Here is a 144,179-nt window from a genome sequence, read left to right as displayed (position 1 = left end):
CCACTACCTTCCGCTTTGGCACCTAATTATTAAGACACCAGTGACTTACTTCGTAACGGTAGTACACAGTATGCGTCAAACCGCTGTACGCCGTTCTCACTGTGGTCCGCTAAACGAGACAATCAATCCGACTGAAAAAGGCTTAAGCGCTTTCAATTCCCTTAGCCAGATACTCTTTGGCCGCTTATGCAGAAAGCTTCCGCTCTAGCATAACAACGCGTTAACTTTCACGCGCCGTTATGCAACTCACTGTTTGGAATCAGCGTAGCGTAGTCCCGGTCCTTCAATCACCACTTGGAGTTCCTTCAAACACCTAGCACTTCGCAGGTAACGGGAACTCCAAAAGCAAAACAAACAGTCTGAAAGCGCATTCCACGCGCTGCTGGAAAAACCACAAGACGCTTAATTTCCCAAGCGCGTCCTTGTTCCCTTCGAGCGGTGACTAACCAGGAAACATGAACCAAAATCCCTTAATAAATCCAGATAGAGGAAACCAACTCAGCGCTCCTCTCAGGTCTCTACTAAACACTGTTTGTTGTACAAAATCACGAACAGAGTGTAGTGGGTCCCCCCTACCTTTATAGTGCCACGCCCCCTCACTGGAATTCTGGGAGATGTAGTTCGCTAGTTAGGTAGGCGCATTCGGTGAAACCTGACAACAAGGTGGCATTCTGTTCCCATGATTCCCTCTCCCTGTAGCCCCCTGTCATAGCTTCTTTTCCTCACCCCCTTCCCTCCTGTGGTGGTCCCTGGCAGGGCCGGACTGGCCGTAGCGGGCACTCGGTGTTTCTCCGGTGGGCAGGAGGGGTGGGGGCCCGTTTTGTACCTGTGGGAGCTGATTTTTGCTGCAGTGGTGCACCATTGGCCCCTGTAACAAAAGCGCGGGAGCGGTGCTTCTCACTAACATAACTTTGCAAAGCGCACGTTCACCTGTAGGTATCTTGGCGCTGAATAACAGATGTTTATTGTTACCCAACTCAATGGTACTCATTTATCGACCTCAGATTTATGAAAGGCTGAGTGGACTCGCCAGGATCTGAACCTGTGACCATGAGGTCGAACACCGGCCCCTGCAATGGACGCATTCGTCCACTGGACCACCAGACACGAGCACCCCCACGGCCGGTCCGAGCTTGAGCAGCAATCTGCCAGGGCTGGTTGCTGTTCCCTGTCCGGCCGAAGTAGACCAGGGGAGACGCAGGCGCTTCATGTGCAAGAAAGCGGCCTAACATGAGAAGTCTTTGCTCTTTAGTAGAAATAAAAGTTAGAGTCTGAGCAGAAAACAACATTTTCATTTCTACAATTGAGGCTCTGCAGGATGTAATCTTCTTCACTTTAAGGACGGCTGCAGTGATTCAGTGTTTACGAACCCACGCTGTTTGTAGCAGAAGATGAGTGTGTACATCCCTCTCTGAGACGTGGGCGGGCTGTTCTCCCGAACACACCTGTGGGCACTTCTCGCGTACCTTAGTGGATGGGGTGATTGGACGACTGCCCAAGTCAATAATCTGTCCAGAACACAGTCTGATTAAACAGACTCCCCTTGTATTACCAGTTCCCTATATACTTTCAGCGGCGGCTTCTCCGCTAAGGCGGAGGAGCGTCGCCCCACTGCCAGGGCAGCAAAGAAAGGAAAAAATAAAATTATAACAACAGAATGTTATTCATATTTTAATTTGTCCGCCTGCTGCAGCTTGTGTGAGGGGGCGGAGCCTCTGGGGAGGAGTGGTAGACACTCCTGTGCGGAATGACTGTTTGGTCGGCCTCTCTGGTCGCCCAAACCACTCATGCACACTTCACTGTTCTCCATGCAGGCGGCAGTACAGCCTACTTGGAGAACATGCCCACCCCTCCAGCCGCTGGACGAACGCCATGTCACAGCGCTCAGACTAATCACAACGCTCCATTGAAGCGTTGTGATTGGCTTAGGGGTGGGAGCCTGGCTGCCTGCTGTCTGCTTCCTGTTCCGACCTGGAGTCGGACACAGGCGGACAGGAGAGGAGACGCGGGACCTGGCGGCGGCAAGGTAAGTTTTATTTTTGTATTGTTATAATACTTTTTTAAGCAGCCGTGAGCCCCCCGCACCCATCCTACAACCCGCGAGCTGTGCCGGCCACTTCTGCATGTACAGCCTTTTTGGGGTGGTTGTGCAGTTAGCAGGTACTGAGCAACATCCTGTATAGATACTGCTGTCAGTGAACATGCTCCTGTACGGAGCTATCCATAGGACGAAAGCACCCTCCGGACCTCGAGACCTCCCTGGTCACCGCTGATACCCTTGACCAGGAATTCTGATGGACCCCGGTTAGACAACCAGTTACTCTCTCTGGGCACTTGACTCCCCAGGTTCAGTAAAAGTGAGTGGTCAAACATTAGTCGGTAAGGGTTAGAAATGCGGATGGGCCACGTTACCAGGAAATACACACAAATCAAATGTTCTGGTATTGTTAGGTCTAAGCAGACCAGGACATGTATTTTTAAGTAAATATAAAGGAACGGTAATTGTATGATACACAGATAACCAAATAGGGTGACCAACTGGCATGGGTGCAAATTCAGGACGGTGAGTGTAAAAATTCAGGACAAAGGGTCAAAATGCAGGACAAAACTTCGGGACAAAAGGTACGTTTTACAGACACATCAAAGGAGGTCGCACAATAGTATATAAGTAATCCCATTTATATCTAAACATAATCATCCATTTGCAAACCTATCCATCGTGGATCCTTCCAGCCATCATTTCACTCATCCATCCCTCCATCCACACTTTCACTCATCCATCCATCCACCTTTTCACCCTATCCATCCGTACACTAATCCATCCACACTCACATCCACCATTTACCCTTTCACCCATCCAGCTATCCTTTCACTTACTCATCCATCCAGTCACTCATCCATCCACCCATTCACCTTTTCTGTCATCCACCCATCCTCCCTTTTCTCTCCATTGAACCTTTCACTAAGCCATCCTTCCTTCCATCCATCCATCCACCCACCCATCCTTCTACTCGTCGACTCATGAATCCACCCATTGACCCTATCACTCATCCATCCTTTTACTCATCCATCCACCCATTCACTCACTGATCATCCAACCTTTCACTCATCCATCCATCCTTTCGCTCATTATCCATCTATTCACCCTTTCATTCATCCATTCACCCTTTCACTAACCCATCCAGCCATCCCTTCACTTACTCGCTCGCCCACCTTTTCATATTAATTATGAGCTGAGCCTTTGTCTGCAGAGTTGCAGACAGAAGAGGCCCATCAAGAATGTCCCCCTCTTTGAAGTTCCTAAAGCAAGGGGTGGGGTGGGGGAGTGCTCACTATGCCCCTGCACATAGGCAATCTGAAAAAGTGGAAGTCATGAGTCATGTGTGATGCACAGTGCTAGGACATGAGGCAAATGAGACATGGTGCTGTTTCCAGGGCTTTAAGCGGGATGAAAAAAAGGGGGGTCTCTCAAAAGGGGGTGTTCAATGTAATTAAGGGTGGGGCTTAAAACACCTAAGCTAAAAATCGGTGCTTAGCACAGTGTGCCACCGGACTGGTATTTTGCCTCTTCTGTAATTGTATCCAGATAAATAACAAGTAACGTTACACCTACAACAAGCCAGAACTATTGGCTTTGTCAATGGTTGTTAGATGCATAAAATAAAAATCCAGCAACCATGGCTTTGTTGGATATAATATTGAAACAGCACTTTTCTAAAATGATGAGACTGAAAGAACTTTAGCCCGTGGCCCCTTCTTTTTAACTTGTTTCACCAGCTACTTTGAATGAACTGGATTCTGTAGCCGCATTTGTGTGTTTGCACATTCCTTCTATCTAACAAAATGCGCTGCCTTAGACCAAGGCAGGAGGAGGCCCATCCCATGCAGTAACTCTCCAATCAGCCAGCATACAGAATGACAATGGGCGGGGTGGGGCTGCTCTTGTGCTTCGAGGAGGAGTGCAAGGCGGCCCCATCAGGGAGCTGAGGCTGTTCCCTGCAATGCCCAAAATTACGGACAAAAGGCGTCCGTAAAAAGGATCCTCACGGACAACGGACGTGAGGTCCAAATTACGGGCTGTCCGTGAAATTTACCGACGGTTGGTCACCCTATAACCAAAAGCTGCTAACATCTTCTGGGGCGAATGTAAGAACATAAAGATTTTCATTACTCTAACAAACATGGAGCTACATTTTCTATAGCATTGTATCTACGGCCATTGTTACCCTATGGGCTGAGTCAATATGGAGCCGAAAGACCTACCTCAGGACTCATTGAGTTTACTATAAGGTTGTCAAAGGCAGTTGACATATCTTTAGACCTTTTATTCATTTTTTTGTGGGGCAACGCTCCCCTCGCTCAGCGGATCGGCCACCCCTGTCTTTGGCCGCTTCCTGCAGTCAACTCAGTAAGTTGGGGACCCTCCTGCGGAACATTATCCAAAATAGTCAAAAAATGTCCAGCATCAAAAAAACGCTAACCCAAAAGGGAACATGGACCCACAAAAAGCCCTCAAAGAGATGCAGGTCTTTGTTTGGAAAAAGGACAAGTCACCAGTCCAGCCTAATGGTCACCGCGGGTTGGTAACCTTACTGGGAGGGTATGTTCTCTTCAATGGTTCTGAGTCGAGCTGGGGAAACTTAGCAGGACTTTGTGAAAGTCTTCATGAGTTCTTGCCCGTGGGTATCACAGTTAACACACAATAGCAGTTGCCCAAAGGGACACCAAACATTAGCGGCCCATATCTCTAGATAGGCCATTCCCTGGCAAGAATTTCCTGTGATGGAATACCACTCCTACTGGACCTCAAGGCCTCATTGGCTCCATGTAGAAATTGGATAATAGCGTCCCAACATAGGGTTAATCCAGGCTCTCTCTGGGACCATAACAGATAGAATAGTTCAGCAATGGCGATATAACCCCATGAAGGGGTGCGACAATGCAGACAATGTGGGCTTCCTAGTTAAGATATAGGAAACCCTCTCTGCAGCTCTAACCCTGAGAAGATATCCAGTCTTCGGTTCTTCTTCCATGTCAGCAGGCCTACAGGGAACCCTCGGCTCTAGGGCAGCATTAAGTCACGGGAAGACGCTGTGCCAGGAACCATGCCTTAAGCCGAGCCTAGGGAGCAGAGCTTCCAGCAGAGGTTGGATCCCTCGCCTAGTGTCCGTCCAACACAGAGAAGAAGGTTCCCCGCGATATTCAGACAATGTACAATGTAACCTGCTTCAAAGACACATGTGACATGTGGGCCAACCACACGCATGCTCCAAATAAAGATCAATTTTCAACTGGTAAACGAGGTGATGTATGTTGGCTTCATACATAGTCCAGAAGAAGGCCACCATTTCTAGACCTTCCCAGTATAAGAATTGGCTTGGTAGTTTGGTCTGCCCTGTTCCCATGATGCACCGGGCCAGGGTCAGACTAATTTGCATATAGCCAAGTTCTGAGCTGGGATGGTGCAGTGAGCTAAAAAACGGTGATGGATCAAGCCCTGATCTTTGGACTGGGTAAGAGTGGTCTGCTTAATTCAGACACTCTGTTCATCACCACCCCCTTTTCTGAATCACCATTGCTAGACAGCAGCCATCACCAGAAGCAGAAGGGCAAAGGCTGAGTTTTACTGTGGGGGCCAGGGGGGATCCAACTTTGGAACAAACCAGCAGGTAAGACTTATTTCAGAAAAGGGGTCGTGCACAGCGGGCGGGAAGGGCATCATGTTCACTCTAGCAAAGGACAGCTTGAATGGAGACCACCCTCTAGAGCAGCCAAGAACAAAAGTCCTAAATGGGTATTTTCCATTCATCCCTACTGGTGTACACAAACACCCCATATATACTTATAACCTGCAAATACCACACATGTGAGGAAAGGCATGAGACACCGGTTCGGAGGAGCGGATAGACTTTTACAGGGGCGACCTGGTACTCAGCGAGGCCTATCACCAAAACCGGAACCAAACAAGTGGTGGGCTACAAGGCATGACCCCCTGTCAACCTCTGCCGACAGCATCACAACTGAAATACTCCACAAATGGACTTAAACATTGTTGAATTTACTGGTAAAAAACCATAGGGGAGCCAGAAAAACAGCAAACCGCGTCAGGCTTGCCAGTTTTTCCAAACTATACAAAGGACTATGGCCTGAACAAGGCACCTGAATCATTCTCTCTGGATCAACTGGGCTACAAAAAGGCAACAAAAAAGGGAAGTCCATTGACATGCCTTATCCCTAATTCACCAGTTTTAGGGGCAATTAGATTCAAACAAATGTTTGCTATTCAATCTGACTCACGCACCGCATTAAAAAAATACATTTTGCCAACATTTAATTTATTTAACAGCAATTGCATAGTGTCTTTCCTGGATCATAATAGTCTTCTCCTTCCAATTTCCAAACCAGTGATTAGAGCTTTGACCTTTGCCAGGGCCAATCATGAGTGGGCTTTGTCCAGGGCAGGAATTTTCCTTCCATTGCTGTACTTATAGGATTCATTCAATATGGGTTTAAACAGGAGTACAAATACAAGGAAAGAAAGAAATAACCCGAACTTGGTGCGCTATTTAGTTTGGGCTTGAGAAACTATGGGTCATATTCACAAGAAACTGCCGGATCGCGGTATTACGCCAAAATAGGTAATGCCATACTCCGACAGTTTCAAAATGCAGGGATGCGCTGTATCTACAAGAATGCGGCACCCCCTGTGTTTCCCCTGCCTAGCACCAGGGCAAGCACCCGAGCGCCATTTTGCTAGTGTGCTTGTTCTACAGGCGCAGCTGTTTACGTGCTGGAAGGGACACCTTTCTGCGCATAATCAATATTTACAAGCGTTTTGCTTTATCTATGTGTGCTGCAGAATGAAGCACAAGTGGGAAAAGCAAAATACGAGGAGAAATAAAAAAAACTATTCTCATATCGCCTGCTTAAGCCTAGGTATTCCCTGGCAGTATTTTTTTTTTTTTGTCAAAAGTGTTTTATTGGCATTTTTAGAATAGGACATGCGACAATCCCGCACAACTTCCCTGGCAGTATTTTTGACGCTGCTCCATGCCTTGTAAATATGGGGCAGTGTAAAAAAGCAATGGGTTTTGCGGCAGAACGCCCACTGCAACACTCATTGCACGCCCCTTTCACGCTCAGTGCTGCATGCATAGTGGCTTTATTTACAAGGCGGTGTTAACTGTGCCTTGGGTCAAGATAGCTCTATATAAAACTCAAAAATAAATAAAAAAGGCGAAGGAGTCGACGCCACCAGAACGGTGGAAATAGTGACGTTCTGGTGACATTAACCCATTGTAAATATGCCCCTAATGGTTCTAACGGGAATGGATGAAACTCGGCATAAATATCTCGAATACCCTCGAAAATCTCTTTACACTTCAGTCATTTGAGCAAGTGCTGGAATATGCATTTTCAAAAAGGTTTTGCTGCAAACCCAAGCAGAAGCTGGGGTGTCGAAGATGCAGAGCATACCAGAAATACCTCTCTAGGCCTAATTAGTCGTGAACTAAAGGAAATACTAGGAAACATATTTTTTTCTCGGAATTTGACCTAATTACTAGCACAAACCATTTGAAATATGTTGCATGTTTTTCAGAATTCTACCTTGTTAATTCCACCCAAGTGCACCAAACTGCATCTATAAAAGCTCTCACACCAGCCATCTCTGCCAAGGGATCCCTTATTATATGCGACTCTTTTAGAAAGGCCTTCCTTTTTGGAGAACAACACATTTGATGCCTCAGCTTTTAGACTCCTATCCACAATGTCACAAGTCAAACTACAAGTCCCAGAAATCAATGTTCCTTTGCATTATAAGCTAGAACTGAATGAATATGACCACTATTTTTGCAAGTAAGAAGTGGCTGAATATGGCCGCTTTCCTGGTAGATAGAACAACTGTTAAATGTTTGCACTAAAACGGGTGACGGGGTCAGCATATGTCTAAGCCTCGGTTTTTTATTTAAACACCTCATGAGTCTGGGGAGTTTTATTTTATGTGCATTTCGATTGTCATATTTGTTGGAAAATCTAAAGCTCACGCCCCGCAGTGGTTAATTTGTTAAATAATAAGTGCTGGGGCTCTCCTCAGTTGGTAGCTTGCACCAGCTCATTTCTCCTGTTAGTGCTGCCTAAAACAGAACCAACTACTAATCATGAAAGTGAGGAGAGGTCGTGGGGTAATGGCCAGAGCTGCCGACCTCGGAGCTGAGGAACCAGGTTGGAGTCTCGGCTTTGGCTCAACATCCTGTGATTTTGGGAAAATATTAATTCATAAACAAATGAATCCTTAACTGGTGCTCATGAATAGCACCAGTATTGATGATTAAGTGCTGGTGCTGAGCACTGTAAACCACCGGCTCAAATTAAGCATGCACCCCACCCCACCCATCCCCCCCATAACTCCCCCACACCGATCCTAATGACCAAGCTAAGCCCCTGGTCATATGATGTAAAACAGTCATGTTTTGATTACATTGAAGAGTAGAGGCCTGGTGGATTTGCAAAGCTACCCACGCCATCGGTTAATTTTAAACAGACCACGAGCGCTAGACCTAAAAATAATAATGTGAGGCTATATAATAAGAGTCCAATATGCCACATTGGGCATATGGCATAAGCACGGTTCATAATGCTTAATAAATAGCATTTAACTAAGGATGCTTAATAACTGCATGGAGTTAAAGAGTGTTTTTCCAGTCCCTGGATATCATTTAAAAACACAATGCATTCTGGGAATTGTTGTCCTAGTTCACTTTTTTTTACCCAAAGGTATCAGAGCGCTTTACATGAGCGGCAGTTGAGTCACAGACGGATATAATTATTTTGTTAGATGGGGGAGGTGGGATTTAGTGATTTTCCCAGAAACACAGGCTGTTGGTCCGTGGCGAGGCTCAAACCCAGTTCCCCAGTTTTGAGCTTTACCGCTCTAGCCTTTAGGCCACATCCTCTCCGTTTAATTGCATACCTTTCACAAGCCACTTGTCATGTGGGTAACCTTCAGTCTGTCCGGGTATTTCAGTCAACAGCACTTAGCCTGCTGGGACTTGTAAATTTGTGTCTATAATGGCAAAAGTGAGTCACAAGCCCCAGCATGGTGGTGCCATTGTGCCAGTCAAGAAGTGGAAAAGTCACTGTTATGACAGCTGTGCATCGACATAGGGAGCAGCAAGCCTGGCCAGAATGTATACTAGTGAAATTTTTTTGGTGTGTCCTGCACATGTGAGCCTTTGACTGACAAACCAAAGAGCAGCAGTTGAATCATTGTCAAAGGGCCATATGTTGTGTGAGACGCATCCTGCAAGTTCGAGTTTTTTCACCGACAGAAAATAGCAATCTGGAATGTTTTTTTAATTTTTACTTTTCGCATTGTAAGGGACAACTCTCAATGGTACCCTTCCTCGTACGAGTATCTCACGGATCACATTTTAAAGTTAAACTTACAAGAACCAGAGTGAAAAAAACAAAACCTGGGCTGGATGAGCTATCCGTGCGTGGAGTCTGGAACTTTAAGAGCTTTGTGCAAATGTAATGCTGGAAATCTCAGCATGCAAAGTGCTGTTGTGTATAGGCAGGGTTTTAGGTGGGCCGGGTCCCTCCGGATCTCAGACCTGGTAGTAGTTTAAAACAGACGTTGAAACGGGTCCTATTCAGGCCCTGTATTCATGTCCATAACTTTTCATGCAAAATCACTGATAGATTTCTGAACAACGGGTGTGAAAAACATAATGGTGGTCCAAGTCCTTCCTGCTTATAGTTCATGTGTTTTACTTAATCTTGCCTTCCCTATGAGTGTTTGCTTATTCAAGGATGTAGTGTTGCATTTTTTTTCCAGGCAACATAAATACTCTTGTCTAGTGCATAATTTGACTTGAGTCACCTCCAGGTGTTTATAATGTGACACAATTGACTTGTGGCTTGAGGCAGTGCAAGTTTCTCTCAGTGTCTGTCAGGGTCAAAAGGGTGTTCAGAATATGTGCTCATGCAATCCTTGGCCTCTCTGCAAAGTGCATGGAGCAATGGCACATCTCAATTGCCCTCAAGAGTCTCAAGTGTCTTCCCATTGAAGAACGAGGCAGCTTCAAGACAGCTCGCGTCACCCACAAAGCCCTTCAGACAAACCCCCCAAATACCTAGAATCCAAATTTTCAAGAGCAGGAGGAGGCCGGGCACTGAGAAGCTCCAACTCTCTTCTTCTCAAACCAACTAAGCTGAAGAAGAAATCCTACCAGGGGGTTGTCTTTCTCAGGGAATGCTTCTAACATTTGAAACTCACTCCCTAAAGAACTCTGCTGCACATTTCCCAAAGACCCTTCCCACATCGCCTATATCCTCCGAGCAGGTCGTCTTACTCACCCAGTCGTGAATCATTCTCCAACGCCATTACTTTAATGCTGTATTGTTAAATACTTTTTTTGTGACTATTTTTAAATACCTTAATGCTGTATTGTTCTGCACTTTTACTACGCCTGTTCTTCGCCCATACGTATCCCCACATTACCTGAATGAAATGTATTCACATAACATGTAAAGCGCTCTGATACCTTTGGATCTGGCTAGCGCTGTATACAACTCAAAAATAAATAAATAAATGGCCATGTATGCCAGTGGCAGTTGTGATCCTATGCCAATGTGTGGGTAGTGTGGCACTCTATGCGTATTTTAGTGTAGAGTTTAAGCGGCACCCGTAATTATAATGGGACCCCCACTTTTTTCATCCCACTGAAAGTCCTGTTTATAAGGCCAGGACTCGCGAAACGTGTCGCGCGTGCAACGAGCCACCGAGTTGGCTATGAAGTAGAGAAGGTGCTTCAGTGTGTAATGAGCTCTGATTGGCTTGGCTGGTTGCTCTTGTGGCATGAACGTTGCCAGGACCCTGAACTCTTGTGCGGGAAAACAGGAAACAGATGGGTAGACAGGGGTCGCTGCAATTTCTGTGATTCACAGTAGAGCTCAGAGCTCGCGGGCGGGAAAGAGGGCTTGTACCTGGTGTCTTCATGGAAAACAATGACATCTCCCTGTGACACTCTACTTCAGACCTGGATGATCAGAGTGACTCAAAAATAATATTTGTAAAGTAGAGGTGGATGCTGTTGGCTTCCAACCAAATGACTAGGTGGAAGTAGCCATTTTGACAGCTGTATGTTGGTGGCGTTCTGGACAACAAATGCAGTCAGAATTATATTCAGCGTGACACTTTCAGCTGCTCCAAGGTCCAATGAAAAACAAGCATTGGAAATGCCTAATAGGTCTGGTTTATGAATGCACTGGCAAGCCAGGACTAAAAGTCCACGTACGTTATTAACTTCCCTCCTCCCATCTGTGCTGCTGCCAGAAAAAGCACCATTAATAATCCAGCTGTCTAAGACACTTCAATAGCATTACAAAGTCGTGGGCGTGCCCTTGAAAGTTCAAGCTCAGGCGGCTAGATAAATAAATAAAATGATCACAGCAATGTGTAGGGCAGGCACTTTTTTTTGTAGAAGTACACAACTTCTGCCCAAACAAAATATATACTCCTGGACACCAACATGATGGCAGAGCCCAAGTCCCGCTCCATGTGATTCTTACATAAAGTTATCATTATTAAAAAAAAATTATAATATTGGCTAAAAGCAAAAATATTTTTTTGTCTCAAAAAGTATAAAGTACCATAGTTCTCCCTGGTGCTTAAGTGTACTTTGTATGTGGCCGTGTTCCTGGTGAAATGGCAAAATGCCATCACTCACAGAGACGTTAGCTAATGGTTGAAGCGGGCTGACCCACTGACCAATGCTGTATACTCTAGTGATCAGACGAAAGATATGAATGTTACAATGACAGACTAATGGGGGAAGAGGGTTTGCTAACTACTACTACATGCACATCATTTTATTAAATTCAAAAGGTCTTGTTTAATTCCAGACCGGACAAACTGGCCTTAAGATGCAATGCATTCATGACTTGGAGGATCGTGAGAACTGCGGAAATAAGGGCCCCATTGACCCCCCCCCCCGCCCCCACCACCACCACCAACTATTGGAGTGGTGTTTGACAAAAAATCCAGAGCTGGCAAAAAGTGCCAATATGGGATATAGCTATGTGGTAGCTACTGAAGTTCATACATGTTGACTCCCCCGCATTTAGGAGCTATCACCTCTTTTTTTACCTCTATTCCCCCACTTGACAAACAAAATGCCTACAAAGCCTTTAGTGGGATCACCAGCTTTTCAATCCTATGCCACCCTCCAAAAGCGTGTCTATTCTCCATTCACCTTGAGGGGTTCAGCCTCTTAAACAACTTAACTTCACCCGCATTTATAAGAGGTTGACACGTAAGGACGTTATGCTCCCTAGCTTTGCCGCAAATGCTGGTTGGTTTATCCAGTTTGTCTTTGGGTCAGAACTCTTCCAGGTTATTGGAATCTGCAGAAAACCAGGAAGACATTTTTGACAGGGAGTTTCTGGGCACAGAGGAGGGCTCTTATCTGGTATTTTCATGAATGGAAGTCAATGACAATTGTTTGTGACAGGGTACAACAGACCCTGAAATTCATTGTAAGGCAAGAAATGTTAGTAAAATGCAGGTTGAGGTTCAGCGGTTAAGGTCTACTGAAAAATGAAACTGGATTTTTATGTATGAAGAGAATATGCAGATGTGTATAAGCTTTACCAGTTGAAGGTTACAAGATGAGAAATGTGATCGTAGAAGGGTCAAGATACTTCGGAAGATTAATACACCCTTTACTAATTGTATGTGCCATGTTGCAGCACAAACTAGAGTGGGGGTGTTAGAACACGGTACAAGGGCCTCAACCTAGGAATTAAATCTGGCAAAATGTTGGGCCTCCAAACTGTAAGATTAGATGTTCTGTTGGTTTATGCTTCGGGAAACCTTTTTTGAAGGCCAGCCAGAGGGGTGTTGATATGTGGTGACCCACTTCATTGAAGAAGAGATGTTTCCATGGACGTCCGGCAACCCATATTGACCCTTGGCCTTAGTTTGCGACCCCGTTTTCCAGGCCAGTAAATACAATGCAAATTATTGGCCTTGTCTAACATTTGACAATTATATTAAATATGGACAATAATAAAAATTATGCACCTGTATTGGCCGGCATTGCTGTCATCCTTCCCTTTGCCTTCAAATTTGTAGTTGCGTCATGGCCTCGTGCTTACTGTTGCGCGTGCACGTCGAGCACAGGAAGTGGCGGATCATCGTTTTCTTCCTTTGCGTAATTGCGATAGTAAGCGTCCCTCGCGTGACCAGCCGCGTTCACACCAGGCTCAGAATCAACCATTTGCAGAACCGGTGCCACGTTCTATTTAGATAGTATGGTCGGTGTCAACAATGATGTTTTGGGTAAAATATTTGTTTGTAGAAATTTCATAAATCAATAACAATATACTTAGTAAGGTAAAGCAACAGCAATGGAACTTACAGAGTATTACAATTACTAAGGAAGTTAGAACCAAGAAAAGAAACTTATGAGTATACCGAAGCCATATCATTTTATATAAAAAAGAAACAGATAGGGATCAAATAGAAAAAAAAGGGGGAGACAGTAGGAAGAAAGAGGAAAAGAAGGGATAGAACGAAACAAAGACAGAAGTAGAAATATGAGAACTAAGATACAAGTGAGTGAGAGGATAGATATGTAATCCAGGGGTTAATTAACAAACAGACAATAACCTTGGAACGACCGGTTGCCGCCCCCACCCCGGCGTCCTCTTCTTCCTTTCTGCAGTACGGCTGGCAGCATGAAGCACCCAGCACACAGGCTGCTCGGAGCCAATCACAACGCTGCAATGCAGCGTTGTAATTGGTCTGAGCACCATGGATCGGCGCTCAGACTGGAACAGTGAGCCTGTGCATGTTCCTCACCAGGCTGTGTAATGCAGCCTGGCGGGGAACGTGCAAAGTGCGCATGAACTGTTTGGTCTGCCCAAGAGGGCCGGCCAAACAGTTAATGCGTTATTTGGGTGTGCAAACCAGGACTCTCCCTGCTCTGGCCAGCCCCGCCCCTCACTGCACGCAGGCCACTCACTGAATGCGAAAGGAAAGATAACATGATCATAACGATACGTTATTGTCATTTTATTTTTCCTTTTTGCGCAGTGGGGCAACGCTCCTCCGCTTTAGCTGAGTCAGCTCTAGTAAAGACTCGAAAGGAGGCTTTGGAAGCATTCCAATTATTTGGAATGGAAGTCTCAATTAATTGGTTCATTTTAAAAAGACTCATTAATAAAAGCAGTGGCTACTTTAATAAAATTGTTGTCCAATTGGAGGAATTTGTTAAATTTCCGACAACGTTTTAAAGTTATTGAGAGATAAATCAAAAGAAGATACAACAGGGATGAAGGCAGGATCTGAAATGAAAATGGAGCCAGTTTCTTAGGTGTGAATAGAATGAAGTAAGTACTTAGTAACTAAAATGTAATCAATTCTGGACTTGGAACGATGTACATTAGAGAAAAGAGTAAATTCACAAGTATCAGGGTTACAAGTTTCCAGACATCAAATAATGGATGCTTTATGGGATTTATCAGGATAAAATTTGCACTTAGATTTCCTATCAGTAAAAGGGTCTAACCATTGATTAAACTCTCCTGCTATAATAATGTTGGGATTATAATTGGAAGCCAATTATATTTTTAAATCATACTAAAATTCAGGATCAGGCTTGACAGGACCATAGATATTAAACAAAGAAATCTGTTTATCATGGATTATGGCATTAACCAGTACCCATCGTCCATCAGTGTCACACTGCGTTGATGCAATCTGTGCATTTAGTGATTTATGATAAAGGATGGCAAACACTACCTTTACGGTTAATGGTTGGAGAAAAAACAACCTGGCCTACCCAGTGCCGTTTTATTTTAAGAGAGTCAACATTATCACAATGAGTTTCCTGTAAAAAAGTAACATGTGAATTAGATTTTGACAGATGCAAGAGCACCTTTTGTTTTTTGAGTGGATGTCCCAAACCACAAATGTTCCACAAGACAACTTTAACATGTTGGATTTTAGGAATAGGGAAACAGGAACGTAGATGACAAGCTGTAAAAATGTGAAAGGAGTCAAAAAGACACCATATAATAACATTGACTTAACATATAAGCAATGCAAACATGGTAACAATAAAAACAAATAAACCCTCACATAATACCAAGAAAAACAATAAGATATTAGAAAGAAAAAATAGGATATGGACAAAAGGATGAACAGAGACACCAAAGATAGAGATCCAGATCTGAAGCAAAGAGCATGGAAATTGAGCATGAGTTGTGTTAGCACCTAAGCCAGAACAACAGAAAGATAAAAAATAAAATATATAAACACAGCCATATACTTAGGAAAATAAAGAAGAAACTGAAAAAAACATGTGCAGAACAAAATTCTTAAGACTGCTTGAATATTAGTATCCACAGTGTGAGATGAAATATTCTGAATAAACAATTTTAGTTTAATAGGATTGTCAAAGGATTGTGAAGTACCTTCATAGATAATTTTACATAGACAAGGGTTTAGAATGCCATAGCGAATATTCCACAGTCTCATTTGAAGTCGAAGGGCAAGGAATTCTTTTCTTCTGGTGTTTGTAGCATTAGAAAGGTCTTGAGCGACGCAAATATTACGGCAAGGGGACATTTTTCTTTAGCAGTTTTTAAGACATGCATCAGGTCTATGAACTCCAAAAATAGCATTATGATACGTGTAGGTCTAGAAAAATGGGGTTGAGGATGACCAAGACGATGTGCCAATTGAATATTAAGAGACATAGTGTTCTGAAGACTAAGAAATGTGGGCAAGAATTTCTTCAGGAAGGTAAGAAGATGCAGACACTCAAGATTCTCCGATAATTAATAAAAGTGAAAATTATTCAGTCTATTTCTGTTTTCAAGGTCTTCAGTGTGCAACTTAAGGTTTTGGATTTCTTGTTCTAGAAATCTTAGTGATCGCATTTCGAAGCTAAAAAGCTGTTTCATTTCAAACATCTTACCCTCCGTAATGATCCACTGATCCTCAATTTGTTGAAGTTTTTCATTCGTAGCACACATGAAAAGTTTGAGACTCTGTACCTAATCAAGAATAGTATCCAAAACAGGATTGTGAGAAGACATAATAGGTGATGGCAAATCATTCTTCTCACTTTTTGGTTTTATGCTAGAAGAAATGGATTTAGCAGTAGCAAGTAGATCCTTGGCCCTTTCGACGCAGTTCAATGAACGATGCAGAATCTTCTGGAAGGGCCTAATCCTGCCCATATAATATGATGATGACTTATGCAGGAAGAATGGGTAATAAAACACAGTGCAGCAACCTCAAAAAGTAAATAATGACATTAGCATATAATTCTGTTCCCTATTACAGTCAGAGGACCAGAGAAAGCACATGGTATTTTTAATCCATCAATGAAATAAATAGCTGAGTCAGAGACCTTATGTAGCAACTCTATGAAGGAGGCAAAAGAGAAATGTTACTGAAGAAAGTCACTCCATTGTGCTACAAATGAGAACGAATTCTATTGTAAATAGTGGCAATTAGGCAGCATGCTTGAAGAAGTGCAGAGAGTTTAAACTATGAGGAACGAGCGGCGTGCTGACAAAATGGCAGTCGCTCGTTAATTATGCACATTCACAGCCGCAATGCCAAGTAATTAGAAAGTCTCCATTAGTAGTGGAAGTAGAAGTATATGCAGCGTGAGGTCCAGAAGGCATGCAGTGATGGTATTAAGGCAATTGGTCCGAACGCAGCGTGAGAAGGCAGCAGAAAACAGATAGACCGAGCGGCGCTCTGATGAAATGGCGGCCTCTTGTGTCTGACAGGAACTCACCACCGCGGCTTCCGGGCACAGAAAAAGCTCCTCAGCTACCTCCTGCCGGCTCAAAACATTGTGGGGGCGTGAGGGAGCATGAAGAAGTATCGCAGGTAAATGGCCGCACACTGGATGGCTATTATTGAAGCAAGTTGCTCTATGTCGCAGTGGAGCTCAGTATTTCGCCGCCATCTTGTTCAGCGCGGAAGCCACGCCCCTCTGTTAAATTGATGAACCACACATCAATTAAGTAGAAAGTGGATTTAATATAATAGCAGAGCAGGTACACAGCCAGACAGGTTAGCAGTCAGGAGTAACTGAACACATTGGAATACAACTAGTAGGAACACTCTGAGTGGAATGTAGAATGAACAGAGTTAAAGCAACATACCTGTATTACACAACATAACACCCTCCCTTATACAAATTCTTAACAGGTCATGATTACCAGCCCAGGCCAGTCCCGCAGTTCCACAGCAGGAGTGAATGGAAGGAAACTGATTCAAAAAATAATATTTGGGTTGAAAGTTCTTTTAGACATTAGTTTGAAAAGCAGGCTGCTTTCAAAACTTATATCCAAGCAGCCAATTTCGCCATCGCGCAATCCAACACGCAATGCATGTCTGCCGCGGATTGTAATCAGAGATGGTGCTGCACACTGGAGTGTCAGAGGCCTGGCTGTGAAATAAGAAATGTGTTGTGCTGCATGATGGTTATAAAGTTCCTGGTTCCTTCTAGCTGGGATTTTCATCCTTATCGGGTCCTATTTTGATATTCTGAACGTAATAGCAACAGCACTGATTGACTGCTTTTTCATTAATGACTAATAATAACCTTTAGGTCATTAATGTCAGGCTTGCAGTCCCTCTGCACACTTCGCTTCTTTCAGTTCTTGCATTCCCTAAAAGAATTAGCTTCTTCCAGATGCTATGTTTCTGTAGTGTTTTTTCATGAAACATATGACTTTTGTGTGGTGCACACTTTGACTTGTGTTGCCACTATGTGTAATTGTGTAAGCTGTGGATGGAGTAAAATCTGATAGACGTATTTCTCACAGTGCCTGTCAGTGAGTCATAAAGACTTTGTGATCATATGTCCATCCATTCTTTGGCCACTCTGCAGAGCGATGATCACGTAGGGCCAAATATAGCATCAGCCACTTATTGTATGGTATGGGTGCACCTGGAGAAATGCTTTCTGTAGGAGTATTGGAAGGTATTTAAGTTGTGGTGACTGCTCATCGACCTTCATTATATATTGTTCATTATATAACACTTATTTGAATGTGGATGCTTTCGATCTAGCAAAAGACACACAATTGATGGACGGAATGCAGAACAAATCAAAACATTCACCCCCAGTCAAGAGATCTGGGTTAAATCCATCATTATTTTGCTCACTACGCCGCCCCAGTTTAGACCTGGCCATATGCAAATCAGCCTTGACCCTGTGCCCCATGGGAACAGTCCAGCCCGAACTGCCGAGCCAGGTCCTCCCTGGACCGGAAGCAAGCATCCTAGGACCGGTTTTGGGGTGCTTTTGATCTAGCCTGCATATGTTCCATTGTTGTTCACTCTTTTAAAAGATTCCTAATCAATGCTGCATTCGCTGAACTCTGGACCTGAAGGTCCTGTCTGATAACGACAACATATGTAGGAGCATTTTTAATAGGATTTGAATAGAAATATGATTTTTTATAGGGTATTTAATTAATATATGATATAGATGTTCCATTCCCTGTGTGCGATGTAATTAACCAAAGGTCAGAAGCATCCATTCCTGCGATAGCACCAGGCAAAAGCTTGTGCAATGCCACTGCTTGTGACATCATGAAAGTCCAAAAGACACTTGATGTCCCTTCCTGTGATGTTACCAGGTCAAAGGTTGTGTGATGTCACTTTCTGTGACATCATGGGGGAGTGGGTCGACAAAGGGCGTCTGATGTCACTTCCGCTAGCCCTAGCATTTTGGTAAATCGACGTCCTTGGATGTTTCCAGGAAAGATTCGAGGCATCCAGACCTGTTTGATCTTTCACTCAGAAAATAACCCGAACAGCACAAATTAGTCTTGATAGCCGTAGGCGAACGGTCTGAAGATGCAGGCATTCTGGCAAGGTGCCAAGTAAACACTGGCCAGTGTTCAGAGTTGATCTTTCTAAATGGAGACTGAGTCACAAACATTAGAGACACACGATCCAGTGTCCCAAGGGGAGACATCCATTTGTTTGGATGGTGAGAACTTGGAGGAGAGAAATAGCACAGTACCTCATGGACAGGCCATCCCTAGGGAGGGGATGTGATCAAACTCACACAGGAATGTGTCCAGGATGAAATGACTGTTGGGTGATTGCTTGGTAATTGCCTCTTTGAGTTGGGATTTGGGGACAGCTGCTCTGACTCATAAGCAAAGTGTCATGAGAGCACCCTGGAGAGTGTAAGACTACAAGCAACTCCCTACTACTGGACAATCCCAGTATGAGGTGCGGACCAGCAATAGGTAGGTTGTCCAATGGACTAACCAAAGTGCATACGGTTGCGAGGAAGGAAATAGTCTTCTTGTCCTCATATAACCACCAACCATAAACAATACTGGGACAGCCCGGTGGTGCTACGCATGGTGGATCCTCATCTGAGTGCAAACTGCGCCCCATCGTAAACTCCTTAGACAGGGACAAAATCAGTGGACCCATCATCTCTGTGCTCTATATGCCTCTCTAGGGGACATAATCAGTTGACCCATCATCTCTGTGCTCTATATGCCTCTCTAGGGGACATAATCAGTTGACCCATCATCTCTGTGCTCTATATGCCTCTCTAGGGGACATAATCAGTTGACCCAACATCTCTGTGCTCTATATGCCTCTCAATGGGACATAATCAGTTGACCCATCATCTCTGTGCTCTATATGCCTCCCAATGGGACATAATCAGTTGACCCATCATCTCTGTGCTCTATATGCCTCTCTAGGGGACATAATCAGTTGACCCATCATCTATATGCCTCTCTAGGTGTCTTCCGCATTTTTTTCCATCTACAGATGCGTTGACTCGCTCAACGCGAACCCTGATTAAAATTGTGGTAATACTCTTGGAAACTCGATAACGAGTGCCACGGCACTGGTGTGTTAGTTATTGCCCCTGATAAATAATGACACCATTGTGATTTTGTATTTATTTGATTTAATAAATAACGCCAATTCTGAGTTTCCCTGTTAAAATGGGGAATAACATGCAGATATTGTTGTTTTCCACACCAAAATGTACATGTCCTATTATTTACCGAGCTTAAATATCCAGAAAATAACTGAGCTTAAATACCCCAAAGTTACTCCCTTTGCACCAAAATCTTCCCCATTTGGCATCTGCTGAACATATGGCTATGAACACCCACAGCAGTTGTTTTAACTCTGGGTGTTATCTACCTTCATTGGATGAGCTTAGGTAGAGACTTCAGGAGAATTAGCTGTCCATGGTATTGAAACACCACCCAGTAACACTGTCCCATTGACATTGTCTAGCCTAGCATAACATTGGGTCAGATCACTAAGCAGTCACACTTACTGTAGACACCCCAGAAAGAAAGTTGTTAGGTGGGTATGTCTGACACTGTGTATTTTTTTTAAGTGTCAGAATATTTCCTTAGTATACTGTGATTTCTAGAACACGTCACTAAAGCAAGGGATGCACAAATACAATGGCCTAAGTGTATGGTGGCAACACCCACTGACACTGGTAGCTAGCGACAGTGTTAGGGGGTAGTGTGAAAAGCAAGAGAAGCACCATTTTAGGGTAGTTAGGTTAGTAAGAATATACCTTATACTCTTTTGCCGCCACAACTACGAATATACATCCTCAAATGCAAATTAATTGTCTGATAATTCATACATAGAAAGCATATAAATGATCTCAGTGTCAAAGGAGGAAGGGGGACAGGTGAAGGGGGGAACCGTGGTTGGGATGGTGTAGAGGATAGAAAGCAAATTGAAAGAGTAATCACAAGTGGTCTTATGCACATCATAGTTCAGTACCACATTGACATATATGCATTGTCAAAAAATAAATCCATCATTAAATAATCCTATCCTATACAAATAACACAGTCACTAAATGTTCTGTTGTTTAGGGGGTAGGATGATAAAGGTGTGTCGACGTTTCGACCCCATACAATTGTAGGCTGATTCCTGCCCTACTCCGGGGTCTTCTTCAGGACAAGTGAGGGAGGTGGGAGGGTGAAGAAGGGCACCTGAGAACAATGAATTACATTTAGTGTTTTAGGAAAATGGAGCAGTGCTACTACTAATCAAGCGCTAAAACAGTCACAAGATATTTACCTAAAAACCACAACAAACAGCGTGTGGTATCGTCTGAAAGTGTAGGGTGGGCCGGGCGGCTCCAAGGGGAAGGAGAGCGTACGAACCTATAACAGAGATTAGGGTGTATTAAGAAAAGTGGGCTAGTAATCAGAGTGTCCCACATTAAAATTGAGTCGTATCACAACATCGTGCTCAAAATCAGTGAGCATCTAAACATACCCAGCCGGGTTAAAAGTAATTAGGTCAGTCATACACACGAGGGGTGACCAACACAGGGCTCATCAGGACAAAACCTTTACAATTCAGTACATCATTGGGATTTAAGAGGTAATGAAATCACCGCATCTCTTAAACAAAAGTAGCAATACATCTGCCCTTTGTGCAGCAATTTGATTGATACAAGCAACCCCATAGTGGAAAAGAGCATATTATTTACCGAAAGTTTGTTCACTCTACCTTGAGCGTTGTTTAAAGAAGAGGGGTGGATCTCCATCAAAGGCTTCCGCAATATTAGTCTGGTCGCCTATTGCAGGTTGGGGAAAGGAAGGGAAAGGGATCGCAATGTTATTTGCAAAACCGGGATGGAAACATCACGTGTTGCACTATTATAAAGAAGAGCGATGTCTAAGTCACTCGTCATATGCGGGTTCTTTTCAGCTTACCGCATTTCGTCAGCGCCTGTGCAATCGATGCATTCACGGCGGTCCGAGCATTCGTCTGGGGACCGTAGGATGGGAGCTCTTACTGTCTCGGGTTTTAAAGGGAATTCAAACGGAGCGCGAGGTACGCGCGCGTGTGTGCAGCAGCTGGATGGCTGCAGTTCGTTTGGGCCAATCACATGTGTACTGTAGTTTCAAGTAGAAAGACTACCGATGTGTAGTTCTTTAAGGCCGGTTAAAATTAAGCACAACAGTATGTGTAAGGCAGTTGCTTTTTACACAAACACAATACCCAATGCAGCAAAAGCCGTATTAGCCCACGGTATCAAATTAGTGGTGCATATTATTATCATGGTTAACAAAGTTGAAAACATTAATGTGAAAACCTTACATAACGGCGTTTGTTCAGCATAGTTTGTCACATAAACATAATACCCAATGCATTAGAAGGTCGTATTCGTCCATGGTATCAAATTTGTGGTGCATATTAAAAAATAGTTACATAACTATCATGGTTAGCAAAGTTGTAATCATTATTGTGAAACCCTTGCATAACGGTGTTTGTTCAGCATAGTTGTGATAATTGTTTAATACATAGTTAAATGTGCGCACAGAAACGTCATCTTATGCCGTTGAGCCTAATGAAAGGTTGATCTAATACATTTAATCGCATCAATCGGCATGCAGTAATTTAGTGGATAAACATATCAAGGAAACTATAAGAAAAAATGGAGGCACACAACATGTTTGAAAAGACCAAAATTAGTGTAGACATGCTAGCTGAGCATAACTGGAATCTAGTTCATTCAACCCATTTTTTATGGTGTCCAAACGGTTTATCCATTTACTTTCTCTTAGATCCAATAAGGAATTGATATCGCCACCTCTGGGCCCAAGAGACACCTTTTCCAAAACCACCCATTGGATCTCTTCAACAGTGTGACCTGACCTCCTATAGTGGTCTACTAATGGTGCCCCAACGACCTCACACCTAATCCTACTCTGATGTTGGAGGATGCGTGCCTTAACTTTTTGCTGTGTCTGGCCAATATAGGCTAAGCCACATGGACATACGATACAGTAAATAACGTTGTTTGTGTTGCAATTCGTGAAGGTCTTAAAGTCTATGGTGTGATTTTTATAGGTGATTGTTTTGTTTGTATCCCCATGGGACAGGCTTTGCAGTGTCCGCATCTGTGATTACCTATGATAATGGGTAAGTTCCACATCGTTTGTAAGGAAGGGGGTTCAGGGATTTCAAGTAAAGAACAAACTACATGATCTCGAACATTCTTGGATTTTTTAAACGAGTGCATGGGTAATTCAGTTTGTCCAATTTCCTCAGATACTAATGGCCAATATTTGTTGACAATTTTCTTTAAATTGTTACTCTGTGTGCAGAATGTGGTAACACAAATCATCCTTTCTGTTGTGTCCTCATGTTTGGGCTGCGGTTGAAGGAGTTCCTCCCTGGGGCTATACCAAGCCCGTTTTTGTGCTCTCTTCACCAGTCTGCGTGGATATCCTCTTTCTTGCAGTCTCGTACTGAGGTCTTCTGATTCTGTGAAGTAATCTTCTTTCCTTCAACCGCAGCCCAAACATGAGGACACAACAGAAAGGATGATTTGTGTTACCACATTCTGCACACAGAGTAACAATTTAAAGAAAATTGTCAACAAATATTGGCCATTAGTATCTGAGGAAATTGGACAAACTGAATTACCCATGCACTCGTTTAAAAAATCCAAGAATGTTCGAGATCATGTAGTTTGTTCTTTACTTGAAATCCCTGAACCCCCTTCCTTACAACCGATGTGGAACTTACCCATTATCATAGGTAATCACAGATGCGGACACTGCAAAGCCTGTCCCATGGGGATACAAACAAAACAATCACCTATAAAAATCACACCATAGACTTTAAGACCTTCACGAATTGCAACACAAACAACGTTATTTACTGTATCGTATGTCCATGTGGCTTAGCCTATATTGGCCAGACACAGCAAAAAGTTAAGGCACGCATCCTCCAACATCAGAGTAGGATTAGGTGTGAGGTCGTTGGGGCACCATTAGTAGACCACTATAGGAGGTCAGGTCACACTGTTGAAGAGATCCAATGGGTGGTTTTGGAAAAGGTGTCCCTTGGGCCCAGAGGTGGCGATATCAATTCCTTATTGGATCTAAGAGAAAGTAAATGGATAAACCGTTTGGACACCATAAAAAATGGGTTGAATGAACTAGATTCCAGTTATGCTCAGCTAGCATGTCTACACTAATTTTGGTCTTTTCAAACATGTTGTGTGCCTCCATTTTTTCTTATAGTTTCCTTGATATGTTTATCCACTAAATTACTGCATGCCGATTGATGCGATTAAATGTATTAGATCAACCTTTCATTAGGCTCAACGGCATAAGATGACGTTTCTGTGCGCACATTTAACTATGTATTAAACAATTATCACAACTATGCTGAACAAACACCGTTATGCAAGGGTTTCACAATAATGATTACAACTTTGTTAACCATGATAGTTATGTAACTATTTTTTAATATGCACCACAAATTTGATACTATGGACGAATACGACCTTCTAATGCATTGGGTATTATGTTTATGTGACAAACTATGCTGAACAAACGCCGTTATGTAAGGTTTTCACATTAATGTTTTCAACTTTGTTAACCATGATAATAATATGCACCACTAATTTGATACCGTGGGCTAATACGGCTTTTGCTGCATTGGGTATTGTGTTTGTGTAAAAAGCAACTGCCTTACACATACTGTTGTGCTTAATTTTAACCGGCCTTAAAGAACTACACATCGGTAGTCTTTCTACTTGAAACTACAGTACACATGTGATTGGCCCAAACGAACTGCAGCCATCCAGCTGCTGCACACACGCGCGCGTACCTCGCGCTCCGTTTGAATTCCCTTTAAAACCCGAGACAGTAAGAGCTCCCATCCTACGGTCCTCAGACGAATGCTCGGACCGCCGTGAATGCATCGATTGCACAGGCGCTGACGAAATGCGGTAAGCTGAAAAGAACCCGCATATGACGAGTGACTTAGACATCGCTCTTCTTTATAATAGTGCAACACGTGATGTTTCCATCCCGGTTTTGCAAATAACATTGCGATCCCTTTCCCTTCCTTTCCCCAACCTGCAATAGGCGACCAGACTAATATTGCGGAAGCCTTTGATGGAGATCCACCCCTCTTCTTTAAACAACGCTCAAGGTAGAGTGAACAAACTTTCGGTAAATAATATGCTCTTTTCCACTATGGGGTTGCTTGTATCAATCAAATTGCTGCACAAAGGGCAGATGTATTGCTACTTTTGTTTAAGAGATGCGGTGATTTCATTACCTCTTAAATCCCAATGATGTACTGAATTGTAAAGGTTTTGTCCTGATGAGCCCTGTGTTGGTCACCCCTCGTGTGTATGACTGACCTAATTACTTTTAACCCGGCTGGGTATATTTAGATGCTCACTGATTTTGAGCACGATGTTGTGATACGACTCAATTTTAATGTGGGACACTCTGATTACTAGCCCACTTTTCTTAATACACCCTAATCTCTGTTATAGGTTCGTACGCTCTCCTTCCCCTTGGAGCCGCCCGGCCCACCCTACACTTTCAGACGATACCACACGCTGTTTGTTGTGGTTTTTAGGTAAATATCTTGTGACTGTTTTAGTGCTTGATTAGTAGTAGCACTGCTCCATTTTCCTAAAACACTAAATTTAATTCATTGTTTTCAGGTGCCCTTCTTCACCCTCCCACCTCCCTCACTTGTCCTGAAGAAGACCCCGGAGTAGGGCAGGAATCAGCCTACAATTGTATGGGGTCGAAACGTCGACACACCTTTATCATCCTACCCCCTAAACAACAGAACATTTAGTGACTGTGTTATTTGTATAGGATAGGATTATTTAATGATGGATTTATTTTTTGACTATGCATATATGTCAATGTGGTACTGAACTATGAATGTGCATAAGACCACTTGTGATTACTCTTTCAATTTGCTTTCTATCCTCTACACCATCCCAACCACGGTTCCCCCCTTCACCTGTCCCCCTTCCTCCTTTGACACTGAGATTATGTATATGCTTTCTATGTATGAATTATCAGACAATTAATTTGCATTTGAGGATGTATATTAAAGAACATCACTCATATTGATTTGTCTATATATATGATTTTTAAAGTTGTCTACTAATTTGTGTGTTTAGTATGTTGTTCCAACTGGGACCACTCTATATACAACATTCAACTACCCAGGTCCCAGTACTAGTGGGTTAACCCTTATTCTGTACCAGCCACAACTACGAAAGCCTATGATGAGAAACACGGGTTGTAAGAAGGATCATCTGACATAGACCCAAACCTAGGGGCAGATATTCAAATAGTTTGCACCGGCGCTCATGTGTCGCAAAGCAGCGCAAAACCTTGCACATATTTTCAGATAGGCGCAAGTAAGTATTTGCTCCATATTTTTAAGTTAGCGTGACGCACAAACGGTTTTGCGTCTCTCTGTGCCAAAGTTGATTTAATGTATGCAGAGTGGGTGTGTCAGGGCGTTACCCATGCAAACAGCTCAAAAACCCCATAGGCACAAGTATTTACAAGAGTCATACAAAGTGACGCAAAGCAGCGCCAAAAATATTATAACAGAAAAAATAGTGCGAGTACAAAACAGGCGCAAAAAGAGCTGGAGCCATTTACTGGGAGATCTACCAGCAGAAACACAACAAATATTTACTGGCTCTGGCAACCATGGAGATTGTTATTGTCCGTCACCATCAGCGGATAGTTGCCTTGGCGAAAAAGAAAACACAGAGGAAGGATAGAATCCACAAGCAGAGAATATCACTCATCCACCTGGAGATACTGGTAGCTGGATCCTCTTCTGACTGCTGCATTACACGATTAGGTTGCGGGGCACACTTCTCTGACATTTCGTGTGTTTGGACTTCCACAAAAAAAAATGTCACATCCTTTTGCGGTGTTTTACGTTTTTTTTTAAGGACGTTCATGATGCACATACGTTTTGTGCTGCGACACAAGACTATTTTTGCGCATGCGCTGGTTTGCGACTCCTTGCGTTGTAAATATGATGCAGAGCTATTTACTTTCACACACGCAGAGTAGCGCTAAGATTTTTTGTGTAGTGCAAATTCTACTCAACCTTTGAAAATCTGCCTCTGAGTTTCTTATGTGAAGTGTCAATAGTTTTTAGCTCACTACTTTTCCTGTTTCTTTCTTTCTCCTGTGTAGTTACTTATCTTTACTTTTTTCACTGTTGGCCCTCTTCATCTATTTTTCATAAACATTAAAAGCGGTCCTTAGATTGTGACTTTGTATTAACTCCAATCTGCTTGTGTATCTTATGTGTAGAACCCTAGGCAATACTGCTGCCCAGGTAATCCCCCCATAAATGTTCTGATTGGTGCATAGTACAACATTGGCCCTGTGGAATTCTGTAAGAGTGATAGCCTCTGCTTTTGTGCACTCCCAGTTTGGAGTGGCAGATGTTGAGAATAGTTAGGTTAGCATCTTCCAGCTTTCTTTTTAGTTCTTCATTTCAAATGCACCATCATGCTGTTGTGTCTTAAACATGCTTTATAATGACTCCTGCTAGATAGTCATATGAATTATGTTTGTGCATGGGTTACACTACCTCCAATACCCACCGCCTTAACATTTCCGATAAGGCCATGGGCCAAGATTGCATAGATCGCCGCTACTGCTGTAGAGCCATCATCCCCTTTAGGTGCATCACAAAGATGCATCTTCCAAGTCTAGGAGGTCCATCTTGTAGTCAAAAAAGAAATCTCCTGGTACTGTGGCAACCACATACCCCACTTAACCTGGTGGACTTTTCTGTCATATATAACCAATTCTGTACTAGAGATGCTTTTCCCCCCAATAGAACAACAGGGTGCCTCATATGGATAGGACCTACTGAAAAGGTGGCTCTTCGGTCCCTTATGACACTTGGGGAAGTCTCCTTCTACTCAGTCGAGCCAGTAGGGTGATCATACGTATGGAATCTTGTACAGAAAGGCATCTACCTCCAAATCTTTTGAACTTAGTTTGATGGACAGTGAGTCTGTTTTGAGAAGGGAGCGTCTGCTGTTTTGATGGTTGATATCACCTAAAGACCTTAGGAAGGGGGATTGGCCATGAACTGCCTTGTCGGTCCAGTTTAGTGCCTTGAACTGCATTTGTATATTTATGCCTAGTTGGCTTTTAGTTTTAAAGACTACAAAGAGTTCTGTCAGGTCCCACAATTCTTAGCAAAGAACCCAGGTTCTGAGGGACACAGGGCAACCCCATTAGATTTAATAGTTGATTTTCAGAGCCGGCTTGATGATATCCTGGTGTTACGGACAGAAGATAAGCCAAACCGCTTGCAGCTGCACTCTTTGGACACTTGAGAAGCCATTTTGTGGAGGGAAATCTGTGACTTCCCTAATAGTTCCCTGTAGTTGTAACTACAAAGAGTTGGATTCTGCACCAAACACACAAGCCCGCTAACTCTAGAGGTTCTTGTGAGTTCCATCGTCTCAGCTGAGGGAATGGGAGTCAGGTTCCCAGGAACCCATGAAAGACAGTCAGTTAGCTCCAAACTCTCTGCTCCTCTGTGCATGCATAATTTCATGTAACATGTGGAAAAGGCTCTGTGAATGGGCTCACTGTGTTCTCCTCTCAACACAGACCTCATTGGGAAAAGGCTGCAAAAATAGGACAGCTCAGTGTCAGCTGAGACATGATTTTGATAAGATCACTCTTGTAACACACATTTTACAGTGAGAGAATAATCTCTTGAAATCAATCCAAAAAAAGTAGTTTATGATTAACAGCAATAGTCTGCAAAGTTATTTTCAAACAAAAATCAAAAGAATCACCTTGGATTACTTCAGTTTGCAACCAAGTACAAAGGGGGCGTGGGGACCTCAGCTGGGGAGATCTTTCTCAACGATGGGGATGCAACTGGGAAATTATTTGATAGAGTTAAGGATCCTTACCTCTCCAAACCTCCTCAGGTATTATGAGCCAAACTTGCCCTTGCTGTGAACTTCGGAACAGAAATTAGGGACCCGGGGGTTTATTTATGAGCCCCTGTGTCACTTTTGCGCCACCGGTGCGTCACTTTTTGTGACGCACTAGTGGCGTAAAAAATTTGCCTTCTTGCACCATATTTACAAAGTGACGCATCTAGGTAGAAGGGTCACTGTGTAAACCCCTGCGCCACATTATACCTGCGCCAGGAATAATGTATGCAGGGTGGGCGTTCCCACGCAAGTAAGCCTCGTAGAAGTGACGCCGTGAAATCTATGAGATTTCACTGCGCCACTTCTAGGACGCAAATGCGTCAATATCTTACGCCTGCCTCATGGCAGGCGTAAGACTGATGCAGGCACATTTCACATGGGACTTGCCAATGTGTAATGACCCATTGCTGGAGTTACGTCACTTTTGCGCCTACAGATACGGCAGAAGTACTGACGTATCTGTAACTCCTTGCGACATGATGCATCATACTGTAAATATGGCGCATCATTGGTGTTGCAAGGAGGGCGCAATGAAAAGTGACGCATCACTTCTACAAAGGGTACTTTAGCCCACCTATATCAAAATGATGAGGTTGGAGCTCAGTTTGCAACCAACAGAAGAGCTTTTTTCCCTCTATACCATTCTGTTTTTGATCCCTTGTTGCTCTTTTGATATTCAGAAATGCAATCCTTATGCTTCGCTATTGAGGTATACTCCGGGCTCGATTTATTGGCAGGCGGCCCATTTCTCAGTGAGAGCCAAGGAGTAAATTGCTCAGTTGCCCTGACAGAGGTGGCGTCCGCCAAATTTAAAAGTCTCCACCCGCCCAACAGGCATTTCAAGCTTTGACTGGATCTGCCATCAAGGTGCCTAACCTGTCCCAATACCCCTGGCACTGCCCTCGTCATCCCTGTCCTCAAGGCCATGAAGGCAGCAGCAGGCACAGAAAGTAAACAAAGCTCTACCTGTTTCATGAGTCCTGTTGATAAGCCCACAATGGATTTTCTTAGGAACTAATTGACTTTAACTGCTTCATCACCACCCCCTTTTCTGAATCGTTTTGTCCACCATAAGCGTGGAAGGGTATGCTCAGACAGCGACGGCCCGTGGAGGGAGTTACGGTGGGGCAGGAGGGCGGGGAGGGGGAGGGGCAGGGCGGAGGTTGCTAAAAACCGGCATATGGATAATTGCAGGTAAGTAAACAATTTAATTAATAAAACGAATTTCGTAATGCGCCTTGCATCGCAAAATGCAATGCAGTGCGAGCTACGAAATTCGTTTTATTAATTAAATTGTTTACTTACCTGCAATTATCCATATGCCGGTTTTTAGCAACCTCCACCCTGCCCCTCCCCCTCCCCGCCCTCCTGCCCCACCGTAACTCCCTCCACGGGCCGTCGCTGTGCTCAGACATGAGTCCCTTGCTCACTGCACCATCCGGATTCAAGCAAGCCGGGCCGAAGACGGCTGTAATGCCAGAAACCGGTCCCCGGAAGCTTGTTTCCTTTCCAGTTAAAGAATTGGCTTGGTAGTTTGGTCTGCCCTGTTCCCATGATGCACTGGGCCAGGGACAGACTCATTTGCATGTAGCCAGGTTCTGAGCTGGGATGGTGTAGTGAGCTAAAAAAACGGTGATGGATCAAGCCCTGATCTGTTGACTGGGTACGAGTGTTCTGCTTAATTCAGATACTCTGTCCATCACCACCCCCTTTTCTGAATCATGAAGGCAGCAGCAGGCACAGAAAGTAAACAAAGCTCTACCTGTTTCATGAGTCCTGTTGATAAGCCCACAATGGATTTTCTTAGGAACTAATTGACTTTAACCGCTTCCGTGCGGCAGGAATCCCAGCCCTGTGCTGGACATTCCGATCGCGGGCGTGGTCGTGACGGAACCATTCCGTTATCAGCACAGCCCTACCGTGACTGATGACGGAATGGTTGCGTCACGAGCATGGAAGGGGTTAACGGTTGAGTTTATTTTCATTGTTTTTGTCCCCACACTCTTCTTATTTTTCGTATTCATCACTCTTTATTGAACCTGACGCATTTGTTCCTTTCTACATCTCTCAGTTGGAGTTAAGCTTCGCCATCGGCCTGGACTAGTGGTAGTGCGCAGACGTCACTGCAAAGAAACCTTTTTGCTTGCAAACTCCGGTACGGCGTGTGACGCTTCCAGTAACTTTCCCTCTCCTGTCTTGCCAGTCTATTTCTCTTGCCATCCCCCTCCTTAAATCTGGGGTCTTATTTACAAGGCAGCGTTAAGCCACGTTAAGTGAAAGAGTATTGCTATCAGTGAGGTTCTGGTGGATATCTCCTCTTGTAAATATGCCCCCTGGAGTCCTACCATAGAACCCCCCTTTCTTCTTTCAACCTTCCTTCGTTGACCTCTGGGTGGTACTTACCTATCTTCCCAGATAATGTGTGCCTCTGTGTGGCTTTCATCCTCTTTCCCTCTGCTGATGAAGCTGCTGGTGCTGCTCCTCCTGAGAAGCCCGCTGTGAAATTGCCAACTCTAATAAACGGGAATATATATTCATGAGATTCTCGCGCGCCGGCATCATCAGCGTTCATTACCGTCCCAGGGCATGGCGGATATTAACCGTGCCGCGGTGGGGCAAATCACCCCTGCAGCAGCCGCCTCTTCATCAGGGTGCCTCTCAACCTATCAAGAGCTGGCTCTCTCCAGTCAGGGGGGCATCTTTTATCAAAGCTCCTGACTCACTGCTGAGAGACCACCATTAAGAGACGAGGCCCTCAGCAAAAGTAGCCCCCCTCCCACACACCATGATGTCCTAGGCCCCCCCCCCCCTTTGCCAGAGCAGGGCACCAATTTGTCATCACGCACTCTGCAGAAGCCCTTCATAAGAGCTGCATTATTGTGCTGTCTGCTCAAATGTTTTGTAATAAGGAGGCAGGCAGCTTTATTAATCGAGAGCATTGCTCAAACAATTCAGAGATATATGTCAGAGAGTCAGCAATAGAGACCCTGATCATGTTTAATTAAAAAATCCAGTCTGCAGGGCCGTAAGTGGCAGGTTATGACTTTGCATTCCCAACCAATGTACGTCATTGGTTCCCAAACGTGTTTTTCCATCTTGCATTATTTTTTGGGGAAATTGAAACATCAGAAATATCGTGGGAGACTACCCCAGAATGTACATTAAAGGATAATGAACAGATTTCACCCTATTTTCAAGTCAGTTGAATATATTTGAGATCAGACTTTGTGGCATAATCTGAACCGCTGAGGTTTAAGCATTTGGTTGGTAACAGAGAGGCCTCTGGGGCATCTGCCAAGGCGCCCCTTCTCTGACTTTGCCTGATGGCCCCCCATGCGGTTCATCCTGCCCCGCCGCGCACAGGTACCAGCCTGGAGCAGTGATCCTGTGCTATGCACATTATTGGCCTACCATGACCAGCTCTATGCAAGCAGTGAGAGCTGAGGCTTTAGACAGGTGCTTGCTTTGTTCGGTGCTGGCAGGTAAATGCTGCTTTCCACGGCCCATAATTGGGGAGGTCTGGACTTCCAAGGCCTGCTCAGGGGCCTGGTTTCTGCTCGGGTGGGCATCTGTCAGTCTTATGCCGTCTACGTGTGCGTACAAGGGAGCTTCACTAGACTCGGTCCTGGAGCGCACAGCTGTGCCCATCCCAGCCAGGCTGTCTGTGTCCAGGTGGCGGAGCTGGGCACTGCAGAGGGCAACTGACAAGGTGATCTCCAGCTGCCCGGGTGGCACAGATGAGTTCATACTCACGGGGGCAGGTGTGGGTGGTGCCACAGTCAGCTTCTGCACTGGCGTTGCTTGTGCTTTTTGTGTAGGGCCTTCTCTCGGCTGCTACCACTTGTCTGCCCAATAACTTCTCGTCACAAAGTGGAGGCTGTAATAACTTCCAGTTCGAGACTGGAATAACTTCTCTCCACCAAGTGGAGGTTGTAATAACTTCCAGTTCGAAACTGTAATAACTTCTCTCCACCAAGTGGAGGTTGTAATAACTTCCAGTTCGAACCTGTAATAACTTTTCTCCACCAAGTGGAGGTTGTAATAACTTCCAGTTCGAGACTGTAATAACTTCTCTCCACCAAGTGGAGGTTGTAATAACTTCCAGTTCGAAACTGTAATAACTTTTCTCCACCAAGTGGAGGCTGTAATAACTTCCAGTTCGAAACTGTAATAACTTTTCTCCACCAAGTGGAGGCTGTAATAACTTCCAGTTCGAGACTGTAATAATTTATCTCCACCAAGTGTCCTCATTAGAGGCTGTAATAACTTCCAGTTCGAGACTGTAATAACTTCTCTCCACCAAGTGGCCTCGTTAGAGGCTGTAATAACTTCCAGTTCGAGACTGTAATAACTTCTCTCCACCAAGTGGCCTCGTTAGAGGCTGTAATAACTTCAAGTTTGAGACTGTAATAACTTCTCTCCACCAAGTGGCCTCGTTAGAGGCTGTAATAGCTTCCAGTTCGAGACTGTAATAACTTCTCTCTACCAAGTGGCCTCGTTAGAGGCTGTAATAGCTTCCAGTTCGAGGCTGTAATAACTTCTCTCCACCAAGTGGCCTCGTTAGAGGCTGTAATAACTTCCAGTTCGAGACTGTAATAACTTCTCTCTACCAAGTGGCATCGTTAGAGGCTGTAATAACTTCCAGTTCGAGACTGTAATAACTTCTCTCCACCAAGTGGCATCGTTAGAGGCTGTAATAACTTCCAGTTCGAGGCTGTAATAACTTCTCTCCACCAAGTGGCCTCGTTAGAGGCTGTAATAGCTTCCAGTTCGAGACTGTAATAACTTCTCTCTACCAAGTGGCATCGTTAGAGGCTGTAATAACTTCCAGTTCGAGACTGTAATAACTTCTCTCCACCAAGTGGCATCGTTAGAGGCTGTAATAACTTCCAGTTCGAGGCTGTAATAACTTCTCTCCACCAAGTGGCCTCGTTAGAGGCTGTAATAGCTTCCAGTTCGAGACTGTAATAACTTCTCTCTACCAAGTGGCATCGTTAGAGGCTGTAATAACTTCCAGTTCGAGGCTGTAATAACTTCTCTCCACCAAGTGGCCTCGTTAGAGGCTGTAATAACTTCCAGTTCGAGACTGTAATAACTTCTCTCTACCAAGTGGCATCGTTAGAGGCTGTAATAACTTCCAGTTCGAGACTGTAATAACTTCTCTCCACCAAGTGGCCTCGTTAGAGGCTGTAATAACTTCCAGTTCGAGACTGTAATAACTTCTCTCTACCAAGTGGCATCGTTAGAGGCTGTAATAACTTCCAGTTCGAGACTGTAATAACTTCTCTCCACCAAGTGGCATCGTTAGAGGCTGTAATAACTTCCAGTTCGAGGCTGTAATAACTTCTCGCTACCAAGTGGCATCGTTAGAGGCTGTAATAACTTCCAGTTCGAGACTGTAATAACTTCTCTCTACCAAGTGGCATCGTTAGAGGCTGTAATAACTTCCAGTTCGAGACTGTAATAACTTCTCTCCACCAAGTGGCATCGTTAGAGGCTGTAATAACTTCCAGTTCGAGGCTGTAATAACTTCTCTCCACCAAGTGGCCTCGTTAGAGGCTGTAATAGCTTCCAGTTCGAGACTGTAATAACTTCTCTCTACCAAGTGGCATCGTTAGAGGCTGTAATAACTTCCAGTTCGAGACTGTAATAACTTCTCTCCACCAAGTAGCATCGTTAGAGGCTTTGATAACTTCCAGTTCGAGGCTGTAATAACTTCTCTCCACCAAGTGGCCTCGTTAGACACTGTTCCCATCTCATGGCTCCTGTTCACCCAAATATTTTGCCATGGTAAGAAAGGCATGGGTGTGAGAGATTGTATGGGAAAGGAAGTGTATGGAGAAGGGTGTGGCTACTGGCAGATTACCAGACATACTCAAGTCACCTATGGTCGGTGGCCCACATCAGTAGCCACGGGGTAGCTGACCTCCCCGGCTTCCTTTTTCGCTGTGCCGCATGCATGTGGCTTGTTTCAAATGTAGCAAGTACCAGTTGTCTGCCAGTCTCTCCTGCCTGTTGGGCACCTTATGCTTTGTGCCTTCTAGTGCAGTTATCACCTGGAACAGAGTCTAACATTGTGTGGCTGCCACCTGCTGATTGGTCACGTTGCAACCCTGCTCCTGTCAATCACCCAATGCCTGTGAGAGCCATGTGAGCAGTCGGAAGCAGACGATGGAGCGGAGGGTTACAGGGCGAGTCGGCTGCTGAGCCGAGAGATGGGCAGCTGGAAGTGAGGATACTCCTACCGCATCTGCTGCAAAGCAGTGCTTTAAATGGGCCGGTACTGTCCGGTACAGAGTACCTGCACTTTTTTATTTTGAGAGGGAGAGTACCGGCACTTCTCAAGAGAAATGCTATACTTTTAATTGGAGAGTACCGGCACTTCTCAGAAACAAGCAGGTACTTTGCAACAGAGTACCTGCACTTCTATTTTTCCATTTCATTCACTGGTGCAAAGGCTAGTAAAGAGCACATGGCTCCTTTGTGCCTGTGCACAGAGACGTTTTATGGCACAGTGTGCCATTGCACAGGGTCCCCACCTTCAAAAGGGGCCCCTGGGGAAGGGGATTTCCGGGCCCCCTCCTTCAAAAGGGAACTTTAGGGAAGGGGATTTTCTCTCTATCACACTTTTGTCTAATTCTCTATCTCAACGTTTTATAAACAATTCAATATTACGTGGGTTCATAAGTGAATTAGAAAAAAAATGAAAAATGGAGGGGGGGGGGGATTCAAAGTTGTACCAAACAGGGGGCCTAAAATAAATCTGGCCAGGGGCCCCAAAAGTTGTTAAGATGACCCTGCCTGTGGTCATCTATGTGTGCAGGACATGTGTGCGTGATAGAGAGTAGCATTGGTCTTTAGTGGCCTCTAAGACCTTACAAGCTGCATCTCTTGTACCCCCTTCTACCCCTCCGCTATCCTCCTGAATCCAAATAACTGACCAACCTATCCACCACTCAAATTACTTTCATATTTCTCTATACTAAATCAACACTAATCCTTTATGGGTTCCGGAATAGCGTGCTTATCGCCGAAAAAGCGCTTCGATGCCTCATCAGGGGTAGCAAGCGCTATATAAATGAAAATGCAATACAATACATAGCATCCGCCCCCCATACCCCTCTACCCACACACAGAACGAAGGACCATGTCTGATGCGGCTGTGCCCACCCCTCGCATAAATGGTGCCCCTCCTTGGCATATTGTGGGCATTCATGGCTTGCGATTGCCCATTCCTAACAAAGCTGGCACTAACATACCAGTGGTAATTCAAAGTGCATTGTGGCAGCTCTGGAAGGCTGGTTCACGCGCCTTCCATATTGATGCATACCTCATTGGCAACCAGTCGCCATCCCTCGTGCGTGGTGGAAATTCATAGGCACGTGAGGCAGAAGCCAGCCAGATGTGGGGGCAGGACACGATAAAACCCCGACTTGAGCGCTAGAGAGTGCTCACCGTGAATACGTCACGCTGTTATTTTAAGATCATTTGAATGCACTTATCCACAATGAAAATCTCACACGTCATTCCAAAATGTGTGTATCTTCAGAAACTGTGAAACTGACGTCTATGGACAAAGTGATTTAATCTTTAAAATATATATCGAAACTTTATGTATGAGTAATAACTCATACTGGGTCCGTGAGACTTATTGCTGATGGCTTTTTGAGCCACAGGGCACTTGGTGCAAAGATTGTTATTTCGTGGCTGGTGGGGAGGCATTTCATCATCTTTATTTATGATGTTTTTATGACATTACAGCTACTGTGCTCCGAAGCCTCGGCTCCGGCGATGACTGCAGTTTGTCAGCTGTCTGAAACTTTCAGGCCTGGAACCTGAAGGGGCGCATGGCTGGTCCCGGCGGGATCTGTCGCCCTCTGCTGGCCACGGCATGAAATAGTGAGCCAGAAATTCTCTCCAGCGCTTTCCAAGTTATTCAAAGGCATAAAAATGAATTCGCTCCTGCAATTTTCAAATACATTCAGAGGCATAAAAAAGTGACGAAAATATGTTTGGAGGGCACAACTGAAAAATTAGTTGCAATGGAATGTAAAAAGATGCTTTTTGAAAAATGACAAGCTATATAAAAATGCATGACTAAAGGAGTCGGGTAATATGCCCATTTACAGGGGCCAGAATCACGTCGATAGAACTATTTGAAGTAGAACGTGACATACCTACTGCTCAACAAAATACTTCAACACGCACACAAACCGAGCCATGGGGCATATTATCAAGAAACAGCGTTAACATTATCGCCGCTTTAGGGGCAGAAAACTGCAGCTAAAGCGGCGATAATGGGCTTGATAATACGCACTAGTGAATTCCTATAGAAGCCCATGTTCTGGTGGGAACATGGGCTTCTATGGGAATTCTCTACGGCGTATTATCAAGCCCATTATCGCCGTTTTACCCCCTATGTTTCCAAAACTCACACTCAAACCGACTTGATAGGTTGCAGCGGTCGACTGATTGTTTCAGCTGTCTACTAAGTCACTTACGCCATTAACTTATGCTGATGTCCGCATTTGTCTGTATATATATATGTATGTATTTCAATCAAACGATCTCGCATTATACGTAAAGCACGCTGATATCTTCGGGTCTAGCTCGCGCTATATATAACACTAAAAAGGAATTAAAAGCCGTCTTAGTTGTAAAGCACCAGACCTGATTTATAGGGAGGTGTGGGGGCGGGGGGCTGCGGATATGTTCAAGTGAATTATTCTACTGTGGCGCCACTATTGACAAATATGTTTAGAGTGGCAATTACACATGGATTGCCTAGCTCATGGTCTAAGGCGAATATTGCACCTACTTCCACGCAGGGGTTCAGTCGTGGACCAGCTTATTAAAGGCCATTTTCTTCCTGGATTATATGCTTAATATCACTGGGAAGGTTTTCCTAGATATACTTGGAACTTCTGTGATGGGTACAGTTGGGCAAGTCCTAAACCTATACCTGATATGGTACATATATATCTACGCAAAGAAGTCTCCCATTTACTTGACATTTATGGACCTCAGCTCTGCGTTCAATCGTTTTAAGCCGTCAAAGCTGTGGTCGATGATGCTAGGGATGGGGGTTGATAAATCGCTGGTCAATCTGTTGCAGGAATTGCACAGGGATGTGAGCTGAAATCCCGAAAACCGCCAATGGTGTTTGTTGGTACCATTTTTGTTCTCACTTTATATAAATCAATGGAAGACTTTATGTTGCAGCGAGTAAGTGACATATCCCAAGGTGGTAGTAGATTAGTTCCCGTATTGCTATATGCAGATGATGTGATCCTACTGAATAGGACCACAAATGGGCTGCAAAAATTGTTGGATTCCTTTAACCCCTCCCACGCTCTGAGCTCGTCATGACCGTTAGAATGCTCACACGCAGGGCTAATTCCCCTGCTGTGCTGGGCGTTCTAATGAACGGGCGTGGTCATGACGAGCTCAGCTCGTCATGAGCACAAGAGAACCGTGGCTCATGACGAGCTGAGCTCGTCATGAGCATGGGGGAGCTGTTCACGCCCCCCTCGACCCCAGCACAGCGGGGGAATCGGCCCCGCAGTAAAGGGGTTAATGTGTTCATCTGCCAACTGGGACTGTCAACACTTCATGAAAGTCTTATAATGTGCGATGTGGCCCAAAAGTCTCTAAATCTATGCACCATCAAATCTTAGGCACTCAGCTGGGCTAAGTCTTTACTTTTAATTTTCTGAGGATGATGTTGGATAAATCCCTGATGTGAAGTAAAGTAATTAAGGCTAGAAACCAACAGTTTGCCAGATCAATTGGGGCAGCGTTTTTAGATTTGCAACTAGGTTGGGTCAAAAACCCTTATCCCAGATGTTGGCAATATACAGGTCCAAATGTATTTTGTTGGGGATCTACTGGGCGGTTGTGTGAGGTTATAGCAATTGTTGCCAAATTCAGAAGACGGACAACTATTTCCTAAGGGCACTCTTGACCGTCCCACAGTCCTGCTCTGTTTTCATGTGCCAGGAGGAGTTAATAAAAATGAGGCCCCTATGATTGTGGGTCGATACATGGGTGAAACTAGAGGCTGGTGTAACTAGAGTCATTGTGAAGGATCGCTTGTCATTAGATAGAGGTGGATCGATTCCATGGCTAAGGTTTTTAAAAATCTATTTTCATAATATAGACAATGGAGAATTCTTTTGACAAACTAACATATTAATTATGTCCTCAAAAGACACTATATAGAGACTGAGGAGCATGTGGCTGCCCTTTGATGGTCGCGTGGGTCCCGTAAGCTAACGGCGATGTCACATGCTAATATATCGACTGATTCCATCAGTAATTGAACCTTGTCTTCAGTATGCGACAAGCAGGGCCGGACTGGCCGTTGCGAGCACCGGGCACTTCCCCGGTGGGTCTCTAGGGTGGAGGCCGATTTTGGGCCCCTGGGGGCCGTTTTTGTTACAGGGCCATTTTGCAGCATAGCTGTCAAACAGCTCGGCCGCTCCCAGGGGGGCCGGCCGAGCTCTTTGCCAAGGCCAGTTTTGGTTCCCAGTTCGGCACTGGCGACAAACACCCAAGCAAGGTTCTGCCTTACTCTTTTTAGGCTTAATCTAACTCATTACTTCGTATCTTGTTTGTCCGGTAGCAGTGGGAACATGCGCTGTACAACACGCCCCTGTGGTAATGTCGCAAACCAAAGCACTTTGCACGTTATATTGTTCTGTAAGCTCTGTTCAACGCCAAGGAAAAGATATTGACTGCCTATGCTCATCGAGACAGTGCCGCATTGCCCTAAATTTGTACAGTCGCTCCCTTCACCATCAAATGCTCTGTCGATCGAATCTTTCACTCAGTCTGCTTTAAGATATCGAGGAGTATTTAAAGCCAGCATACCATAGTCCCATTAATGAATTATAGATGCCATGCTCTTGAAATGTTTATGTGTTTTAAACATTTATTATATAAATGGTTATTTAAAAAGAATCAGTATGTAGCATAGTGCTGGATGTATCAAAGGTTTTTACTCATTCTGTGTCTATGGGAAAATGTGTACGTACATATGGCCCATAATGTTTTCATATGTATTCTTTGAAGGTTGTAATATACCGAATAAAACCAGTTTGACTGTCTGACTGTGATAACCAGATCTTCTGAGCTGCCTTTGACACATGTGGCTTTTCAGCCAGTACTTATGGAAATCGTGTGGAAAATGCAGTAGTTTGTCCCACGATCTGCTTTAAGTTTCTCCGAAAGCGTGAACCCCCAACATTAATACTGAATGTCAGGCTTGTGTGGCAAAACATGAAAAGTTTATAAAAGCCTCTTCAGAGCCCATGGATTTAAAACAAATATTTGTAAAAATTGGCCTCCAAAGTAAGACATTGAGCTCCATTTTACAAATCCATCCTGGATGGGCTCCTTGTGGTTGTGTTGAGCCACATTACCACTATTTTCAAGCCTCCTCTGAGGACCTTTTCCTGGATTAAATGCTAAGATGCTAAGGGCCCCAGAGATGCTGCATGTGTGTCACGCGGGGATGGCTGTGGGGGAGACCTGAGTGGATCAGGGTGCCTTTTCTTGAGATCAGAGTGAAGCAAGGAACTCGAGGTTACATTTGCTACCGGACTGTCAAATATAATGCTGTTATATTCGGTCACTTTTAGGTGGAGAGTGGAGAGATAAGTTGGTACATTACAATGAATATTGAAGGTGACGTTTCTGTTGCATGAATATGATCATTGTGTGTCGTACACTGACATGACTGTATTCCGACGTACATATTCAGTCATAAAAAGATGGTCGTATTATGTAGGACAAAAATGTGCACATGTTCTACGATTGGGATTGTATTTTCTGGTTGCAGGTGCACATATTATGTATCAAAATGGCTGACAAACTTGGGGAGTGAGCAAATTCATAATCTGTTGTAAGAAGGTGGCTGCATTCTGCCACATTATGACCAAGTCATGGATCAAGAATGCTAGGGTCCTCATTATGAGTCTGGCGGTCCATGGGCCACACGACTCACAGTGACAGTCTCCCGACTGCCCTATTACGACTGGGGCGGTCAGGCTGCCCTGGAACCACCGTAACTGCCAGGGAACCAAGATTCGGTGGCCGTTGTGCTGTGGTCCTGAGGTTGCAGTGTGCTTGGCGGGACAGCTGTGGTCCAGCCAAGTATATTACGAGTCTCCTCTCCACCCAGGTGTTCATGACGGTGAGCCTGCCATGAAAAACAAGATGGAGAGGAAACAGTGGGCCCTCTGAGGCCCCCTGGTGCCTCACGTCATATTGATGCAAATTGTGCCCCCCTGTATGCATGCACCCCAGTACCTGCATGGCATGGACTGCAGCAGTCCGTGCAGTGCAGCCGCTGCCCTTGACATTCCCATTTCGGTGCTTATTTCATAGGCACCACCCTGGGAATGCCAAAGAATCGCCGGCCAGACCAGGAGAAAACTCCTGATCTGGTAGGTGGTTCATACATGGGTTTGGTGGTGTGGGAGCTGGGCGGTCCTGCTCCTGCACTGCCAAACTCGGAATGTTCCCCATATATTTTGTTGTTCATTGATGGCCTCATTCCATAGTACAGTAGCTATAATGGCTAATACTTCTTGTAAAAGGATGGCCATTTGTAGTAAAGCAATGACATATTCTCCGTCATAATAATAATAATCTACATTTGTAAAGTGCACAATCACCCGTAAGGGTCTCTCGGCGCTGGGGGCTGTCGGGAAGATTAAGCAAGCTATTGCCCAGAGTCACATGGTGCTGGGCTAATCTGCCGCCGGTGCCGGGGTTCGAAGCCTGATCCCCAGATCCCCCGATGGCTTTAAGGTAAAATAAAGGGGTGAGTATATTCAGAGTCAGGACAAAAAATAGTAGCAAACGTGTGGTAATATCAGGGAAATCATGAGTAAAAACAGGCCCACATCGCCATAATACTGGCAACCAACTGTTAACCCTTCGATGCGGATGACGAGCTCAGCTCGTCATCAGCTACGGCGCTCGTATGCTGATGACGAGCTGAGCTCATCATGTTACTCAGGATTTTCGAAAACCCAGCACACAGCGGGAAAACCGCTAGCAGTTAAGGTGTTAAATAACCAGCCCACACACTGACCGGTCAGACCAGCCCATCAGACACTGCCTGGTTGCTCTATAGACCAGGCCGACCCTGAGTATATTCTGTTGTAAATCAATGGCTATACTGTCTGACGAAGTGATCAGTGTATGGGGGGCACACGCTGAAGGAAAGCAGTGGCCATTTTCCGCAGCACCATATAATCAAATACAATAATGCTCATATTTTGCAGTAAGTTGTTGGAAAGCAATGTGATGCAGCGGTGGGCATAATGGCCATATTTTGGGATACAATAATAATATACTCTGACGTGCAATTATGGTCATTGTCTGCAGTAGAGTGGTGTGCACATCCTGCAATATAATGATGACCATTTTCAGTAATGGAGTGATGGAGTTCTGCACTCCACTGATGAGCATAGCTTTTGGCACTTACCTATTAAATAGTCTCCCAAAAGCAGTTGGTGGGTACAGACACCACCCACCACCTAGTATGTGGCCTATCTGTACTGTTGTTATGTTTGTCTTTTTGTTAATATTTTGCTTGGGTGTGCGTGGATGTTTGAAGCGCAGAGTAAGGCCGGCTTTAGGGCGGGGTGACCGATGCTGCCGGTAGAGGGGGCGCTGACCTCAGGGGAGGGCGCTGTGTTTAGCAATAACTTATCCAGCTTACGAAGAAACGGTCTAATGAACTTAGTTCTTTTAATCATGTTTTTATTCATTTTTAAAGTTTTCTCTTTTTACTCTTTATTACTCCATCTTTGATATGAAAATAATGCTGACTAAAAGTTTGATGTCTTCTTTAATGGTTTTGAGTAGCCAAATAAAGCTTTTTATTCATTCATTCATTCATTCAATAACTTATGATTGGAGAGAAGAGGGTCACTTTTGATCGGTGGTAATGAGAGAATTCGGGGAGGCGGTCATGGAGTGTGGTGGTGCCAAAAATTATTTTTGCACCAGGCGCCACCAGCACTAAAGCCGGCACTGTCGCAGAGCTATCGACAGCAATGCTTAGATTTTTAGACCAATATAATAGAAATTATCAAGGCAACTGTGTCGTCTAGTCTCTATTCTGGCACAGCATGGATGAGATGAGGGTACATGGCTACTGGGACTGGAGATGAGCCTGGAACTGAGCATCTGCGATGAATGAGATGTTAATAAACCGTTAGCCGTTGATATTTACATTTTTAACACTGCATATTAATGATCAGATTGTGCCTGTCAACAATCTAATCTTTGTCTGTTCTAATTTTGAAAAAAGGATAATTAAAAGGGAACAATTCTGTGGAGTCGGCTGGAGAGCAGGAAGCAGACGCATGCTTGCCTGGGGCAGCCGGTGCCCTTGGCTGGTGAGGCCCACACTTGCACCTGCCCTGGCACTCGAAGGCCTTCGAACAGGCTGCCGATGCGCCCTGGGAGCCGGGAGCTTATGCGCCTGTTTGTTCACTTTGTGCTGGCACCGCCTAAGTCCCTTCATCACTTGCCAGGGTCTCACTGTGGCAGTCCTTCTGCTTCTTGCCATTCAGCCAAATCCCGCGAGACCGGTGGAGCCCGCGAGACGTAGCAATCAAACCATGGCAACCCATCCTCCAATGGCTGCCCACTTGATGACCTTCATCCCCCGATGGCTCCCATTGGAGCCGTGGCGGGAATTGCCGAGGTGAAACGCGTTATTTCCAACTGCGTCACTTGTTATTTAGGGCTCATTTTGTTTGATAATGTTTGATTGTCGGGACGCAAGCTCCCCAGCAGTGTTTGGCCCCCGACTATCGCCTCTCCAATCATCTCATGTATCCAAATGTTACACATCTCTGTGCCAAGACCAGATGTCTCCTATAGTCCTGATCCAATCCTGAAAGCCTCTGTGGAATTATTGTTTTGCCTCTTAACCTTTGAAAATTAATATCAGTCCATTAATGCGAGAGAAAAGCGCGAGCAAGGATCCAGAAATTCAATGTCTGCATGCAAAATGCCATGTTCTACATCTCACTACTGAAGCTTTGGAGGGAGGGTAGATCTGTAAAAAGAATATGAGTTTCTTGACACTACGACCCAGAAAACCCCAAATATATATGTTTTGCTGAAGATACATAAAAACTGTAATCAGTCACCGGGGAGACCAATCATATCTGCGTGCGGCTCACTTATGGAACCAGCAGCATATAACATAGACTTCTCTCTGAAACCGTTCATAGTCAAAACAAGAGCATATATTAGAGACACCATGGATTTTATTTCCAAAATAGAAAATCTCATGTTTTATAAGGATAAACAACTCAGGTCACATTTGATATTGAAAGCCTATACACCAACATCCCCCAGGAGGAAGCACCAGATTCCAGAGAGTCCAGCCACACCAGGTGCCTACAGAATTCATTGCATTGTTGGCTACCCTCTGTTTGAAGAATAATTTTTTAGTTTTTAAAGAAAACCTTTTCCTACAAGTCAAAGGGGTAGCGATGGGGTGTTGTTTTGCCCCGGAGATAGCGAATCTTGTTATGGATTGCTTTGAAAATCAGTGTATCTTCAATTCGTCTAACCCTTTCAAAGTGCATACCATACAGTGGCTGTGCTTTATTGATGGCATTGTGATGGTGTGGGAAGGGGATCGAGAGACCTTACAAAGGTTCCATAGTTGGTTAAATACTAGAACCCAGACCTGAACTTTATGAAAAACTGCAGTAATGACAAGATCAACTTCTTAGACGTGTGGATTTTGAGTAAGAATGGAAAATTAGAGGTCAGTTTATATACTAAACCTACTGACCACAATATATTGCTTTATTCTACGAGCGGACATCCAAGAAGTTTAAAGGAGTACTTGCCCTATGGGCTTTTTCTCAGAATCTGTTGCAATTGCACAAACAGAGAAGACTATTTCAGGAAAGCAGAGATCTTACAAAAGAGATTGACTGATAGAGGGTACCCCAAGAAATTGGTGAGAACAGCACTTAAACGAGCATCGTTTACCCCAAGGGAAGAACTATTGACCCCCAAATCCAAATCAGATCTGAATCCTTTAATGTGTGTACTAACTTACAATCCCAAGGCAAACAAAATTAAAAAGAAAATTTTGTGCAATTGGAGATTGGTAAGTCATTTAGGCATTCCGAAACCTATGTTTTCTGTGGGAAAGACTTGTTCATGGATGAATAAAACACAAAGATTCAAATCAGGTCTGGGAGCAGTTTATTGCATCTCTTCAAGTCGGGAGGTATTATTATTATTATTATTATTATTATTCTGAGTTTTATATAGCGCTTGGTTACCAAAAAGGCATCCCAGCGCTCACCAGAGAATGAAACTACAGAGTAATGCGGGGGTTTAGGCAGAAAACAGAAAAGTTTTTAAAAGCTTGCGGAACCGAGGTCAATTCATAATGACCATAGCGGACACACCAACTGACCCCCGTAAACTCCCATGTATTCAAAACACAACATGTTCAGTAGAGCGTGACTAGAGCATTACTAGAATACAAAAGATACACAAAGGAAGAACGTGATCTCCAAGAGCACATAAGCGCGCTCGTGGAAACCACGCTCAATGCTACATACAACACATCCTCCTCCTTTTTTTTATTTTTAAATTAATCCATAAAGTAATCCTTGAATTTCTCAGGAAGATGATGCCCACGTTTCCTCCCAGACAAGTCACTATCTAAACGAGAGCAACTAAGAACCCGTCTAGAAGAATTGTTGTGTACATCACCTGAGTGAGAAATTCCCTTGAACAAAGAAATCCTATTTAAGTTCCAAACACTTCCTCCCTCAACTCTTACTGCATTTTTAAACACTTCAGTAATTCTCTTTGGATCAGACCAACATTGTGAACCTTTGAGAACATGTTTTTTTTTTAAACGAACAAGATCACCAATAACAATTTTTTGTTTACTTTCACAACCTCTTTTTTTGTCCATGTTTTCTTTCATGTTTTCTTTGTAAGCATTGACCCTACGTTTGACTACATCATAATCAATAACAATCAATTTATCATCATTCACACATTTATTTAGCCACCATGGCACTAGACATGTGCTTGGTTTGCGTCACCTCAACAGTTCAAAAGGACTCGCTAAAGTGACAGAATTTGGAGAGGTCCTATATGCTAGTAGCATAGATTGTAAGGCATTGTACCAATTGAGTCCCCCCTTTATGGGCAGTTGAATAGCCTCCTGTACCACACGATTAAACAGTTCCCCCTGACCATTAGCCTCTGGGTGGAATACAGCTATTTTCCTATGAAGTATGCCACATTTTTCAAGAACAATTCCATTTCTTTACTAATGAATTGTGGTCCATTATCCGTGACAATTTCTTGTGGAATTCCTTCCCTGCAGAATATATTATCCAGAAATTCAGTTACGCTTTGTATACTTACTTCTTTGACCATCTTTACTTCGGGCCACTTTGAGAAATAATCAATTAAGACAATGTCATAAGAACTATCCTTGGGTAGTACATGGAAAGGGCCAATGATATCTAAACCCAATTTCCTCCATGGCCCTACAGGGAATTCAATGGGATGTGATTCTGCACGCAAAGGTGCAGCCGATTTATCACTGTTTGAACATTTAATGCACTGATGAACAAAATATTCAACTGATGAATCTATTCCAGGCCACCAAAATTACTCTTTTATATGTCTCCTAGTGAATGAGATCCCAAGATGACCCTCATGACCTAATTCCATAATAATATCCCTCAGAGCAACAGGGGGAATAATCTTGTCCTGTCTTAAAATTAAACCATTCACAATAGCTAATTCATCCTGTATTTTCCAAAAACTCAATATTTCACCAGAGAGTTTTCTTAATTCTGGCTAACCTTCGACAACATATTTCTTTACAGCATTTAATTCAACATCCTTTTCCATTCCTGAGCTCCAAATATCCTCACACAGAACAGATTTCCCACCATGTATCAAGTTCACATCATGAGCAGTGAAAGCAACTTCACAATCATCATCCTGATGAACATCTTCGCTAACAACAGGGAGTCTAGACATACAATCAGCGTGCATGTTTACTTTGCCTGGAACATACTTTATGCTAAACCTAAATTATTGTAATCGCGATGATAATCTAGCTAAACGTGCAGACATAGATCTACCCCCACCAGGAGACATAAAAAATACAAGAGGTTTATGATCGGTCTTGATTAAAAACTCAGTACCCCACAGAAAACTCCTAAAATGCTCTAAACCCCAAACGCAAGCAAGAAGTTCCCTCTCAATGACGGAGTAATTTTTCTCTGCGTCTCTTAATGCCCTGGAAGCATAGGCTACAATCCATTCACTGCAATTGTCTTTTTGAAGTAAAACATTACCAAGACCTAAATTACTAGTGTCTACCCTAACTATGCATTTTTTTCCTGGAATGAATCGTTTGAAACATGGAGAATGGATAATACATTTTTTTTAATTTTTGAAAGCTTCTGACATTTCACCTGACCATATGAATTTTGCATTTTTTTTAAGAAGGCATCTAAAGGGATCAACGTTGGCAGAATAATTGGGAATAAACTTTGCATAAAATTCAAGCAAACCAAGAAACGCAACTAATTGGTCCTTTGTAGAAGGCAATGGTGCATTGATAATACTTTCAATGTGTTTTTGTTTGGATCTGATACCATTCCCACTAATTGTATGTCCTAAATTTTCCACTTCCTTTGCTTTTATTTTGGTTTTCGCTGCAATAACGTTATGCAAGTTCCGGTCATGATCATCATCGTCCCTCCCATAAACCAAAATTTCATCCTGGAAAGCAATTGCACCTGGTAAACCTTCCAGGGTATCTTTCATTAACCTCTGAAACACTGAAGCCGCTCTTGCCAATACAAAAGGCATACAACAGTATCTGAAAAGACCTTCATATGTGATGAAAGCTGTGAAATTTTTAGAATTTTCGGACAGAACAACTTGGTGGTATGCGCTTGCCAAATCGATACATGAAAAAACTTTAGCATCAGCTAAAGTGGACACCATTTCGTGTAAATTTGGAAGAGGATGAACATCATCCCATATAGCACGATTCAGGCTGCGCAAATCCACACACAACCTGAGTACGCCTGAAGATTTCACCGAAATCACTATGGGAGAAACCCATGGAGAAGACTCTATAGGTTCTATAATGCCCTCATTGCAAAGATTCTTTAACATGATTTTCAATTTATCCCTGTAGGACAAAGGAGCATTCCTTACTTTATGTCTAATAGGAATAGCATTCTCATGTAACTTAATCACATGTTCAAAACCTTGGTATTTCCCCAATTTACCACTGAAAACACTTGGGAAAGTTTTGATTAAATTGTCAACAGAAGAATCCTCATGCTGATTGAGTGAGTCAATTGCAAAAACAGGAGGATTGACTCTGGGATTGAGTTTACTACTCAAATCATGTTGGTGCGGATAACCAAGAAGTGATATCCCTGATTAGCAACATAAATGTTGCTGAAAGTTTGTCGTCCAGAGAATTCCAGGTCAGCAGAAAAATAACCAGTTAAATCAATCTTGTGTCCAGTGTACCTCCCAGGAGACACATCAGGTTGAGAAAGAGATCTATTGGGCCAATTCTCATTACAAACTTTAGCAGAGATGATGGAATACCAAGCAAAAGAATCAACTAAAAACCTTAAATCAATTCCATCAACATTGATGATACATGAAGGAAACTTTGACACTTCACCATCACTGCGGATATTAATTACAGTATTGATCTAATGTTCATCATTGCCAAAAATGGCATCATCATCATTTGCACACTGTATATAATTTACCTTCCTGGAGTTGGTCTTACAAAACTTACTAAAATGTCCTTACTATTTGCATTTCAAACAGATCTTATTGAAGGCTGGACAACCTTTAAAGTTTGCTGGATAACTATTGCTTCCACATCTGAAACATAGTAGAGTAGAATTGCATCTTTCAACTCTTGTGTAAGAATTCTTAAATTTTCCATCTGTTTTTTCCGATGAATTGACCCTTTGATTGAAATGTTTCTTATGCTTGTCATTGGCATTAGATTCCTTGTTGATTTTTCATTCCCTCTAATCTCTTTTACAAATTTCTCCGAATGTTCAATAGATTTTGCAATGTCAATAGCAGCATTTAATGACAAATCAGACGTGGACCACAACTTTTCCTGTATTTTTTTGCTATTAGTACGCATTAATATTTGGTCTCTCAAGACTTGTTCATATAAAATATGTTTAAAGGCACATGAGGCTGCAAGAGACCTTAACGCTGACACATAGGGGCCTATTAGGATGACGGGCGGACTTTGTCCGCCCGTCATCCTACCGTGGTTTGGAACCACCTGCCATAAGGGTGAGGGTCCCGTGGGGGGTATTAGGATGTGCCCACCACAGTGGCGGGCACATCCTGCATTTTTAGCATTGTGGCGGGCGGTGCTCTCAGCACCGCCCGCACAATGCTAAAAATGCATTCATGTATTAGCATAGACAAAGCGGCAGGCACCGCGCGGTGCCTGCCGCTTTGTTTATGCAAATGCAGAGGGGTACCACAGGTACCCCCTGTGTGCACCCCCACCTCTCCTTCACTCTGGGGGCCTGCAGGGGGCCCCCTGAGTGAAGACCGCATGCATTTCCGTGGTGGCATCGCAGCCACGGAAAGGCATCTAAACAAGCCAATCATAATATGGCTGGCGGTGTCTATTAGACACCGCCACCATATTAAACCTTTTCTGCCCCGGTCGCAAGGCGACTGGGGCCGAAAAGCGGCGGGCGGTCTTTCCGTCCGCCGTGGTCCCCCCGCCATCCTAATATGGCGAGGGGAATTTAGGTGCGGATGGCGGGCGGATCCGTCCGCCATCCTAATGGGCCCCACAGTCTTCAATTGACTCATCAGTTGTTGTTTCCGTGAATAAAATATGAATCTTTCCATCACATTTTTTTTTTCACAAAACGCAGATTAAGTTGTGAAGAGGCGTATTGGTAAACATTAATCCTTCCTAGATTAATTAAAGCAGGTAATGTTTTAAACTCTTTTAAACCAAATCCCCCTAGACAATGTTTTAATAATGACAACTTCCTTTCAGGCTCGCAGTCTTCCCCTTCTAAAACCTCAACATAGCAAGAAAAACTATTTCCCATACCTCCCATGACACTGGAGGTTCACCAGATTAAGTAAGGAATGAAGGAGGTGGAACAATACCTGACATATTGAAGATTATATAATAAATTGAAATCACAACACAATATATGTGAATAAACTTATTCTATAAAGTACATCTATACATATAATTTTTAATAATAAAATAATGATAATAATAATGGTTAAGAAATATCAAGGCAATACCTTCCCTCAATACAATGAATAACATAATTCCTTTCCTGAAACTGTTTTCACAGAAATAAGATGATAGCTGAAATCAGAAAATAGGTCCACAAGGTATTTGCTGCAGATAAAAACATTATTATAAATATATTTGCAGAGTCAATATTTGCTGCGTACATGACTTTGCTGGTTGCTCCGAGTTTTGCTGGTTGCTAGGTAGCACATTGTATGATGAGAAACAAAATGGAGGCACGCCCGCAAGGGGAGCATGATGACGTTCGAGTAAAACGATGAATAGAATACGTGCTGGAATGCTTTGCACTGGAACACTCAAAATGATGGTGGTCGCTGGAATATAACTTCAACAATAATGTAAGAATACTATGTGCATTCACGCTTGAAAATATGCTTCATATAAGAATAAACTCCGCGTTAATCTGTTTTCTATTTCACTTTACTCCAAGAATATCACAGTCGTCACAGAAGCTAATCGCACGCACTTGTCAAAGCGTGAATGTCTTTGAAATTGTCTTCGCAGCGAAACCCTTAGCGTGAAATTTAGATATTATGTGGAAACGTTAGGTATTGCTTGCCAAAAAAACTAATTCCAAGTAATATTTATGTCTTCATTTCCTTTGAGCAGAAAATTACGAAAGCACAATTCAAAGTCATTTAAAAGAAAAGCGAACCATGTCTGTACTCACAACGTCTTCTCGTAGGAAAGTAATGTGCTTCAAATCGATATATAGTAGTTCAAGGTATTTCGAGCAGCCCCAAAGTCCAATAATGATATCCGATGGTAATGGATAAAAAAAAAAATATATATATATATATATATATATATATTGAAATTTTCAATGATAATGAGTGAGCTGATCGGCTCTCTACGCCAATTGTGGGAAAGACTTGTTCATGTATGAATAAAACACGAAGAATCAAATCAGGTCCGGGAGCAGTTTATTGCATCTCTTCAAGTCGGGAGGTCAATTCATAATGACCATAGCGGACACACCAACTGACCCCCGTAAACTCCCATGTATTCAAAACACAACATGTTTAGTATAGCGTGACTAGAGCGTTTACAGAATAAAAAAGATACACAAAGGAAGAACTTGATCTCCAAGAGCACATAAGTGCGCTTGTGGAAACCACGCTCAATGCTACATACAACATTTTCTTTCCGCAAAGAAAAGAACCTTCAACAGTATTTGGTCAAAGCAACACGACCATCAAAGACCAGATAGGATTTACAAGGAATGATGGGACTTACACCACTGATTCGGCACTTTAAATGTAACAACTGTGTAGCATGGCCAATGACAAAGGGCTCTAAATCTATTATGCTTAATGGTATAAAACATGTACTTCACAGTTTCTCCAACTGTAGCACACAAAAATGATTTATTGCTTGAAATGTCCATGTGAAAAGTTTACATAGGGCAAACAAACCAATCTGTCAAAATGCGCATTTTTCAGTATAAATCCAGATTAAGCTTCTTCCAGGAGTTATATACTGATGATGAGAAGGGGACACAATTGGAGATTAGAGGGTGGCTAAATCAGGGCAAACTTCTCTGCCTAAATAATATTCAGCAGGCAGCTCTCAACAAAGAGATCTCCACGGCAGAGAAAGACAGCATTATCAAAAATTTAAAGAACAGGAAAGCTCCGGGCCCGATAGCCTTCCTAACGAGACATACAAAATTTTGTAAGACGAAATTACTCCCCACCTGGTAGAGATGCTGAATGCCAAGCACCCCTCCCCCTACATGGAGTGAAGTGGTGATTATGTTAATACTTTAACCTGATAAGGACCCAAAAAATGTGAATTTTATCGGCCAATCTCTCTACTAAATGCAGACTATAACATTTACTCACAAGTTCTGGTCAGACAACTGGATAAGGTCCTAGGAGACTTAATAGATATAAACCAGAAGTGTTTTATGAAGGTGAGGCAGCTGTCTGACTTGATACAAGATCTGGTGGGTGAGATAGATGAAGCTTCGGTAATGGGGACCCCTTGTTGGTTATTTTGGTTGAAGCCGCCAAGGCTTTTGATAGAGTTAGTTGACCCTAAATTGGCCTTGGTGGTAACTTCCTCCATGCTATCCAAGGTATATATGACATCCCTACAGCAAAGATATTAATCAACAGCTCGCTACCTACTAGCTTTCGGATAAATAGGGGAACCCGGCAAGGATGTCCACTTTCACCGCTGCTGTTCATTCTCTATTTGGAGCCACTTACAAAAAGAATAAGAGAGGATCAAAGAATTCCCCCTTTCCAGTATGGGGACTGGTATAGGAAAGAGGCCCTGTATGCAGATGACTTTGTAGTATATTCAGCTAATTTGGAGGCATCCTTACCCGTAGTCCTGGAATTAGCGAGCAACGTTTGGCGAATATCGGGTTACTTAGTCAATAGAGATAAGACTGAAACTGTGTCATGGAACAACCTCGTACCCAACCACCTTAAACATCTGGATAAGACGGAGATTAGATATTTAGGAGTACGAGTAACAAAAGACTTGGACAAAATGACCGAAATAAACTTTGCTAGACTCATGCAAGAGACTAAAAGGCTTTTGCAAAGTTGGGCAGTTACCGTTCAGATAGGCAGTGCTCTTTCTATCTCCATGACGTCTAGCGGCACGTGACCTTCAGCCGATCAGCACGTAGACACAAGTATAATTTCCGCTGCTCTGCCGCTATGGCCGCGTGTTGCAGCTAAGAGCGTTGACGTCTTCTTTAATACTCTTTGCACTAGTTTGAAGGTAAGAGCAAGATTCTTTACGATCCATTTGGGCTAATTCTGAAGGACTTCCAGGTTTAATAACCTCAGGATGTCCTTTGTTGTCCTTCTAGCATGACAGGGGGGTTCTCTGGTGACTCTCTCTCGGGCCCACATTAGTTGTTCTCTACATCGTAGAACAGGCTGGAGACTTTCCATCAGCTAAGGAGACAGGTACACAGTGGTCATGTATCTCAATTTTTAGATATCCATCTCTGTGTAAATAATTTTAGTGAGTCTTGAAGGGTGATGAAATATGGTTGTTCCTTCTCGAGTTCCCCACTCATTTGATTTTGGAATTCCTGCATTCCCCCGAGAGCGCCTCATTAATGTTGACTGGATTTTGAAGTCCAGCGCTTATCCACTAGGGCGACGTAAGTTATATATTTCACATTGTCTGTCTGATTAGGGTAGTAGAAACTGTAGATTTACCTCTATAGACACATGGGTGAATTGGGGTAGATTCGTTTCTATAGCATGTTAACATTTTTACTCCGTGCAATTGTATTATTATATTATTTTACTTCTGTGCACATTGATTTATTTGTCGACGCTTGTTTGGATTATAGGTTGTGATTCTTTCACTTGGGAGGCAGGTGGCTCATTTTTGTTTTTTTGGTTGTTTGGTGTGTGATGTTTAGGAGTATGGATTACACACAAACTTGGAATTTTCCCCTCTTACCTTCACAAATCTTTTAAGTTCATCAGCACATTGATGACATACAGGAGGCGGCAACTGTTGTTTAGTATGGTTCATTTATTATATGTGATTTCCTTGCACCCTTGTCCTGATGAGGCCCAAACGAAAGGGCGAAACGCTTCGACTGCATTGAATAGATGAGTCCAATGGATTATTAGTTCCTGTTAAGAAATTTGATACACATATTGTGGATAGATTCGGAGGTTGAAATGTTCACCTCATGTGTGTATAGGACTATCCCGTAGTTGGATTGCTCATAGTGATGTAGCAACCACAAGACTCTAAGTTTGGGGTAGGAAGGAATATATGATCATGTGTATTATCATGTACAAGTGAATGCATTTCTTTGTTCTTTGTTTATGTTTATGTAATTAGTTTATTTTTGTGAGCTGTTGTACTGATGTATTTTTTGTGTTGGTAAAAACAAGAGAACAATTAAATGAATTTATAAATTGTTCCTCCTGGAATCAGAGGTGGTATGTGCTATAAAGTTAGTAAGTCAAATAGGAAGGGACTGCATACCAAAGAATAGGATTTAATTTGTATGTGTCCTATTGATATTTGTACTGTATTGATTCCTCCGCATCACTGTCTGTGTATAGTCAGATGTCTCCTATAGTCTTGATCCAATCCTGCAAGCCTCTGTGGAATTATTTTTTTGTCTCTTAACCTTTGAAAATTAATATCAGTCCATTAATGCGAGAGAAAAGCCAGAGCAAGGATCCAGAAATTCAATATCTGCATGCAAAATGACATGTTCTTATCCAGCAACAATTAACACAGATTCCCCTTTAATGGACAATGGGCTACTGTCAATGAGGGATGTATTGGAAGAGGACAGAAAAAGATGACCCTATTCAGAATCCCTATTAGCTGTTTTTATGACGTATTATTAGTAGACAGCCCTTTCACTGTCACAAATTAATATTCACTTTAGTTTTCCACTTGTGTTCATCAGATCACAAAGTGAGTTGCATCATTTTCATGACATGGATTCAGAGATATAGGAGAATGTAAGAAATCTACCTAGTCTACGTGGTCACCCCAGATTTTGTAACTTTTTCTAGACCCTGTAATTTTGCTAGCTTTAGAACTCTGTGCACCTTATACCCTGCTAACCAGTATTAAAGCCCCTATGTGTCCCCATTAAACATAGTTGAATTGGCATGCTCCCTATCACCATATTTAACATGCTTATATAAGTACCCAGGGCATTGAATTTAAATGCCACTAGTGGCACCGACCAGGGATAGTGGGGCGGGGGATGGGAAGCGAGGGAGGAGGAAATATAAAAAAAATAGCACTGGCACCTCTTCTTTCTCCATCCTCTACTCAGTGGAAACACACAGCCTCCTAGAATCCCCTGACCAATCAAAACGCTGCCTTAGCAGCTTTGTGATTGGTCTGAGCTCTGTGGTTCATCGCTCAGACAGGGACCAGCTAGAAAATAATTAAACAACTATTTTTAACAGTTATTAAGGTTCCAAAGCAAACACAAAGTTGTTTTTTTAAATAAATATTGAAAAAAGTAACTTTTATAACGTTATCTTTTTCTGCCTGAAGTTCCTGGGGTCAAATTTGCATTGGGTCTCTAGCTTCTTCCTGCCAGTAATTAGCCTTGAATAGGTGTGAAATGCCTCACAGGAGCAAACAATAGGCTTACCTGAATGGGCAGAGATGATTACTCTGGCCTCCTCTGAAGTTGGAGGCTATGGGCATCCTTTTTTACTCTACAGTGTCGACCCATCTTGAGTGCCAAATCCTACACATATAACACTTGTGGCACACTTGAAAGAGGAGAGAAAAGGATGCCAAGACAATACTTGTGGATCCACTTTCTGGTTGCCGAAGGACTCTGCTTTTGTCCTACCAGACGTCAGTCTCTGGTTTTACATATAACCCTTGGGACACACTTGAAAGTGGAGAGAACATGAGGCAAAGGCAGTTCTTGTGGATCCACTGTCTGTTTGCTAACGCACTCTAATTTTGCTTTGCCAGACTTCAGAGTCTAGATTTATTGCTCAAACTGGAGTTTAGTGTTAGATGTACACATATAGGGGGTCATTATATATAGGGAAGCCACCGCCGGCCCCGAGGATGCAGAAAAACCGCAGCGGACTGACCAAAGACACACCGCCACATTAGGATGGCTGGTGGGTCCTGGTTTCCGTCCGCAGCTTTTCCGCCGCAGTCGGATTACAACCGCGGCGGAAAAGCTCTAATATGGTGACGGTGTCTTCCAGACACCGTCCACCATATTAGGATGGCCAGTGAGTTATGCTTTTCCGCGGCGGGTATTTTTAGGGTTCAGGGCTAGGTTTGGGTTTTGGGGTACAGGGGTATTTTTAGGGTTCAGGGCTAGGTTTGGATTTTGGGGTACAGGGGTATTTTTAGGGTTCAGGGGTAGGTTTAGGTTTTGGGGTACAGGGGTATTTTAAGGTTTTAAGGGTTCAGGGCTTACAAACTACCCCTGAACCCTAAAAATACCCCTGTACCCCAAAATCCAAACCTAGCCCTGAACCCTAAAAATAACCCTGTATCCAAATGCTAATATATATATATATATATATATATATATATATATATATATAGATACTTTTTGGTTTGTACACCATGACCAGGGACTTGTAGAGTCCGAAACGCGTAGGTGGGAGAGAGCCTACAGGAAAATAAATTGAACTTATCAACAGTGAGGTGGTGTGCGGCGTTTTCCCTGTTGGTGATAACTTGGAAATAACTTGTTGTGACACAATATATATATATATATATATATATATATATATATATATATATATATATATATATATATATATATATATATATATATATATATATGAAACAACTCCTGTTGTCGAAGTCCAATAGCCCACCGGGGGCAAGGAAATTAACAGGTACGGTCCACAGCAGCTTTAAACAATAAGCTGCGTTTATTTCCAGATTGACCACCACAGCATGACGCGTTTCGACCGGGTCACCCCAGTCTTGATCACATCATATATATAGCCGGGCAGACCAATCATTTCCTCTAAGGGGAGTCTCAAGGAAGCAATGTCATAGTACATTGATTATTTTTTGATTGACTTTGTGAAAACACTACCTTCGTATATTAAGGGCACTACTGACTTTATACGAACCATTGCTAATATCACATGGGATCCAGACATGGGGATGATTGTGCTAGATGTTACAGGATTGTACACATGTATTGCAGACAATCAGGGCACTCAGCCAGTACAATACTTTCTTAAAAGTCGATCACTGAAATTCACTCTACATAACCAGATGCTTCTTGAATTCATCACCTTCTATCTCAACAACAATATTTTCTTATTCCAAAAGCAACATTACAGACAGATCAGAGGGACGGCGATGGGAACCTGCTTTGCCCCCAGCTACGCAACCTTGTTCGTCGGCTGGTGGGAGAAGCAGGTGGCCTGGGCCGACGAGAATTCCCTATGGGTCCAATCGATTATCGGTTGGTACAGATACATCAATGATCTTTTTATCTTTTGGAAGGGTACTAAAGCTGACGCAGAAGCTTATATTGTTAATGTTAATGTTAAGGAGAGATTTATATAGCGCTCAGCTACTCCGTGAATTTATAATAAACATCTAAATGTGAATAACTTAAACCTACATTTCAGTGGCCAGATAAGCAATAATGAAGTTGACTTCCTAGACCTGAGAATCACAATTAGAGAAGGGAAGATTTGCACCTCTCTATTCCGCAAAACTACAGCCGGAAACTCCATTTTGGAGGCATGCTGCTGCCATCCAAAACCTCTCAAAAACAGCATCCCCTATGGCGAGTTGCTGCGTTTGAAACGGAACTGTACCTTGGAACAGGATTTTGAGATAGCAGCAAAAGAATGTATGGAAAGGTTTAAAAACAAAAAGATACTCTGAATTAATTTTGGTACAAACTTTGGAGAAAGTGTGAAAAATACCACGTCGGTGTCTTGTGAAAGATTTTCAAAAGAAAAAAGACGAAGACGCCAAAGGCACCTTACGCTTTATAACCATTTTCTCTAACGATTCTAAAAAGATTCATAATGTCCTTTTACGCAATTGGCATATCCTCAAATCAGACTGTACCATAGACAAAGAAATCTCTGATTTCCCATTGATTACGTACAGATGTAATCGATCTTTGCGAGACCTACTTGTTCACAGTCACTTTGACCCCATTCCAAAAACACCAAGACTTGGTAACCTTACAGGGTTTTTTCCTTGTCACCATTGCAAGGCAGGTAAAACTAGCCCTAAAATTACTCACTATCTAACTCCTGGGAGTTCCTCAGCTAGAAAGATCAATAAATATTTGACCTGTACCACCCCCTATTGGGTATACTGCTTGGAATGCCCCTGCAAACTGCATTATATTGGCAGTACGAAACATCCCGTTAAGAGAAGAATCTTAGAACATGAAAGAGCAATAGAAGGAGGTTGGAATCTCGGTTTATCATTGACCTAAAAACTAAGACACCAATAGGCCTCAATATTGAGGAGGAGTTATCAATTCATTTAGGGAAGTGACATCCTCTGACCATATCTCTCTCTTACTCTTGTAACCTACCAGTAGATCTAATGAATTTAGTTTTTGCACAACATAGATCTAATCAGCCTATCCAAGGCGTGATATCGAATTGTAGAAACAAATTTTAGGATGAATGATTTAATTCTAAAACGTAAATTTAATGGAATGAAAACGTAGCTTTTTCTTAGACTTTCAGATTTATTTCTTGTATTTCTGATTTCATTTTGATTATTACACAAATGAATTGTGCAATCCATAAGCCGATACATGGCACGATTGATTCTGTTGTTTCCTATAATTCTAACAATGACAAAACACACTCTAAGATGGCTGCCACAGTAAGAGACATGCATTGGTGCATCATCTATCTTGTTGATACTTGTCAATCACATTGTTTTTGTCAATACTTTATTTAAAAGAACATGGCGAGTAACTGTGCCTAACAGCAAGAAGAAGGCGCGAAGCCGAAACGCGTTGTGTTGTTGTAGCATGCGCGGGAAGGATAGGCAATACGCTGATTCTAGTAGTTCTAGGTTTTATTTTGGAATACAGTGAATCTGAACTTTTCTGTCTAGTGCTTCGTGCAAGTCTGGGAGAACGGCTCCTCGCTGCTTTCCTGATGCCTGAATCCGTGGAGGCTGTTCTCCGTCCTCGGTCGGGCGTCCGCCGAGGAAGGTCTCCGTTGATTTCCGTGGTGCCCGTCAGTTATCGGAACAGGGAAATAAAAGGCAAGAAAACGGTGTATCAGTACCCGTTCTGTATTGCGAATTACAGGGATGGGAGTGAGGGACCAAACACACGTGAGACACTCTGTAACTAACTGCCGAGGTGAAGGGTTTTGTGCTCGGGGTAGGGGAAAAACACCAGGGAGTTAGGGATCCCGGGTTTAGTCCGACATTACTGGTTTACGAGTGACCCAACCCCTCAATTTGTCACGCACCTGGTTAAGCCATACACCTCCCCCGGGTGTATGGCTGGGCGGCTCGTGGTGTCGTTGGCCTCCTGGCGTCCCTTCTTGAACGTCCTCCGCTCGGTCCTTCTGATGTCTCTCCTCGGACCCGGTCTTCCTTCGCACCGCTCCGCTTCCGTCTTCGTTCTCGTCTCTCCGTTCGTCCTCCGTATACACGTTCGTCCTTAGCTCCGCTCCGCTTCCGTCTTCCTCCTCGTCTCCTTCCTCGCTCTGGGTGAACAAGCACACCCTTGATTCGTCGATTCCGGCATATGAGGTTTCGGTGTCCTGACGAGACTCCTCCCATTCCGAAGTCCATTCAGAATTAAAGGGCCAGTGTGTGGATTGCGTGTCTACCTCTGTTTCAACGTTCTGTGGAGAGGAAGAGGTAGTGTTTAACATTTGACTACTTTCATATCCTTTACAGTCATTTCTTCGTGCTGACCCTGCTGTGTTACACGCCTCCCCCTCCGGACACTCACGATCGGGGAGTGGATGACGGGATAGGAATCCGCCCCAACATTCTCACAGCCTTTGCGGTGATGTATAGAAAAGGAGTATGGTTGCAGTGAGAGGAACCACCGCAAAACTCTCGCATTATTGGCTTTATTGCGTGCCATCCAGAGTAAGGGAGCGTGATCTGTGAACAGTTCAAAACGGCGGCCTTCCAGGTAATATGCCAGTTTTTTAATGGCCCATTTAATTGCCAAGCATTCCTTTTTGACAGTTGCATATTTTAATTCCCTAGGGAACAACTTCCGGCTGACATATAAAATTGGGTGATCGAGGCCATCCTGACCAGTTTGGGAGAGCACTGCCCCAATCCCGTAGTCTGAAGCATCAGTGTGTAATGAGAACGGGCGAGTGAAATCAGGGGAAGCCAAAACTGGTGTAGAGGTAATCACGGACTTCAGAACTCTAAATGACTCCTGCATCGGTACGGTGGGACGTACCGGTGAAGATGCTCGCCCAGCGTTTTTCAGAGCGTCAGTGAGATGGGCTGCAATGTCCGCAAATTGTGGGATAAAGCGTCTGTAGTAGCCCACCAGTCCCAAAAAGGAACGCAACTCCCGTCTTGTGGATGGGAATGGAGTGTCAGCAATGGCCCTAACTTTCTCAATTTGAGGTTCTATCAAGCCATGTCCCAAGACATATCCAAGGTATTTAACTTTATGGAAAGCTAGTTTGCATTTCTTAGCGTTGACAGTGAGGCCAGCTTTCCTAAGTGCTTTCAAAACCACAGACAGGTGTCGGAGATGAGACTGCCAATCTGGGCTGTAAATCACAATGTCATCCAGGTAAGCCGATGTAAACTCCGACAACCCCGCGAGAACAGTGTTCATCAGGCGCTGAAATGTAGCCGGCGCCCCATGAAGGCCAAATGGAAGGACCGTGAACTCAAAATGACCCTCCTCTGTTGAGAATGCCGTTTTTTTGATGTCATCGGGTCGCAGAGGCACCTGCCAATACCCTTTTGTTAAGTCGAGGGTGGAAATGTATTTGGCCTGTCCTAGTCGCTCAATTAACTCGTCCACTCTAGGGATGGGATACGCGTCGAAGAGTGAAATGTCATTAAGAGCCCGAAAGTCCATGCAAAACCTTCGACTGCCATCGGGTTTAGGGACCATTACAATGGGACTAGACCAATCGCTTTTCGATGGGCGAATCACCCCCAATCGCAGCATTTCGTCTACTTCAGCTTTAATTGCAGCTCTTCTGGCTTCGGGGACTCTGTAAGGTTTAATCCTAACCTTTTTGTTGGGTGGCGTCTCAATACAATGTTCCACTAGGGAGGTCCTTCCAGGTCTGTTGGAAAAAAAATCCCCATAAAGTTCTAAAGTCTCCCTCAGCTCTTCCTGTTGTTGGGCCTTCAGTTCGTCATTATGAACAAGCAAGTCAATAGTAGAGCCCTCTAATCCTGGTGTAGTAGCCACATGGATGTCCGCAGGAGGAGGACCTAACCACTTTTTCAGCAAATTTATATGATAAGATTGCTGCTTCCGTGGCGTTACCTGCAATTTATAACTAGTACTCCCAATGACCCCCACCACTTTAAAGGGACCCATCCACTCAGCCTTGAATTTATGGGACGAGGATGGAAGGAGAACCAAAGCCCAGTCCCCGATATTAAGGCGCCTCCATTTTTTCCCTTTATCGTAACTAGTCTGCTGTCTATGCTGACTAAGCTCAAGATGGTCGAACGCCAACTCCCTTAGTTTACCCAATTTAGCTTTCAGGTCCCTGGCGTACTCCAGAGTAGTCTTCGCCTCCTCTGCCTGTTCATTAATCCAGGCATCCCGGGTCATTTCTAGCAATGAGCGAGGTTGTCGGCCATAAAGCATTTCAAAGGCAGATACGCCCAGACTACTCTGTCTCTGAGCCCTAATGGCGTATAGTGCTAAAGGTAACATCCGATCCCAATCATCCCCACTAACCTCCATCATTTTCCGAAGGGTGGATTTAAGGGTCCGGTTGTAGCGTTCCACCAGTCCGTCCGTCTGTGGATGGTAAACTGAGGTACGGATCTGGTGGACGTTCAACGTGTCACAAATTTCCTTCATTAATTTCGACACAAATGGCGTGCCCTGGTCGGTCAAAATCTCCTTCGGAAAACCAACCCTACTAAACAACTCAATCATTTTGTCTCCGACCTGTCTGGAATTGGCCACCGACAACGGAAAAGCCTCGGGGAACCGTGTGGCATAGTCAACAACAACTAAAATGTGTTGGAACCCCTTTTTAGTTTTAGGCAGCGGTCCGATAAGGTCCATGCCGACTCTCTCAAAAGGTTTGCCAATGACTGGTAGTGGTTGCAAAGGGACAGCCTGTGGTCTAACCATATTCACCTTTTGGCAAATCTCACAGGACCTGCAGTAAGATTCGGTATCTTTATAAATACCGGGCCAAAAAAATTGCCTGAGGATATTCTGGGTTGTTTTCTCGGCGCCGGAGTGACCGGCGACGAGATGGCTGTGAGCAAAGAAAAGGACCTGCTCTCTGAATGAGACAGGCACCAACAGTTGGGCGGGTTGTCCCTCGCCACTTATTCTATATAATAGGTCATCATCGATAATAAACCTTGGAAATTTTTTTTGAGTTTTCAGCTCTCTGATGTGCTTGTTCCCACGCGTTGAACAGAGTGGGATCACTGATTTGCGCAAATTTAAAGCTTCTATCCATAACCCAAGGATCATGTGTCAAGAGCGAGTTCACTGTCTGTGGACGTATACCTGAAGAGCCAAAACCATTAGAGCCTCTTTCTGTGTCTTCCAGCTGGCGGAGTACTTCCAGCCTAGTCTCAGCTATGCATTCACAAATTAATTGCGCTACTCTATCGCCTTTGCTCACTTGGAAGGCTTCTGTACCAAAATTAAACAGGAGGATTACAACGTTACCTCTATAATCCTCGTCAATAACACCAGCCCCAACGTCAATAAAATGTTTTGCTGCTAGTCCTGATCGTGGAGCAATTCTACCATAGCATCCAGGAGGGACTGCAATTTGTAGGTCAGTTTTGACAAGGGTCTTCCCTTTTGCAGGAACCACATAATCATATGCACTGTAGAGGTCATAACCAGCTGCTTTCGCAGAACCTTTAGTGGGGGACGTCGCGTTATTAGTCAACCTCCTAACTTGGAGGCTAGGTTTAAGCGGACGTTCAATTAGGGTATTACCCTCCTCCCCTGTGTGACACACTGTTTTTAGTTTATCCTTAAACATGTTCAGGAAACTAGGGTTATCTGTCCCAATTATTAGGTCTTCGGGTAGGTTGGACATCACTCCTACTCTTACAGTTTGTGGGGGCTCCCCAGTCTGTTCAATTACAATGTCAGCAATGGGGTAGGGCCGGATATCCCCATGAACACATTTGATGTTTACTAACCCCTGGGAAACATATTGCCCTGTTCTGACATAGGGAGTTTGGACTACCGACTGTCGGCAACCTGAATCTAACAAAGCGGATAATAGATGACCATTGACTTTCACACTTACTCTAAAAGAGCCTCCCATCTCTGCGGAAAACAGTACAGCCCTGGGGAGGTACCCGACCTCCATTGGTTCTTCCTCATTCCTTTTCTTGGGACACATCCGGGCAATGTGTCCCCATTGACCACAGTCGAAACATTGCGGCCCTGTATTGGCCATGTTCTCAGTCCTCCATGTACGTGGACGGGCGGTATCTCTTCCTCGTACAACCGGTTTCTCAAGTCGTACTACTCCCTTCCTTTCCATCTCAACCGGAAAATTTTTAGGTTGAGCCCGGGTAAATGATGAGGCCATCTCCACTGCTTGTGTGGTTGTTAAATTGTTATGTTGGCAAAGCCACTTTTGAGTAGCATATGGAAGAGCCTCAAGAAATTGTTCCAAGTATATTCGGTCAAGTATTTCTTCTTTCGTGCTGGTAGTGGGTGTTAGCCATTTGTCTGCCGCCATTTTTAATCTTACGAATAAAGTTTTGGGATTTTCACCTATAGATCCTCTCTCTTTTCTGAACTTTAGGCGATATGCCTCGGGATCTAACCCCAAATGATCTAGGATTATTTTTTTGATTTCGACATAGGTGGTGTCTCCTCTTGGATTTGCTACTTGGTAAGCAGCCTGGGCTTCTCCGCCTAAGAGAGGTGCCAAAAAGAATGGCCATTTTGCGACTGGCCAGCCACAGGCCCTTGCTGCCCTCTCGAAATTTAATAGAAATGCGTCGGGGTCTTCTCCCTGTCTATATTTTTGCAGAGATACGGCCGGGGCCCCATGGGTTAGGGTTCTTTCCGTTGTCCCACCCCTCGGTACTGGGTCCGCCCAGGGTTGTTTCTCTTCAATGGCTTTCTTAAGTATCTCTCTGTCGGCTTGTGCAGATGCTAGATGTTGTTCTAACACCCACTCTATTCGTCCTTGCCCCTTTACTAACTGTCTCCATCTTGACTCCGCAGATGGTGCCTATGCCCGCATTCTCCACCACTGTAGCAGGCGCGGGAAGGATAGGCAATACGCTGATTCTAGTAGTTCTAGGTTTTATTTTGGAATACAGTGAATCTGAACTTTTCTGTCTAGTGCTTCGTGCAAGTCTGGGAGAACGGCTCCTCGCTGCTTTCCTGATGCCTGAATCCGTGGAGGCTGTTCTCCGTCCTCGGTCGGGCGTCCGCCGAGGAAGGTCTCTGTTGATTTCCGTGGTGCCCGTCAGTTACCGGGACAGGGAAATAAAAGGCAAGAAAACGGTGTATCAGTACCCGTTCTGTATTGCGAATTACAGGGATGGGAGTGAGGGACCAAACACACGTGAGACACTCTGTAACTAACTGCCGAGGTGAAGGGTTTTGTGCTCGGGGTAGGGGAAAAACACCAGGGAGTTAGGGATCCTGGGTTTAGTCCGACGTTACTGGTTTACGAGTGACCCAACCCCTCAATTTGTCACGCACCTGGTTAAGCCATACACCTCCCCCGGGTGTATGGCTGGGCGGCTCGTGGTGTCGTTGGCCTCCTGGCGTCCCTTCTTGAACGTCCTCCGCTCGGTCCTTCTGATGTCTCTCCTCGGACCCGGTCTTCCTTCGCACCGCTCCGCTTCCGTCTTCGTTCTCGTCTCTCCGTTCGTCCTCCGTATACACGTTCGTCCTTAGCTCCGCTCCGCTTCCGTCTTCCTCCTCGTCTCCTTCCTCGCTCTGGGTGAACAAGCACACCCTTGATTCGTCGATTCCGGCATATGAGGTTTCGGTGTCCTGACGAGACTCCTCCCATTCCGAAGTCCATTCAGAATTAAAGGGCCAGTGTGTGGATTGCGTGTCTACCTCTGTTTCAACGTTCTGTGGAGAGGAAGAGGTAGTGTTTAACATTTGACTACTTTCATATCCTTTACAGTCATTTCTTCGTGCTGACCCTGCTGTTACAGTTGTGTTAACAGTTTAATAAATCCGTTTATATTTCCCACGCATTGGAGTGCAGTCAGTTCTTTCTGAGTGTATCGGAAGAAATTGGAGCGGAATATATATATATATATATATATATATATATATATATATATATATATATATATATATATATATATATATATATATATATATATATATATATATATATATATATATATATCCACCGTCCTGGCTCGATTTTGCAGCCCAATGGCGCTCTCTCCATCGGTGCTCTGACTCCCAAGCAGAGCCTCGCTTGCATATATTCCACAACTCCTTTTGGTAAAGAGAATGAGTCAGCACTCACGAAGGTTTCTTTCCCAATCCTTTATTTTCCTTTTGTCAATCCTCCAGCATAAGTCTCCCAAATGCCACATGATTTATTACTGAAATATCAGTTTTTAATATATTTTGGAAATGCAATATAATTTCTAAAACAGTCAGTAAAAGATCTGAAAATAGCTACATTTTGTTCTCAATTACACACTTTTCAATCTTGGTTTAATTATAATACTTCGGCTAAGCGCAAGTGTCTTATGCAGTAGACTTGGTTGCACAGAGGAGTGCTACTTGCAGGTGGCTGAAGAGTTACCAGTAGCTGGAGAGCTACTAGTTGGAGAAGCCTGCATCACCCCAACTTACCACACAAAATCCAGCCATGGGAAGGACTGCTTTTGAATAGCAGCTGCCAATCTCTGGAACTGGCTTCCAGCTAAGACTCGAAGCATGCCGATGCATATGCACTTAAGAAGACTGATGAAAACATGGCTATTTCCAAGATATCACAATAAAAAATAGTAGTGGGTCTATCAAGCAGGCGGCTCGAGTATGTGTCTGGAAGGTAGGCTATGAACTATGTCAAAAGTAGAGCATCTTTCCTGTGTGGAAAAATACCCATCAGCTGTCGATCCTGGGCGCCCTGTTCATCATATGGGTTTCCTTCACACCAGGAAGGTAGATTTTAAACCAATTGAGATGGTAAAGATGAAAACCTATTGTGTGTTTTCATGTGTCAGGGTAAGGAAGGACAACTCAAGAGCAGTGCATGTGTGAAATGAAAAAAAGTGTAAACTGTGATGTGAACAGATAAGATTGGGTAATAGAATGGAAAACTAACTTTAATAACCACCTTTCTATTCCCAAAATAAAAAAGCGTGCAATGCTGGAGGTTTTAACAAATAGCCTCTAGGCTTAATATGTGGTCAACATGTTTCTGCAGACAAATTTATGGATCATCTCAGGTATCCTGCTGCTTTCTTCAGGATCTCGCTCGCTACTGCTCATCAAAAGTAAATAAATGAAGAAAATATCACATGGGTAGTTCAGTAGTAAAACATTCTCCAAAGTTGTAGGAGAGAAACGCTCCACCCCACCTGGCCACAGCTCAGGTACATGGAGCCCCGCACGTCCGGTCGGTACTCCAGACGTCCTTCTGGGCTGTGGCCAGGTGGGGTGGAGCGTTTCTCTCCTACAACTTTGGAGAATGTTTTACTACTGAAATACCCATGTGATATTTTCTTCATTTATTCACTTTTTAATGAGCAGTAGCGAGCGAGGTCCTGAAGAAAGCAGCAGGATACCTGAGATGATCCATAAATTTGTCTGCAGAAACATGTTGACCACATATTAAGCCTAGAGGCTATTTGTTAAAACCTCCAGCATTGCACGCTTTTTTATTTTGGGAATAGAAAGGTGGTTATTAAAGTTAGTTTTCCATTCTATTACCCAATCTTATCTGTTCACATCACAGTTTACACTTTTTTTCATTTCACACATGCACTGCTCTTGAGTTGTCCTTCCTTACCCTGACACATGAAAACACACAATAGGTTTTCATCTTTACCATCTCAATTGGTTTAAAATCTTCCTTCCTGGTGTGAAGGAAACCCATATGATGAACAGGGCGCCCAGGATCGACAGCTGATGGGTATTTTTCCACACAGGAAAGATGCTCTACTTTTGACGTAGTTCATAGCCTACCTTCCAGACACATACTCGAGCCGCCTGCTTGATAGACCCACTACTATTTTTTGTTGTGAAAGTTTGTAATAAGGGGCTATAGTAGTGTGGGGTCTTTAAACTTCCCCTTGTGCCCTCTTCCCTCCCTTTGTATTATATTTCCAAGATAGACATATCATCTGACATTCCTGTGATAGAATCTGGCAAGATAATTGCACGTTCAACCTCAATCTACCATTTACAGCCCACCGACATGCAATAGCCCAACCAGGTAAGCTAAGAAGGGCTGATCTATGGTTAGTTTGGGTATTACAAACCAATGTCAATTCACATCTAACTCTTCTGGCACACTCTGATACTAATACCATAACACTCAAGGGTCATCAGCTATCCGGACTTATCCCGTGGAGGGGGCCCGACAAAATATGATTTCTCTCTCGCTTCGATCAGAGACTTGAACGCCTGCAGTATGGTGTATGGACTCTTACAAGATGCCTGGTATACCTGCTTACTGTCTACTTACTGTTGAACCATCTCATACAATGTGTTGTCTTTATTCAAAAATGCCAATAAACAGATTTGACAACAAAAAAAGGGTCATCAGCTATATATAGCTTAATTCTATTATACTCACATAAGACATATCTGCTACTGGTCTTGCCTGTCACTCAGTGCTGTACAAGCCAATAAGTCAGTAATCATCAACTGAAAGGCATGAAAATAAAAGATCTATCACTTACTCGTGTCCAATTGGGTGTCTCTAATCTAGTCCACCACCGGAGGTCCCACCCCGCTACACACTATGGCCACTTCTTTACATCTCACAATATCATTCAGATGTGGGATGATAGTACCAGAGCCAATACTAGCAGAGCCCCCTATCATGTCTCTCTCCAGCCAATGGTTGCTCAGGACCAGAATGGTTAAACAGAACACGAGGTTGGACTATTCAGTGCACCAACCAGCTAAGTAGATTATGATCATGTGAAGACGCAGTGCGGTTCAGAGTTATCAGTTTATAGAAAACGTACACTCGGCACCTATCTCTCACACCTCTTCATGCACCATGCTGCTATGCCCTGTGTCCCGTAACACAATAATCGCACCTCTTTGGTCATCACGCCACACATGGAAACACTCCCCATGTAGGATCAAAAAGCAAAGACAAGACCCTTTCAACCACACATCTCACATGGCATACCTTGTTGGCAATGTTTTTAAGTGCTTCAATGTCCCACATCGGAGTAGTAAGCACAGTAGATCCTTTCAACTTCCACGTAGTCGCAGGAAATCATCCTGACCCACAGCTGTTATTGCATTTAGTGAACAGAAAAGTGTATCTTCTTAATTAAAAAATGAATTAATTAGGTTTGAAAAAACATTTAGAGTGACAGTCACATAAATAAATGAGCATGTATTTTTAGGAAAAAATAATCTATGCAATTACAGTCAAAAAGAAAAAGAGTGTAATAATACATAATTTACATCTACAAACCAATTATAAGGTACATATTATGTGAACAAAGCCATATGATAGATATGTGCTATACATATATTTCAGAGCTTTTATTTAGCCCCGTAGAAGACAAAAAAAGTTCCACAAGATCACAGAAAATCAGTGTTTTGACCCTGTTTTCTACAAGATAATTTCCAGAACACTCAAACTCACAATATTTTGCAGAAACTGTTTTACATGTTTTGGTCTCCCAGTAAATCAACATCAAGAGTAGCTGTTCTCCACATTAAATGCCAGGAGAGTCTGAATTTCATTAAAGACACGGAGGCTAACATTATGTATTATTCCTCTAATGCTTCTCCATGCAGCACTTAAAATTATACATCACAAATAAACTATTCCTGGCATATAGTAAATACACACACATACAATCTGCCTCTTCAAACTGTGAAAGAAATTGTTCCTGCATGTATAAACGAAGGAAATGGATCCGGTGGCAGTAAAAGAACATCCGGGGAACGAAAGACTTCATGGCTGAGTGAAGGTAAAGAATCCTCTCGGCGTGCCAAGCTTCCACAAGATGGTACACCACAGAGTAAGTGATCAATTCGACATTATCTGGAATTAAAGGGGAATGTTAATACTCCATCTCGTGCCAACTTTCCAAAACGCTAAGAACAATTAATCATGAGGCAATAAAAGAATGCTTAAAGACATAACATTTGCTGTATCATGCTTTCCTCCCATACATTTCTCTGCTTTTTTATTTTTTACAATGTCTATTACTTCTCCAAACAGCATTAGCTTTCAACATTGTTACTTATTAATTAAACCAAAAATGTTGTTTCCTTCAAACCCCAGATCCACACCTTGGATGGGAGGGTGTGATAATGATATCCTCCATGTCTTTAATGAAATTCAGATTCTCTTGGCATTTAATTTGGAGAATGCCTATTTTATTACAAGACCGTAGGCTACCAATATGCATATTGGTTGTCCTGAAAAACGACATCTAACATGTGCTCAATCGGCTTACAGTAATGTTTTGCAAAGGTAACACAATTTGACTAATCAGTGGCTCTAAGACAGTCCTCTAGTCTACCGCCTTTCCAAAAGGACTGAAAGCCATAGCTCCCCTCATAGAATGAGCTTGACATTTTAGAAGGTCCACACCTGCTAACTGCATAGTCCACCTAACCCATCTCGCAATTGCTGCAGAGGTTACTGCTCTAAAAGGTTTCATATAGGAAATGAGAAGTTGCTCTGTCCCACCAGGACGGTGCTCGCTCATTCTGGAATCAAATTCTTTCATACAATTCGAAAAAACACAACTTTTTGCAAGAATCAAATTTGGTATAAAATATGGAGTCGGACATTGTTTTAGTTCTTCTAATGATCTCGAAATTTACCCCAAAGGCATCATAAACTCTGTTACTAACCTCTAAAGCTCTACTGTACGACACACGTCGATTGGATATTAGACAGAGCAAAGAAGCCAACTTCATAGAGAGTGTCTTCAGATACAAAAATCTATTAGTCTGCCATGAAGAGAACAATTCTAAGACTGATTTCACATCCCACAGGGTCTCATACTAAGGTCTAGAAGGTCTCCTTAACCTGATACTCTTAAGAAATCTACAGACAAGGACATTGTACCCAACGCTCCTGCTGTTCACTAAAGCATGTCCAGCTGAGACTGCAGATCTGTAGCAATTAAGAGTTCTGTAACTAAGGACCCTATCGAACACTTAAAAATGACCACCTCAACTATAGGTGCCTCCACGGGATCCAAGTCCCTCTCCAAGCACCAATGTACCCATAATTTACATATTATATTGTATCTACTGCAGGTACCTGGTGCCTATGACTCTTCAAGGAGATCCTCAGCTCTTCCCAAAAGGCCTGACATTCACTAGATCTCCTGATACCTTCCAGGCAAGAAGGCTCAAGTCTCCGTCAGTACCAGGGGATGCTCTCTTCTATCTACATTCCTTTAAGAGATCTTCCTCTGCAGGTAGAAACAGAGGTATGTTGCAAGCCAGCTCCAAGGTCATTGGAAATAATGCCTGGGATGGCCAAAGAGAGTTACTAACACAAGTGAACAGATCTCCTGTTTCACCTTCTGCAGAACCCTCTGAATCATTGTGAATGGGGAAAAAGCGTATGCATGGGCCCCGCCTACTACTCTGCAGGAAAGCGTTCACTGCCAGAGCATCTGGGTCTGGCATCCAGCAGGATCACTTCAGTTGAAATGTCAGCCTGCTAACAAAAATATCCAATTCCAATGGACACCAAAATTGACACCAACTACTGAAGTAGGGCTCGTTCAGCTTCCAGTCGCTGTAATCTTTTAAAAACCTTGAATTCCTGTCTGCCGACACATTTGCCTTCCCAGGTAGTTACCTGCTCTGAGGCCGATCCTGTGCTCTACACAAAACATCCAAAGTCTCTTGGCCAGATCCAATAGGTCTGAGGATTTTGTACCCCCTAATCGGTTTATGTATGCCACTGCAGACACATTGTCCATCTTCAACAGGACTGTTCTGCCCTGCAGACAATATTTGAAGTTCATTAGTGCACAGAGATCTACAGTCAACTCCAGATAATTTATATGATGGGACTTCTCCATGTGAGACCACAGACCACTGGTGTGCTGGGCACCCAGACGAGCACCCGAGCCATGAAGGCTCAAATCTGACTCCAGAATAAACTCTGGAGAGCATTCAAAGATCACCCGTCCATTCCAGGCATCCAAGTTCTCGAGGCACCAATTCAACTCCAATTTGCCCTCTTGATCCAGGTATAACCTGTCTCCATACCACAAACCTCCTTGCAGTCCTTTTGTTTATTCTCTGTAAAGCTCGATTGTGTAATGGACCCAGAAAAATAGCTTGAATGGAAGAAGAGCATAGGCCCAGAAGCCTGGCATGTTCTTGCAGAGTTAAGGCCTCTCAACTCTGTAGATACCTTATCTCCTTCCGAATCTTGGTAATCTTCTTCAAGGGTAAAAGCAAAACCGCCTTCACTCTGTCTATAGTGAAGCCCAAGAATTCTAGGGACCTGGAGGGGAAAACAATAGACTTTTCCCTATTTTCATATTAAATCCACACTTTGTGGAAGAGTTTAAACCATATCAAGATCTTTTAGAATCTGTGTTTGACATTGGGACATTATGAGGCTATTGTCCGAGTAGACGATCATACATACTCCCCTTTCTCTGAGAGAGAAATCTTGGTAAAACACCAAGGCGCAGAGGAAAGACCGAAGGGAAGTGCTTTGTCAGGTGAACTGGAGGTAACATTGGCACTCCCTGGCCATGGGAATACTGAAGTAGGAATCCTTCCGATCCAACTTCACCAACCAGTCCATTTCTAACAACACATCTCTCAAATGATGGATTCCATCCATCTTGAAGTGTCTATATATAAGGTACCTGTTCAGATCCCTGAAATGTATTATGGGTCTTCAGCCCTTGTCCTTCCTTTCCACAAGGAAGTCTGTACTCATAAAAACCCTGCGTTCTAAGGATACGTTTGCAATAGCGTGGTTCTGTAGCATAGAATTCACCTCTGCTTCTATCGCCTTCTGCTGGTCTACACTCAAATGTAATTCTCTTGGGGCAGCAGTTTGAAGGGGTACCTCTAGGAATTCTATCATGAAGTCCTAAACGGTTTCCAGAACCCATGGATCCTGTGTAATTGTTTCACAAGCCTGGGAAATATCTGATACGGCCCCCCACTCTTTTCATGGAAGATGAAATAGAGAAAATGATCGCACTCACTCTGAAAATTGGTTGAGCCTTGTCCACATGATCTAAATCCCCTTGCACGATAAGCTCGTCCTCATGGATAGAAGGATGCTGACACACCTTGCTGATAGCCCCTTCCGAAGCCTCTTTGACTGGAGTGGGGCCTCTGGGAGGCTCGGCTGGCAGAAAGGCCCCTTCTGCCGGCCCGGGCCAAAAACACCATAGCTGAAAGCCCTCCTCATACTGGTTTGGGCATTGTCTAGGGGGCCGTAAATGTAGCCACGTACTTACCCAGAGTCTTAATCATATCCTCCCCATAGATTCGGTCCTTGGGGTTCTCTGATCACAAAATATCAATGTTTGGACCCTGTTTTTCCACAAGATCACTTCGAGAACTCCCAAACTAACCATATTTTGAAGAAACTGTTTTACAGGAAAATTTGTTTTGGTCTTACAGTAAAGCAATATAAAAAGTTTACCTATCATTAAAACCATCATCCTTTCCTAGCCAACAATGCAGAGTAACTCTCAATAAGGCACATTTTCTGGTCTGTTGGTGATTTTTAAGAAAACATTAACCTTAGCGTTGATTTGCCAAATATATAGGGGAGAGGAGTTGGCCTAACAGCTAGGGCGGTCACTCTCAAATCTGGGGAACCGGGTTCGAGTCTCGGCAAGGATGAGCAACATCCTATGATTCTGGACAAATAACTTAAACTCCCCGTACCTAACAGAAATGAATGTGTCCTGATGTAACGCAGCTGGTGCTCGTGTAAAGCGTTCTGATACCCAATACCTTGGGTCAAGTTTGTGCTATATAAAACTCTGTAAAAAAAATTATATATATATATATATTTATTGTAAGGTACAATTATAGCTGTATTTGGAAAAAATATTGAGTTGTAAATATCGGGATACAAAAATATTTTTAAAGTATTCTGATACAGAAATAGTTGTCAAGAATATCGATTTTTTTCAGGTAAGTAATATTGTTGTTAAGAATATAATTGTTATTCAACAATTTATAATTTTTTTATTGTTGTTTAACTATCTTAATGTGTTTTAGTTTATATATTAATTTTATGTGTCATTGTTTGTATAATTCTTAATATTATTTTTAAATATAGCTTGTAATGTTAAGCCATTTATAATTTTTAACTTAATTGCTAATAGTGTTGGAGCAGTTTGCTAGATTTGTAGAGGAATAGAATGGGAACTTAATTAAGTGATAATTAATTAACAATTAATTATTAATTCTATGGTAATGATTTAATTGATTGTTAATTATGTTTATTGTGTAATAATTATATATTTAAGTTGTACAGTTATATTTTAGGTCAGAGCTGCTGGGTTTGTAACTGTATAGGGTGGGAAGTTAATTAAGTACCATTAATTAATTATGAATTATTTAATTGATTATTAATTATGTAAATTGTGCAATACCTTATATATTAGTTACAATTTAGGTGTGGGCTGTAGGGGTTATAGAGATATAGGGCCAGATTTAGATGGTTAAATACCGGTCGGTAACTCCGAAATTTGGTAGATTTTAGCGTTACCGACCGGTATTTAGCCATTCCTAATGTAGGTAAGGAATCGGTAAATAAGGAATTGGTAAATACTGATTCCTTATTGCTCTTGCATTTAAGGAATCGGTAATACCGGTTCCTTAAATGCAATGTAGGACGCACATTAAAAAGTGCTTTTGAGCCTTAAGAAATCAGTAGTTACCACCAACTTCAAGTTGGTGGTAATTACCGATTGCCTTTAAAAAATCACTTTTTTTGTTTTTTGTTAAGTGCCATGTGGCACACATTCATGCCCTTGGGGCATGTATGTACGCCACATGTGCACACATACACATTTCAGGGGTGCAACAGGGTGTCCTTTTGACAGCCTGGCACCCTTGAAAGTGCTCCCGCTATTAGCGATTCAATAATACCGAATCGCTAATAGTGAATGTCTTCACATTCATTCCTATGGGCCTCTAAACCCATAGAAATGAATGGGTAGGTATTCCTTATTACCGAATCTCAATTACCGATTCGGTAATAAGGAATATTAAGGATTCGGTATTTTTTACTGAATCTTTACCTCCATAGGAAATACAGATTTCTTAATAGTGAATCTGTAAAATTCGCTATTAAGAAATCGGTATTTCAGATTTACCTACATCTCGCCCCTAGTGAAGGAAGCTAATTAAGTAATAATTAAGTATCAATTATTTATTTATAATTAAACATTTAATTGATAATTGATTATGCACATTATGTAATATTTATTTATTTTAGTTATAATTTAGTTACAGGTTACTAGGTTTGCAGGGGTATAGGGTGGGACATCAATAAAGTACTAATTAACTAGTAAATCATTTTTAATTGTTAATTAATTAGTCAATTGATTATCAATTATGTAAATTGTGTTATTCTTATTTATTTTTGTTATATTTCAAGTGTGGGCTGCTAGGTTTGTGGGGTTATAGTGTGGGAAGTAAAGTGATAAATAAATCGAATTAAAACAAATTATAATTATTAAATTGTTTAATAATCATGTAAATTGTTTAATAGTCGTTTTACTTTTTATATATATAATTTGTGTGGGCTAATTAATAATTAAAGTTGTATATTTGATTAAAGAAATATTATATTATATATGTGTATATATATATATATATATATATGGATATATATATGTTTTAGCAAATGTCCCAATACGAGAGGAGCGCTTTAAGGTTGGTGCTGACGGCGAGGTTCGGGACAACCCCATCATCCAATGTTTTCCAGCAAAGACCTTCCCAAAAGGAAGACGCTGCACACCACTTCGATTACTCAATGCTTATTTTATTTTCTGTAGGTTCCCCACCTACGCGTTTCGGACAGCAAGTGTCCCTGTTCACGGTGCAAAAAAAGTTTTTGCACCGTGAACAGGGACACTTGCTGTCCGAAACGCGTAGGTGGGGAACCTACAGAAAATAAAATAAGCATTGAGTAATCGAAGTGGTGTGCGGCGTCTTCCTTTTGGGGAGGTCTTTGCTGGAAAACATGTATATATATATATATATAAACATATATATACACACAAACACACACACACACACACACACACATATATATATATATATATATATAAATATAATATATATATATATATATATATATATATATATATATATATATATATATATATATATATATATATACATATATATATATATAAAACCCTTTCAGGCATAGAGTGACGCATAAATTATTTGTCACTCTGTGCCTGAAAGGGTTTTGTTTTGACTTATACTGGGTGCTCCCTTGTGTCTGGACAAAGCTATACCTCTCTGAAGAGCTCTAATTAGAGCGAAACACTGTGTCAGGGGTTACTTTTACTCATTTCAGATTGGCTTGATTTGGTATTTTACCATTTCAAAGCTGTATTACTGTGCCTGGAGTGATGAATGGCTTTTGCCATTTTACAGCTCGGCAAGGACAGCACTGTGTTAGTCCTGTGCTTAAAGACTTTGCTGTAGAAATGGCAAAAGACTTTGTCCTTTTCTATTTCGGCGTGGATGGCACTGTGCTAATCCTATGCTTAAAGACTTTGATAGAAAAACAGACATTTGAGGTGAGCAGATCTAGAGTGTCGCTGGTGTTGAGAGTGCTCTAACAGGAGCTGCTTTCCACCTAAACTTGAGAACTACGCATATATATATATATTGCCTCACGAACTCCCGACCTCACCGCCTCCAGGACGGCTCAAAATCAGGACGCAGACCACACGGCAAGTAGATTATAAAAGTGCTTTTATTCTTCCCTTACTACAGACATGGCGCGTTTCGTCCGGTAACCCCCGGACTTGATCACATGACATGTCGTGACCACCATTGTGAATAAATACCGTTCAAAGCATTACAAGCTCCTCCTCTTCGATCATGGGCATAGAGAACAGACCTCACAGTTTACAATACTGTCTCATATATATGGGAACCTCACAATCCATTTTCATTTTCATTTACAAACTTTACACTTTAGACATAATAATGGGCAAGTGCCCAAATTATCTCGTTTGATTAGGGATTTCATTTTGTTATGAAAAACCATAAAATATACAGAGTAACTGGCAAGTGCCCAAATTAGCTTAGTTGTGCAAAGTTGCTGAGGAGACACTGTGTGATATAGGTTCTGTTTCTCAACTATATCTCTTGGCAGCTGAGTACATAGAACAGTGTATTGCTGAAATACGTGTTATACCAAAAAAAACAGTGCTTTTAAAACATACGACTCATACTAGCAAACAAACAGCTTTTTGTAATCCTCCGCACTTCCATCTCTGACAATAAAGGTTATTGCATATAACCAGTATTGGATGTCTCCTAGTCAAATTCATTTATCTTATTGTGCGTACTGGATTAGAAATGAAAGTGCCATGTGCAAAATAAAGTAATACACTATTTCATCTTTATCTCAAGTTAGGAATATACATCATTCTCATTTCCAACATATGTGCAAACAGCAAAAACAGTAAACCTTCCACCCATAGACACCGGATAAAAACCAGTAAAACCAACTAATTAGTAAAACCAGCTAAAATCCAGTATAAATTTTAGCACTGGCCAGGGCGCTTTAGCATGGCTGGGAGCCACGCTTGCTCAGGGTTGGGAGGGGGCCACAGTCTAGTTACCATGGGCTGTGCTGAGGGGATCCATTGGAGGGGGTGCTCCCAGGCTCCCCGTTGGGGCCGGGAACACACCCCGACCACGACAGGTGCTTCCATGTTTGGGAGGTGCAGGGTGGGGGGGGGTGGAGGGGGGTCTGTTGGGAATTGGGGTTGTTCTGGTTCAGGGGAAGGGACTGTGCTTGCTGTGCTGCTTTCGATCCGTGATGAGTGCTACTCTTGTTGCCAGTGGCGCGACTGGTCTACGTTATATGCTTGTACACAAATGTCATCTGATGCTGGGGGCTCGCGACTAGGTCCCTGTGAGACGCGCATTTTAAGCTGGAATGTACGAGGAATGTTGGATAGGGTGAAGAGAGGGGCTGTTTTTACCTGGGCTAAAAGAAGGGGAACTGACATATTACTACTTCAGAAATACCACCTATTGGGCACGAGAGCGTTATGTCTTCAGCGCAATGGCTTCACGCAGACTTTCCATTCAGGGTTTACGAGGGGGTCGCGGGGGTGGCCATTCTGATACATCGTAGAGTCCCCTTTAATCATAGACGTACGTGGCTGGATGTGCAGGGCAGGTATGTGTTCGTGCAGGGCGAGATTGGAGATGAGGTAGTCATCATTGGTAGTGTCTATGCGCCGCCCCCGCTGCAATGGGCTCTGGTGGAGAAGCTGATGTCTCTATGGGCGGATATGCCTGCAACTCTTTCTATTGTGGGGGGGGACTGGAATGATGTCATGGATGTATCGAATGATAGATGGCGGAGCGCTGCAGGCGAGGCGACTGGGAGGGAGGGGCAGGTGTCCCGACTGAAGGCCATGGTCATGGGTTTGGACTGGATTGACTCCTGGAGATACAAACGGGGGGCGTGCAGAGAATACACATACTTTTCATCCGCGTGAGACTCGTTCTCGCGCCTGGACTACATCTTTCTTCCGCGGGCGATGGCCAGCAGGCTCCTGACGGCAGAGATCCTGCCCCGGGCACTGTCGGACCACTCCCCGGTCTCAGTGTTGCTCGACACGGGGCGTTCCAGGCAGCCGTTTAGGTGGCGCCTGTCGCCTTGGCAGTTAGCTCAGCCCTCCTATCGCACTCATATGACCTGTGAACTTGCGCACTTTCTATCCACCAATATAGGATCAGTGGCATCCCCGGCAGTACTATGGGAGGCCATGAAGCCCACTATGCGGGGCATTGATATCTCGTGGTGCTCAGCGGCACGGAAGGAGAAGCGTAGAGACTTGGTGCGGCGGGAGGCGGAATTGGAGGACCTGGAACGTAGGAGTCGGGGGCGGACGGCGAACGAGAGAGACGTCAGCTAGTGTTGGCGCAACAGCAATACACCTCAATCCTGCTGGACGAGGCCCACCAGGCTTGGCTGGCCACGCGAAGCCGCATATACCAATGGGGCGACAAGTCCTGTCAAATGCTTCATCGCCTGTGTCAGCGCACCATGCACGCGCAGCCATTACCCCAGATAGCAGCCCCGGATGGGCGGCCGTTTTTGCAACCCGGCGAGATGGCGGGTAGCTTTGCCTCCTACTATGAGAAGCTATATGCGCCCGAGAGTGCCTAGATGCCGAAATGGTACAGCGGTTCATAGATGACCTCCCACCGAGGGCCGTATCGGATGAGGTTCGTGATACGCTGGACAGGCCACTGACGGACGACGAGCTGGCTGCGGCCCTGGGAGAACTGAACCCGGGCAAGGCACCGGGTCCGAACGGGTTTCCGAGTGAATTTTTTCGCCACTATGCGACACAGCTGTCCCCACACTTTCGGCCTGTTATCGAAGAGGCACGCGAGAAAGGTACGCTGCCTCCAGATTGGAGACATGCTTAGGTAGTGGTGTTTTTGAAGCCAGGGAGGCCCCCCGAGAGACACGAGTCCTATCGACCTATCTCGCTGCTTAACACCGAGGCCAAGATTCTGGCGAAGGCCCTCGCCAACAGGCTCAAGCCCCATATCACGGACCTGGTCCACCCGGACAAGGCCGGCTTCATGCCCCAGCGATCCACTCGGCATAGCATTAGGCGAGCTCAAGTTGCGATCTCTGCTTGGCGGGGTCTGGAAGAGCGGGCTGCGCTGCTGCTGGCAGACATGGATAGAGCGTTCGACTCTTTGAGCTGGACATACTTATTTGCCCTCCTGGGCCGCCTGAACCTGGGCCCCCGCTTCTTGTCGTATATACGGCTTCTGTATACGGATCTGACGGCTGCGGTGCGCGTGGGCGGAGGAATCTCCCGTTCCTTCAGTATCCGGCGGGGTACTCGACAGGGGTGCCCCCTCTCCCGTACCTGTTTGCACTCGCTATGGAACCCCTCGCTGCATGGGTGCGAATGGACGCCCAATTGAGGGGCTTTCAGTGGTCGACTGGTGTGGCGGATAGGATAGCCCTCTACACCGATGATGTACTATTTTTTCTCACTGACTTGGATCGGTCAGGGCCCCGCATTTTGCGGATCCTCCAGATTTTTGGAGAAACATCTGGGCTTTACATGAACCCCGGGAAGTCTACTCTCTGGACCCTGGGAGGCCCACAATCGATAGGTGAGTGGGCCGACGGAATTCAGGTGGCGGTGGATGGAGTGAAGTATCTGGGGGTGTACCTCACACAGGATATTTCCGTGGCCCTGGAGCGTAATATTACCGCTGTCTGGGACCGCACACGGGAGGATCTGAAGGCATGGGCCAGGATGCCGCTCTCCATTCAGGGCCGCTCTGCTATTTTTAAAATGGTTGCGCTCCCGGGCTTGCTATATCAATTACAGAATCACCTGGCACTGGTTCCGCAAACTTGGTTCCGGCGCCTGAATGCGGCACTGAGCGGCTTTCTATGGGAGGGGGGAGCGGTGCGGGTTGCGTTGCGGACTTGCTTTCGCTCCACCCATACCGGAGGCCTGGCCACGTCGGACCTACTGTCCTACTACCAGGCTTCCCACCTTTTAGTGCTAAATGACTGGTGGTACGCAGACAGGAGAGATCCTGCTTATGTGGTGGAACGTGCCCCCATGGGTTCTGCCTCCCTACACACGGCTCTGTACTCTGCATCTCTTCGGAGGTCCCTGCCACACGTCACGCAGGTGGTTTTTCAGATATGGCGACAGGCCCTGCGCAGGATTGGCTGGTGGAACGTTCTGACGCTGGAGACCCCCTTGTGGCAAAATGGTAGATTGTCACAGCTGGCGGCCCTGGTGGGCTTCCGGGGATGGGACGCGATTGGCATCTCCACATTGGGTGATGTCCTGTCGGGGGGAGTGCTCAAGTCCTTTGCCATGTTGCGGGAGGAGTTCGAAATGCCACAGACACAATTCTACAGATACCTCCAATTCCGCCACGCTTTGACCCCGTATCTCCAGGGAGTGGAAGACGTGCCAGAATTTAGCCCTATTGAGGCCCAAGTCTTTATGGGAGAACTGCGAGATAAAAAGATATCCCACATATACCAAACCCTTGTGCGACACAGCGCTTCGGACCTTGCCCATCTCAGGACCCAGTGGGAGCAGGATGTTGGGGAGCTAGACGAGGAAGATTGGGTGGAGGCACTAGAGGGACCCAGGGGAGCGGCCATCTCCACGCGCTTGTGACTGATACAATTCCGGTACCTTCACCGCATTTACTAAACTAGACAGCGCTTGTGGAGGGCGGGTTTGATAGCTTCCCCTGATTGTATTAGGTGCCACAGGGAAGTGGGGACGCTACTGCACACGGTGTGGGACTGCAGGGTTCTCCAAAGATTCTGGGACAGAGTGTTTCGATGTTTGAATGAGGTCCTGGCCAGGGAGCTACAGAAAGACCCCAAATTAGCTCTCCTGCATGTGCTGGCTGGGGTGGGGGGCAATCGCTATAAGCGCCACTTGCTATTGTTGGGATTGACCCTGGCTAAAAGGGACATTGCTAGATCTTGGAAGGCGCCCCGTGCCCCTTCCTTCATGGCTTGGCAGAATGGAATGGACTTTTGTATGGGCCTGGAACAGCCTGTGTATGTTGCAAGGGGGTGCCCGCTCAAGCATTACAAAATATGGAAACGGTGGGCGGACTATAGGGGCCTGGACCTGGACCCGCCTCCAGAGGATGCATCCCAACTACTCTAACAGCCGTATGGCCACTGGTATGGCAGACATTGCAATGAGCCTAGCACGACACGGACGATGTGAGCAGCAACTTGCGCAGGAGGGAGGGGGGAGTTGAGGGTAAGGGGGGGCGGGGGGGTTGTACTATATTGCAATTCTTTGGTTATTAATTTGACTGTCTATTTGCCTTGAAATTGTCTGCATGTCAAAGCCTGTGATAATTTGTTCTGGTGACTGCCTCTGGATACCAGAGGATTACTTGATGTGCTCCTATCATGCAGCAAATAAAATCTGTTTTCCAAAAAATAAAAAAATCCAGTATAAATGAGCTAAAAGTTCACGTAAAAACCATCTACACACAATATATATATATATTTTTAGTAAATGTCTTTTTGGGGATTTTATATATTTTTATAAATTTGGTATTGTATTTAATGCCTTGCAGTTCATTTGTTAATATTTGTCATGTTTCAAATGATGTAGCATGAGAGCTACTTTATCAATTCTATGGCGCTTGTATTCTTGATGAAAGTTTTCACTCAGTAGGGTTGAGTTTTCTTTAACAATTTATTTGAAAATTGAGGGCAAATCACAGTTCTTAATGTTACCTATTGTCATATAAACACTTGGGTATCGAAGAATATAAATGTACAGGGCAAATGTGATACTGTCATAATGCTATATTTAATGTTTATCTGACACTTCAAAATGGAGGCCCTGTACACATCAATCTTCAAAGGGACTGTAACCAACTTGCACAATATTTGCCTTGTGTTTACACAGAATAGCAATGATGGTTTGACACTTTGCCTTTGTTTGTTTCATTTTTGGTATTCAAACAAGTGGTACCCAGTAATTTACTGACTTGCGCACGAATGTATAAATATTGTACTGAGTCATGTACACAGCAGCAATCCATGGAAAATGAATTAAGTACTCTTCAAAATGTGAAATATGGAATTTTGCAAATGCTACTTTATAAAATGAACCTTGGAATGAATGTTTATTTGTATCAGTGAGTTATGTGGTCTGTTTTCACAGTTGTATATATTGGGGGGATTCGCTCTACTCCATGACCCGTTACAATGGCCATGGCAAAGGCTACTGTTGTTTTCAACATTGTGTCAGTAATCCATTATATAATTGCTCAAATGTTTCAATCATGTTAGAAGTGTTATATGAGTTCAAAGGTTAACCAAGAGCGCATCTTCTACGACCCCTGACACGTGTTCAACATGTGAAAAAAACTGATTATTTTATGTAAAGGTCAAATGGGTGGGAGGCACGTAGCGTGAATACATCAATGCTGGGCCCCGGGGGAAGCAAAGTCGCAGACTAGTCTTCCCCCGGGGTCTTTCACGCAGGGGTAGGACCAGGCAGGGTCAAGGGGTGGAGTTAGGGGGTGGGTAGAAGAGCCCTGGGGAGGAAGGCAACTTCCTCTTCCTGCGCTTGGCACCATTGTGAGGGTGAGTTTTTTGAAAGGCCACCCACCCACCCTGCAGTTACTAGGGTTCGGAGGTAGGGTTGGCATAGCGTGCCAGTTTAGGACGGGCTGCAGGGTAGGCAATACTTTGGAGGGGTGGGGGAGTCAATATCGGGTGCACCCATCCCTCGGGAAGGGGGGGATTGAATGATGTAGGGAGCTGGAGACATGAGTGGAATGCCAGGTGTTACCGGAGAGGATGCTAGGAGATTTGTGGAAATGGATGAGGAACGGAGTGGGCATGGAGTGGTGGGAGATGTGAGTTCGGAGTGGGTGAGAAGAGTGAAGGGATGTAGAGTTGATGTTGGGGTTTTGTTATTGATGTTGATGTTATTTGGTTATTGCTTAATGTTGTGCAGCATGGTCCAAATAAATGGCCTTTGACGCTTAACAACTTCTATGCTCATGACGAGCTCAGCTCGCCATGAGGCACGGTGCTCGTGTGCTCATGATGAGCTGAGCTCGTCATGAGCTGTGGAACGCTCACACGCTGGAATAATTCCCCTGCTGTGCTGAACGTTCCACGGAAACGGGTGTGGTCATGACGAGCTGAGCTCGTCATGAGCACATGAGCACTCTGCCTCATGACGAGCTGAGTTCGTCATGAGCTCGGGGGTGCTGTGCGCGCCCCCCTCCCCCGCTCCCCAGCACAGCGGGGGAATTACCCCGCTGCGAAGGGGTTAAGACATCAGCATGGTCTGTTTATTGAGTGAAAATTACAAAACAACTTTGGAGGAGGGGTTTGCAGTTCCCGTAGGGGTGCTACATTTGCAGTGTCAGCTGGTCGGCACCGGCGCGCATTTTGGGAACTGAGACTTATTTCTACTCATCACATTGTGACCCTGAGCAAGTGACAAGCAGAAAAGAGAGAAAGAAAACGGAAGAAAAAAAGAAAGGGAAGCAGTGACAAAGGGAGAAAGCGGGATCAAAAAGAACACGCAAGAGTAAAATAAACAGGAAGCAAATGGTGACGGAATAAATAAAATTAGGGGGAATCAAGACTAGCTATGAAACACACAACAGTGTAGTTCTGAATTTAAATAGTATTTCTCCCTAAACAAATAGTTTAAAACACCCCTGCTTTGCTTCACGTTGGTCCTTGGCAGACAGAAATTGCAGTCAGGATAATGACTGGGCCCAGAGACGCGCCCTTCTGCCCTCTGTCCCATAGCGTGACGACCTCCCCGGTCTTAATGTAGTAATTGTTTTTCTTCTTTAATTGAAAATGTGCCTTATATTTCGCCTTCTACACAAAGGTAGTGCCTGGGAGTCTTGATTAGGCCGGCATTGATTGCCTCACCCGCCCCCAGAATCCCGATAAATTGAATCCTCCCCTCAACGCCGGTTTATGAAGAGGGTTGGAGGTTCTGCCTTCCGTCCACCCCCCTCCCGGGCTGCAACCTCCACAGCCCCTGCCGGGACCTCCATCATCGCAAAATCTATGCTGCGCATCGACCTCGCGCCTCCAGTGAGAGGGATGTGCCGCGTCCCCCCCGCGGCCAGTCCAGTCGATCCGGCTGCCGGGGGAAGAGAGAGGTAACCTTTACACGAGGACGTCTCCAAGAAACAAGAGAAGGGGGGAGGGCGGGGAAAGGAGGCGTCTGCCTGGGGTCATGGAAACATAGGGGGAGGACATTTCGGTTGAAGAGAATTGTGCTGCCAAGCCCTGGACAAGTGTTTTTATCTTTTTCTTTGCAGCTTTATATAGCGCGAACTCGACCTTAAGGTATCAGGGCGCTTTACATGAGCACCAGTTGCATTACAGGACACATCAATTTTTTTTAAAGGCACAGGAGGTTAAGTGATTTGCCCAGTATCACAGGATGTTTGACCCTTCTGCCAACCTCGAACCTCCAGCTTCAAGGCCGCCCCCCCCCCCCCCGCTTCAAGGCCCGCAACTCTAGCCCTTAAGCCACATCTTCAAATTCGCAATAAAGCACGCTGCCGCTAATAGCTCACTAGACTAATCCATTCAATTTCGTGTCTGTGTTTTTCCCTCATGGTCACAGGTTCAAATCTCAGCGGATCCACAAAGACCGCCGTCCTCCTGATGAAACCTGGATCATAGAGTGGCATAAGAATGAACAGGGGATATGGGTCAGTGGCGCCAAGAGTCCTCCGATGAGTGAAGGTGAGCTCTACAGATTTGTCTTCCGTTCAACTTCCTTAGGTCCTGGACTCACTGGAGATGATGCTATATACCTCTGGCAGGTGTGTTGACTGCCAAGATCCGTGCTAGGATTTCAGAATAGCCGTATAAGAAGTATCCGCTTACAGTAGAACTGAACACGACTCATGACATAATCAGCGAATATCCTGAAAGTGTGGTATAAATCGCCCTCCTGTACATGCGTTGGACACCCATACTTCAAAGAACTCAGGCTCGGTCAATCAGATTGTTGAGAGGATGTCAGGGTTACTTTTTTGATGGCCACATTGGCAAGGTTTCTTTGTATCTCATGTTTCTTGTTCACTAACCATTAATGGAAGGTGCAAGTTTTAAGGTGGATTCCAGCCAAAGAAGACTTCTGTGAATTCCTTTCTAGCTAGTCGACAAACTAAAAGCAATTTTGACACCGGCCCTCGGGCCCAGTTCAGCGACATAGCATTGGAGTCCTAAGCCTTTTTGCAAGAAAGATGAGTACCCCCGCTGCCATTGGTTCCATAGTATAATACAGCCACACCTGAGGTCCAAGTGGACCCCCACCGCCCTAGGCCGCAGGGCCACTGCGTCTGCCACACTACTGATAGCTAGGCCATTGTCCCAGATATTTTTTTAGACATTATCCAAGCTTAGGAAAGGACTTGGGTAGAGAGATTATGGCTCCTCCTCGCGGTTGTATGATGTAACAACGCGATCGTTTAGATCGCGTTACATAACAACGAAGGTTTTACAACGCAAGTCGTTACCACCACTTGCGCTGTAGGGTGCTGGACTTAGGAATAGTATAATTTACTATTCCAACTCCAGCCTACGTACAGTAGGGAAGGTGTTGGAATATTAAATCTACTATTCCTTAGTCTAGAGCGCCCTCCAGCGCAAGTCGTGGTAACGACTTGCGTTGTAAAAGACGCGTCGTAATGGCAGCGCAGTGTTTTGACCGCGTTGTCATGGATGTTCCCCCTCCTTGCGAGTGTTCAACAGTTTCGACCCTGAGTGGCTTTTAAGTGTCTATATGGCCCAACACTCTGAAGAGCCTTAGTGCTCCAGGGAGCCGTACACTAAGTCACTAATGGAGAATCCCCCAATAGGTCACCTTCACTCTGTGCTTTGGTGGTTTAGCAATCCAATCTAGATTTATGTTCCTCTCTGGTGTCCTGTGGGCTTTGGCATATCTCTATCTGCTATTAGGTCTACCAAAATGAAGTACTAACCCGTCAAAGATGGAGGCAGACGACCACCACTTCCAGCCACAACCTGTGAAAGACCACTATGGAAAGAAAGGATTATGTACTTTCACAAAAATATAAGTATTGTGTCACGCAAATGCTGAGAAGCATACCTCACACATCCGGGAGACAATAAATGTGCACACCGACAATGCACTACCACTTCATGGGGTAGTGGAGAGCCTAAAAATGTCCCCACAAAGTGACATTTCCTATAAAAGAGAGAGACTTTGAGAGGGAAACTTTCTGTATTTTATATGTTGAAACATATGTGTAGTGCTCGCTACCCCTGTGTGGGGTGATGAAGTGCTTGCCTACATGGGTAGTGTTAGAAATGGGGGTCTCTAGTTGAGAGAGGTAGGTACCTTTGTATAAATATGGACCCTTGTTTCTGGTCAGGGTAGGGGGGATAGACACTTTAATAACCCCTGCTCACCCCCTGGGTAGCTTGGCACAAGCAGACAGGCTTATTCCAAAGGCAATGTGTAAAGTATTTGTATTCAAAACACACTGTAATACAGTGATAACACTACAAATGGACACCACACCAGTTTAGAAAAATAAAGTATCTTTATCTAAACTCAACAAGACCAAAACGACACAAATCCAACATAAGATATGACTTTAGAACAGTTATTGCAAAAATAAAGGTTTTAGAAAACAAATAGCTCTACCTGGGGCTATTGTGACGTTGTGGCAGCAATAAATCAAAAGTATGGCGTCGACCGCGAGGAGCGCGGTGTCAGGCATGGAGTCACACTGACCCACAAAAACAGTACCTTAGAAACAAAGTCTATGACGATGCACAGTGTCATGGAGCTGAGGTCAAAATGGTTGTATCGGAGGTGAGGCATCGGTTCCGGTAACGATGGAAAGTTGGCGAGTTTGCGGAGTCACCCTTGTGGTTATCGGCGCCACGATAACAGGATGCAGGCGCTGGTGATGATGGAGTCAGTGCGAGTGCTGGCGTCGGGAAAGGCTGATAACTGCAGGCGTCGGCAGGCATCGAAGGGTGTCGGAGCTGTGGTGCAGGCTGGGCGGTGAATTGTGTGCTTCATGAGCGGTGCCCCTGACCTCAGTACAAGTCGCAGCGTCACAGCAGTGTCGCTGACGGCGTCAGAGACAGGTTTTCTTACTTCTCTCCGTACAGCTCCAAACAGAAGTAACAAGCTCCAGAGGCCTAAAACTGGAATAGGCCCCTCCTGGCAGGTCAGACTGATGGAGCAAGGATTTGCACGTGAAGCGCCTTGCCCCGTGCAAGAACCTCGCCAAATGTATAACATTACTAAAATTCATTATTGTCGTTTATTACATGTTTTTCCAAACACGCGGGTGTCCCCGGATGCTTGCCTGTATGTCTTTTCCATATTAACGAAGCTTGCGCTAAGGAAAATGGCTGCTTCGCTGAAATTCAGTCTGCGCATGCGTCGGTCATACCCATGTGATGTGACGCACTCGCATTCTGGAGGGAGTTCTGTGCACATGCGCATTGTTGCTAATATGGCCGCTTGACTCTCACCACGCTCTCTGCTATTGCTGCTGCTTCAGCCTATCTATCTTTTCGCACTAAAACCTTAATGCTATAGTCATTATAAAGTAAGGGTGGGATAAGATTTTTCATGGTATACAGTGTGATCATTCTGGATGTGATATTAATTTGTTTTCGCTTATTTTTCATGTACCGCGTCTTTTGGGGCTGGGAGCTCTTAAGCTACGCCATCTTTGACTCTCTTCTGTGGTTTGCCATGTGACCTGGGAGAAACTCGACTGCGCAGAAGCTAAACCAAGCCAGCTGGCTCCTGAAGCAAAATGCGCCTGGGAATCCAGCACCCAGTGTGGACAATCACCTTGAATTTAACAAACTTGTTGCAACTGTCTTATGCGCTCATACTTTCTGTTGTACTCTATGGATGGGAACGTGAACCCGGGGGGCGGGTATGAAAACCTGAATATTGAATCTGGGAAAGCTGAATTTTAGGAGGTGGTAATGATCGCACCACCTCTCCTGACCAATCAAAATATGGGAAACTGTCACTTGCAACATTAGTGGGTGGTCTGAGGGACCCCAGAACTGTATAATTGCCCTAGTTTAGCTTATGGAAATTGTCCGACTTGTCCGAGTAGCAGACCTGTCACTGACCCTACGATCTCAATAGGTGCTCAATCTGAAAGTGCTGCGGAGCACTTTGTCCATACTTTCCACAAACTTCTAAGGGGTGGAAATTCCTAAGTGCTGGCGAAGCACTTTGCTGGGAGATTCGAAAATCCAATCGGGGTTTCTGGCGGATTACTTGCAGAAAGGGGTAACGCAGGCGTTGCTGTCCGAAGCTGTGGGTGTTGGTCGTTCCCTGGGAGGCCCAGTCCTTTGACCCGAACCTGAGGGGTATCCTGTCCTGATCTGTCCGTGGGTTGTACCTGTTCGCATTCTGGTGTTCCTTTTCCGAGGGTCCTTGTCCCCGTCTTCCCATCTGACCCGTGGCCAGGGTTAGACTTCAAATCTGAATTAGGTAAATATCGTTTGTGGGTTTGCGTACTTTCTGTAGCCTGTTTTTTTCTCTCTCTTCTCTCTTTCGTATGATCTATTAAAGCACTTTACCTGTGATATTGCTCTATTGCCGTTGCTGATTTAGTTTTGTTCCTTCTCTCTCCCCCCCTTCCTTTAGGAGCTCATTGATTTTATCATAAATAATAGTATGTTCCCGTTTTTCCCTTTCCTTTAGTTGATTGCAGTGAACTTAGAAAGAATAGTTTAAGGATTAAGTACATGTTTAGGTCCCAACCTTACACCTCGTGCCCTAGTATAACGTTGCAGTGATTAGTTCTGTTTCAAACCCTACCTCTAGTTTTCCCATATATCTTAATGGTCGTGATTTTCTTTGTGCAAAGTTACCTTTTGATGTTGATATTAATGTTTGACATAGTGTTCTGCATATCGCTTATTGTCTTGGCATCTTCTTTTTGAATTTTCATATAAAGTGTCAAAACTTCATCAGGTGTCTGTGGTCATTTTACAGAAAGTGGATAAAATATATGGACGTAAAGAAATGTTTTAAGGTCCTGTCTACTATTTTCCCTTTTAGCTCTAGGTCCATCGAAAGTTTGTGCCTGTGGTAAGTCAGGTGCATGGTAAGCAGAGGTAATTCTGAACCATTGATTACTCATAGTAGCGTGCCAGGATCTCACCCGGTTCACGAGAATCACTGATTGAAACTAAATGCACGCCGGGGCCCAGTGCGTGTAAGAAATTGGTGACCCGGGTGAACTGCGCGCTCTATCAGTAATTTTCTGGCAGCCAGAGGATGGTTTGGACTAGTTAGATTAGGTAGACAGGGAACAAACCGTGAAAAATAATGTGCTGCTGACTTTTACTGTTTGAAATTTTTTGAAATGTTTTAAAAATTTTTATATAATAAATGTATATGATTTTTACATTGCTGTTATAAATGTTGAATTAACCCAGAATTGTTTGTGAATGTTCAGTGTAGTCCGAATCCCCGGGGAAGTATTTTAGCTAACGGTGAGCAGAATCCGGTTAGCTGTTGAAGTCACTAGGGTCTGAAACATTAGTGCAGGGTTAAATGAATAACTGGAAGCACTAATTAGGATCTTTTGTTATATCTGAATAATTGATAGCTACGAGTCCAGTATAAAACTTTCATTGCGATATCACCTAGTAAGGGTCGCATACGGAAGGAGTAGTAGGGTCTCCGAGGCTTGTCTGGTAAGTAAAATAGTTCACTGGTGAAATCCCGGCTCAGTACATATCCCTGACGACAGTGGATGAGTCGGAAGAATAACGGGTTCTATATTACTCGAGTGTGAGGATAGGCAAAGAAGTCTACCCGGAGTGAATGAGAAGTAGACAGAAGTGGTTTACTTGCAGTGAGAGGAAGTCTTTCTATCTTTTTAGAACACTCAGACATAGTGGCAGACGTTGTGTGTTGGTAACTAAGTTTTTCAATCGCACTTTAGGAAAAGTTAAAAGTTTCCGTTACCTTGTAAAGGAGGGAGTCAGTCGGAGAGCTGCTCTGACGTCACTCCGTGCCGCGCTGGTATTGGTCAAGACAGCGGGCGTGTAGTGAAGCTGAATTTGTGAAGGAGGGGTGAGTGCCGCAGAGTGAGACTCTGTCTCGCGAAAAGGCCGCGCACCCATTGGCTAAGAGTTTTGTATTCTCTGACCTGATTGGGTAGTGAGAAATAGAAGTCGCGCTAGCATTGGAAGCACAAAGGTAAACAAAATTAATCAAGCCGAGTTCGAAGAGAGTCCTGAAGATTATATGTGGTATCCAGATTTTATACCGAATCCAAAGTACCTAGGATTTTATAAGGATCAGCTTATGCGAGGTAGACCACACATGATGTACGGAATAAAGAGGAAATTGTCTTTTTCTGACAAAATAAAGAATTTTTTCAAAGCCGACAAGCCCATTAGAACGAGGGAGGGTGTGCTCATTCCCCCACCAAATACCCCTGCTTCTTTCATGATGTTTGATAAAGGGTATCACACTTGTGTTTGGTTAGAAAATTGGGCAAATTATACAGTAGATGACGGAGTTCTAGCATTCCCTGTTGAAGGTACTTTTAATGGTCGGATCCTGTTTAACCTAAGGACCCGCATGAATGAATTGCACCCTAGACCTAGGTTGACCCAGTACGAAGCTCTGGAGGAATGGGAGATTGAGGCTGCAGAGCGAGATAAACCCAGGATGGATAAGGGAGTGAGTAAATGGTATCCTAAGCTTCCAACGCCAACTAAAGAGCAGAAAATGAAACAGTGGAGGCAGTCTATGATAACTGAAGGGCTGTTCCCGATGATGGGGGTGGTTGAGGAAAGGAAAGGAAAATGCAAAGAAAAGACCCATCACCTAGCTCCTATGGGGGACTTGGATGATGACCACTTGGAAGATTTACTAATGAAAAATCCACCTCCCTATGATGCAGACTCAGAACCTGTGCCCTCTCGAAATCCCTTTGCAAAGTATCCCAGATGTAGGAGGGATAGTGATACAGATGGAACCGGGACAGACAGTAAAACCAGTGAAAGGGACGGGTTTTGCAGACCCAAACCCACAGTTCCGAATTATCAGCCGTTCGGAGAAGATCCTCCGCGACTGGTCACTCCGACCGCTCCGAATATTTATCCGTCCCTAGTACCCCAGGTATTGCATGACAAATCTACTGGAAAGGTATTGGGAGAAAAAGAGAGAGAGGTCCTGACTAAACAGCGAGATGAATTAATTCGAACCATTACCCAAATGCAGCCCCATCCTGATTCCTTGACTATTCCAGTAACCATTGGTCCAGCTATTCCTCTGTATAAAAATGACATGACCGGTCCCCAGCCTCCTGTTTTCCCCTCGATGCTGCCTACTTCTAGCATTTTGACTTCGAAAAAGGAGATATTCATAGATGAAGATCAAGAGAGTGAGTGTGAATCGGGGAGTTTGATGGATCTGCCCATAAGGGAATCAAGGGCCAGTATAATAGGGACTAGAAGTCAACCCAGACCAAAGGAGGTGGGAATTGAAGGTGCAACGGGAATTAGGAGTGCTACTTTAGTTTCCCCTGAAGAACTAGATAGATGGACAAAGGAGCTAGAGAAAGAGGCCACTCCCCAACCTAAAGCATTGGAAATATATAAATTGAGAATAGAAATAGAAGAAATGATGGCTGGAAACGTAGGAGTTGAGCGCCTAAGCTCGTATAACGAAGAAGAGTTGCTGTTTATCAGTAAATATCTGACCCGGAACGCTAGGTCGCTCCATGAAAAGATAATGGATACAGCAGAAGAAATGGGAATAGATGTTAGTCGCTCCAAAATCCTTCAGAAACCTTACAGAGTGGATTTTTCAGACAAAGATTTAGAAAGCCTGAATGTAATGGGAAAACAGATCCAAGTAAAAGAATTGTTGAAACTCCTGCAGAAGTGGGGCGAGGTGGGGAAGTGGAGAACCCGGTGGGCAAAGAAAAAGGAAAGCAGCAGGGCTGGGTCAGTGACTTCGGAACTCTTATTAAAGGAAGTAACACCAGCCGAAAAATTGTGCCCCATGAGGGAGGTCCCGGGAGGAAAATATGTCCATGTCCCTTGGTCCCGACAGGATATTGTGTCATTTACAAATGACTTCCCGAAATTACGGGAGAAGCCTGTTGATTGGTACAGGCAGGTAGAGCGCTTCATAAAAGTTCAGAAATGTCTGCTGAAAGACTTGGATGGGTTTTTCGACATTGTGGTCCCTGTAGATCTGTGGACCGACTGTAAAATTGAAATTGATTGGCCCAGTGAGGAATTTCCCAGAGATGAGAAAACAGGTGCGCCTGCACCTGAAGTAATGAGGAAGTATGATCAAGTCATACAATATCTCAAGAAAAAGGTTCCCGCAAAGGAAACAGACTGGACCCGAATAGATAGAACCACCCAAGAACGTGATGAAACTGTTCACTCCTACTATGAAAGGTTACTGCAAGTGTTTAAAACATACAGCGGTATCGACAATGTGGACCTGAAAGACATGACACATTTCAGTTACAGGTTTGTGCTAGGATTAAGGCCTGAAATTTCCCAATGGATTAGGGACAATAAAATCAGTTGGCAGGGAGAACCAATAGATGCTGTCCTGAAATATGCAAAATATTGTGAAGATGAAATCGAAAACAAAAGGAAGGCCCTCAAAGAGAAAGTTATGTGGGCACAGGTGAAATTAGCCGAACAGCAAGAAAAGCAGTTAAGTAGATTAACTTCTGATAATAATGCTCAGAATGCCACTGCTGGGGGAGGAGGGAAGCCCCGCACTAAAATGAGTAGAGAAGAAGCCATGAAGAAATTCCCGTGCCATGGGTGCGGCCAGATAGGGCATTGGAGAGACGAGTGTCCACACCTGCAGGCCGGTAATGCCCCTGTAAATGGTTTAAATCCACAGGTGCCGAAAGAGGGGACGAGAAAGAACCAGCAACAGGTAAAGCTACCCCCAGTGCCTCGCGCTCCTAGACAGAATTTTAAGAATCAGGGGCAGCAGAATGAAAGGGCGGAAGTATGGGAAGTCGAGAGTGAAAGAAACGCAGTCATTCCACAGTATTTGCTAAATGATACATTCCTTTGTGAGGATCAAGATTGACGGGGCCTGAGAGGGGAGGATGAGGAGTGTGTGCTTGGCGCCTCCTTACCGGTAGACCAGACTGGACCATACATTGAAGGAAAGGTTGAAGGAAAAGATGTCACCTTTCTGTTGGACACTGGTGCTACCAGATCTACTGTGAGAACAGTGGATGTTCCTAACCTACCCCTCTCGGGAGAAGCAATCCAAGTAGTGGGAGTCTCAAATCAAATAATAAGTACTCCAGTAACTGAACCCATGGAAATTTCTATAGGGAATTTCAAGGAAATGCACAGATTTGTGGTCTGTGATTCCAGTCCTGTAAACCTGCTAGGACGTGATTTGTTGTGCAAGATGCGTTGTACCATCTACTGCACACCAAATGGTGTCGAAATTCAGACCCCCGATGAAGATGGCCTATACAAACTGATGTTAGTTAGACAAGACGCTGAGATAAAGACATTGACAATTGAAGATTTACCTGAAGAGCTCCAATTAAGAGTAGTACCAGAAGTGTGGGATTTCACAGGAAAAGATGTAGGCCTGATGGCAAATGTGGACCCAGTTAAAATAGCAATAAAAACGAATGCTATATACCCCAAAACCAGACAGTATAAGATGAGTGCAGAAGTGAAAGCAGGAGTGGCGACTGAAATTACCCGGCTGCTCGAAGCCGAAATCATAGAAGAAGTGATGAGCAGCCCCTGTAACTCGCCTATCATTGGGATCAAAAAGCCTAGTGGGAAGTACAGGGTAGTGCAAGATCTGCGCAAGGTAAACCAAATTGTCGTACCTTGCTGTCCTATTGTACCCAACCCTGCAGTCATTCTCTACCAGATTCCCTGGAATGCAGAATGGTTCACTGTCATTGATCTGTGCCACGCATTCTTTTCCATCCCATTGCATCCAGAAAGCAAATTCCTTTTCAGTTTTGAATTCGACAGCCATATCTATGTCTGGAATCGTGTCCCTCAGGGGTACACCGAGAGTCCCTCGATTTTCAACCAGATACTGAAAAAGTGCCTTGAATCCCTAGTGCTACCAAGAGAGTCTGTTCTGGTGCAGTACATAGATGACCTGTTAGTGGCATCTAAAACCCAAACTGACTGTGTCACTGACACCATTGCCTTGCTGAATCACCTAGGAAAGGGAGGACATAAAGTGTCGCCTGACAAATTGCAGTTTTGTAAAAACTCAGTGAAGTATCTGGGGCACCAGATAGAAAAAGGAATCAGGAAAGTAACTACTGAAAGAATCAAAATAATTAGAGCAATGGAACTGCCCAAAACTCAGAAAGAAGTGAGAATGTTTCTAGGAGTTGTGGGTTACTGTAGACAATGGATTGTAGGATTTGCTGCACTGGCCAGGCCCCTGATAAACATGACCAAGAAAGGAGTAGAAGACCCCGTCAGCTGGGACAGTGAAAGCATGAATGCGTGGGTAACATTGAGAAATTGCCTATGTACCGCTCCTGCATTAGGTATGCCGGACTACTCTAAATCTTTTGAACTGTTCTGTGACACCAGAGAAAACTGTGCTCTTTCAGTTCTGACTCAGGAGCACGGATTAGTTAGACGCCCAGTGGCCTATTTTTCGGCCACCCTAGATCCGGTGGCTGCTGGATTACCGGGGTGTCTGAAGGCAGTTGCTGCTACTTGTGTCAGCCTGGAACAGAGTGAGAACATTGTCATGGGACATCACGTCACTGTATATGTTCCTCATTCTGTTGTAATCCTGCTAACTAGAACCAAGACCCAGTACCTCACACCTAGTCGGCTGACTAAGTATGAAAGAATCCTGATTGGTGCTGAAAATGTCACCATCTCCCGGTGCAATGTCCTAAACCCAGCGACACTGTTACCTGTCCCCCTGGATGTAGAATCAGAAGAAGAAGGGGACCATAATTGCGTTGATCTGACTGAGTTCAGTACAAAGCCCCGTCCAGACATTCGTGAAATAGCATTGCTTGATGGGGATGAGACAATGTTCGTGGATGGCTCATGTTTAAGACATGAGAATGGGGGCCTGAGTGCTGCCTATGCTGTGGTTACATTGACAAAGACCATAGAGGCATCATACCTAAGCGAGGTGAAATCTGCACAAGTGGCAGAGCTCATCGCGTTAACCAGAGCCTGTAAGAGGGGAAAGAACAAAAGAATAACTGTATACACCGACAGCCAGTATTGTTACGGGGTTGTTCATGACTTCGGCCAGTTGTGGTTGCAAAGAGAATTCATGACTTCCTCCGGCACCCCTATCAGAAATGGAAAAGTGGTGCATAACTTACTGGAAGCTATCCAATTGCCCAAAGAATTGGCTGTGGTCAAGTGTGCGGCTCACAGATCAGGAAATGATGATGTGACCGCCGGTAATAGATACGCTGACCAAATGGCACAGTTTTGTGCCCGACATCAAATGTCTCTCCAAATTGCATTGTGGAGTGGAAACAGCTGCCAACTTATGTTGTTTGAGAATGTGTCAACGTGGGAAGAACTAAAAGAGTTGCAACAGGCTACAGACAGGCAAGAGAAAGGCAGGTGGGCAGCAAATTAATGCAAGTTGAGAGAGGATGGTGTGGTGGTAAATTCGGGTGGGGTGCCTGTACTGCCTGATAGCTTGGTGGACCCCATGGTCAGAATGATACATGAACCTACACATATGGGAAGAGACGCTATGTGTCGGGTGTTTGAACAGGTGTTCTGTAACTCAAGGTTCAGGAACCAGGCGGAAAGGTTTTGCCAGAGGTGCCTAGTGTGTCAGCAATTTAATGCAGGAAAGAAGACTGTAGTAAAACAGAGTACCATTGGGAAGGCAGTAGGTCCCTTTGTAAGAATGCAGGCAGACTTTGTAACCATGCCAAATTGCAAGGGATATAGATATATCCTAGTCATAGTTTGTCTGTTCTCCAGGTGGGTGGAGGCTTACCCAGCAAAGAAAATTGATGCCTTAACTACAGCTAAGCTATTGCTTAGGGAATTGATACCTAGGTATGGAATCCCAGAGACTATCGAAACGGACCAAGGTGGGCATTTTGCCAACGATGTGCTAGAAGAACTCTGTAAAGCATTCAAAATGAAGAAAAGAATACATTGTGCCTACCATCCAGAGGCTTCTGGAGTAGTGGAACAAATAAACGGCACCCTGAAGTCCAGGTTGGGAAAAATGTGTGATTCCACAAAAATGAACTGGATAGAGGCTTTACCCCTTGTGCTGATGAGTTTGAGAAGTATCCCGAACCGAAAGACTGGCCTGAGTCCCCATGAAGTGTTGATGGGAAGAGTGATGCGGCAGGCATGGGTACCCGGACACAAACTGCTAAGCATTTCTGATGATATGGTGCTAGAATACTGCAAGCAGCTGGGTGACCAAGTGCGTTCTCTCTCTCAGCAGATTGGAGAGACAGAAGACGAGTGGCCAAAGACTCCAGCACACAACTTGCGACCAGGAGATTGGGTGGCGTTAAAGAAACACACCCGGAGCAGTTGCCTGAAACCCAGGTGGGGAAAGCCACGACAAGTGATCCTCGTCACTACCACTGCTGTAAAGTGTGCTGGTGTACCGAAGTGGATCCACGCCAGCCACACGAAGCGGGTAGCTGGAGAAGACGCGACTGTAGCTGAAGGCAGCTCAGCTGAGGAGGCTTCCGAAGAGGAGAGTCCAGAACTAGCTGACATCGAACTGCCGAGCACCAGTCGAGACGTTGAATGGTATCCCGCCGACGACCCGGTTCATGATCCAATACGAACCAGGAAGTATTCCTACTTAGACAGTGAGTGGGATAGTCCAGGTGAGCTAGAAATAGACGAAGCAGATCAGGTCCACGAGAATCACATCACACCTGATCAGGAAGTAGGCCAAGTAGGGTCAGATCAAGGCATCGAGACTCCTCCTGGAACTCCGGAGTCTGGAAAGGGACAAATAGTAATTAGAGCTGACGTTCATGCAGAAGAAAACGAAGAGATCGAAGCGCATGAACAGGAACAGATAGAAATAGATCAATGTGCTCAGACATCTGAAATAAAACCAACTAAACAGAAAAAGAAAGTGCGGTTTGAATCTGAGCAGGGTCAGACTAGGGACCAGGCAGAAGAGATAGATGAAAGACCTGGAACTAGCCAGTCAGGTAGGGAAACAGAAGTGCCACAACAAAAAGTAAAAAGAGTGCACGAAGAAGGGCAAGTTTCCTCAACTACTGGGAGGAAAGGAGGCAGAAGTGCACCTCGATACGTAAAAAGACTGAGGCTCAGACTAAAGACAGCCGCAGACAACGACAAAGACCGAAAAAGGGCTCAAAGTGAAAGAAGGACAGCCCAAGGAAAATCGCTGAGAAAGAGCGACAGAATAAAGAAACAGAGCAAACAGTATCGAAGCCCTGAGTGGACTTACTATGTGTTGGAAGAAATAGACGAACCACACCACAGTGGCAACAGTGAAGACGAGTCCATTGCTGATCGGAGCTCTGACGAAGACCCTCCTTGAGAGAGCCCAGAAGTGAACCTCTGGTACAAGGAAACGAAGAGGGGTAGCGAAAGCCACCTGTAAGCTAAAATGTCTGATCCGAGTGTCTCTGGGAGATCCAGATGTGGGTGTCTAAAAACTTGCTGTAAAGTATGCTTATGTAGCGTAGCTGTGCTAATAGTAATATGGATAGGACTAACAATCTTCTTACCGTTTATGATAAGTAAGAATCCTAACCTTTCCCCTACTGAACCTGAGGCAGTAGATGTAGGGGCTGACCCGACTGCAGAAACACCACGAAGCTTAGAAAGACGCGACAAACTAGTAGGCTTGACACACACACGACCTAAATTAGAAGCATCAGATGAGGATGGACTACATTTTCACAAAATGAGAAACAGGACACATCTAAATGTCTTTGCTAACTTGTTAGTGCATTACGTAGAAGCTATGGAAATAGAAGACTGCTATGTCTGCATGAAGCTACCTACCTCAGTAGCTGAAGGTGTGACATATCATCACCTACCGTTAACCTATGGAATTTCCTGTAGTATTTTAGCTAGCTTGTTCTATAGAAGCACCTTGCAATATTATTATTCAAATGATGACGTAGTTTTTTCTGAACTTCCTGTTAGAAAACACTTGAACCGTGTACATACTACAAGTGACGTGACCCGTTATATGGGAGAATATTTTCTGACTATAGGTAATATAGATTTAAATGAAGCAAGAGAATCTAATCTGACCTGTTCTCTGCAAGAGCAGGAAAAGATGTTCATAAAGATGGCAGACAGAAGGAGAGAAAAGTTTCAAAAGAAAGCAAATGACGAGAAAGATAGAGTCCCTAGGTGGGCTGAACACATGGATAACACCTCGCAAGGCGAAGCTAATCCTGCCTTGTTGCTGGATTTTGAACGAAAAGGGAAACTTTGTATCCATAGGGAAAAGACAGAGTACTATAACAATGAATTCATCGGTTCCAGCGAGTGTGAACATAATTACAAGGTAATTGGAGGTTGGGGTTTCAAAAATGGGTCAGAACCTGTGTTTCCCGGAATATATTATATATGTGGGAACAAGGCGTATTTCAAATTGCCGGATCACTGGTATGGAAGCTGCTACTTTGGCATTGTTTTCCCGAAAATATACCATGTGAATAATGCAGCTGGAAGCGATGAAGAAACTAATGGCTTAGTGCGTAGTAAGCGCGAAAGTGTAGGTGAAGTTATAGGTGATATTTTCAGTGCACTGATACCTGGAATGGGGGTAGTTCTGAACACCCATAGAATCTGCAAATTGTCTACAGTAGTGGACCGGTTATCAACGGACACTGCTGCTGGATTCCTGCTGGTCAATACTGAAATGGTTGCGATCAGATCAATGGTTTTACAAAACCGTCTTGCCCTTGACACCCTATTAGCAAAAGAGGGCGGAGTCTGTAGAATGCTGAAAGCGCAACATTGTTGCACTTACATTCCTGACAAAAGTATCGAATTAAAGCAATATGTGAAGAACATAACTAATTTGGAAAAGGAACTCAAACCATTGGAGGTTGACAGTGCCTGGACAAGACTGACTGGAGGTCTCTCCTCTATAGGTAGTTGGTTTGCTAACCTAGGTAGAAACCTGTTGTGGAAAATAGTGATGCCAATAATTGTGATAGGTGTAATTATATTGATTATTTTTATCTGCTGCAAATGTCAGAAGTGCAAAAGGAAATACACAGTAAATCAGAGAGGGGTGAAAAGAAATATTGATGAACTGGAATTAGAAGAGGTGAAGAATACCATCTATAAAAAGGCGAAAAATCACCACTCTCATAGAGAGGCTGAAAGAAAACTGAACAATAAATTTATTGAAATTGAAATGAGTGATGTGGATGAATGAGAAAAAGTTGGCATCTGTTTCCATTATGTAGTGATGATAGTAAATATCATCAAAGAGGGGATTGATGGAGCAAGGATTTGCACGTGAAGCGCCTTGCCCCGTGCAAGAACCTCGCCAAATGTATAACATTACTAAAATTCATTATTGTCGTTTATTACATGTTTTTCCAAACACGCGGGTGTCCCCGGATGCTTGCCTGTATGTCTTTTCCATATTAACGAAGCTTGCGCTAAGGAAAATGGCTGCTTCGCTGAAATTCAGTCTGCGCATGCGTCGGTCATACCCATGTGATGTGACGCACTCGCATTCTGGAGGGAGTTCTGTGCACATGCGCATTGTTGCTAATATGGCCGCTTGACTCTCACCACGCTCTCTGCTATTGCTGCTGCTTCAGCCTATCTATCTTTTCGCACTAAAACCTTAATGCTATAGTCATTATAAAGTAAGGGTGGGATAAGATTTTTCATGGTATACAGTGTGATCATTCTGGATGTGATATTAATTTGTTTTCGCTTATTTTTCATGTACCGCGTCTTTTGGGGCTGGGAGCTCTTAAGCTACGCCATCTTTGACTCTCTTCTGGGGTTTGCCATGTGACCTGGGAGAAACTCGACTGCGCAGAAGCTAAACCAAGCCAGCTGGCTCCTGAAGCAAAATGCGCCTGGGAATCCAGCACCCAGTGTGGACAATCACCTTGAATTTAACAAACTTGTTGCAACTGTCTTATGCGCTCATACTTTCTGTTGTACTCTATGGATGGGAACGTGAACCCGGGGGGCGGGTATGAAAACCTGAATATTGAATCTGGGAAAGCTGAATTTTAGGAGGTGGTAATGATCGCACCACCTCTCCTGACCAATCAAAATATGGGAAACTGTCACTTGCAACATTAGTGGGTGGTCTGAGGGACCCCAGAACTGTATAATTGCCCTAGTTTAGCTTATGGAAATTGTCCGACTTGTCCGAGTAGCAGACCTGTCACTGACCCTACGATCTCAATAGGTGCTCAATCTGAAAGTGCTGCGGAGCACTTTGTCCATACTTTCCACAAACTTCTAAGGGGTGGAAATTCCTAAGTGCTGGCGAAGCACTTTGCTGGGAGATTCGAAAATCCAATCGGGGTTTCTGGCGGATTACTTGCAGAAAGGGGTAACGCAGGCGTTGCTGTCCGAAGCTGTGGGTGTTGGTCGTTCCCTGGGAGGCCCAGTCCTTTGACCCGAACCTGAGGGGTATCCTGTCCTGATCTGTCCGTGGGTTGTACCTGTTCGCATTCTGGTGTTCCTTTTCCGAGGGTCCTTGTCCCCGTCTTCCCATCTGACCCGTGGCCAGGGTTAGACTTCAAATCTGAATTAGGTAAATATCGTTTGTGGGTTTGCGTACTTTCTGTAGCCTGTTTTTTTCTCTCTCTTCTCTCTTTCGTATGATCTATTAAAGCACTTTACCTGTGATATTGCTCTATTGCCGTTGCTGATTTAGTTTTGTTCCTTCTCTCTCCCCCCCTTCCTTTAGGAGCTCATTGATTTTATCATAAATAATAGTATGTTCCCGTTTTTCCCTTTCCTTTAGTTGATTGCAGTGAACTTAGAAAGAATAGTTTAAGGATTAAGTACATGTTTAGGTCCCAACCTTACACCTCGTGCCCTAGTATAACGTTGCAGTGATTAGTTCTGTTTCAAACCCTACCTCTAGTTTTCCCATATATCTTAATGGTCGTGATTTTCTTTGTGCAAAGTTACCTTTTGATGTTGATATTAATGTTTGACATAGTGTTCTGCATATCGCTTATTGTCTTGGCATCTTCTTTTTGAATTTTCATATAAAGTGTCAAAACTTCATCAGGTGTCTGTGGTCATTTTACAGAAAGTGGATAAAATATATGGACGTAAAGAAATGTTTTAAGGTCCTGTCTACTATTTTCCCTTTTAGCTCTAGGTCCATCGAAAGTTTGTGCCTGTGGTAAGTCAGGTGCATGGTAAGCAGAGGTAATTCTGAACCATTGATTACTCATAGTAGCGTGCCAGGATCTCACCCGGTTCACGAGAATCACTGATTGAAACTAAATGCACGCCGGGGCCCAGTGCGTGTAAGAAATTGGTGACCCGGGTGAACTGCGCGCTCTATCAAGACCTCCTCTCAGCAATAGAGTTTAGGGGAGTTGGGGTGAAGTCTTTGTGTCCCTGAGACTTCAGAACTGGAGGCAAGCACACTTAGGCCCTGGAGATCCTTTTTCAAGCAGGTTCACAGCAAGGTTTCAGTCTTTGTCCTTTCCTTGGCAGAAACAGCAACTTTAAGCCAACCCTTTACAGCACACAGCAAACGATCACTACTCCTCCTCACAGCTCTTCAGCTCTTCTCCTTAGCAAAGGTTCCTCTTGAGTCCAGAAGTGATCTCTAGTTCTGGGGTTTAAGGTCTAGTAATTATACCCCATTTTGCCTTTGTTCTCTTTGTGCAAGGGTCTCTGAGCCCAGTCCAAACCAGTTCTGTCATTAGGGGGTGGGGTCAGCATTGTGCAAGGGAGACACGCCCTATGTAGATGCAGGCAAATTCCTCCCACTACTCTAAATGCACCCAAGCCCCATTCAGCTCAGCTCTGAGTCATCCAGTAAGGGCCAGGCACATTTCATCCCCCCTCCCCAGTTGCTGTCTACAGTGAATGTACACCCCCAGCCCCTGTCACTCAAAAAACAGACATTCATTCCTCAAAAAGGCAGAGGCACACAGAATGGTTAAACAAGAAAATGCCTGCTTTCTAAAAGTGGCATTTTCAAACACACAGTTTAAAAACCATCTTTACTAAAATATGCGTTATTAAATTCTGAGTTCAGAGAGCATAAACTGTATTTCTCTATCTTGTCCCAATGGGAAGTTATACTTCAAAGATGTTACAAAGTATTTCCCATTTTATCCCACGGGGCAGATAGCCTTTCAATAGTGAAAAACGAAATTGGCAGTATTTCACTATCGGGACATGTCACACACACTTGTACATGTACTACCTTTCCCATACATGGCACCCTGCCCATGGGGGTACCTTAGGCCTACCATAGGGGTGTCTTACATGTAAGAAAGGAAAGGTTAGGGCCTGGCAAGTGGGTGCAATTGCCAGGTCGACATGGCAGTTTAAAACTGCATGCAGAAACTGCAGTGGCAGGTCTGAGATACATTTTCAGGGCTACTCATGTGGGTGGCACAATCAGTGCTGCAGGCCAGATAGCATTTTGTGGCACAGTTGACTCTGGATCACAAAAAAATTTAACTTTGTATCAATTTATGTAAATACCCTTTTGTGAGCCTCAAGTTGTTTATAAATTACCGTCACTTTTTCACTCTCTCCATTTACAGCTGTCCACTCGTCACCTGCTTCGTCCACTTCCTGTGTCACAAGCACTTGTGTGCACATATTTCTTCGGGTTACACTTGTATTTTTTGCTTACAGTGCGGTAACAACTGTTTTCAATTACTTTGTACCCCCTTATACCTTTTTGTTTCTTCCCGCCTTAATTCAATAAATGATGCCTCTGGCACGTTTAACTAAACCATGAGTCTCCCTATGTTCTTCACCTGCAATGTCTTGTGCATGCTTTTTTACTAGTCTTACAAATAATACCAGTTGAGATACTGTTGTTTATTCACACAGGCCCACTAGTAGCATTTGATTTACAGGCCCTGGGACCACTCAGTGCACTTTACTAAGGACTTACCAGTAAATAAAATATGCCGATCATGGAAACACCAATCCATAAACACAATTTACCCAGAGAGCATATGCACTTTAGCACTAATCAGCAGTGGTAAAGTGCCCAGAGTCCTGTGGCCACAAACACAAATCAGTCAAAAATAGGAGTAAGAAGCAAAATGTTTGGGGATAACCCTGCAAAAAGGGACAAGTCCAACAGGTAGCATTCTACACTGTGTATAGTGTGTTGCTTGAAGTGTGTTGTCTTTCTTTTGATTAAATGTGGGAACTGTTTTCATGTTTTGTTTGGTGATCATTAAAGTTCAGTTATGGAATGCATCGCTGAGCAGTGTGATGAGTGAAGAGATGTGAGAGAGAGAGGCACGCAGTTTGTGGTTTTTAGTTGGTTGGCAGTGTTGCAAACCACTTATGACGTTTCTTATGATCGTGGCCCACTTAGCTGGTTCTGCACTTGGTTGTCCGTTCTGAGATGTATTGTTTAAAGGCTATGGTCTTCAGCAGGCATAGGCTAGAGGTAAACATGGTGGAGAGATCTGTTGGGATGGAAATCGTTAATTTGATCTGTTATCTGATTGTCATTGTGAGATGTCAAGCCGCGGTAAAGAATCTCTTGTGGGGAAAAACTACTGTACAGCTTTTTGGGACTTACAGAGGTGGACTAAATTAAAGTCCTCTGTTGATTGATGACATGTGGCTGATTATTTTAACGATTCCATGCCTGTTCAGATGGTGATGGGTAGTGTATTGCTGAGGACGGGTACAGTAGTGATTAATAGACATGACTCTTGGCAGTTTTGTATAATGTGAGTGTGAGAGTGTCAATCAGTGTAAGAGAATTATTACACAGACCATGTTCATGCATGATAAACGTATAATGAGGGGACACATCCAGGGTCATTAATATAGCTTTATAGCCTTCCGTAGCGGGCGATAGCGGCTACTAAAGGTCCGCTCCAGCGTTAAAGGCCCGAGCCGAAGGGAGCGGGACTTTACTAGCCGGTTTAGCCCAGCTACGAAGGGCTATAAGGCCATTAGAACATTCTGCCACTAGAGGACAGAATGTTCTAACAAATCAAACAAAGGCCTCTCGAAGCCTTCGTTTCTCGAGCTCCGAGAGGTCTTTGTGAAAATATTGGAATGTTGCTTTGAGGGCCTTTAACGGCCTAGAGAAGCATGGAGCACTCCATTGTCCTGAAATGGAGTGCTTCACATTCCAAAGTTCTAATAAAAGGTACTCTTCCTGGCTTTTGGCTATATGAATGAACCTTTTTTGGAAATCAGATGTATCCCGTATGTGTGCCCGCAGGTCTGGAGGCAGCCGAGCCATATTTAAGGTCTAGACCATTTAACCCCTCCCCTGCTGATGACGGAACCGCTCCGTCATCAGCTACGGTTGGGCTGTGCTGATGACGGAGCGGTTCCGTCATGGCCCGGCCGCCGCGCCTGCGCGGCGCTGATTTCGCGCCTGCGCGGCAGTTGTGTTGAGCGGGGCGGGTCATGACGGAACTGCTCCGTCACCAGCACAGCTCAACCGCGGCTGGTGACGGAGCGGTTCTGTCACCAGCATGCGGCCGCCGAGCGGCCGCCCCGCCCACTTAGCGCTGCGGCGGAATAGCCGCCGCAGCGAAAGGGTTAAATTCTACCAGCATACACAGAACCAGAATGATGTAGCTTTAACAACACTTAGACAAAAGGTGGAGATCATATTCGGCACCTGCTTTGCCTCCAGCTATGCAGAATTGCATATGTTCTGGTTGGAGCAGGTGCATGGATCGGATATTGGTAAATGGTGGAGGCACATAGCCCTCGAGCTTAGAATGGTAGATAGCCTGCTGGTAATATTGAAAGGTCCCAGAAAAAGGGCGGATGAATTTTTGGCGGAGAGAAATAAGAACAATTTGAACCTGAGTTTCACCAGTACAATAGAGAAAAAAAATCAATAAAATTCTTGTGGAAAAATATAAAAACCCAGTACATCCATGTAGAGAAAACCAACATCGAGGAAGAATCTGCTACATGCAGAGAGTTTTCACACTATCTCCTGTAAGTAAAGAATCTCATATCAGGAGATCCTACATTCCAGGAGAAATTGTAGCAAGACTCATCTTATATTGAAGCACAGGAAGAGACATTAAAGAGATTTAAAGCCAGAGTATGTAAGTAAGATACACTGTACAGGACAAAAAGAACTGAATGGGAACACAGAAGAGGTGTTATTCAGGAAACACAAAAAGACTGAGAAAGAAACTGGTCAAAAGACACTCAGACTGATAACCACCTATAACAAGCAAAATACTACCTTACGTGATATATTAGTTAGCCATTGACACTTGTTGATAAATTACCCTATAATAGAGAAATACCTTAATAACATACATTCACTGACTTTTTGTAGCCTCAGATCAGTGAAGGGTCAATTGGTCACACGTGTTATTTTGACATATATCTCAAGCTGGTTAACAAGTAAACCTGCTTTTTACAAATGCTCAAAATGCTAAACATGTGGATAAGGGGAGAACATTAAAACTTTAAATGCCCCTTTCTCTAGGAAAAATAAAATATTAAAAGGCACTTAAGTGTGAGAGCTATCATGTAGTATACATGTTTATGCACACTTTTCCTTAAAAATACATAGGTAGTATCAATGTAACAGTACATAAGAGGATACTACAACACATAAGAACTATAAAATAGGACAATGCTTAACCAATCGCAAGACACTTTTGGGAACATCACAATGATAATAAAAGTCTGTTAAAATATAGTGTTATATGTTCAGTACCAAGGCCAATTAGCAAAGGTGATCGTGAGAGAGGACTGAGAAGGTTGCAGTCTAGGTACATATTAGAACTGGATATCAAAGAGCCTTATGGCTTAGATATAGATGAGGAACTGTATACACATTTGTGAAGTAAGACACATTTTTTCTAACTCATTCTTCTGCAATTGATAGTACTATGGTACCATAATTTATATTGTTTTTTAATTGTTTTTCTCTTAAATGGTTGCTGCAGTGTTGTTGGAAATTACCATCTTTTGTGTGGCATTCCAGCAGAGTTTTGTTTTGACAATTTCTTTGGCCTTAGAACTCTGCACATTTCACCCCTGCTAACCAATAGTAAAATGTGTGTGCCTCCCTTTGAACATGATGAAATTGGTGTACATCTGATTGGCACACTTCACTTACCCATAAGTCACTAGTATATGGCACAAAGTGTCCCCAAGCCCTGTAAATTAAATGTCACTGGTGGGCTGAAGCACACATGGTGCCACCCACTGCATTGTCACAAACACAAAACCCCTTCCTTTGTACTCTGGCAGAGCACTTTTTAAGCTACAGATTTGCCCGGTCAAAATAAATTCTTTTGCAGTGGCGGTGTTAGCGTTAGGGCAGTGGGGCGTTGCCCCACTTATAATTATTGTACCATTTTCAACTTTCACATTTTTAAATAAGTACATATTTAAAAGTTTAAAAGTTGAAATTCTTTTAAGTGAATCAATTTAAACCGGCGCTGTCGCGCGGTGGATCAGCGTGTCACTGAAGAAAGTCACGCACTGGCAGGAAATATGATTGCGGACTCACTGTGTGGCTCAGCGGCTGTCTGTGGCATGACGGCAATGCGCATGTTGGGTTTGGCCGGCTGTCTTTACCCGGTCAGGAACCCAACATGCGCACAGTGGCTTTTCAGCAGAAACTGCATTGGTGAGTGGGGGCTGGCCTAAATAGCTGGCCCCAGTAGGCAAAAATGAGCAGCGACTTTGCCTGCTCACCCCAATCCTGGCGTTGCTCTCTACTCTGAGCAGCGCCAGGATTGAGAGCAGCGTCTGGATTGGCTGTTGCTGCGGCTCACAGTAGAGCGCAGTTGACTTGCCACTGACTGTAGTCTCTCATTGATAACATGCTTGCAGCACGCGCGCACAACTGGAGTATAGTGTAATCAGTGCTGAGAGCGGGACCGACAGTGACGAGCCCGGAAACCAGGCAGGTAGAACAGTAGGACGGGGTTCTTTGACACTGAATAATTGTAGCAGTTTCACGTGGCTAGGCTTCAGTGTGCTTTTTCTAGGGCTGGAGGACAGGTCTGTGATGGTGGAGTGTGAGTACTGCCCCGAACTGTGCGCATGAGCTATAGTTTCCGCGTGGCAGTTAAAAAGCGAGGACAGGGGAAAGATGTCTTCGTGATGCCAGTCTCCTTGGCTGCTATGACGGCTTCAATCTGTCATGGAAACTGAAAGAATTATGGAGAGCGCAATTCGGGGGCCTGCTGCAGCTTGTCATCCTTAGAAGTCGATACAGTACGTAGGCTAGAGCTGCGATTCCCAACAGACTGGGTGGTCTGTGGCAGTGCATGTCAAATGCCACGCGTGACTGATTCAGTATCAAGGTTGATGCAAAACATATTGCAGACTGGCCAATAACTGAATTGGGAGATGGTCCACCCAGGCAGTGCGTCAAGATTAGCATTGCTGTTTGTTTGTGTTGGGTACACCTGACACACGACTGACTCTGTCTCAGCCCCCACAGCTTTCAGAAGTAACGCTAGCAGTAGGCACATCTTATGGCAGACCTTTAATAGCCTGTCGTGTCTCCTCACTGTCCCTCATGCTCACTAAAGGAATAGGGGAGATGTCAAATTGCAAAGTTTGTAGCTAAGTAACTCGCGTTTGAACCTTTCTTTTCATCATCATCAAAACTTTATTCGAGAATTATACTCATAAAAGCACAAACATACATTTAAAATACATTGTTTAAAAAGGATTTTTCCTAAATATACGACATTATAAAACAATTGTACAGACATAAACATTAAAAAACTTTGATGAACGATTACACGAAAACCACAAAAAATACTCCAGTCAAATTACATTAGTAGAGATTGCCCTCCGTCTAATAGACCATGCCCACCCCAAATACTTTGCTGTTCCTAAAACAATAGGCCTATCAGTGGTGGTACAGAGTATTCGTAGTGCTTCAACACCCCTAGATGTCCCTAGATTTCTACAGACCTTTCTTTTCTCTTTTGATCGCATTGTGTGATCTCTGGCAAATCCCTTTAGCTCATTGTTCCTGGAGACTGTAAGTCATGCAGCCTGTGGTACATAAGAAAATGCAATCCTTCACTTGTTACAAATTATGAAATGTTGGTGTCGGCAGCAAAGCTTTGCCCTGGCCCGTTCTCAGTGTGGCATGCGCGCATTGCTGGTACTCACACTACATTTAAGTGTACGTCTTTGGCATAGGCTTGAAGAACAGACCAGGGAATGCCTAGTGCTTGTTTAATGATTGGCATAGAAATGTATAAATGTTGACGTTTTGCAGCTAAAGTGCCTACTCAAAGCAAGGAAACTGCTTCAAAGCTCTTGAGATGTCATCAGCCTTGGGGTTGGGAAGACCAAAGTATGAACCGGGACTCACCTTTGACCTTGGGTCACACACAGAGCTCTGCAAGGGGTTTCAATAAGGCAGCTTGTGTTCTATTGTTCATAAAAAATAACTGTTAATAAAGACGTGTTAACATGTAGGAATTCACGCCATTTGTCAGGACATTATCTACAAAGCGACAGTGACTGGTGTCATTGCATGCCGGAGGGATCCATTCATGGGCTGTGTTTATATTTGAACAGACGGCCACCAGGTTACAACCACTCTAACTGGTAGCCACAGAGGAGAGTGTTTGGATGTCACAGCGAGTTGAATGCCCCATGTTCTCCAAGTGACGAGTATGAATCCTGTTGAGGCAATTTGGCTTTTATTCAAAGTGCTGCGCTGATTCTCTTAGATCTCAGCGCAGCCTTTGACACGGTATCCCATGACATCCTTCTGGAACGTCTGGAGATGGCCGGTGTGACTGGCCTCGCTCTTTCATGGTTCTAATCCTTTCTTAAGGACAGATCCTTCAAGGTGTCAGCCCCCCCATTTCTCTCTAAATCTCATCCCATAGCCCAAGGAGTCCCCCAGGGTTCAGCGTTGAGTCCCTCCCTCTTTAACTTATATGTCCAGCCGCTTGCGGATGTGGCCAAAGAGTGGGGACTCACGCTGGTCTCATACGCCGACGACACCCAGCTGGTCGCCACCCTCTCGGAAAGCCCGTCCACCGCGGCATCCAAGTTTAGAGAGGGCATGGCATCAGTGGCACAATGGATGACGGACAACTACCTCCAACTTAATGCCGGGAAAACCGAGGTGCTCCTCCTTGGCCGTAACACCTGCCTATGGAATGAGCACTGGTGGCCGTCATCCCTTGGCACCACTCCATCCCCTAAAAACTGTGTTAAAAATCTGGGAGTCTGGATGGATGCCAACCTCAGCTTCCAGTCACATACTAAAAAGGTGGCAGCCACCTGCATAGGACTCCTAAGGAACCTCCGGCCTATACTTGGACTCTTTGGCTCTAAAGCTCGCCAGCTAATTATCCAGGCAACCATCTTGTCCCGCCTGGACTATGCCAACGTCCTCCTACTGGGAGCAAACAAAGCGGAAACGGCTAGGTTCCAACGTATCCAGAATACGGCGGCCAGAACACTGGTCGGTCTCCCACGCAGATGCTCAGCCAGAGCTACCATCCGCAAACTACACTGGCTGCCCGTGGAACACAGAGTGAAATTCAAAGCTCTTATCACGATCTTTAAGATCGTCAAACAGGGAAATCCCCCTCTGTTGCGAAATCTGGCCCGACCCTATGTCCTTGGCCGCGACCTTCGCTCCTCTAATCAACTTCTCCTGACAGTCCCCAGAATCAGACTTAGTCGCACTGGTGGTCGCTCCTTTAGCGTCCTGGGGCCCAAACTATGGAACGATCTCCCTCTCAGCATCCGCTCCCGGCCTTTCGCAAAGCTATCAAGACCCACCTCTTTCCCGCTCTCTAGGGTCCTTATCCTCCCCTCCCCGTTCTGTAGGAGTTAGCCTGTCTCCTAGCGCCGGGACACCCCATTGCCGGGGTAGCTGTTGCGCTTTACCAAACCTTGAAATTAGAAATTCATGCTTTCCATCGTGGTAGAGTGGCATTTGGGTAATAGTATTGTATACTGTATTTAAAGGGACTTAAGTGTGACACGAAGAGCTAGAAATGAAAGTACAAATTTTTATTTATTGCTGCGGCCCTGTTGGAAGAAAGGAACAGTGTATCTGGAGAAGCTGACACAGCAAGTCTGTAAGCGGCCTATACGTGATGCCTTGAGCATGTATTTAATAACCACAACACATTAGTCATTAGCACTCCAATGACAACAGCAGAGGCGGAACAATATTTTTCCACTTTGAACAGAATTAAGACATTCCTGAGGAATACCATGATTCAGGAAGGACTGAATGCTTTAGCAATGCTCTCAATAGAGAGAGACCTACTTAAAAGAATCCCACACTTTAACGTTCAAGTTATTGAAAAGTTTGCTGCTCTTAAAGACAGACGGCTGATTTTATCTCCAAAAAGTGAACAATATGTTGAATGCTGCTAGTTTGCGGCCTGTTTACTTGTTTGTTAAATAAAAAACATCTGTGAGGTACTCAGAAATGCATTGTATCTTGAAGTCTGTTATGAAGCTCTGTGGTTATACTGAATAAGCAGCTACCTATGTTATGTGACATCTCTTTATTAATGTAACTAGCAGCCCGTCCCGACCTCGTCCGGGAGCATTTAGGCTTACCCTATCCCCGCCTGCCCCGACATTGCCCAGAAGCCCGTGCCCCCGCCCGCCCCGTCCGCCGCCTGCTCCGACCCGATCATTGTTTTACTGATTTCCTGTCCCCTGCCTGGCCCGACACCCGCCTGCCCCGACATTGTCCCCGGAGCATTACCTGAGCCGCAGGTCCTCATTTCACCGCTCCTCGCGCCTCAGCCGCCGGTCCTCATTTCTCCGCTCCGCCACTCTGCTCCTCACCGCCTGTCCGCCGCCGCTCCTCCCCCGCGCCATGTCCGCCTCTCCGCTGCTCCCACCGCCGCTGGCCTCACGTCACCGCTCCTCCCCCGCGCCATGTCCGCCGCTCCTCGGACGCTTCTCCTCCCCGTGCTGACATGAGCACGCACGTCGCGGACGGCGCTACTTTGGGGGGGACTACTTTTAAAAAATATATAAATATTGTAACTAACGTTTTATTTTGTCATTTATATAGCCTATAACCATCTACCTTCCCTGACGATTTCAACGGTGTATCAGGTGTGTAGATTGGCGCTGTGGTTCCCGAGTTTACCCGCCTCAAAGCCTGAAAGTTCTTACTTTATTATAGTAGTATAGATCTACAGAAGAGTGCCTGATGAATTCACTTTCAGTGCGCTACACATATGAGTCATTGCATAAGGCTAGATGTAGCATAACTCACTTCACAGCAAGTCCGTGTTCTTAAGACAGTGGGGGGGGGGAGTGGGACGTGGTAACATATCTGAAGTCGAGAATTGCTTAGCTGGCAGGTTCACTGTGGTACGGCTGGCTGAGACGTTCATCGTTCTGGTGCTGGCAACATGGGTAACACCAGTTTTATTATAATATCTATAGAAGAGTGCCTGATGAATTCACTTTCAATGCGCCACACATATGAGTCATTGCATAAGGCAAGATGTAGCATAACTCACTTCACAGCAAGTCTGTGTTCTTAAGACAGGGGGGGGCAGTGGGGCGTGGTAACATATCTAAAGCAGAGAATTGCTTAGCTGGCAGGTATCATTCTGGTGCTGGCAACATAGGTAACACCAGTTTTATTAGAATATCTATAGAAGAGTGCCTGATGAATTCACTTTTGATGCGCTACACATATGAGTCACTGCGGGAGCGAGGTTCTTGCATAAGGCTAGATGTATTCAACGCGTGGTTAAAGCACGCGATGTATCAACATAACATCCATCACTAATGAACGCAGCGCCTAGTGTCTTGTAAAGCGGGGAATGCAGTGATGTATGATTCTGGGGCCCTCCTATGCTTGTCCGAAGATTCATAGGGCTGGGGTAAAGTAAATTAATGCAGCGCCTGGTGTCTTGTAAAGCAGGCGCGCGCGCGGGTGATGTGGGGGCACATTTTTCTGAAGGAAGTCTGTTGGTGAATAGTGCCGGAGGAATGTAAGGGTTGCGCACGCTGTTTGTGCCCTATGGAGCCAGGGGTCCCCGGTTCAAATCTCGCAACATCCTGAGAATCCGGGCCTTACCTGAGCCGCAGGTCCTAATTTCACCGCTCCTCGTGCCTCAGCCTCCGGTCCTCATTTCTCCGCTCCGCCGCTCTGCTCCTCACCACTGTCCACCGCCGCTCCTCCCCCGCGCCATGTCCGCCTCTCCGCTGCTCCCACCGCCGCTGGCCTCACGTCACCGCTCCTCCCCCGCGCCATGTCCGCTGCTCCTCAGACGCCTCTCCTCCCCGTGCTGACGTGAGCACGCACGTCGCGGCCGGCGCTACTTTGGGGGGGACTACTTTCTTTAAAAATGTAAATATTGTAAATAACGTTTTATTTTGTCATTTATATAGCCTATAACCATCTACATACCCTGACGATTTCAACGGTGTATCGGGTGTGTAGATTGGCGCTGTGGTTCCCGAGTTTACCCGCCTCAAAGCCTGAATGTTCTTACTTCATTATAGTAGTATAGATAACTGCACTTTCACAATTGCTTTATTAACCTTCCTGCTTTCTCAAATTTACTTGAAAATGTACCATTTGTCCACTCTTTTTTCAAAATTTTCTCGGGGGTGACCACCCCCTCCCCCGAACCCTCATAGGTTGTTCCGGCTCACTCGCTGCGGTGCAGTACGACAATAATTTTACACCCTACCACTTTCAAATGTCACCAGCCGCCACTGTCCTTTTGACATGCCTACACCCTTCCTTTTAAATGCTAATATGTCACCCCTAAGATAAGGCATTAGAACCCATGAAAGCAGGTGCATGAAATATAAAAGTAGAACATGTAACTGTTTGATGTGCCACATGTTCTTACAGTGACTAGCCCTTTAAAACTATTTTCACTCTTTCAGGGTTGACTACTCTACAGAAAAGAACTGTGACACCATATTAAAAACTACTCCTGGGAATGACACTAGCAAAAATAAATTATACAACACTTTTAATAGATATTAAAAATCAAATTTAATGGTGACGTGGATCTTCTCTAGATATTGCAGAAAAGTAACCTTTAGAAAGTTACCTTTGCTCTGCCTGACTTCCCTGGAAGCTAAATCACCATTTTGATCTTCATTTTCTGCCAACCAGCAATTAGCATTTCAATAGAAGTGAAGCCAGTAATTAGCAGTGGGTGTGAATAAGGTGTGAACTTTGTCCCAGGACAGGGACAAAAGGCCTTGGGTGTGGGGAAGTTTTGTTGTGCTCTTGACAGGATGGCTTGAGGGCTGGCCCAAGGACTTCATTAACTTCAAAGAGACCTGCGCTGTCATATGACATTTGTGAAGCACTTCAAAAGGAGGGAAGTAGAATGCCAAATTAATTGGTGTGTACACTCTCCTTCTGCTGAAAGCTCAGCTTTGTTCTACTAGACTTTTGCCCCTGAGTTTGTTGGGGCTACAAGGAGTGCCTAAAACCGAATTTTCATGTTAGATATGGGAGGACACTAGGATTACCGTAGTACACTCCCTGCACAAACCTCCAGCCCTCAGAACCCAAGTTTAGTGTGGCTGAAGACTTTGGCTATCTTGAAAATTCCCAAAGTGAGTAGAGTAAGGCCCAGGAATCTTATCCCAGCTGTTGGGGTGTCTCCAGGGGTCCTTCCTACTCCAAGCCTGCTCAAGGCATAAATGTGGTATTTCCAGGAATCCACTTCAGAACACTCCTCGACCTGTGGCAGATCAGAAGAGGACTGAACCCGTTGTCTGAGAACAATGAAGGGCCCTAAAGGAGTGGACCTATTCGCTCCTTTGTACCCAGGACAAAGATGTGCACTACAAGGATCATAAGTCTGACAAGCTACAAGAGGCCTTTTCCTGTAACTGCCCAGCTGACCAGTGGCAACTGGACATGTATTGGACTCTACTGTTGGCTTCTGCCTGCCACCATGTGAGTCTCTAAGTGCCTCTTCTGAGGTCCTGTAGATCTTTAGAAATGTATTCCCCTTGTGGATTAGAACTGAAAGTACTAAAGTCAGACGGATCAACCTCGGTAGTGAACTGACCCACGCTCAATTGCGGTCAGCATCAATTTTGTCTATGTCCTGTTCTAGCCTGACCATTGACTATCATTGGCACTTTATGCTTCTGTTCCGTGGCACTACTTCTACTTTCAACTTTCAAAATGTGTAGCTCTGGCTTCCCTTATTGGAGTTTTGTCATTTTGGGGTCATTATGTTAATTACATTTTACTCCATTTTTATCATTCATTTTTAGATTTTTATGGCTTTGCATTTCTACTTTATTACTGTTTTAGTATTGCATAAATAATTTAACATTGCCCTTGAGTTAAATCTGTCTGGTAACCAGCAGGGGGAGGGCAGGGTAGCATATTTTGTTGCTACTGCCATCTTGCTCGTGGGTGGGGCTGGGGGAATGTATTCTACGGGGTTTGTGGGATTGAGGACTCTGGGGGGTGGGGGGTGTTGGGTGGGGCGGAGTTGTTGCAGGCATCAAGTGTACTATAGTTCAGGCTCATGGGTGGCAGAATATGGAGGATAGACCTGGCGGCCCGGATGGGCGGGACCGGCGATCATGGGAGATATGTTTTTAACCTGGAACGTGCGGGGGGGGAGAACCGGGCTTTTAGAACCCAGCGGCGCCAGGGGCACGCCCAAAGTCTTCGGATTCACCTGTCTTGGTTTACAGAGACACGGAATACTTCTGGGTGACGTCAGAGACCAGTTTATTAGCTGCAGCCAGTAACAGTGATTCTAAAAATACAGCATGGAGTATTTCAGGAGACTGCTCAAATTCGTAGAGCAAGATATCTCCTTTTATACACAATATTCACATTTACAAACATACTCCAACTGCTCAAAAATCTAACCAATAGGGTACCTTCTCAAACAAAGTATCACATGACGAAAAGCTCAGTTTGCAACATCCCAACCCAAAGTTAATCATTGGAAATGTCCCAAATCCAATCTCCACAAGCAGGACAAACTCATAATTGAAAAGCACAATGCATGTAATAAAGAGCATAGAAAAGGGAAACAATGTCTGATAGTGAGCAAGATAAGGCATGTGTAAGGAGACTAAAAGTTAACGATGTCCTGAACAGTGATTGGCAATCTCAGACAACAATCAAACCAGGGAAATTGACTCGGCAGGGTCAGCTTCAGGTGAAGGAATCAGATCCTTGCAATTCACCTTGGAGTCAAGAAAGACCCTGTTAATGTATACCAACACATGAAGGCCAGGCCGCTTCGTTCGTTCGACCATATTCGTTGGCCTGCGTGATGGCAAGATCAAATGGAGACTTAAACAAAATGGAACTCATGTTCGAGACGAAATCTCCAAATACACGGTGAACTCGCTAGCTAACGTGACGAATTCACTCCATATTAGCCGCACTAACTAAATACGGTTCGACATCACCAAAATCATGACAGAACCATAACCTTACGAGACAAGCCCCGTTTTCACAGAACCACAGGGGCTGGGCACTTGTACCAAGAGACACAGGGTCCTTTCCTTCCTCCGGCGCCATGGAGTTTACATAGAGTGTTTGCAGGAGACTCATTTGAATGAAGAGGGAGCTCAAAACCTGTCCAAAAAATGGAGAGGCCAAGTGTTTCATTCCTCCTTTTCTACCTATGCCAGGGGGGTTTTGATCTGGGTGGCGCCTGGGGTTCCCCTTGCCGTCCAGTATGTTGAGGCAGACATTGAGGGCAGGTACCTGCTACTGCGGGTGAAGCTCGATGGGCGGGATCTTTCGATATTAAATTCATATGCGCCTAATGTTGATGACCCTGATTTCTTCTCCCGTCTCTAGGAGGTCCTTGTTTCAGATCTCGACGCCCCCCTCCTCTGGCTTGGAGACTTTAAATGTGTACTGGACCCGGAATTAGATAGACACCCTCCCCGTGCAGGCACGAAACCACGTATGACGGCGAGACTCCGGGAGGTGATGCACAACCTGGGGGTCACTGATGTGGGGCAACAGGGCAACCCCCTACAGAGACTATACACCTGTTATACCCCGATGCACAATACTCATAGTAGGTTGGATAGGGTCCTCGCCGCTAATATTGACGCATCTCTCTCCTTGAGGGTCACTCATCAAGCCCGTTTCCTCTCGGACCACTCACCGGTGACGTGTGTTGCGAAATGGGTCGCCCCACCCTCCCGTCCCCGGATGTGGAGGATGCCGATGGACCTCTTACAGGACCAGGTGGGGAGAGACCATGTGGCGACGGCCCTGACTAACTATTTGGACTTGAACTGGGAGGGGGGAGATATACCCTACTCGGTTAAGTGGGACGCCCTGAAGGCAGTGGTGTGAGCCGAATGTATGGACCTTGCCTATGGAGTGCGGAACAAGTTGCTCCGTGACTTGCGGGAAGCAGAGGATCGCCTTCGGCATTGTCAGACTGTGTCGGATCCTGATGACTCGGATCTGGAGACGGAACGGATGGCCCATGTGTGCGTCCACGACATACTGACCCGACTGGATAAATACACTCTGGGCCAGTACCGATAGCGCCTCCATCGTGAAGTGGACAAGTCTGGGCGATTATTGGCCTGGATTCTCAAGCGAGAGTTCGCCCCGGCGCGGATAGTTGCCCTGAGGGGCCCCGCGGGGGACATGGTGCACTCGGAAGCGGGTATTCTCGGAGTCCTCCAATCGCATTTGCAGACGGTATATGCTGCAGACCCCTCGGTGACGGAGATCTCCTATCAGCCTTATCTTCGGGGATTGCCTCTCCAGGCCCTTTCGGGGGAGGCTGTGGAGGAGTTGGATGTGGCTCTCTCGCTCCGTGAGGTCAGGGTGGCACTGGCCAGTCTACCACGGGCTAAGAACCCTGGGAGTGATGGGTTCCCGCCTGAATTTTACCAGGCCTTTGAGGAGGTCCTGGCCCCCCTCCTTCTACAGGTTTACTGTGAGGCGCTAGAATGTGGCGCACTCCCGCCTTCCATGAATCAGGGTGAAGTTTGCATGATCCCGAAACCCGGTGGGGACAGCTACGACCCCGCGGCGTACCCTCCTATTACTCTGATCAACACGGACGTGAAAATCCTAACTAAATTATTGGCCGCTCGACTGGCGCTGCACATGGCGCACTTGGTACATCAGGACCAATGCGGGTTTATCCCAGGCCGCAACACCGCAATGAATCTACGGCACCTGAACCATATCCTCCGTGAGGTGCTAGATAGGGAGGACCCCCAGGTCCTAGTGTCCATTGACCTGGCCAAGGCGTTCGATAGGGTTAACTGGGGGTACTTGCTGGAGGTGCTCCGGGTTGGTGGGCCTGGGGCCCGTCTTTTGCGACTGGATCAGGATCCTATATCGGGGGCCTCGATCTGAGATGTGATCTGAGAATTGGCCTTTGGGTAGGGGCACTCAGCAGGGGTGTCCCATCTCGCCGCTACTTTTCACCTTGGCGATTGAGCCTTTAGCAGTCTCTGTTCACACGGAAATGGCACAATGGGGGATCAAGGTGGGGATGGATGTATGATCCTACATCGCGCACCAACACATTGCGGGCTTTAACCCCGCGGCTAATACATCGCACAGGGCAACACTTCGCCCTCTGTTATATCGCACGCATTTACAACGGCAATGCGTCCATTCCTATTGGCAAGGCTGTAACATCGCAGGCGCTTAGATCGCACGTCACGACAACACAGGCTTTGCATTTTCGTTCTCCTAATGCATGTACATTCCCCTAACCCTTGGCCCCCATTGCCCCCCCCTCTGTCCCCACGAAGCTAATTCGTTGATTTCTATTTCCCCACATTTCTTTTTGTTTTTTTTGTATTCCCACTAAATATTATACCACTTTGCAAATATCTTCCCTAATTATCTCTCACTCCTTCTTCCGGAGATTCGATTCAGTTCTCGTTGCTCTAATTTGGAGGACTTGTAGGTGCCACATAGCACTATCCACATTGAAATTACCTGTGTCGGTAGGGGGCTTTTTTTGCTTTCTTGTTATTTGCGCCTGTCTATGTTAATAACAGAAAATTGTGGATGGCCATCTTTCCGTGCATGTTGTCAACACAAATTTCCTCATATCACTACGCTACACTTTCGATGTATTGTTGTCTTGCTATGGTACTGGTCTACTGCTAATGCAAACTACTTTAATAAAATGTATGTTGAAAAAAAAAAGTGGGATCCTCCATTGCACTGCGGTGATCATTGATCAGAGATTTCTCCCTCGATGACCCCGATACCAAGCAGCGCTTCATGAGGGGCCCCTATCCGCGAGTGTGGCCCCTGTTCCTTCAGTGCCCACCTCATTTGGGTCCCAATCCGGCCCTGCACATGTAGGCCTCGGTGCCAGTGTCTTTGCTGCAGTTGATAGTTTAATAAAAGTATGATCCGTCTGTCTGTCTGCGTTTCAAGCCACCCCCCCCCCTTCCCCCTCGTGACTCCATCCCCTCCCCTGACCCCCAATGCATGGGTTCAGGGAGGACATGTTCTGCACACACCTGTGATGTCAGTAGAGAGGTGCTCACAGCAGGAGGGAGAGGGGCAGCTTCACTTCCACCAAAGACTGGGGGCTCCGGGGACAGGGCTGAGGCACCCCCCACCCTCCACCGCTCTCCCCACCCTCCACCGCTCCCCTCACCCTGCATCCATCATTCATGCATCCATCCACCCATCATGCATCCATCCATCCATTCCCCCATACATCCACCACCCACACATCATGCATCCATCCATCCACCCATCATGCATCCATCCACCCATCCACCCAACCATCCATCATGCATCATTCATCCATCCATCCATCATGCATCCATCCATCCCCATGCAGCCATCCATCCATCCATCATGCATCCATCCATCCCCATGCAGCCATCCACCCATCCATCATTCATCAATCCATCCATCATGCATCCATGCACCCATACATCCACCACAAACCTCTTGACACACAATAATTTGACGCAGAATCCATGTTATTTCAGCTTTTTCTTTAATTCAAAGCCTCATGCTTAGGTTTACAAAAATAAATTATCGTGCTTTTGTTGCCAATAAATTCTACTTATTTTACCTTTTGTTATTTCACCTGTTTACAAAAAAAATAATCGTGCTTTTAAACTAAATACTCGTGCTTTTGAACTAAATAATCGTGCTTTTAAACTAAATACTCATGCTTTTGAACTAAATAATCGTGCTTTTAAACTAAATAATTGTGCTTTTAAACTAAATAATCGTGCTTTTGTTGCCAATGAATTCTACTTATTTTACCTTTTGTTATTTCACCTGTTTACAAAAATAAATAATCGTGCTTTTAAACTAAATAATCGTGTTTTTGAACTAAATAATTGTGCTTTTAAACTAAATAATCGTGCTTTTAAACTAAATAATCGTGCTTTTGTTTCCAATAATTATTTTGACAAATTATTTTACTTTTTTATTTCACCGCATGTTAGGCCATAAGTGTGCAAAGCCTCATGCGTAGGTGTTTTCAATAATTAAATCGACACCGCATTTTAGTTTGGTTCGTTGTAATCGCATGCGATGTTAATGGCATCGCGCTGTTGTCCTATACGTAGTGAATGCATGCGATGTAAAGGAGCCGGCGATGTATTAGTCGCGGTGCAATGGATCCGCGATGCGTGGAACCCGATGTAATGGGTGTTTCCCGGTGGGGATACCGTGAATGTGATTTTATTGTACGCAGACGATGCTTTGTTCTATTTAACATCCCCGAGTGAGTCACTCCCCATTCTGCTGCAACTTTTGGACCGCTTTGGTGCAGCCTCGGGCCTGCGAATGAATCTCGGGAAGTCCCTAATCTTCCCCCTGGCGGATTGCGCTCCGGACCCGAGGGTGGGCCTCCCGCACCAGGCGTTGAGATGGGAACTGGAGGCCTTCTGGTATTTGGGCATCCAGGTGGCCTCGTCGGACGAGCAATTGCTGGCCCGTAACCCCGCACGGGTTCTACGATCCCTCCAGCAGTCTGTGTCTTTCTGGAACACGCTCCCGCTCTCCCTCATGGGACGACTGGCTGTGGCTAAAATGGTCATGCTGCCGCGAACGCTCTACGTCTTACAGAACTCTCTATGCCTGCTCCCCCCCCCGCGTATGTTTCGCATGCTCAACACTTTACTCACTTCGTTACTCTGGGAGGGAAGGCGCAGCAGAGTCGCTCTACACACCGTTGTCCGGAGTTGGGAGGAGATTTGATTTGTATTACTATGCGGCGCAGCTCCTACCGGCTGCGAGGTGGTTCGCGAGCGCGGATACTTGGGAGATGAGACTCCTGGTGGGTAGAGCGGATGAGAGGACACTGCAGGTGGCACTGATGCGGGGGAAGGGAGCGGATGAGACCTTGCCATATATCGTGAGACACGCTGCGGGGATCTGGCAACGGTTTGTTGAAAGGATTTTGAGACGGCCCCCTTTCACAGGGAGTTGCCAGTCTGGATTCTGGCACCTGTGGTGCTTATGGAGGACCATATGTCCTTCCGGAACTGGCGTGAGGGTGGTTGTAAGACCTTAGCGGACCTTTACCCGGACGACTCCTTTGTGTCCTTTGAATGAGCTACGGAGGCCTTCGGACTGGGTGAGGGGCAATTCCTTCACTATAGGGGACTCCAGTAGATGGTGAGGGCGACTTGGCCACAGTTCCCGGAGGCGCCTCCGATGTCTCACACCCTCAACATCCTCCTTTCTTGCGGCCGGGGACGACGGCTGATCACATTGCTCTATTTGGCCATGCGGCGGGACTCCGACTCACCAGTTTCACCATCCTGGGGGGCCTGGGAGGCGGAGCTCGGTGTTGCCCTGGATCCCGGACAGCGCAAACGCATCGGAGCTCTCACCCATAAGGGGTCGTGCAACGCGAGGTTTAAATTAATTCATTTCAATTTTGTAATCGCACCTATATCACCCCGGTCTCCTTGCGGTGCATCTCTGGAGACAGACGGGACGACTGACCTAGGTGTGGGGTGGAGGGGGCAGGATTTCTGCACTTGCCCTGGGAGTGCCCGCTGGTCGGGGACTTCTGGAGGCAGGTGGTGGAGCACATTCGGAATGTTACGGGCCTCCGGATCACCTTGCCCCTCTTCATTGTTTGATAGCTTTGGTCCCCAAGCCCAAAAAGAGAAATTTATCCTATAAGATGTTGCAGCTGCTCCTGGTGTTAGCACGGCGAAGGGTGGCTATTACCTGGATGGGACAAAGAGCACCTGAGATATCATTGTGGCTTAGGGATGTCAGGGATTGGTCCTTAGCTGAGGAGACACACATGCAGCACAACCGTAAGGATGAAAAGCTGCAGGAGGACCTGCTTGCATTGAGGATGATGTGTGCAGTGGGGTCGTCCTGTAGTGACTCAGACGCCACCAGTGCTGAACTGTTCACCCCGGAGGAGTCGGAATCCGAGGGAGAGGGAGGCGGGAGCGGGGATGGAGGGACTATCCTGGGGTAGTGCCCTGCTGATAACGCACGTATAATCACTGTTGCAATGGTGATTTGCTTTGTTTCCCGAAAGTTTGCTTAGGATTCCGATGCCTGGGCTCGAATGGGCCCTGATGAGATGAACGAACTGTACACACATGTTTTGCTAATGATGCCTAGTTTGGGGGGGGACTGTTTCGATGTTCCTAAAAGTTTTTCACCGATAAAAATGTCAAAACGTGATGATACCATCTCCTGTATGTTAAGTGGTTATGGATGCGGAGCTCCTTAGCTCATTACCATATTGCCGCCCGGCCCCCGGGATGTGGGCTGAATGGCTGTATTTTATGTAGGTCTTCTGGACCAAGTCCCATTATGTGCTGTGATCTCGCTCCACTGTATATTTTTCATCACAATAAAAACAAATTTAAAAAAAAACTGTCCGGTATGTGGCATAGCTACAAGGGGGTTGAGCTCTGGTTTACTTAATGACTTTAGTGGTTCACCCTGACAAATTTTGCAATTATTGCTTCAGGTAGGTACTTGCCACTGCCAGTAGGTAATTTGTGTCAGAATATCAACACAGAAAATATCATTAGGATATATACTATACTTACAAATTATATTTTGTTTGCTGTTATTCTGATCAGTATGTTTTTACATAGTTTGATATTTTTGTGCTTGATATTTTAACATTTTGACATACAACCATGTATGTAAATGTAAATGTATTGCGATTTATATAGCGCACATATCACCCGAAGGCATCAAGGCACTTGCCTTGGGAACCCGTCCTGGCATTCCCCTGTGAGTTAACCCCAGCAGGGTATCCACAAGGTGAAAGCCAGGCATCCCGCCGCGAGGGGCCGTAGTGGAGATTAAGCAAGCTATTGCCCAGAGTCGCAGAGTGTGAACCCGTGAGTCAAGAAGGCACCGGAACGAGAATGATCGAGTCCGTGGAATTTTTGAGCCCAAGACCCGCCGAGGCGGGGAATTGAACCCTGGTCAAGGATTGATCTCAGCTTCCGGGTCTGCCGCCTTTAACCCCTGAGCCACACTTCTCCACTGACTTCGTTATAGACTTTGTCAGTGGTGGAGTTATGAGATAACAAGAAATACAGGCTTGTGTTTTGTGGATGCCAAATATAGAGAACACACCCCCCGGACATTCCATTTGGAGTTTCGACAATCAACAAATGCGGTCCCAGGGACAATGTATCTGCATTAATATCCACCAGGAATGTTAATAGTAGGCATGATGGAGTTTTTTTCACAGATCCCTGATTTCAACATTCATAATAGTTGGTGGCTGCACCACTGTCCCGCCTTCTCATTGAGGCACGGTGATAGAACTAGTCAGAGCTGTCTAGAATTCTTTATGTTAAATGAGGTGGGCAGATATGATGTGCAGACAGGTGTGAACTCTCCCCTTTAGGAATAGTGGGGTCTGCTCTGAATAGTATTATGCAGTGGCGTTCTGCATGGCCTGAGCGTGGTAGGCGGGTGGCAAAAAAAAGAAAATGAATACATTAAATAAAATAAAACACACTTACCATCCTGCAACAAGCACAACATCCTCAATCGCCTTCTATCCTAGAGGCAGGCTCCCAAGCCAATCCTAGCGCTTCTCTCGTGCTCATTAGAGCAGCGCCCTGATTGGAGGGAGCGTCCTCTGTTGACGCTTCCTAGGGCACTGGATGCCTGCACTTACTCTTAACCCACCTGTCTTAAGAGAGCTGGGTTGAGAGGTTTAAAGTGCGCATGTCTGGCTGGCCGTCACTAGAGGAGACCAAAAAGCGCAGAGAAGGAACGCCCAAGTTTGTGTTGAATTGGAAAACGGCATTGGTATGTACACCATCGGAGGTTATGAATAACAAGGAAGAAATGAACACTGACGCTAAACTTTGAGCGAAACATCAGAGACCTAACAATAAAAACTGTACTGCAGGGCTAAGGCAGCAACACTTGGAGCTGCTTAATCAGCGTGTTACGGTCCATGGGGTACCTTCCGTCAGGCCCCTAGGCTGGACGGCTCCGGGACCTTAGATGCCACACTGATGCCACACGGAGCAGAAAGCATGGGTACTTAAGACAGTTCACCATGTGGCCCTTGAGGAAGCAAACACCGTCTACCTTCTGGCGCCCCAATACACGGTGAGCTCATGGGGGTGCAGATAGGCATGCAGCCATCCTTATGAGGGTTCACTAGCTGCACATCCGCCACCACTCCCTGTGTTCATTTTATTCACCCATTTTCATCACCTCATTTCCATGCCGATTACTATAAGTCTTCCTACTACTCCGCGGTAAAGCACGCCAGTCCAGTCACAACTTATCGCCCTCGTTTGACTTTCCTCAGCCTCTGTCTTATAAGCTGTTCCCACCCCACAAAGTTTCCCTTCCTTCTTCCAACCTATACTGCGTAGCTACTTGTCGTCCAATACAAGACTGAGTTTCCCCAACAATTGATGAATATTAATTGCCGTCTTTGATGAGGTATGCCAACCATCTGGCCTCTGGATGTAGATTCCCATGTTCAAAACACCAAACTTGGACCGTAACAGAGTACTAGCAGAATAAAAATAACTTGCAAGAGTGCGATAAAGATAAAAAATGTAGGTGGGTGAAAGAAAGGTATGTATGAGGTGGAATCAAGATTAGCCAACCTTGGAATTTGGCAAGTCCAGCATTCGGCACCTAAGGAAACATTGGGACTGCACAGATGTTTTTTTTACAGATTAAGTACTGCCACTAGCAGTGCTTAATTGGAGCAGGTGGTTTCCGGTGCTCAGCACCTGCACTTAATTGTCAATATCTGCGCTTGTGACAGTCTGCCACAAGGTGCCCCTGTCTGGCTAATTTAGAGCTGAGCACAACTCAATTATTAATTGACCACAACAACAACCTGTTACCTCCTGAGGCGGAAGCCGGGAGCACCTTGATCCTTTTTAAAATTTACTTGTGTCACAAATAACTGTGTATTTTTACCTTTCACCCTGTTTCCTGGAACCTCAGGACTTATCTGCTTGTACCACGAGTGCACCGCACAGCGGATCTTATCGCTGTAAGCGGAGCCGAGGCACCAAAACAAACTAGATTGCCATTACCGGCGAGGCAAGAGGCCACGCCCACTCCGAGGCCACGCCCCCGCCCTCACCGATATATAAACACTGAACGAGAGTGTTTCATTGGAACCTGTTACCTCCTGAGGCGGAAGCCGGGAGCACCTTGATCCTTTTTAAAAAATTTACTTGTGTCACGAATAACTGTGTATTTTTACCTTTCATTCTGTTTCCTGGCACCTCAGGACTTATCTGCTTGTACCACGAGCGCACCGCACAGCGGATCTTATCGCTGTAAGCGGAGCCGAGGCACCAAAACAAACTAGATCGCCATTGCCGGCGAGGCAAGAGGCCACGCCCACTCCGAGGCCACACCCCCCGCCCTCACCGATATATAAACAGTGAACGAGAGTGTTTCATTGGAACCTGTTACCTCCTGAGGCGGAAGCCGGGAGCACCTTGATCCTTTTTAAAATTTACTTGTGTCACGAATAACTGTGTATTTTTACCTTTCACTCTGTTTCCTGGCACCTCAGGACTTATCTGCTTGTACCACGAGCGCACCGCACAGCGGATCTTATCGCTGTAAGCGGAGCCGAGGCACCAAAACAAACTAGATCGCCATTGCCGGCGAGGCAAGAGGCCACGCCCACTCCGAAGCCACGCCCCCCGCCCTCCACTACCTCTTGAAATTATGTGCAATCACCGTACGCGCAGCGGACGGGCGCAGCGGGCGCGCCGTTTGCGCGCCGAAGGCGCGCCTAAGGCAAGCCCGTCTTCGCCCGTCCTCGCCAAGTCATCGCCTCTTGCTAGTCCCCCTGCTCTAAAATCACGGACGGCATACTTCTACGACAAAGACCTCCTCTGGGCACTCAACCCGGGCCCACGCTGTGACAAGCTAGAGGGCTGCATTGGACTAACTGCGCTTCAATGTAAGGCCTGTAAATTAGTTATACCAGAGCCACCTCTACTCCGACACAAAGCTACTAGAAGTAACCAGGCCTCGCTCACTATCTCCCAGCTCAATGTCAGGTCCTTGGTAAAACACCATGCTGAGGTAAAAATGCTTCTGATAGACGAAAACCCAGACATTATGTTCTTGTGTGAAACCTGGCTTAAGGATGAACTAACCAGCATCCCCAATCTAACGTTACCGGATTGGTTCTCTATGACCTATATTAACAGAGACTCTAGGGGAGGCGGCATTGCCGCCATCTATAGAACTTCCTTCACTTGCTCATTTTTAAAGGAAAACATTACGGGCTGCGAATGCGCGCGCTTTAAATTCTCCATTAGTCCTCACTTCTCCCTCTCTGGCCTTTTTATCTATAGACCCCCGGGGCCCTCCTCTAAATTCATAGAGGAGTTCCTAGAGACAGCCCATGCACTGATCACTAGCTCCGCTAATTTCACAATCCTAGGGGACCTTAACCTCCACCTAGATGACATCTCGGATACTAATATCAGTAATCTCCTAGCGGACCTAACAGCCTTGCAGCTGACCCCCCTCATACAAACCTCCACCCACTCCGCTGGTCACATACTCGACCCGGTCTTCACTAACATTCCAGAAGCCAGAGCTGATCCTCCTAAGCCCATGGCCTGGACTGATCACTCCCTCGTCACATTTGCGATTCCGGTCGCTACCCAATCCAACAGAGCGGCACCCGCCTCCTGTCTTAAACGGCCCTGGCACAAACTCCATAATATGGACCTCTCTGCCAGCTTAGGGGAACCTAATTTCGAGTGTACAAACGACATTGACACGTCGTATGCTGCTTTCCAAGATTGGATCACCAAAGGACTGGACTCTATTATACCGGCCAAATGGACTAGAGGACGTACCACCCCCTCTAACCCTTGGTATAACGAGAACTTGAAATTACTGAGGAAAGAATGCAAGAAAGCAGAACGGCACTGGAGGAAAGACTACAGCCATGAGGACAAAAACTCATACCTGGCCGTACTCAAAGTATACCACAAAGCTATACGCGCTGCCCGCGCAGCCTTCTATGCCAAGGAAATCAATTCCAGTCCCAACCCCACGAAAACTATTTTTAAAATTGTCCAAAAACTACAGAACGGTGGCAACCCTGCTTCATATATTTCCTCAACTCAGCAGTGTGAAGACCTCGCCACCTTCTTTACTGAAAAGGTGAGGAAGATTTACAACTCCTTCACACACAACCCCTCAGACCGCACCAGCTCTCCCAACGCCCCCTTCAAGGGTTCCAGGCTCACCTGTCTGCCAGATATCTCTCATGAGGATCTAGCTAAATTCTGCAGGAAGGTGAAATCCGGTGCCCCCTCGGATCCTATGAGACCAGCCCACTTTCTAGAAGCTCTGGACTTCTTTTTCCCATCTCTGACCTCGCTCCTTAATCTCTCCTTCGCATCGGCCACAGTACCCCTATGCTGGAAACAGGCCTGGGTCACTCCCATTATTAAAAAACCCACCCTAGACCCCACAAAACCGGAGAACTACAGGCCCGTCTCACTGCTCCCCTGGGTGTCCAAACTAGCTGAGGCTAATGCGAACACCGTACTTAATGACCATATGGCGGGAAATAACATCTTGGACCCCTCACAACACAGGTTTAGGCCGGGGCATAGTACGGAGTCCGCACTCCTTTCCACCACTGAACACCTCCGGAGGATCATGGACACCGGTCAGAGTGCTGCGCTGATACTGCTCGATCTCAGCGCAGCCTTTGATACGGTCTCCCATGATATCCTTTTGAGGCGCCTGGAAAGCATTGGGATCCAGGACCTGGCTCTGGAATGGTTCAGATCGTTCCTTACGAACAGGTCCTTCCGGGTGTCAGCTCCCCCATTTATCTCCCAATCTCAAGCTATAGGCCAAGGAGTCCCGCAGGGCTCTGCCCTCAGTCCATCCCTTTTTAACTTGTACATGCAGCCCCTTGCGGAAGTGGCTAAAAAATGGGATCTCACACTGGTGTCGTACGCCGACGACACACAGTTGGTGATCACCCTCAATGAGGCGCCCTCCCCCGACGCCACAAGATTTAGGGATGGACTGGCAGCCGTCGCTAACTGGATGACTGCAAACTGCCTACAACTTAATGCAGGAAAAACCGAGGTGCTGCTCCTGGGCAAGAACCCCAGTTGCTGGAGCGACCTCTGGTGGCCCCCCTTGCTGGGCCCTACCCCCCCGCCAAATCGCTGGCAAAAAAGTATGGTTAGACTCCGCGCTTAACTACCAGACCCACACCAAAAAAGTAGCCGCAACATGAATTGGGCTGCTGAGAAGCCTTAATCCCATTCTAGGCTTCTTCGACCACAAAACGCGGCAGCTCATCGTCCAATCCACCATCCTTGCCCGGTTGGACTATGCGAGTGTCCTGTTACTAGGCGCTAACAAAGCTGAGACTACTAGATTTCAGCGCATACAGAACTCTGCGGCCAGGGCAATAGTAGGCCTTCCTAGAAGGTGCTCCGCGAGAGCTACCATTCACAGACTCCACTGGCTCCCTGTGGAAGCCCGCATCCAATTTAAGGCCCTCACTATTGCCTTCAAAATTCTTAAAACTGATGGCCCCGAACTCCTCCGCTAGCTGATAACACCCTACACCCCTCAACGCAACCTTCGTTCTACGGGGCAACACCTATTAGTGGTTCCACGCACGAAGTTCTGCCGCATCAGAGGACGCTCTTTCAGACTACTGGGAGCGAAGCTCTGGAACTCCCTTCCCCTCCACATCCGCTGCCTTGACAACCTGTCCGCTTTCCGTAAAGCAATAAAAACCCACCTCTTCCCTCCCCTGTAACGCCCCCCTTTTCTCCTTTTCCTCAGTAGGTTATGCTATGGTTCTTAGCGCCGGGACGCCCCGTCGCTGGGGCAGCTGTCGTTCTCAACAAACACATAACATAACATAACATAACAGTCAATTAATAATTCGATATAGATTACAAATGACTAATTCCTACTGCCCAAGCCATTCTTATTGCTTTGGGGCCTGGAAGTCAAGTCAAGTCAAGTCAAAGAATTTCTATAGCGCACTACAAACCCAGAGGGTCTCAAGGCGCTTAGGGAGGGGAAGAGGAATACTTGTCAAATATCCACGTTTTAAGTTGCTTTCTGAATGCTAGGTGGTTCTGGGTAAGGCGAAGGTAAGTGGGGAGTGAGTTCCATGTTTTAGCAGCCAGGTATGAGAAGGATCTGCCTCCCATGGTTGTCTTGTTGATGCGAGGTACAGTGGCGAGGGCTTGGCTGGAAGAACGTAATTGGCGGGAGGGGGTGTAGAAGGACAGTCGTGAGTTGAGGCATTCTGGTCCGATGTCGTAGAGTGATTTGTGTGCGTGGGTTAGCAGTCGGAAAGTGATCCTCTTATTGATGGGTAGCCAGTGGAGGTCTTTCAGGTGACCAGAAATGTGTTCGTTACGCGGGATGTCTAATATGATCCTGGCTGAGGCGTTTTGGATTCGTTGGAGTTTCTTCTGGAGTTTAGCGGTAGTACCTGCGTAGAGGGTGTTTCCGTAGTCCAGACGGCTCGTGACCAGAGCATGGGTGACTGTTTTTCTGGTTTCGGTGGGGATCCAGCGAAATGTTTTTTTGAGCATGCGAAGAATGTTGAAGCAGGATGAGGATACGGCGCTAACTTGTCTGTTCATTGAAAGTGAAGAATCCAGGATAACGCCTAGGTTCCGTGCGTGGTCTTTCGGGATGGGTGCTTTTCCAAGGGCTTCCGGCCACCAAGAGTCGTCCCATGCAGAGGGGGATGTACCTAAGATGAGGACTTCTGTTTTATCCGAGTTCAGTTTCAGACGGCTGTGTTTCATCCATTCGGCAACTTCTTTCATTCCTTCGTGTAGGTTAGCCTTGGCGGTGCTGGGGTCATTGGTGAGAGATAGGATCAGCTGAGTGTCATCCGCGTAAGAGATGATGTTGAGGTTGTGTTGGCGGGCGATGGCCGCGAGGGGGCTCATGTATACGTTGAAGAGGGTGGGACTGAGTGAGGATCCTTGTGGTACGCCACAGATGACTTCAGTGGCCTCGGACTTGAATGGTGGAAGGCGGACTCTCTGGGTTCTTCCGGATAGGAACGAGGTGATCCATTCAAGTGCTTTTCCTTGTATTCCGATGTTTCTGAGGCGTTGTAAAAGGGTGCTGTGGCAGACTGTGTCGAAGGCTGCAGAGAGGTCGAGGAGGATGAGGGCGACTGTGTCTCCATTGTCCAGTAGAGTTCGAATGTCGTCTGTTGCTGCGATGAGGGCGGTCTCAGTGCTGTGTTTTGCTCGGAAGCCAGATTGTGAGGAGTCGAGGGATTTGTTGGCTTCGAGGAAAGCGGCGAGCTGGTTGTTGACAGCTTTCTCGATGACTTTGGCCGGGAAAGGAAGGAGTGATATTGGGCGGTAATTTTTGAGTTCGGTGGGGTCCGCTGTGGGTTTTTTCAGAAGGGCGGTGAGTTCAGCGTGTTTCCAGCTTTCCGGGAAGGTGGCGGAGTTGAGGGAGCAGTTGATGACGTCTCGGAGGTGCGGTGCTATGACGGAGTCTGCTTTGTTGAAGATGTGGTGAGGACATGGGTCTGTGGGGGATCCTGAGTGGATGGAGTTCATCAGGCGGATGGTGTCCTCGGTGGAGATTGGGTTCCAGTCGTTAAGGGTGTTCAAGGGGGGAGAATGTTCATCATATGGTTGGGTGGGTTGGTCTCCGGGTTGGTTGTCGAAGCTGTTGTGGATGTCTGCTATTTTGTTGTGGAAGAATGAAGCTAGGGAGTCGCAGAGGGCTTGAGAGGGGGTGATGTCGTTGGAGTTGGCCGAGGGATTGGTAAATTCCTTGACGATGTTGAAAAGTTATTTGCTGTTGTGAGCGTTGTTGTCTAGTCGATCCTTGAATGCTGTTTTCTTGGCCTTTCAGATTAGTTGGTGGTGTGAGCGGGTGGCGTTTTTGAAGGCGTCCTTGGTGCTAGTGGTTGGGTCTTTTTTCCAGGCCTTTTCAAGGGAGCGGCAGAGTTTCTTGGACTTCTTAAGATCATCGTTGAACCATGAGGCCTTCTTGCTGCAAGGTTTGCTTTGACGTTTTTTCAGTGGTGCTAAGGTGTCGGCGGTGTTGGATAACCATAGGGTGAAGTTGGCGGCGGCTTGGTCTGGGTTAGAAGAGTGGGCTGGGGTGTTTAGAAGGAGCGATGAGGAGATCTGATCGATGGTGATTTTGTTCCAGTTTCTTTGCAGAGTTGGTTGGAGGTGGTTGATGGGTTTCGGCTTGTTGTAGGTGAAGTGGACGCAGCTGTGGTCAGTCCAGAGGAGATCCGTAGTATGGCTGAAGGAGACATGATTGCTGGAGGTGAAGATGGGGTCGAGTGTGTGACCTGCGATGTGGGTGGGGGAAGTGACCAGTTGTTTAAGTCCGAGGTTGGCGAGGTTGTCCAAGAGGGTGGTGGTGTTGCGGTCGTGGTTCTTTTCGAGGTGAAAGTTGAGGTCTCCCAGAAGGATGTAATCTTTGGAGGGGAGCGCGTGTGGAGTGATGAAGTCTGTGATGTCTTCACTGAATTTTGCGCGGGGTCCTGGTGGTCTGTAGAGGAGGGTGCCTCTGAGTGTGGTCTTGGGGTCGATGTGGATCTGGAAGTGAAGGTGTTCAGAGTTGGCGAGATTGACGTCTGAGCTGGTAGAGATGCGGATTGATTTTTTATGGACAATAGCGATTCCTCCTCCTGTGTGGCCGGTACGGTCCTTGCGTGTGATCTTATAATCTTCAGGGATGGCAATGGTGATGTCTGGGGCGGAGGAAGCGTTCATCCATGTTTCTGTTAGGAAGGCGACGTCTGGAGAGATGGTGTCTAGTAGATTCCATAGGTCAATGGCGTGCCTGTGGACCGAACGGGTATTGAGAAGGATGCATTGAAGGAGATTAGGGTCGGGAATCTGTGGTGTGGTCGTCGCGGAGATGTTGTCGGTGCCAATGAATTTGCAGGAGTAGCAAGAGAAAGGTCCGTGGGTGTGTCCAGGGGCGGCTTGGACGCAGTTGGGGGCGCGACCGGGGTTAAGGGCTAGGAGGGCGGCGGCGTCGTAGGTAATGCGAGAGGGCTGGGCAGCGCGAGGGGCAGGGGGTCTGGCGCTGGGCAGGGGGTCTGGCGTAGACGGGCTTACCTTTGGCGCACCTTCGGCGTGGCCGTAGCGCGTGGACGCTGCGCGTGTGACCATCTGGCTTAAATGGTTGTGCGAGGGGGCGGAGCGTGGGAGGGTCAGCTGGGAGGCGGGATCAGAGAGGCGGGTCAGGGGAGAGGCAAACACCAAATGGAGGGCAAAAGTGAAACCAAAAGCAGCAGCGAGGGCACAGCACAAAGATCGTCAACAGGCAGCTAAAGGCACACAATTTCACCACAATACCTCTGCCAAAGCGCCACTTAGAGACTACTAACGTTGAAACACAACGCAGCAATGAGGTGCACGTAATTAACACAGAGCGCCAAATTAGATTCAACAACTTCAACAAGTTCAAATTGTTACACTTGTCGGAGTGTGATGCTTAGCACTTGTGTTGTTACTTGTGTTGTTACTGTCATTGGCAGCATGGCTGGGGCAGGGTGTGGTGCAAGCTGCAATAACCTTCTCACGAGAGCCCCGGCCTTTATTATTATTTTTTTAATATAAATTAAGCACTGCAATCAGTAGATCTGTAGAGCGCTTCTTGCCACCCGTGAGGGCATCCAGGCGCCGCTGTGAACATCTTCCTGCAGGCGGAGCGGGCGCATCACCCCCGCCGGGGGCCACCGCACACGCTCGCCACTCACTCGCCACCTTTAATTGAGTGTGGCCGCGTGTTGGCTCAGTGGCGCGAGTGTCCGGCGCCGGCTGGTAATTGGATCAGAGCCGCCCCCGCCCGTCCATTCTCCCCGCTCTCTTTTAATGAGCTCTCCCACCCCGGATGCGGGAGACTTTGCACCCGACCCCCTCGCTCTCACCTCCAGATTGAAAAGTTGCTCTCCGAGGCGCCCATTGGCCGCCGGCCCAGAAAGTATTTTATTTTGCGCGTCCGTGTGTGTGATTGTGTGTGAAAATGTTTCCAGGATTGATTTAAATTTGATGGCTCGCACATTCAATCTCTGATGGCTCCCTAACTATGGACGCGCGCTCTCCGGGAACGCTGCACCGAGAGCACTGGAATTAGCAGGCACTGAGCAGCGAGAGGACATTGTGCTCCGAGTCAGAAACGAGGATTAATTATAGTCTGACTCGGTGTCTCCTCAGCCAAACAGGACATCTTGACGGCCTCGGAGTTCTCACTGAAAAATCACAGCCTCTTAAGCAGTGCTTAATTTGTACAATATTAAGTGCCAGGGCTCTGACCGGGAGGCCACTGCAGCTTGTACCACCCATCGCCCTGGTCATCGCAGCCAAAACAACCAATAAACATCTCTCTTCTTTGTAAATACGACAGTTCAGATTATTCCAGGTCCCCAAAGCTAAAGGAATGGCTGGGGAGGCAGGTATGAGCAATTGTAATGTATTTTGTATTCCTAAACAAGCGTGATTTTGCTCATCTCTAAATTAGGTGAGCAGTGCCACCATGTGGTAGACTGTTCTTTGTATTGTTGTTGACAATTAGGTGCCGGTGCCGGGCACCGGAAAGCCCCGTCTCAAATTAAGCACTGCTCTTAAGTGCCCGCTGTAGCCAAGGTGTAACGAAACTTGAGGGGGGCCAGGGCCCCTGCAAAGTGCATGGAGGGCCCCCCTCCGGAATCACGCAGGAGCTCCCAGGCCAGGTTACTGGGCCGAGCCGAGGGCCTCACCTGGAGGCCCCAAACCCCCTCGTACTGCAGGGGCCTTAATTGCGTCAGGGCTCAGGAGGGCTGTGGTCTCGAAACTACAGAATGGAGTACTGCTGCCTGCAGAAGAGGTATGCCGGATGAGTCCAGTCTGGCACCTTGCGGAAAGTTTGAATCCACTTGGCTCCCTCTGACAGTTTTCAAGAGCTGCAGGGTCCCAATCCAACATGGCTGCCATCAGGGCTTGAAATGGAAAAATAGAAGTACAGGTACGGTGCACCAGAATATCTGCTTGTTTCTGAGTAACTCTCCAATTAAAAGTATTACCTCACTCTTGAGAAGTGCCGGTACTCTCCCTCTCAAAATAAAAAAGTGCTGGTACTCCGTACCGGACAGTACCGGCCAATATAAAGGACGGGCTGCCATAAACTTGCGTTTGCTGTCACATTGGGTATGCAGCAGCATGGTAGAGCGTTATGCGGAGCAACTGGTACTGTAATGACAGAGACAAGGGGACTCCATTGGGGCCTAGGCGGAGCTGGTGGCTTGGTAGGTTTTGGAGTTCCCGAGGAAGAGGTTGTCCATGACAGGCTTCTAAGCACATGCCATTGTCACATCATGTTCTAGGTTTTGAAAACAACCGAATGCATAATGTTGTGGTCTAAGGGCTAGAATTGTGGAGGGAGAGTGAAATTGTCTTCTAAGTGCAGAAATGGATGGGTTATGTTATTTTCCAAGCTCAGCATTGGCAATACATTTGAAAGGAAGGGCACCCTGGCCTTGTTTTTGGCCAAGCACATAGTTTCCCTGGCACAGAAGTCTGCACTTGCCCCTTACTTGGCATGCTAGGTCAGGGATGTGAGTAAATGGGTCAGACTAGGCTGCACTGACACTAACGGTTAGCTACCTTAATCCCTTTGAAGCTACCAAGGTGTGAGAAATTAAGCTGTCGGAAGTTTCTAGAGATTCAAACACACCCCCTTGAATTGGCAACAGATCTTCATGGATGGAACTATAGGATGACATAGTGCCCCATACATCATTCACTGGTTTAGTGGCTTGTTGTTTTGTTGTAGGAGACCATGCCAGTTATGTTTCTTCGAACTCAGTCCTATTACGCGCCTTATTATAGCGGTTCTTAACATTTTGACTTTCGTGGCCCCTACTGAATCACTGTCAGGGGGACTGTGGCCTAAGCAATTTTCAAGATGTGATTCTCAAAAAACAATGCACAAAAATACAGAAACAAGCATACTGCAAATACACAGATTATGAAATATTTTCTTTATTTCTAAACTCAAAAATACAAATGTAAATTTTTATGGTGGTTGAATTTTTTGTTTTATTTTCAAAATACAAAGCAATGTGCTGGATCCTAGGATATTACTCTTTTTTGCCCCTATTTTTGTCAATGCTCACTCGTGCTTTAACTGAGGCACCAATCGCCCATACAAGTGTTTGATGAATTTGAGCTGCTTTCGCAAATCAAGCTTAGGATGCCTACTTAATTTTTTTCCTCCAATTTTGAATATTTTCAATTTAAAAAGCATTTTGAAATGTAAAATTGTACATTTTGCTTTATGTGTATATACATGAATCTGCTAATATTAATTATTTTTCTGAACAGTCGCTGACACCCTGAGTGGACCTCATGACCCCCAGCTGGCCACAGACCACAGGTTAAGAGTCACGGCTTTACTAGACCCTGTAGGCCTGATTACAATGGCAGTTGGACGAGCATCCGACTGCCACCGTTTCGGGCAAGTGACCATCCGACAATGTCGGTGGTCCCACCTGCCCGATTCCTATAGGACCGCCATGCTGGCAGTCCTAAAGTGACTTTTTCAGCAGCAGCTTGTGCTGAGGCCCAGAAAAAGAGCTGTTGCACAAGCTGCTGTTGAAAAAGGCACTTTATGCACATCCATGCACCATTTACCAAGCACCGTGTGGTGCCTGGCACACAATGCATGGGGGTACCATAGGTCCCCCGTGGGTCACTGTGGCCCACGGGGATCGAGGGCCATACTCAGGGCTCCCAAATTCTTTGCCCGACAGCCTGTACTTGGTGGTCGGATTGCCATGAACAGGCTGTCGGAAAGGGACATCCTAATCCCTACGGCAGTGCTTGCGCAGGTACCGCCCTCATTGGAGGGATAAGAGTCCGACCACCGCCTGACGGGATCCTTGATCCTGATGGAGGCGACGTACTTTCCTCCCGACATCCAAGCTCCGACTGCCTACATTCCTATGCGGCAGTCGGACCAATGGGCTGGATGTCGGTGGGACCACCACCGACGACCTGTCGGTGGCAGTCCCACCAACATCATAACCAGGCCCTGTATGTCTGTCATGGCCTTCGAGGGTCAACGGAGTTAACCTCATCTGTGCTGCCCCGATTTACCGCCGGTGCTGGGCCGTAATGAAAACGGGCGTGGTCATGACGGAACGGTTCCGTCATGAGCACAGCTCGACCGATGCTCATGACGGAACCGTTCCGTCATGAGCATCGAAAGGGTTAATGGTTGACTGGGGCTCAGTTTGTTGCTAGAGCGTTATTTCTTTCTAACATGTATGTCTTCGTAGAGACAATTTGACTCTCCACTGCAGCACACTCAGACACATTTTAAAAAGAATACAATTCTGAATGCAATGAGGAGACTTTACTCACTGTGGCCTTAGTTTTGGTAACATTCGGAATCAATGACCACTATTTCAAAACATCCTTGTCAGGTCCAGAAGGATGTATGACGGTACAACGCGTACCGTCACAACGCATCCCTTTACCACGCATCCCTTACAACGCAAGTCGTTACCACGACTTGCGTTGGGGGCGCGGATTTCGAATAGTATAATTTACTATTCTAACACCAGTCCCCGTGGACCCTAGGGAAGGTGTTGGGATAGTAAATTTACAATTTTTAATCCTTTAGCGCCCTCCGGCGCAAGTAGTGGTAAAGACTTGCGTTGTAACGGCCGCGTGGTAGAGGTACCGCGTGGTAAAAACTTTGTGGTAAAGGATGTTTACCGGTCCAGAAACTGTCACTTATGCCTGAGTATAGGGTTTGCTTAAAACCCATTCAACAAAATAAAATAGTGAAAATGACTCTAAAATACATGCACACCTCCCCATTAGTCCCTTTACATCAAATTAAAAAACACAGTTTGCAGGGTGCTAAAACCCTGACACTAAAAGGAGAAATGAAAAGCATTATTCTTCTCTCCTGGACATGAAAAAAGCACATGAAAAATGAAATTCAACATTGCAGTAAACAAAACAATTACATTGTGAAAGTAAAAGTAGCTTGCAGCTGTAGGTTATGTTTCACAGATTGAGCAGAAAAACAAAAGCCTGTGCCAGCCAGAATGGTGTATGTGATGGGATTATAAACAAGCATTGGCAAAGGCTATTGGTGTTTCCTTGGCAACTGGTGCAATGGCTATTTTTTTGTGGAACATAAGAGCTGCCTATGTTCCCACAATAAAAAAATGTAACAATAAATTGATCATCACATTTAACTTTAACAGAACAGTATTGTGCTTCCCAGCAGGCAGGTGTACTTAGAACGGGTCTATAAACTCTTTTTCTTTGTAAAGGACAACAAAGAAATCTATGATTCTTATTGACACAAAGAAAAGGTACTATTGACTTGGAATTACAGCAAACCGAAGATTTAGTTTAAACATGCAATGAAGAGTAAACAACAGATACAACTAGAATTGGCCAGGTCAATAGGTCTGGGCTTGGCAATTGGAGCGATGGGTAATTTGTTTTTTCCTATTTGTTACAAGCCACAGAAAGAAAAAGAAAAAACACTGCCACCTAAACATGGCTGCAGTATGCTTACTTTAAACATTTTAAATGTAACAATGTTTTCTAATGTGGTCACTTTAGTAGTGGTGTTAAAAAAAATATATATAGTGTGCCACACATTTTTATTTTATTATTATTATTATTATTTTTAGAGGGAAAAATAAATTATCACCTAACCAGGCATTCACATCTCAGTTAACTTCAATGTTACTTAAACATTTAAAGATATAAAAAAGAAATAGAGAATAAATCACCTTTTATTTGGGCACCGAAAGTAAATAGTCATATTTAAAGTTCATAGAGAAAGTTAAAAATATAAAAAAACAGACTTTAAACTGGCTGTGTCACTGAAGATAAAGGAATTACTTTTAGGCATGTTTAAATAATATACACAGGTTTTGTGCAGTCACTCAAAGTGAAAAGCATCCATCAGTAGAGTATGCCGACTCAATACTGTATGCTGCGTCGGGCGAAAGCAAAAAATGAATGACAAATTTAACAGACCAATGAATAAAGCCACCTGACCAAAAGTATATTATAAAACTAATAATCATGCTAGACAGCTAAAGCTGTCTCAAAGGCCGGTTCTCTGATTAAATATTGATGTAATAAACATAGACATACACAAATATCAATGCAAAAATATAGAATACAAAAATATCGACCCCCTATACTTAAACAGGTAAGTACAATAATATCGAATCAAAAATTTCGAAGTAAAAAATATAGTTGTAAAAAATATCGACTTAAAAATATATATAACTTAAATAAAATATATTAAATAATATTAATATTTTTTACAAAATAAATTACATTTAATATATATTTTAAGTAAATATAACAAATAAACTTAATTAAAAAATATAAACACACAAACATAAAAATTTATACATATACATATATTTATTTAAATGTATTTTATTAACTATTATCTTTATTTAATTTATAAACTTTTTAAATTATATAAAAATAAAATATATACATATGTCATTAATTTAAAATAAAATACAACATTCTATAATTAATTAAAAAATTAAACTAATAAAACTACATTTCGCAACACAATAAATACAACAGAAGGGAAAGTGTTGGATAGCGGAGGGGTAAAAATTAATATTCCCACTCCAGTGAGTGCAACAGCAGGGAAAGTGTTGGATAGCGGAGGGGTAAAAATTACTATTCCCACTCCAGTGAGTGCAACAGTAGGGAAAGTGTTGGATAGAGGAGGGGTAAAAATTACTATTTACACTCCAATGAGTGCAACAGAAGGGAAAGTGTTGGATACCACACCAAAAAAAAGACATCAACATTTTTATTAAATTTTATTTCGATAATTTCCATAATTAATATTGAATAAAAAAAAATAATAAGCAAAGTGAGGTATTGGGAGTCCCAAGTGCAGAGGGTGATGGGGAACTGCGGTGCTCCAATGAGAGCAATACGGATTCTACTACAAAACTTTCGGCAGGGAAAGATAACTCTCCGGGGCCAGAGGAGAGATCAGAGGTGAAATACCAGCTAGACATCCGCGAAATGCTGAATTTAATTCTTGATGAGATCCGAGAAATTAAACATAATCAGCAAGTAGAGATAACCGCCCTTCATTTAAGAATGGATAAATTCGAGGAAACAATGTTGGCGATCCTGAATAAACTTCAGGAGGCAGAGGCTAGGATCTCTACACTCGAAGACCAAATGAACCTGGTTTCAGGGCAAGTAAAGGAGGCAGCCAAGAAGAAAAACCTTCTTGAAAACAAACTAGAGGAGCTCGAAAAATCACTCCAGAAGGTCAAGCCTAAGGATAGTGGGGGTTCTGGAAGGAGTAGAGGGCTCCGATACCATTCAGTGTGCCGATTCTTTTATCCACCACACAGTTCTACCTGAATTTGAGGGAGACCTGACAATAACGAGAGCTCATCGGGTCCCGGCCCAGCGCTTCCCAAATTCGCCATTTCCAAGAACTATTCTTATGAACTTTGCTGACTTCAGGATCAAGGAGAAGATTCTTTCCAGAGCTTTCCAACAACGCCAGTTTTCAGTATCAGAAACTGTAAAGACATGACTGCAGTAGCCGCAAAAAGAAGAAAAGGAGTTGTGAAAATTCTACATTTATTTAAGGCAAATGGCGCTCAAGCCTCGATTGCGCAGCAGTCAAAATTGATGGTCCTCGTTAAAGGAAAATTCTACTTGTTTACGGATGTAGAGGAGGCGCAATCTCTTCTCAAGGAGATCTCTTCAGGAGCCAGGGCCTGAAATGGGGAAAAATGTAATCTAGGCCTGACAATATTTTTCTTTCTCCTGAAGTTGTCTTCTCTTGCTCCTTCACTTTGTGTTTCTGTTTCTTTTTCCTTCTCCTAGTATGAATAATGCACAGTGTTATTATGGGGCGGAATCAGATCTACGGGTCACTTAGGGTGTAACAAAAGGACACCCAGACCAGAAGAAATGGGAGGAATGTGGCAAGCGTGGCACGGGGTAGAGTCTCCACATTCCTGAGAGGGGTGGGGGAGGGGGGGGTAAATGCAGCATGGGGAGGGAGAGGGAGTGTAGGGTTGAAAGCAGTAAAAAAGAGCAGAAATTGTATGCAGGACGTATACCAAAATTTGAACGAGGGAATTATTGATGCGAAAACTCATCTATGGAAATGAACAAATGTAATATCCTATCAGTCAACGCCAATGGTGTTATAAATAAACAAAAATATGGCGCTCTCATAAAATGGGCAGTCTCTCTAAGTCCCCATGTGATATTTCTTCAAGAAACCCATTTAAAAACCAACTCCCCCAGTTTATTTATCCCAAAATATTTCTCCCATGTGTTTTTTGCTTCAGCTGGGGTGGCACAGAGAGGCGTCGCAATTTATTTTTCAAGGAAGTTATTCGGAGAAATTCTAAAAATAAGAAGGGATCCCAAAGGGAGATGGCTATGGGTAGCAATTAAAATCCAAGGGAAAATAATGAATTTTGTTAATTATTATGGGAAAAATACTCGACGAGGTGTCTAGTATTTTAGAAATTAACAACCTTCTTAGGCAAGTCCCTGGACAGATCATCATGGGAGGGGATTTTAACTACTTACAAAACTTAAAAAAAGATACCTCTAATAAAAACAAGAAACCACTAAAACCTAACACAAAAAAAGCTGTGGATGCTCTTATCTCAGAATACCAGCTTATAGATCCTTGGCGTTCATTAAACCCAGAAGGGGCATCTTACACTTGCTTTTCACACCGTTTTCAGACGGCGTCAAGAATTGATTTCTTCTTGATATCAAGATCAATTCAGATTTTGACTTCAACCATCGGTTGTAATCCCTTTTTTGACCATGGGAATATAGAATTGGAGGTCAATTTAGGTGGTGAGGGCTGGGAACAGTCCAGGTGGCAGATGGATCGGACCCTGCTTCAGAACCCCGACTGGGCGGCTGGTTTCGGAGAATGGATCTCAGAATACTTTACTATTAATAATAATTCAGCAGAACCATTCTCGGTCTGGGAGGGATTTAAAGCGGCAGCACGTGGACAGATACTATCTTTTACTTCTGCCCAGGCCAAAGAGAGGAGAGAAAAGATAGTGATGCTCCAAAAAGCCGTAGATATAGAAAAAAAATAATAAACATTCATTAATTACACATTCTTTAACACTATAATATCCACAACACACACCTAAAATAAATTACACAATTACTATCAATAATTACTAATAATTAATTTAAATTATTTAACAACTATTTATCAAACAAGTATTAATAAATTGATGATGATATATGGCTTATTAAGTGCTCGAATGCCGAGGCGTCTTGGCGCTGTAGTGTGTATGTAGGAACTGGGACACACTGGATCTACTCGGGTGTAAACAGCTGCGTTTTCAAGGCTTTCCTGAAAAGCAATAGATTGGGTTGTAGTCTCAGAGCCACTGGCAGTTTGTTCCACAGCTTTGCTGCAAAGTATGACAAGGACCTTCCCCCCATCTAGCTCTTCGAAATTTGGGGATGCATATCAGGCCAAGACTAATAGACCGAAGGTTTCGCACAGAGGTGTAGAGCCTGAACATTTCCTGGCTATTGTCTGAGCTGCAACCATAACAGGCCTTATGCACCAGACAGAGTGACTTGAACTCTATTCTCTGCTGAATAGGGAGCAAGTGTAATGTTCCCTGTGACGTTGGATAGCCCTTGGGAAGTTTTAAAAGTAGTTGTGCTGCGGCATTCTGTAACATTTGCAATTTCTTTATCTGGGTTTGTCAGCACCCAAAAATTGTGCGCAACAGTAATCCAGTTTGGTCAGAAAGAGGGCATCCTTTACCATCTTCTGTAAATTGAGAGGGATAAAAGGAAAGATCTTAAGAAAAGTCTTTAACAAAAAGAAACTTGACGACGTTAGACTGTTAACCTGTGCCGACATTTTAAGCTTATTGTAAAAAATGATTTCCAAATTCTTGAGCTTCTCGGCGGGGGCATTCACTTGCCTCCAGTGGCCACCAGGATGAGCTATTCTCTGCCACGAGGTTTGATGATTTGGCCAGCTCATTCTATATCACTTGCACCTTCTTTTGAAAAAATGTAGCAAGCTGATTACAGAAATCCTGGTCAGGCTTAAACGTGTTTACCTGCTGTGTCTTGGCTAGAAATGTAACCGATTTAAAAAGTTCTCTGGCTGAATTTCCTACCACTTCGATTTTTTCCGTAAAATGTGCCCTTTTACCTTCAAGAATGGCCTCCTTGTACAGTTTCAGAGCCCTGTTGTAGGCCTCTTTGCTTATTTTGTTATAGTCTACTCACCAGAGACGCTCATACCTTCTACACTCCACATTTAATCCTTTAAGTCTGGGTCCATACCAGGGTGTTGCCAACGGGCGCCTTTTAGCCATTCCCGTTTGTTCTGGTGCAACACAGTCGGCCACCCTCTGTATCCACTCATTAAACTGTGAAGTTGCTACCCCATTATCACTGTCTAGAGTTTACCTTATTCCAACATCGGAAGGTATCCTTAGATGCTTTGAAAGGGGGGCAGTGTTTAGGTGCCACCCCCATGACCTCAAAGAAAACTACCTTGAGGTCAGTCCAGGGGAGTGCCTCCACGCTGGCCAGTGTGATATCAGGGTTGTTTGAGAAAAACCATCTAGGGTGTGTCCAGCCCGGTGCGTAGGCTCTGACACTATCTGGCTATCGCTGTATGCTGCCATATGGTCTAAAAGTCTGGCTGTCTCAGAGTTTGTGCTGAGCTCCAGATGGTAATTAAAATCCCCCAGTATAGAAAAAAATTCGGTATCAATTCATGAGTCCATATAAGCCAGGAGGGCCTAGGAAAAGACAGCTCTGGGGCCGGGCGGCCTATACACCAATAGACCCTGAAACTTGAAAGAATCATTGAGCCTAGCGCAGAATCGCATGGCTTCAGCCGGGTGGTCCGCCACTACTTCCCCTGAACCCCCCCGTTCTCTTGCCTATCCTGGTTCAATACTCCATAACCCGGTGGCAGAGCAATGTTCCAATCTGGAATAGAGGTGTCATCAGTTCATGTCTCTGTTAAAAAGGCTATGTCCGGCTTGTGGGCCAGCAAGAGCATTTCTAGTTCCTGTTTATGTTTTACAGCAGAACGTGTATTGAGAAGTATGCAATGGAGACTGTGATCATTTGCACCCCCGGAGCCTATCCTTGACTCTTTATTCTTATTATTGGATGGTGTATGGCCCCCACTCCCCCCCGCCAACCCCCACTTTTGCCCCTGTTCCCCCACCCGTCTAGAAGGTACTCTTGTCTCGTCCCACCTTAAGCTGGTAAGAGCAATTGGTACAACGGGACTCTCCCCTACTTCCTCCCTGAGTCAGGAAATTACAATTACTGTGTCCAGCTACTCTTAGTTTTAGTAACGATTCTCTGGGGTATACTTGGGTCCCCAACTGGCCAGGGGTCCTGGCGCTGAGCGCGCTCCGGGCGCCGACGAGCGCAGACGGCCTTGCCGTACACAGCCCCGCTGAGCATCCGTGCCAGCGTGGGTTTTATCGTGAAAAACGGAGGGAATGCTAGAGCGCTGACCCCGGTGTAGGCAGGCCTGCTTTTACAGGCGGACACCGCAGGGCTCACGTAAGGAGGTGCTAATGTGCAAAAACACGGTACAGTTTAAAGATTAAAATTAAAATCGGTTAAAAGCACACAAATTAGTTTAAAAAAAATATGCTCGAACTAGCAACAGGAGACCCAGTCACTTCAAAACATTCACCAGCCGCTCTTAACACATGTAGCGTGTTTACGTCGGCGTGGTTTTTATCGTGAAAAACTGCGGGAAGGTGAGAGCGCTGACCCCGGTGTAGACCGGCCCGCTCTTACAGGCGGACACCGCAGGGTCAGCGTAAGGAGGTGCTAATGTGCAAAAACACGGTACAGTGCAAAGATCAAAAATTAATGTACACATTTAACTCTATAACATAACAATTATACAAACATGAATAGATATAAATTATTCAATACATTTCATATAATTAAATTACTTCCCACCCTATTCCCCTATAAACCCACAACCCGCTACGGAACGAAAAATGCAAAATTCAATTAAAAAATAATATTGACTACTAACATTTTAACACATATAATAAAAATAGAAACAATTCTCATGCAAAAAAACAAACAGCACACATATAAAATATATACTAAAATACATAGGGCCCCATTACGATATCGGGCGGATTGCCTCCGCCAGGGTGGCGGTGGCAATCCGCCAGACAACCACTCTCATGTTCCCCTCCGCCTGATTAGGATAGTGTTTTACTTGTAATAGCTTTAGAGAATAATTAATGCATGGGTACTTGATATGAATACAGGCTTTTGATTATTGAGCAGTACATCAGGATTTGGATAAATAGTTGGCAATAGAATGTTTTGGCAAACGTAAACTGATTCAATTATACTGTTACAACATTAAGAAATTAAATAGTAAAACATTTTTTATAATCTTTCTTCACAGAAATATGATGGTAAAAGTCCTGATGAAGGCATTGTGTGTATGTCGAAACGCGTCGACAGGAAACCATCTATTTTTCTTAAAAAACGACTTTTTATTGTGACAACATATGTATTAGTACAATGTTATTTTATCAATTTGGATCAATGTATTGATTTTTATCATATGTCTTTATC

The 144,179-nt window shown here is 44.9% G+C and overlaps 1 protein-coding gene across 1 annotated transcript; it reads right to left on the bottom strand.

The window, feature by feature from the left end:
- Positions 1-59,120: 59,120 nt before the first annotated feature.
- Positions 59,121-116,574, bottom strand: LOC147673555 (uncharacterized). The gene is made up of 3 exons (XM_086945517.1): positions 116,560-116,574; positions 63,177-64,118; positions 59,121-59,555 (listed from the first exon to the last, which is right to left on the bottom strand). The coding sequence occupies exons 1-3, from the start codon at positions 116,572-116,574 to the stop codon at positions 59,121-59,123; spliced, it is 1,392 nt and encodes a 463-aa protein (XP_086801643.1).
- Positions 116,575-144,179: the final 27,605 nt, after the last annotated feature.

The sequence above is a fragment of the Lissotriton vulgaris genome, chromosome 12 (assembly GCF_964263255.1).
Source record: "Lissotriton vulgaris chromosome 12, aLisVul1.2, whole genome shotgun sequence".
Taxonomy (NCBI): domain Eukaryota; kingdom Metazoa; phylum Chordata; class Amphibia; order Caudata; family Salamandridae; genus Lissotriton; species Lissotriton vulgaris.
The sequence above is the reverse complement of the archived record's forward strand: the minus strand, read 5'-3'. Positions and strand labels throughout refer to the sequence as shown.

Coding starts and splice junctions, on each gene's coding strand:
- LOC147673555 (XM_086945517.1), bottom strand. Junction 59,556..63,176: donor AGATGGGAGGCTCTTTTAGA/GTAAGTGTGAAA, acceptor TCCTCTCCACAG/AACGTTGAAACAGAGGTAGA.